This window comes from Acromyrmex echinatior, chromosome 1 (genome assembly GCF_024713525.1).
Source record: "Acromyrmex echinatior isolate Ae372 chromosome 1, ASM2471352v2, whole genome shotgun sequence".
NCBI classification, from domain to species: Eukaryota; Metazoa; Arthropoda; class Insecta; order Hymenoptera; family Formicidae; genus Acromyrmex; species Acromyrmex echinatior.
Window position 1 is genome coordinate 19,874,853 of NC_141852.1, and position 144,179 is coordinate 20,019,031.

The following is a 144,179-nucleotide window of genomic DNA, read 5'->3' on the forward strand; positions in this document are numbered from 1 at the left end:
AGAGAAGACGAGCCTCAGAAAAAAGGAGATTGAAACCGGTTTGGCACGCGCGTATGTCGAGTGTTTTATAATGATGCCTGCAGACCCTCATTAAGTTTCATTATCTTGCCATGTGATAAACATTAATCGGTGACCCTTGACACTTTGTACACGATGGGTGTATGTTAAGTAATTTCAGCGCTTATTCACTGCTTGATTTTGCAACTAGCATCAACAAATAGATAGATATTTCAGTTCAGTTTAAATACCAATATTTCTTCAAACAAATATAAAAATATGTAGATAGATTTTGTAACGTAGCATGTAGTGTATTAATATTGGATCGCTTACGATCGATTTTAATTGATAGCACGACTGTTAGCAACAACAGAAATACTTGAAAATGCAAAACAGTCAAAGAAGTAGATTCAAGACGGTTGAAGTGGAAAGAAGGGAGGAAGGCCAAATTACCCGGCACAGAACACATTATCTCCACTTGATAGGCCCCATACCCTTGAAGCAGTGGCTCTCCGACGTACATTGTTTGAACAAAATTACGAGAAGAATAGATTTTCTTTGCAAGCTTACATTAGTAAGAAGATTGTGAAACACTGCAGATCTCTTCTTTTTCTTCTTTCCCTTCTAACTTCGCGATTGCCTTTATTCCCTCCATCACATAAATTTATTCAAACAAATTCTATAATTACTTTTTCGACCCAACTGCCACTTGACCTAAGATTTATACACTCGATTACCTAGCAACACTTAACGTTTTTGTCCCTTATCCGAATCTTATAATTTTACAATAAGCTTATTTTTTTTAATAAAATAAAACTAAGTAAAATATAAACTGTAATAAATTTACAAACATTAAAAAAAACATATAAAATGTTTTGCATTGATGATTCAACATTTGTTATCCAGAAAATATATATGTTAAGGAGTTTTTTTAGATATAAAAATAAATAATGATAAATATTTGCAATTAGTTTAAAAGAAATATGAAGACAACTAGAATTTAATCAAACTAAAAATAAATAAAAAGATTTTACTATGATAAATAAAATATGAAAATAATATATGAAATACGATTTGGTTTGTCTAATTTGTATCCACAAAAATCAATCTATTAGCAGCTAAACAATCGATTGAAGAAGTGATGAAGAAATCTGTTTGGTACATTCGAGATTCTGTAGATTTCGGAAAAAAGGATCATAGAAATGGTTCTTTCCTAATTCATCTTAATAAAAACTACAACAGTTAAATGGGAGTACAATTTAGAGTAGAATGAAATGTATTTCAGCAATACATCTCATCGGTGGATATTATTGGATTAAAGTAAAACTCTTGTGAGAACTTAAAAGTAGAGGCACTAAAAATACTAATTCCAATCTTAATACACTTCGTCTATTAGTATGTTGGTTTGTATTAGTATGGAATCTATTGAAATATTATTTATATGGAATATTTACTTTTTATAAAAATTTAATAAAAATAAATGACATATTTTAAGATTAAAAGAGTAGAATTCTAAAAGGTATTTATTTAAAAAACAGAAGTTTAACTTTTGCAATAGTTTTCATATATTTATTTCTTTAAACACAAATGAGTAGAAAATACCATATTTGATAAAGTGGATCTTCGTGCCTAATAACATTTTTTGTGAATTTATTCAATTCCCATTTCAAACAAATTTTACGCCGATTATTTATCAGTCTTGAAACATAGTCCTAGACTGAAGCTGGAGCTAGTAATGTTACAAATTAAGTTAATCATTCCTTTAACTTTTACTCTAGAAAAGGAGCATCACAGCATGGACCTCGTTCGTGTGCGGCTCGCGCCGGAATGACAGTCTCTTGATGTTGCCGTCACGGCGCCACAGTCCTTGGTGTCCCAGATGGGCGTTGATATGGGTATGGGTAGCTTCATCCATTGGTCGTGCGACTCGCAGTGGATTGGTGCACAATACAAAATGGGCAAGACCTTCCAGACAGGCTGGTCGATGCGCGGTATCACTCGTAGCCGCGCCCACTACGATTCTCTAGACCCGACCCCACTGGGACCTGCTGGCACGCCGCTAGTGCCGGCCCTGACACATTCGACAAGCGGCACTGTAACGGGAAGCAACGTGCGACTGGGGACCTCGAAGGACCTCTCCGCTGGTCACGAGACACGTTTGCAACGTTTTGGCGGCGACGATAATACGCCAGGGTGCTGCTGGCAAGTGCTCAGATTATCATCGCTATACACGTTCGTGTCTCAAACATCATCATCCAGTACAAGAATTGTAGGTGAATTTCGAAGAAGGGCATTTTTTGGAAAAACGTTCAAGAGACGGCCGAGAACATCCTTCACTAGGTCTATGAACGTACGACGCGTTGTATAGAGAGTGATACATCAGTGATAAAGATCTGCGACGCGGATCGATAAAGGACAAGGGACAGTATCCTGCGCGAGCAAGTGAGAACAGTGCATTGTGAGACACCAACGTGGTCCTTAGTGCGCGCTCGTATCGCGAACTCGTGGCACGCACGTTCGGACGCATGTGCACCGGCACGCGGTCGGTGCGCCCGGCTTGACGGTGCGGTTCGGAAAGACGCGACACCGTCAGTGGTGAGCGGACGTTCATGCACCGCCACGGGCTGCCGGCCGCTAACGTTTCAGTGATAATGATTCATGCGCGTTCTTAAAGAAACGTGGCACCGGACGTACCCGCTCTGACGGAGAGACAACCGGTGGAGTCTCTCGCGGGGACGCGAAGGGGTGATCGAAGGGGTGACGAAGATTTCTGCAAAGATTGGCAACGCGAAGGAGGAAGCCTGTTGCCCCAAGAGAGTCCGTACGGCCTCACCACGCGGTCCGACGAGTGGAGCAGTCTCCTGCCCAGCTCCACAATCGTGGGTGCTGGGGGGTCACCATGGCTCGGACTCGGAGGGGGTGGTACCGGGGCTACCACAGGAGGCGGAAGTCCCGTCGAGCTCGAGGGCCACTGGGGACGTAAGCTGTACAGCGCGAGTGTGGCACCGCCACCCCCGCCGCCTCATCATCATCCGCGAGCACCGTTGGTTTTCGCGCCTCAAGATATGAGGCAGATACTGAAGGAGGAACCTGTGCCACGTGCTTGGCCGCAACCCGCGCTCGCTGACAACGGAACGTGAGTACAGAAAAATACTATAATCTTCATGTTTGACAGAAAACAAAGAGTGAAACAGATATGTGATTATATCTACTGGCGGAAATATAGTAGATAAGATTGATATATGTTGTCGGAATTCTATCGGAAGAATATTTAACGATTAATTTTAACATTTATTTCATACAATTTTATTATTATTAGCGTAACAATTAATTTTACATTGATGAAATATACTTATTATTAGTTAATGATATATTTACAGTTACGTTTTATTTATTATGTTTTTATATATAAGAAATGTTTACGTAATACATATAATATACGGCTGAATGTAAATTGGATCATCTCTTTAAACTATTTAACTTAAAAGATATCTATACCATAATTTATCTCTACAACGGAAAACGGCTCAAAAAGTAAAAGAAAACATTTTATGCGATATTCTTTCTGTTAATTGATGAACAATATATTTACAATTGCGCGATTTAATCTTTTTTTCATTATCACTTGGCTTTTATACTTTAATGATATATATTTTTAAAGACACATAATATATTTTTTAAAACACATAAAATGTAAAACATATACTGTAAACTTTTACTTGAAATATTATATTATACGTGTCATTATTTCGTTATTTACTTATCAAAACAAAATATTTATTGTATAAAATTACAATTATTGTGCTCGATTTTAGTTTCTAATTCGTTTAAATAATCAAGTATACATGCGAACAATGTGATAACGTTAAAATGCAAAGATATACTCACATTTAGTAGAAATTGTAGAAATATTTGTGCTGCGCTGTTATAGTAGGTATTTGCCGTCGGATCGCACGACAAGTTATATCCCTGCGTAATGATTTTAATCACACATTTTCACTAAAATTGTAGTAATTTTTGGCATTATGAACACCTAAAAATTGATTTTACATAAATATGCAAGTTATATTAAATGTTCATTCAAAAAACGAGTAATCACATATGGCTATACTATTGTAAAAAGGGATAAGCAATTCGTACAGTAATCTAAAGCGTATTTCTTTCCTTTTAAAATGTTTTAAAAATATTTTTTTGTCACAGAATACAACGATTTGTCTAAATCGCTTTAGAATACTTTACTACAAACCGTCATGACTTGCCACAAAAAGATCACAGCTACACCCAAAAAAAGATATTCTGCCATTTAATGGCATTCCGTGTTAATGTGAAAGGATTTTCCATTTTGTATATGACCTCAAGAGGATACTGTAAAGTAAAAGAATTTTGTATAATCATAAAGTACTAAATTGTAATCCTCTCAATGCTAGATAAGAATTTTCTATAGAGGAATTTATTTTTGCTCGTGACTTAAGCTTATGTATTCATTCTTATAGATGAATACACGCACCTGAGTAATGTAAAATGTTTTGCTTAGAGGAAATGCTAAGAGGAATTTCCCGCTTATTAACGGATTTATTTCTTTTTTGAGGTGTGTGAATGACATCCGTAAATATTCTTTATTGGCAACTGCATTTGTAATTTTCATTTCACGAAAACAAATTTTATATTTTCTAAACTTCTAACAGTTTCAAATCATATTTTGTGATCATTTGAAATCATTTGTACTTATATTTGTATAGGGAATAACATACCGTTCTTTATTGTAATATCACTCAAAGAATTTGAACGAAGACAATAGTTTGATGATACTTGTCCAGGTCGATTCGGAAAGGTAAATCAGATGACCCGACGGATTCTCTAATCCAATAGCGGTTCTCTAACTAATCCCTTCTTTCAAGCACCGTGACACGAGGACCGACCGGAATCGAGTTAATGTAATTGAAAATTTTAGCACCTTTTACTCGCTTTGTTCCAGACTTTTCCTGTTTTCCCTACTTTCTCCATCATTTCTTCTCTTATCGCTATCAAAATTGGTATATATGCAAAAAAAGGCAAATATTATTCAGTCCGCATTTAAAAAATCAAAGCGTAATGAATTTTATCAAAGCTGAAGAAAAATTTATATAGAACGCGTTGATTACTTAAAGATTTTTAATAGATACTAAACATAAATCGTGGCATTTAGTGTTCTGAAATAATTAAAATTAGGGCATATGTAAAAAAGATAAGTAAGAACTTTTTTTAAATTGTATATTTATACAAATTTTAAGAATTATTATATAAATATGATGTCATTGTTGATGGAAGAATCTTAATTAGATTATCTAAATAAATGGCTCCAGTTATTGCGAAATATACAATGATCGAATACAAAATTTTGGAGTATACACATTTTGACAAATTTAATTGAACCAATGTTGCGGCAATCTGGATAATTGTATTACAAGAGTTTAAGAGTCGCAAAATGTTAAACGTCAACTTTCGCCTTCATGGAAAGCAAGCAGGAAAGTTTCGTTTCCTGTTACTAAGAACAGTTATACCACACAACTGCGTTACATCGAGATCAACTAGAAGGGGTGTGCGAAACTGTTTTAAAACTCCCGCGAAGCACAGGCATAAACTCTCGCGCTTTTTAAAAACCCCTAAAAAAGTTATCCACCTAATGAAGCAGTAAACCACCGCACTCGAGGGAAGGGGCTGTCGCGCAGCGAAAAACGATGACCTTTCGTATGAATAAGAGACAAAGGAAAAAGAGCGTGAGAAAAATTGCTATCGATCTTTAAAACTGTAGTCGCTTCAACAAAATCTCGGCAAAGACATATCGTAGTGCACATAAACTTTATACTATTGAACATATACGCTGCTAACGTTCTATAAAATAATAAAAATTAATTTTATATAGTCTTTAAAATAATCAATTTAATATCACGCCTAATATCATAATTTAAAGATGATCGTAAAGCTAAACATTAAATGTTTGCAATACCACGTAATAGTTAATATGTTTTAATATAACATATAATCATATTATATTCAACTTTTAATTAAAATATGTGAAAATTATTTACTATCAAGTATTCTCATGCGAGATATTTGCAAAATATATGCATCACAGTGTGTTAATAACTAATAGATTTTTATGCAGCAAAAGGTACGATGAAACACGGTGCTAAATTGAACAACGTTTGCAGTAACGCGCCCTGGTAGCAAATTACATTCGGATATATTACAAATTGCTCATTATCTCCGTGCGCATTATGAATCGCGTTGGGCTCGAGCGTAAACAGAGCGCGCTTCGGCTAACTCGCAATAACTAACGCCCGACGGTGCGTATTACCCACGGATTTATTGTAATTCTCTACGATTGCTTTATCCGTGAATTCGTAACCATATCGGTAGCTTCGTATTATCCGCATATATTTCGTCCATAATGCATGCCGTACAAATGGCATAGGTCGCATCTCTCGTGTATAAAGTATAAGCAGCATTGATCGGTTTGTCCGACAATCTAGCTGTTCCTCCAAATACGTCGAAGATCGCGCCTCGTCATCATTTAAATGTCGATTACGTTGTTATCCGAGTGATATCACAGATTTTACGTAAAAATGAAAAAGCTCCGAGCAATTGCCTAACGTGATATAAAACGCAATTCCCTTCGTAACTTCACCCATATGATTCGTAAACCGCGCGAATGCGCCGCTTTTTATTCGCCGATAAGTGTTCGTATTTGTGCCATATGCACAATTTCGCAACGTTTTGATAATTAAGGCCGCAACACAGACTTTTGCGTAAGAGCACAGAGTTTTGCATGACGCATAATGCATAAAAAAATGAATCAAAGATCTTTATTTTCTTCCTTTCCATGAAATAAAAGATTGCGGTTGATTTTCTTACGCTTTATGTAAAAGTCTGTGCTCTGTCTTTAACGTTGCATAACACATAAAGCCCATTCTATAATTGCGTAAGTGTAATTGTAAGTGATTGTAGTTGTAAGAATTAATCAATGACAATCAAATATGAGGATAATATTCGATTGCGATTGGTCAATTCTTACATAATTGTAGAATGAGATTAATTTAACTAATCAGAATATAAAATGAAGAACTCCTGTGGTCTTTATTTGTGAGATTGCGAATATGCCATTCGAGAAAGTCTCATATTCCATATTTTCATTCGCGCGTTTAAACGCATGTCGCGTTTTAGCCAATATCGTCATCGGGATTGATCGAAATCCAATCGAAATCAAATCAAACTGCACGGGCACTTTAGTCGACGTGAAAGAATGATCACGCGGTGGATTAGCGGTCGGTCGGAGGGTCGAATGATTCGCAGGTGCTGGAACGAGCAGCGTTATCTGCGAGACCGAAAGCGCGCACGTGGCAAATTGCACGCACGAATACAGTAAACGCGAATGGAACCCGTAATTATCACCTCGGCGTCGGTCGATGGGACATGGCCGTCAACGTGAACGCATAAAGCGCACGTTATTCGCATGTATCTGTGAAACGTAATTCATAAACGCTGAAGATCGTACTATTCAGAGAACAAATAACTACGTGAAAAGTATCCATTTAAGACTCGAATATTAGTAAAAATATATATGGATTATATTTTCATTCAATGCAACATATTTGAAACCAGTATTGTGAGAAAAAAAACCCGGGGAAACCCCAAGAAAGAATAGAAAAAAACATTTTCTCTCTCTCTCTCCCCTCTCTCTCTCTCTCTCTCTCTCTCTCTCTCTCTCTCTGTCTCTCACACACTTTAAGGAGAAGAATTCGTAATGAGAAAAATATTTTTCTCTTTCTAAAATTATACTATTTCTAATTATACATATGTATAAACAAATTAGATTAAGAAGTTAAATTTAAACGACATTTTGACATTTCTAATTATTAATAATTTTGTTATTCTGATTAACTATCTTTGTAATCTGTAAAACATTAAAAAAAAATATTTAGCACAAAAAAGTATTTTATATACTTTGTGCTTTATTGTTGATGCAAATACATGTTTCATATTTAAAGACATGTTGCATTTTTCTAATAAAAAAATTGTTTCTTTAAAAAAGCTTCTTTAAACTACTAATAAAGATAAGAAACAAAATATAAAGTTTCAAATACTTTTAAAATAAGATTTCAAAATAAAATATGTTTTAAAATTTTAGAAATACTATTGTACCTTTTTCTTTATCTATTAATTTTATCTGAGAAATTTTAAATAGAGGATTTTAAAGGAAGAGATCAATAAAAAGATATGGAAAATTATTTAAAAAATTTTTTTCCATAGCTTGATTCTTACGTGGAAAAACAATATTTTTTTATTTCTTTTTGCTTTAACTTCTCTTTAAAGATAGCTTCTCTTTCGGCAATTTGAATTTCTCGGGAAAATGACAATACTGCTTAAGATTCTGACAAAATTGGGACATCATGAATTTACATTTTTTTACTCTCACACAAACATTACATTGTTTTTCTTAGATTTGTTTTTTTTTTTTAGTTAATTTTAGAATTAAGAATTAAAATATGGAAAATTTGCATTGTCATCAATCTCAACTTTTGCCAACAATTTGTGCTGCTTTTTATCTCATATAATATATCTATTCGTTATATTATAATATATTATTGTATATAATATACGTATATTATAACATATTGTTATATGACATATTTTTATGTTTAATTGGAAAGAGAAAAAGGAGGAGGGAGAAATTCTACATTTTTCTATAGTTATGAATTTATTTTGAAATCCAAAATTTTTTAATTGTATTTAAAAATAAATTTATAATTAAGAAACGCGTAAAATTCAATCAATAGAGTCAAATATTATTTAAATCAATAAAATCGATTCTTTTCTAAAGTAATTTAAACATGAGTTTGCCAGATACTGTGATTACCACTATAATGCTAATACGCATTATTGTCATATTAGCGATATGTACTGCGCGTATGCGCGGTTTTCCGCAATCCTCGATAGTCGCCCGAAAAGGCGTGGTGGTGTGCAGCAGTGAATTTTGGGTGATAATATAACGGTGCGGCAGAACGTGCCTACGCGTTATATAGGAATTGGTGCATGGCAAACGGGGCAAAATAATCGGACGTCGAGAGTTATGGGGCGCGAACCGGCGACCGGTTAATCAGCCACCGATAATTATCGACACGGGCAGTACATCACTACCCTTCCTCTCCCAACGCGTCCTCCCTCGGTCCTCCACCGCGATCCGCCGTCCCCCGTTTGTTCCCGAAAGCCCGCGTTGCAACCCCTTGCAACCGACCCTTTGCCGAGACCCCGCGCTTCTACTCCCTACCTGCTGGCGGCTCGGCATCCCACCACCTGGCGTGACAAACGCACCGCCGATACCATCATTTATTTCGCAAATGTGCTGCAAAACTGCCGCTATTCATTTTCGGTCCAGTCGATTCAGTTTTCCGCTCCGAGGGTCCGCCCTGATGGCCGTGCGCGCGGCTCTGTGCACTCGTGCGATGGTTTTATCGTTTCGCGACGGCACGATCGCACAGACCAACGCCGATAATGCGATTTCTCGACGGTGATTTTTAACCGTTGAGTGCAACATATATTCTTTAATCAATTAAAAATCTCTCATTATTATACGTCGTAATTATTTTTATAATAGTATTATATTAATATTTGACAAGGATTTGTCCCTGGAATGTATAAGCAGTTTGACCAAATTCATATTTTTATAACACTTTATGTATCTAATAATAATACGTGAATAAAATTATTTCTATATTTAGATAGAGACTTATGATAGAACTTTCAGATAATATAACTATTCTAATATATTCTAATTGTTGACACGTTGTAATATAAAAAGGTAGGGCAGACCTAATAATCCAAGATGTCGTCATTATAACGATGATTTAAAGTTATTTTTCATTTGGTATCAATTAAGTAATGATTAAATAATGACGTAAAATAAATGTAACATTTATGACTATACATTATCGTTAAATAAATATATCGTCATTTCATCGTCACTTTTATATTATATTTAATGAATAAATAATAGACGACACTATTAATTACTGTTGTTCTTAATTAAGCAATAATTGTAGGTAAATAAATACATATTTTTATATTATATTCTTTCCTAATAACACAATTTATTGGCACATTGATCTAATGTATCTCTAATGCATATCAACGTTTAAACAATGTACAACAAATTGTACTATTAAAGGTTGCAATTATTACCTAATTTAAAACAAATAATTAATAATTATTCTATTATTTATTCATTACAGCTATTTTTTCTATAAAAGTTATATTTTATTTTATATTACGTATGGTGTAAGGTTATGTATTTCTCATCATAGTTATGCCATAATTTTTTATACACATCACGTCATTCGTCTGTGACTTAAGATTTTATTTCTGACGTCTTTTACGTGATTTTAGTAATATTATTGACTCACAATATTATATTGATGACACCTTGCAATTGCAAACACCTAAAGGAAAAATTAAACAAAGCCGACAATTATTTACCATTTATGAAAGTCTTTATTCAAAGGAGATAAGTTAGCTTCACTCTAATAATTTATATCTTATTAAAATATAAACTGTAATTTTTTACAAACAAAATTCTTATTGTTCAGAGTTATTCATTGCCACGCGGGACTATGTCGAATCAGATTTTATTTTTTATTCAAAATTATAGTTTTATATTGATAATATATAAATGTTAATAATTTATACAGGGTCCGGCAAAATGATCTCCCACATTTTAATCTTTAATAAAAACGCCATTGTAAATGCTATTTAGATTTTATTTTTATTAACTGAAAATTTATGCTATGCCATTTGTTTTTATTGAGTTTTGAAAATTACAGAGTCCAAGTGGCGACCATTTTTTACGATACACATTCGAAGCTGATTTCTAAAAGTTTCCATCACTCGAGCAATAATTTGAGGCGATATTCCTGTAATTTCTTGGCGTATTGCTGCTTTCAATTCGTCAATGGTTCGGGGGTGGTGTTGAAAAACAGCTTTATTTAACTTTTCTACTATTAAGTATCTAATTTCTCTATTTTTTCCTACATTGAAAATCTATTAACAAAATTTACCTTAAAAGGCGTATGCATTCTACGGATATACATTCTATGTTATAGTGCGGTACTAAGCGTATATCACTACCAAACTATCACTGAATACGAAAAGTGATAGATTAACACTAATATACTGCAATAGTATATTCACGTTTTACCTCGTGTTCGCGATTTTTTCTCTCGCCTAATAAGTACAGTGATAATGGAAAACTCCGAGTTTTACAAGATCAATTCGAATCTGAGATCTACGCGCGGGCTGTGCGAAGCAACGTACTCGAAAAGGGGACTTTCCGTGCCATTACTCAAAGATGGCATTGGAGTCCAACGGCCTAATCTCGGCACATGAGACCTTAATAGGATTTTAAGGCGTCGAGACCACCTGCGCGCTTCCCCACGGTCGACCTCGTTTGTCTTTCCTCTCCGCCGGTTTGGGCATTCTTATTGCACCCAAGGATTGAACTGACTACGCCTCTTTGACTTCGCGACAGAGAGAATATCGCTTAACATTTCACCTGACTGTTCAAATTCAAAGATTATTTACGCTTATTCGAATAAAACAATCTTATCTACTACTATCTTTATACATAGTACATACATGTATAAATTTATATAAAAGATTAATTAAATCGTAAACTTAGTCATATATTTGCATGTGCAATAAAAACAATGTATTAAATTACGCAATATTGATTTTATTTTGAAATGTTTCATTTTTTGAAAATATTTCATTTTTGGAAATTTTTATAAAAAAAGAATTTTTAGTCTATCACCTTTTTAATGTATAAACCAAGGAGATTTCACATTTTTTACTCTCACACATCCATTCATTCTTTACGCTGATTTTTTGAAATTTAATCGCTAACACGTATCAATGTCATCCTGCTTATAATTTACAATAAAATATATTATTGAGTTATATATTATATATTTGATGCAATATGTTTGTATAGTATTAAAACATTATTTATGCTGTAAAATTTATATCGTAATATAAGTAGCGTAGTTGATGGACAATTCCCTGAAATGCGATATTTGATCTATTATAGAGTTGGCGTGGGCCGGGCGCATTTCGAGAAACAACCACCGAGTAACCTGAGGAAGAGCAATTTTTTCCATTTCGTAATCGCCCTTTATGATCGACATGGTCAACCTATTGAGATCGAAAGGACGTCATTCATGGGCTTCGTCGAAAAGGATCAGGTAATAATTTCTGCTATTACGTTCGAAGAAACTTTCACGCAATTCGATAAACTGTCACTATGATCGCGATGCAACTAAGTATCCTAAAACATAAAGACGCAAGAAAAAAGCTTGAAAAACCCGAGAAATCGCGTCGAGATATTTTTCTTTCAAAACGACGCGCGACGATAGAGAATGATAGCGAATGAAAGCGACCGAGTTCGCGAGTATCCGCGGAAATGAGCGACGATAGCGGATGATTAAGTTCGAAATTTCAATGCTTCGCGCTAACCGCCACTCTCCGGGGAGACCGGATGGAAAAAAAAAGGAGAGCAGGCCCTTTATGACGCCAGGGGAATATCGTGCGAGCGCGCGCTTATCTCGATAATTGCCGTTTCCATCGGGGCCGGCGTCAAATATTAAACAGCACCGCCTACGCGTGTACGCGTACGCGTATCGATGATCCGTAGAATCCATAGCAGCGACTCTTTTCCGGCAATTAGCCGGACAAGCGAAAATCCATCGGCCGCGTGAGAAATGAACGGACGCGATGAAGGATCATGGGGGTGGTCACGCGAAGCGAATGACCTACGAATAATAAAGAGCACCCTTCGAGCGCCTTCTACCTTCCACGCTCGCCTCGTACCTTCGATCGGAGATTACGTTCTGTCGGGCGTTTATTAACCAGACACTCGTGCGCGAAATATTGAGGCTTCTACAAGAAATTATCATAATTGTCGACGATACAGTCTACAACTAATTATACAGCAATAGAATGAATTCTGTCATGCTTATACATTTTATCGCGCGACGCGTTAGCATACACATACGTACAAAAAGGCACTACGCTTGTATGCTTTTAAGATCTATCACTTCACGGTTATGAAAAAGCTATTTTTTTTATGTTCAATTTCATTGTTCCGGGTATCACAACTGTCAGTAATAATGGCACATCACAGGAACAATGTTATTACAAAGATTACGTTCGAACAATTGTTTGGAGACAATAGAACTATTTTATAATTATCATAATAAAAAAAATTAATATAATTGTTTGTGAATTTGTGAGAGCAGAAAGACACAGAAAGACAGCAGAAAATAATATTTTTTTTTTATTGATTTTGAAAAAAGTATGTTTTAAATGACAAAGGAGCGGTGTCCCAAGCTTTTAAGGGCCTAAGTAAACTGAATTGAAAATAAGCAATGAGAAGAAAAGGTAGTGAAAATGAATAGAAAAGGCATGAGTCTGTTTAGATAAGCTTCGAAAATTTGGAAAAATGAAATACTATGTTCCGTCAGAATGAAATAGAAGTAAAGAAAAAGAAGCTTTTTTGATGAGAGTTTCGAATAGCTGTCAACTTGTCCGAAAAATAATCAGAAAAGATATTTTAGTCAGTGTTTTCAAAACTGTTTTATGTAAATTGTTTCATATTGTTTAACATAAAGAAATAATTATTGTTTAGCATAATTTAAGATAAAATATCTGTAATAATGTATTATGCAATTTTTTATTGTTTCTTTAATTCAGAAATGATATGAGTTTAACGTTGAGTATAGGATATGGACCCAAACCTGAAATTTAAGTTTTTTATTTAATTGTCAAAATTAAATATCTAAAGCTCACTTGTAACTAAATAATATAAATGTGACATAAGGTATAAAATATATATAAATATATATAATATAATAGATAAAGTATATGAGCAATAGCTAGATATAGTTACTAAAACATAATATTTCAAATAACATCAAATAAAATAAAACATACCTTTCGACCAGAACATTCGGTCATTATCAATGTTGTTACAATAATTATTTGAAATATTATAGTTTTAGCAACTATAACCTAGCTATTGCTCATATACCTGTATGTCACATTTATATTGTTTAATTGTCAAACATTTCAGAGAGAAACCAAGAAAGTTTTAAAAATATTAAATATTATATTTAAATTCTCAAAGTAATTTTGTTAATTTTTTTCACTGGAACTAAAAATTAAAGTTTTCTATTAATATTGAAAAATTTGATAAATGTGACTTGTCTTCTTTCTGCAATCACCGATTTAATTATAATTTCATCAAGGAATTAGGTAAGTTAGTAGGGATGTTTAATTATCTTTTAATGCACATTAATTGTGACGATTTTATACAGGAATTAAATGACAGCTGAATGAATCAACAATGAATAACGCGGTAACTCATCATGATAAAAGCACCGCAGACAGCTGTGAATTTAAGTTTCGCTTGTGGAGTTATCGTGTAGAACGATCTCGCGACTCCCTCCCCTCCCCTCTTCCCCTCCGAAAGTGTGCTCTCAAACGGGACGCGATTGTCAACGCTCAGTCATCATTAGAGATCCATTTTCTTGGTCAATTAGTATAGCTGTTTAAGGAGAAGTTAACTATCATGCGACGCAGCGTTCTTGCGTAAGAGAAATCGTTATGTTGAGAGACCGTGTGGATAAACGGACGCGGATTTGCACAAATATAACATATCTTCGATATATATGCGCATAAGAACATTAATGCACACTATGCGCTTCATAGCGTTACATCATGGCTCGATTGATCAGATCTATGTACGATACGATACGCTATGTACGTAACGCGGGACATACACGGTACACCAAACAAACGGCGGAAATCCAGATGCACGGCACGAGGAGGAGGACCAAGGTCCACGAGCGTATAAATTATCGAAACGTAATCCCGACCGTAACCTCTGGAATTCTAGCGATCCCCGTTCGTGCAACGACGATGCTCTGTCGGAAGTCTCTCTGTCTCTTTCTCTTCCCTCCTTCTCTCTCTCTCTCTCTCTCTCTCTCTCTCTCTCTCTCTCGCTCTCTCTCTCTCTTTCTCTCTCAATCTTCCCCTTTCTCTACTTCTACGCCCCAGGGTAACGAGGTACACCCCCTAATAAATCTATCCGCCATAAATCGTCGGCTAATTCGACACACGAAGACGTACAGTTAGATCGCGTTGTGGGACGTAACGTCGTAGATTTAAGAACATAAGGTGTGGAATGACTCGCGATCTGCGATTCGGAAAGTTGCAAAGTTTGGTGAATCGATCGCGCCATCAATCTATGGCATGCCTAATAAGAGAAAATAACTAATGCCTTTTCAATATTACGTGTAACACGATAAAATAATTCAATAATCGTATTCTATATTTTAATCTGACTCCTAATAATTTCGTTATAAAATATTTCGTTATATGAAACTTTAGATCCGAGATTGTATATTTATTTCTTGGCAGCTACTAATGGCATCTAATATATTTAAGTTTCATATTTAAATGCATATTTAAGTTTCACGTAACATAAACTTTGAATTACACTTCTAATTCAAGATTAAAAAATTTAGTTAAATCAAGTTTTATTCATAATGCGCAAGTGTTCAATTATTCACATTGCAATGAATATTAGGTCATCTCACTTCACGTCTTTCCATGTCTCTCCTTTTCTTTTCATGAATCTATAACGTTCTGTTTGGTTTCGCTCTCATTTCTCTCCCATCCTCCTATCCTGACCTTATAATACGCACATAATTCACGTTGTCGGAACAGTTGCATCGCGTAGCCTCCCTATTAATTAGGGTCATGTACCGCGGATATGCATCAACCCCGTGTCGAGTTTGTACCTCAATCCACGCATCTCCTCCTCTGACCCACTGTAAATCTTAATTGAATTTCTTGTATTCTATTAGAAATATGTATAATATAAAAATTTTTGCACATTTCATGATGCTGATCTTTAATTCAAACCTAAAAAATAAAAAATTTTAATAAATTACCTACAAACTATATCAAAATATGAATAGAGAGAAATATGACAGACATATTATAGATCAAAATTTTATTAAAAGTATCGATAATCATTCAGTGTTCAGTTGAATATTTTAGAATTGAGCCGTAAAAGTTTCAATAATATATTTCATCTTCTTTCGTCCGGAATAAAAAATATATAAAAATATATAAAAAATATATAAAAATAAGTATATAAAGTTTGCGTGTAAGTGATGTTAAAACGATCGCTTATCGCAGAGATGGCAGCGAATTGAGTCTTACTGAGCTCGATACGACATAATATGACTCTACACTTGTACGTATTATTCGCGGAAATGGACGCTCTAGGTAAATACATAGCATCTCTCTGTTCCGCTTTTTGTTGATGTTTAATTAAAAAGTAGTCAGAGTAGCAGACGAAGAGAGAGAGAGAGAGAGAGAGAGAGAGAGAGAGAGAGAGAGGGAGGGAGGAGTGAGAGAGAGAGAGAGAGAGAAAGAGAGAGAGAGAGAGAGAGAGAGAGAGAGAGAGAGAGTAGCTCGACCTATCCGCGTATATATCTGATTAACGTCCATCGTGCGCCGGACGAATTTAGAGATTAATGGTCGCGACGAACGCCGACGACAGGAGAGAGCTTAATGCGTACGCTCGGACCACGCGCGCGACGGAAAAAAGGGAAGAAAGACGTCGCCGGTCAGACGCCGATCGGCGAAGCAGGACCGATTATCCGATGAAGCGAGCGCGGATATGGATGGAGGGAGTTATTCCGTTAGAAAAATGATCACTTCCCGTTCATTCGCGGAGAAATCTTGCGATGGATTTATGCGGTTTTCTTATCCGCGTCGACTATTCCCGTGCTTAAGCTGATAAGCCATAATCTTGATATCTTCTGAGGAACTCGTACTCATCGAAATGGAGCTACCGAGACAGTCAGACTTGAGAAATAAGAGAATTTAAAAGTATGAGATTGTCACGACAAACGTAAAATGGAAAAGTGAATATATATGTTAAGTCTTTTCCAATTTATATAAATTTTATTATTTATTATTTTATAAAAAGTATTATATATTTTTTATTATATGCACAAAGTACATAACAAATTATTACATAATCGTAAAATGGGATAACTTTGGATAAATTTAAAAAAAATGCTAGATAGCATGCATTTAAAATTAGTACATATGACATCTTCAAGACACTTTTGAGACACTTTTTATATTCCAATTTTGACATTCGTATTGTCTGGGCATTATCAAAACATGGGTCAAAATGGTCATGGTATTTTAATTTTAGACCAAACTTATCCTATTTTACGATACTTAAAAATTATTATCCTTATATATAGCTTTTATTATTTGTAATTAGTTAATTGAAATTTATTTTCATCGCAGTTAATTAATTCGGTCAAATATAATCTTACATTAAGAATCTCTGTTCTACTGTAACATCTGTCGAATGTACCCGGCCATGAAATCGGAGCTATCATTACGTTAATTAATTAATCGTGGAAACCATACAAAATACACAGAAAATTAATTTACAATTAATTTACTAAGATAATTGCAAATAATCATGTACCATCATTTGCATATGCGATAGAATAACAAAACAAGCCAATGAAGTTTTGCCACATCTTTGCGCGTAATTACGTTAATTTGACGTAAAATCGATCGGACTGCCAACGTTTATCCTCGAGTCAAAAGGCCGTATTATACAACTAAAAGTCGGTGGTTGTGGGACGGAGAGGGCGGTCGTGGGTGTACCACCAACCATGATATTCCGGGGGTAGGTAGTTGAAAATGCATTACCGTGGTCGCGGCATATGGCACGGTGCACGCATGACTCGTCAACGGGGCAGGATGATAATTATGCATCGCACGCCATACGTAATGGCATAGCTCTTACCGGCGCATCAAGAAATTAATAATTAGCGTGAGGTGGAGCAGACCGGGCACACACAGGCGTTGCGTCACGATGCACTTAATTAAAATAGAATGGAACGCGAAGAACGCGCGAGACCGCATTTGAATAGTTAGACTTTTTAAACGATAGAAATTGTAGATAATTCGACAATATGATCGGTTTAAAACGAAATACGATATATCCATTGTGATCAAAAATATATAGATATATTATGTCTATTCTTTCAGGAGTCTGAAGGCCAAAAGACGAACAATGGTATTCAGTACAGTCTACATCTGCTCTATTCTAATGGTAAGTTACATTTAATCTCTTTTTCAACTTGTTAATTGATATCCCGCTAAAACTGCTGGAAGCACCGATTTAGTAATTGCCTATTTTTGTTTTTCATTTAGCGGAAAGTTATTTTGGTATTTGTATCGTTAGAATTATTCGTTTTATATTCTTTCAACATAATCTTTCGACATTCTACACTATGTATCTAATACAAAATCAAGACAATTGTATATTATCTAATACAAAAAAAAAATTGAAATAATTTGTGGATCCAAAATGACACCATCGGCAATTCTGGTGTCTAAGAAATTATCGATTAATTAAATTTATGAGTAAGTTTTAATTGTTAGCTAATTCTAGTTAATTTGATTATTTGTTTTTACGTGTATTTAGTTATTTTATAACTAACTTTTTGCGTATTTAATATTTTTGCTAAATATTAAACGCTATTTCGACGAAATTATGTGTGTGCGCGTGTATAGTATGTGAGTATTACCAATTACATTCACAAGGTGATCGGATAGAGCCTCGAATCGATCTGTATTAGTAATCGCACAGTGGGACACGTAATAGCTCCATTCGCAGCGATGATGACGAGCCATCGACATTCCACATGGACACCCGGTCTCTTAAGACCGCTAAAAAGCTCAGGGACTTTCGAGGCTCGGGCGCAACAGAGACATATTTTACGTCGCTGGCCCAGGCATGGCAAAAAGGGTCCATCTTAAAGAAACGCACGAATATGTGCGCACAGACGAGGCGCAAAGAGAGATAAGGAAAGACGGGGAAGGAGAGCAGAAGAAGCAAACATTTTGAAGGTGGTCCGACCAGCAGACATCAGAAACGTGCTCGCATTAAACGTGAACACATTAAAAAGCTACAAGGCGCTGTATGCAGGCCTAATAGTTTTTCATTCCATATACGCCAAGAGTAACGTCAACAAACCGCGATCGTCACTTTATCCCTTGTTTTGACCATCGTTCTTCCGTCTCCGCTATGAAATCACCCCTTTCCTTCTGTCTCCTCTGCCTTTTCCATTCTCCTTTTTTTCCGGGACTCTTACTACAGTGCTTCCCTTCGTCTCCATTGCCGGGATCCGATCAATCAATGCAAGATTTTTGCGTTGACTGGCTTGACTGAGGGACCGCGCTCCCATCTATGGGCACTAAAACGTGTCGCCAACATCGCGAACAAGAAGCAACTAACTGTTGCAAACTAAAGAATACCAAGGCACACCTTTCGGACCGTCAGCCAAGTTCTTCATCTCTCTCGCGCCTTCTTTCGCCATATTCTGGTTTTCTGCCTCAATACCTTCATTCGAGAGAATACTTGTGTCCTTGCCTCTCCTTATCGTCATGCAATTTTATCCATACTTTCTCTTGAACGCAATGCCATCCGTATTGGCAGCTGGTGGCTTTGCGTATCAGAATTCTGATCGTACGCTCGGACATGTAACAGACTTATCTGATGAAACAAGAACAATTGGGAGAATATTCGAATTTGATAAATCGTGAATCATATTCTAAATCTAACTGAGAAACGCACATTTTTTTTTGAAATTTGACTTCGTGAGATTTTTATCATGTTATTTCCTTTAACAAAATTAAAATATATTTAATTTATATACATTTGCAAATTAATTAATTAAATTTACATTTAAGAAATAAAAATTTGTCAAATAAGAACCATATTTAAATGGCAAAAGAGACAGTCAACTTATAATTGAACGTTAAGATATAATTACATCACTGACACAAGAGAAATTTTGAAAAGAATTACTCTCTCAAGAAAAAGTATTTGTAATTATTATTGAACACGAGAATGTACAAAGACAAGAGTTTATACATTGTCGCACACGAGTGTTACATCGCTAGTTATGTACCTTTTATAGTCGATACATCAGCACGATTCTGATTTATGCGCCGTAGATCGGACTGTCGTGTCGTATCGCCGTTTATAAAAGTTTCATGCACGAAATACTTTGCCGCGCGCTCGCGCGTGCGCGACCTGTTATGCCCTGGAGACAAATTGGTGCACGTTGCTCCGTCTCTCCAAGCCCACCGTTATACTGGCAGATCCACATCAGGTGTTCCTGTACACGTCGTGGCGTCACCGATCGCTCGACCAGGCAATAAATCTGTAATTAAATAATAAATAAGGAGCGTTCTCTCCCTGCCATTCGAGTGACGACGGGCTCTCGCCCATATCGGGTCCTACTCCTTTTTGTCATCGCTCATTCCTCCAGCATCTTCGCGTGCTCCGTTTCCTCTTCATCTTCTTTCTACCTCTCCACCTTCCTCGCCAGCCCTTTTCTTGCACGCTTCTCGAGCCATTCGTCGCACACATACGCGATAAGGAAAATATACGATACATACAATACATGCTCGATAAGATAGAGACGGAGACGAAATACATGAGGCTGTAGAGCCGACGGAATATCGCAGTGCATAATAAAAGCGCCGCTGATCAAGAATCGCTGATCAGAGCGATAGAATGGGAGCGGTGTCGACTTTTTCGAGAGATCATTTTTGCCCCTTTCGAACCTGGTTGCCTAGTTATGCTAATACCCGCCGACCTAGACTTATTTGCCTCTGCTCAGCGGGACATGGCACGCGAGTCTTCTTTCTTATTCAGCGTGTTCTTCATGTCTTCCCTTTATCGTCGTCGCTTTGAATTGCGAAGAGCCGCACCGCCGGCGATAAGGTTGACACGCGGCATTCCGCACGCTTATAATTACATTCCACATCCTTTAACGATGCAAGATGAATCGATTTAAAAAGAAAGAATTGTTTTTCTCTTTTTTCTACTTTTAACATTGGCTTCATTATAGTTTTCTAGGAATTTAATAAATCTGTAATTAAATATTAAAGCGATGAATGACTCTGCATGACATTAATTATAATAAAGAGAAATATTAGTTTTTTTTTTAATTTTTTTACTGTAAGCAACATTATTTTGCGATTGGAATATGGATGATATTTTATTATAACTTAATTTAAATTTGCATGCAATTTGAATTTTCATGTGCAACTTTTTATAATCAAAAAGCATAAATGTTTTATAGATTATTCTTAAGAAATATTACGAGTCATCATTTCACTGACAATGAGATCTTTTTATTGCAATCCACATTATGGATATCAAAAAGAATAGAGTACATTTTACCATTTATTTTCGTGTTGGATCATTAATGATTAGAACTTTTGTAACAGAGAAAACCAGATACTCCGGCAGAAGCTCATAACAGTTATTCGGTCAGTTTAGCGTCGACCCGTATTTGCAAATCCTGACATGGCCACGGATACGGTAAACCGGTCGACTGCGTACGTAACTTCCGGTAAAGCCGCGACGGTTTCTCGAGGTAATTTGTGAGCTAGTTTCGAGCAGAGTATCGTAATCCGCAATAACGTTATGCGGCGTGAGCCCGGGCCTGGGCGCCCGCCGGGTCTGGGAGTCTTATGTCGGGATTACTTGGCTTACTGGGCACGCGAAGCCGGAAGCCACGGGGGTGTCTGTCCGAAATACACCCCAGGATTACCCAATGCTCCCCCAGGAAGGAAGGAACAGTTTCGAAAACTTGCAACGCTGAGATGTGCACGGCGAACTGTGCTCATGGTTCTGATAGGGCGCAGTAATAATGCACGCCGATATGTCACGAGTAATTGCCGTAATATCTTTTCCGTGAAGCAAGTCTACATTGAAAGAACAACTTTGCTCAAGTATCTAAAAATTTAACTAGATATATGGATCAGAAAATAATTTGGAATAAGTAAAATAATACATACAACGTTCAGAGAGTGGCAAAATTAGTCAAACATTTTTGTAACATATTGTTTATTATTCTTGAGCCTCCTACATAATAATTTTAATAGATTAATAAAATGATTTTCAGATCTATATCAAATTAATTTTTTTTAGATGCTCTAAAACTGTTCTTTTCGTGTATTTTCTGATAATTATAACTATAAAACAGAAGAAATAAAAAATTTTAGACTTTTTTTAATTAAACCGATTAGAGACTCCTCTAATATATATATAATATATAATAAGTAATATATAATAAATATAATATATAATAATATATATATAATATATGAAGAATAATAATAGAAAAAAAAATTTATAATAAATAACTATATATATATAAACTATATATATATAATGAAAGCGCAAGCAACAGTGAGCAATTATATTTCATTAAAATGAATTAACAAATAAGTAAATTTGAACGTTTCAGCTCAATCTTGAACCATCCTCAGCAAATAATTAATATCAAGTGTAGCTTAGATTAGCGTTCAAAATTACGCTACATCGACATTGTTGAATCGAGTTCCAAGTTGAAATTGATAAAAAAGGAGGAATCCCACTCTCAATCGTTTGTCCTAATGAAAAGAATTATAAGATAAATGAAAAATTTAAAGATTTTTTTTAATATGTGAATCTAAAATAACAACTTACCTCAAGAGAGAGAAAGAGAGTTCATAAAACGCCAGACAGAAGAATGAACGTTGATTCAAACTCAGTCATAATAATAAAAAGATTATGAAAGGTGAAAAATAGTCAAGGAAACGATCGAAAGTAAATATTTAAAATTACAATAAGTCAGAACAAATGATGTAACCAAAGTCGAATGAATCAAAAGAGTAAATAATCTATTAATATAAACATACTTCAAAAAACAATCGATTGCAAAAAAACTACAGAAGCTATAGTTTGTTTAAAATTGATATGTACGCATGATTTAAAATTTTAAAAATTTCGTATCTGTTTGAAATTTGATGCTATTATTTTGTTACTTGTGTAACTCTTCTCGAAGATTAAACTCTTCTAAGGAAGCTCGTTATCTAAAATTTCAACATTATTCCAATCAAATTCATGCTGCATCCTACGATTTATAATTACTTTTTTTTTTTTAAATTTCTCTCCATCTATGGCAATTAAAACAAAAACATCTTTGGACTTCTCAAACTGGCAATCGTTTACCTTAAAGCACATCGTGCGTGCATGGATGCGACAAATTCTTCAGGTTCGAATTTGTATCTCAAAGGAATAAGGGCATGATAATTAACGTATCTACACGTACGCGCATTTCGTTTCCTATCATCGTTGCATCTCAATATACACAGTCATGTATTTGATGTTCCAAAGTAAGATCAGGAATGATACAAAAAAGAAGAATGATTGTGCATATCAAAGGAGAAGAATGAGCCACTTTGTATCGCCATCGACTTCTTAATATGCAACTTTTTCTTAACTATATCCTTTCGCCTGCAGTATGCTTAAATTTGGGCACATTTCCATATTTGTCGTATTCTTCTCGTGGACGTTGCAAATTCCTACGCGGAATGCTTCTTTGCTTACAATGAATGATATTTTTTATCGAGATACGCGAACGAAGGAAGTTGTACAACGGTGGTATTATTTAACTTTATTTGTTACTGATATATTCGAAATAATTAATATAAACTCTTTTAAAATATATTTGCAAAGAGAAGATAAATTATTCATTTCTAATAATATTATTTTATTCATTTCAGGTGTCAGGCAAGTGCAGGATATCTATGTCAGGCTAATAGACTCTGCGACAAAACAAGTAAGTACAAATATCTCTGTGATAATATATATAATTCATTTATATATATATTATTAAAAATAAAAATTAATGTATTAATATTTTTTTATGATTAAAAATTTTTTTTTAACACGCGCAACTTGAAGGATATTATTATTAAATATCTATAATAATAATATATAGGGAAGGACGGAACATTTTTGTTTTCTTCTTATACATAATATTTTAATCAAATTAATCTGGATGTCAAATCCAGATTAATTTGATTAAAATATTACGCATAATATGTCTTACGTGTAAAAAATTAGATAATTTAGAAAAGCACGCCAATCGTCTCATTGTGCAACTCTTGCGCAACCTCTTGTGCCGTTTTTACGCGTCGGGACTCGTGCGAAATCGTCGTAGCGACGCGCGCACGTGGACGGGGGTGTTATCATCTCGGCTACAAGCACTTAATTTTCCGGGGGGTTGATTCTTACCCCTCCGGGAAAGCAGGCACACCGCCGCGCGCGGCTGTCCCATCCTGTTATCTGCGCCACGTGGCGAACTCTGCGCGCGACCCGCGAACCACGTGTTGTGATCCCGCACCCAGGACCGTAGATCCCGACGCACCGATAAGGCGCAAAGAAGGATCACAACCTTCGTGCAAACGCAAATACACCGTGCGATCACGAGCACGATAAGTCCTTTTATGTTCGGTCGAGGGTAACTTTTAGCCTGTGACACCTTCGTGAGAGGTATGTTTCGCACCTACGAAATGTCACGACATGTAAAGAAATGACCATATCGTAAAAGTTAGAGAAAATAATATGTAAACAAAATAAATGCACAGAGGTTAGTAATTTTTAACACTTAAATTAAGCCTTGGCATAATTACATATATGTATAAGTTATAATTTGAAATGAAAAAAACGAACAGAATTATTTTCTTGCGTATATCGCAATTTTGATTTCTAAAGAAAGACAATGGTTCAAAAATGTTGAAACGTTGTATTGTTTAAACAAAAAGTTTATTAATTCCTAAAAATCATCTATACCATTATATCAATACAAAATAAATATAAACTACTTGAAATTATTTTGTTTCGTGTCGTGACCTGAGCTTCCAACAAGTTCCTAGAGATATGCGCACCATTTTAGCAAATTAAATCATCTTGGGGCTGGTCGGTTACGGAGGTAAGAAGAGGGTGGTAGTAGGGTGAAGAAGTGGAGAGGAAGGAACGAAGAGGGTTGGGGAAACAGAGTTGATGTTAGTTTTAGCTGATTAAATTACTAAGCCGCAGTGGCCTTGCACCGGCAGAGACCGGTCCTCAATTCGCGATCCATTCCTTTTATTAATCGGATCCGGGATGTCATAGGGTTGAATGGTTAGAATAGAAGGAGATCAATATGTGTATTATCTTTTGAAGCAATTGGTGAAATAAGAACAAATGAATTAAAAGAATCACATCGAGAGGGAGATACTGGAACTATTTAGCTATAATTTACAAAATCTCTCACACAATTTTTTAATTGTGTACGAAGTGTATGCAAATATTCAAAATATGCAATCACATCTATAGCAAGCTTAACTTGTGAAAACTATGCTAAAGAAAAGAAGAGTAAATTGAGGACGCGAAATAAGAAAAAAAAGATTGAGAATGTCGAGAAACGATTGTCTGTGAGGAAAAGAAAAGCGGAAGTGATAGATAGATACCGAGACACCCTCCTCGGAATCATACTGGTAAAGGGAATAGAAAGTTGAACGGGGAAAGAATCGAAAACGAAAAAGCTGCAATTTATACATCAAAGCTTCGATTGAACGCGTCTCCGCCGTCCTACCAAAGCGAGAGGAAGAGATACAGGCAGGAGAATCAATGTATTGTATATTCACTGTGTCGGTGTGCGCCACTACGTACAACTTGCGCGAAGTGTTTAGCAAATCCAGGTCGACGTATCCTTTCTGTCTATTGTACTCTAGAAAATTGACAAACCCGAATAAGTTTATCCGTGATTAAAACGTAGAAGATAAAAGAATTGTTTATAATCTGCATTGCACCTGTTCACTGACTTCGAAACTCATTGAATCAAAAAATTAAATTCGTTGATTTAAAAATTATATAAATTTCTCTTTTAATATATTTTAGAATAATTTATACGACAGTTTCAATAATAAAATATAATTAGAGTAATTATATCTTTGTAAAAAATTATCCAATACGTCTACATTTTTTTTCATCAAAAAAGATCGTAAATTAATTCTGTAATGATATTCATAACATTTTTCAACTTGATATTTGTAATTTTAAAATGTTTGTAATTTGCTTTTCGCAAAAGTGGATGCGTGTATATATTTGTTAGAATTACTGTTATTATTATCATTATTTTTACATTGGAAAGCTTGAGAGTATTCGTGCAAATGCGTTTTACTTTCCTGGTGAGTTCTCCAAGCCGAGTTATGGCTTGCAAATTACGATTCGGAAACGCGCCAACTTTTCTCGAGACCGAATCAGGTGCTCGGTTATAAATCCGCAATAATTGGCTACACCGAGTCGGCTGCTGAGTTCATGGTGAAACCCCCAACCCTTAAGCTTTTCTTCAATTTCTTCGCTCCTTCGCCAAGGTAAGTATCTATATCAACGTTCGCTTCCTGGAATTCCAGCGAGCAAAGTATCTGTGCAACGAGATGCGAACGAGAGAGAGAGAGAGAGAGAGAGAGAGAGAGAGAGAGAGAGAGGAATGGAAAAAGGAAGTGGGGAAGAAAAAAAAGGCGCAGGATGTTGAGAACCGTCCGTTTCTCGGTGAAATTTCCAGAAAAATACGAGCTGCTTCCCGAGAAAGAAACGAGTTTCGTGCAGCGTGGCTGAATGGCGCTAACAACGTACGCTTTTAAGCGCTCGGGAACGAACTTCCGCTCGGCGAGAGGGGGACGAACGAGAGCCAGAATGCGTTTTTTCGCGGGATTAAAAATGCTAAATGGTAATTAGTTCCGGGGATAAAAAAAGCATTTACAGGACGTGTGTGTAGAGGAAGCAGAGAACCGCGCGGCGCCATTATTCTAAATGAATGAACAACAGGAAATTGTATATCTAACCTTTTTAAACTCCATCCGACGCTGGAGATAGTCAGCCGTCAGGCTGTTTTTCTCACCGTAATGTCGACTCGTCAGTATTCGCGAGGAAAATCAAAAAGCGCGCGTTCGATCACATTACGCAATAATTATTTCTTCCAAGGTTCTTTGCATCTTTTCAGATGTATTTTTTAATTTAGCGTTCATGATTCTACACTGAAAGAAGAGATTGGCCGAATATGACATAGCATTTTTAATAGGCTGCAGCAGCCAATTTTTAATTGCGTCGAAATTGTATATTGACATTGCGGATAGGCCATAGAGCAACAAAAAATTGGTTGCTGCAACTAAAATTTGGCAGCTACAACCAATTAAAAATGCTATACTATATTTTACCATCTAAATTGCTGCAGCCAATATTTTCTTTCAGCGCACAATTTAAATTATCAAATCGTGTCGACATCAGTCTAGAACATAAAGTGCCTGTAGCTAATACTGAAATATGAGTCTTTAACCATAGATTAAGGAAATAATAAGTTCGAGATAAGTTAATCCTGAATAGATAAGAAGAGAAAGAGAGGTCGACGTTCCCCTCAGGCGGTGGACATTTTTCTAGGGGCGAGGGTAACATTGTATGTATGTTGTTCAGCGTATGTACGAGAGGCTGCGGGGATTGCTTGGCCGATATAGAAGGGGATTCCCAGGGGACTTTTGGAATCGATTCAGAATGGAAATCATTACGGCAGATTTGAATGACTATCTTCGAATTTATCTGCTCCCTTCAGTACTTGCTTTCCTTCTCGTATTACTGCCATCTTCGAGGACACCAAAAGAACGACGTTACGGTTTTATTATCATACACGCCAGTTCTTTTTCCACTGAGCGATAGCAGTCTATCGTCTGCTGATATCAAATGATATGATATCTTATGGTAAACATAAGATATACATATTTCGATAATGATATCGATATATCGGAATGATCGTTTCCGCTGGCCTTGATTGTTGTCTGATTGTTAGATTATTGAAACTGATAAAATCACATGGTAATATAGTCAGTTATTTTCAAAGCTGCAGATATTACAGATATCATAGTTGGAAGATTAGTTTGTACAGTTATTATATACTTGCAAAAGCAATATAAAGAATTGTCTTTTTGCGGTATATATATTTTAACTTCAAAAAATTTTATTTTAATGCATTGAAGTTTACGTTATTGTGCTACATGAATTGATTATGATCGGAAATTCCAAAGGACTTTTCACTATAAGTCTTTAGTAAGTAATTCCCGTGGGAATTAAGCTACTGCGGGGGCCCAAACATTTTCCTGATGGGACCAGAAGGCAACGGAAGAAAGGCCCCCGAGGGGATCGTACTGACTGGTCGCACCCCCAGGACCCTCTGTTTGATGTCGTTGCCTCCGACCACCCTTCGCCTACTTCAGCCATTCACCCTTGAGACGTTCTACGACATAACACCGCCATATCCAATGAACCGCCGAGCGAAGAAAGATAGTGAAACCTCTTTTGGGACCAACACATATATAAATTTAAATCCTAAACACATATGTGAATCTAAACTCAGGATATTGCAATAACTTAGGACTTTAAGACACACTTCTTAATGAGAACGGTGCATTTTGATGCTTTTTTTAGTAATTGCAATTGTTTTATATTTATAGTATAAACATGATTTCTTTCATATATTTAGTCAAATATTTTTTATATCCAAAAAGATAATTCTTGATAGTGACGAAAATAAACAGGTAGCTTCCGAGATAGTTCATGTGATGAAAGTAATTGCTTACAAATTGTCTGTATGTATTGCCGCCATACACTGAGTAAACAAAACACGTAAGCACTCCGTCGTTAAGCAAATAATATTGCATGTCACGTGTAACGCGAAACATGACCTACCTGACCATCGTTGTGTTTAATCGACGTATTATTGTGTACGTGCAATAAATGAAGATAATAGTATCCAATTGTTTTGATTTTATTAGAAATCCTATTGTTTTGAGGTAAAAGCTGATTTTAATGATTTTTGAAGCAACAGGAGCATTATTGAGATTTCTCTCACATTTGTATTAGTATGTGTAATAATAAAAAAAAAATTATTAATAATTTTCTACGTATATAATTTTTATACAATGTAAAATGAAGAAAAAGTTTGTAACCGATCAAATGTGACATAGTTTGAAAAAATGTTTTATTTAATATTTACGTCTTTGCATATTTGCATAAACAAATGACAAAATGCCAGTAAGAATTAATTTTTTGTATTCTCAGATTTTCCATTAGAGAAGAATTATGTCTTGATTTTATTTTTATGCACGTTTATACATAATCCATCAAATTTAAATAGCTGATGTAACAATAGAAAAGTCAATTTCTTGCATCTTTCAATTTCATATATTTTGATACATAGAGAGAAATTACATTCATACGTAGGAGAAGGAAAACATTTTGCTGTTGCTTGATAGAAGTGTATTAATTTCAGTAGGCAATCTTCATAACAATTATATCGCACTCTGTGTAGTTTCTGTCAACTATAATGAAAAATCCTGATTCAACAAGCGATACTTTCACAAAACTTAATTGGCTAGGTGTAAGTAAACGCTATCTTTATCTCGCGACAGAGCTTAATATGTACAAAGTACATACTTATGTTAATTATTCCTGGTATAAATAAGTTTGCATGTTTCCTTACTATCAAGACTCGTAATAGTCGAATGGCACGTAACGTTCTATAACTCCTTCCTTTGCTCTTACCAAGAACATGTACTTTCCCCTACCATCGTCTGCGATACCTCCTTTCGCCATGTTGATTCTTACCCCCCTATTTTCCATCTCCGTTTCGACGCCGAATCCCTCTCTGATTTACCTACTGTGATGTATATATACAGCGGTTCGTTTACGTTGCAATTCGGTTATTTCCGCATAAATATTTGACGCCATTCTGGAAGTCGCACCTACACACTGGAACTAAGTGTGTCTGATACCATTACCGTCGTACACCGACGTTTAACCGGCCAAGCACGGCGGCGATGCTGTCAACTCGACGAATTCCCTTGGACACTGTATTTCACAATATTTACATTTTATCGCTCCTCGTTGTGAACTCCAACGATTCAGGATGTTATGCAAACCACGAAATTGCGTAAAAATCGCGCGTACAATCAATGCAATTGTACACGTTTGTTCTTCGAAATTTCGCTTCATCAAAGACTTCGATCATTCTGCAAAAAGACATTCGAAATAACTTATTTAGCTCAAAATACTAATTCAATTATTATCGAAATTATGCCGTGAAAAGTTGCATGTAACGTATCTAAATTTTGCCATATAAATTAATTTTCTATCAATGAATAGATATATAGAGTGTTTATGAATTAGTGGTACAATCATGAGAATAATTCTATATAAAAAAATAATAATTCGAAACATAGAAAAATCTTGTCTTTATTTTCAAGAAAATCGATGAATTAAATATTCGCAAAGTACATATTTAATTGCTAAATTAAAACATCACAATACATTAAAAAGTTCAAAGAAATTTACTTTGAAGAGTAAGATTGTATAGTCTACAGCGATCCATTAAATCAAGACATAGTTAAGCACATGTAACTGATGAATATCTAAGATATTCAGTCCCTCAAAAACAAAGCTTCATATAAAGAAATGTTATTCTACGTTTTCAACTTATTTCTTCATCTAAAAATACCTCTTTTCCGGTTGTACTAATTCATGAACACGTTCTGCATATAAAATTTAATTTTGTATGTAAATACTTTTGATAAAAACGACATTTGGTTGAGAGATGAGTTATTTTCCTGTTTTATAAAGCTATATACGAGAGATCAAAGCGAACCTATCTGTTCGCGCTTTGTTATTCTACGATTAATCCGCGCGAAGGTCCCCATCGGTAAGTGCACGAATACAGGATAACGACGTGTTGTCATTAAATAAAAATCAATCGCGTGGTCGTGAAGGAGGCTTAACGGATTTGCCTGCGCCGCCCATGGCTTAGTACTCCTGCGGGGAAAGTAGCCCCTTCTCAACTCACATCCACATACGAGCTTGCTTAATACGTTACATATTTCCCATCGATGGTTGAATTATCTGTCGAACTGGATTACTCTCACGTCGTCCACGTCCGCGCTAATTAGTACTTTTTTCAAAATAAAATGTAAAATAAGTCTTTCCATATAGAAAGTAAGAAGCAGATTCGTCGCGATATCGTAAGAAATTTAAGCAAATAATTGTGTAAACGGCAATAATTGTTTGTACGACTAATTTATAGTTAGCGTATTATTAGTTAGCTATATATTAGATAAAAATAGAAATAAATAAAAACCTTATGACAAGCTATTTATGGATTATTTTAACAATTTTTTTTTTTAATGTTGAATAATATTTTATGAATGATTTAATATTATTATCGTATATTTTTCTGTTATAGGCAATCATGTACGAGGGACAAGACAAAAATCCGGAAATGTGTCGTGTTCTGTTAACGCACGAAGTCATGTGCAGGTATGTGTTTTTTATATTATACAGGTCATTGATGCCTTTCTATTTGAAGTTTTATATATGATATATAATATATATATATATATCAATGATCTTATATTTTTGTTATCTGCATAATTACTTCTGACAATAATTAATTTAAGGGTAAATTTTTTATTAATATTTATTACACCTAATGTAAAGCTATTTTATACGTCGACTTACGTTATTTGCACTTAGAAAAGTGTCCCTCCTCCGCGTATGCCACCCTTGTGGCATAAACGTAACGAGGCATACAGGGATGTAGTCGTTCTTCGGGGGTAGCTGACTCATTGTGACCCATGGGACTTCGGGAGCATACTACCACTAGTTTCCCGAATCCCATGGGGTCTCGATATTTTTTAGACCGATTTGAAACTTCTGACACTACGCGAGAGCATCTATTCGCGTCTTTTTTCATAAGAATAAATTTCGCCGCAGGAATAATGTATAAAATGAAACGTATTGTCGATTTACAGCCGATGCTGCGATAAGAAGAGCTGCGGTAACAGGAACGAAACGCCCAGCGATCCTGTCATTATCGATCGGTGAGTGGAATCTATCCATTATCTAACTTTCGCGGAACGAACGTGTTGGTATCGCGACGGCTATGATCTGCTTAAATGCGCAAATTTATCTCGCATGCGTTACGTAAAAGTTACGAGCGCGTTATATGATATCGAGGCGCACATGACGACGGAATCTCGACTTGAATGTAATGACAAGAGGCGTCGATTTCGTAGAAACCGCCTTTCATATCAGCTGGTCGTCCGTGCTATCGTCGTTTTCAACGATCTATGAAATAAAGGTCCAGATAAGTCCTTCTCGAAGGACTAACGTATGAGATAGAGCTCCGTCTACCGTCGCGACCTAACTCCTAGAACATTTAGGCTTGCAAAATACGTTTCCTACGAGGTGCGACGGGATAGCTGGGATAGAAGAGTACTCGAATACTCGGGTGTACTTATACGCCTTCCACCTTGTGCATGGTGCTGCTCGTCCATGGTAACATAGACTTCCCTTATATACCTACTCACTCACTCTCTCTTCTTCCCGTGTACACGCTCGGTCTCTATCCCTTGGCGTGGCTAACACGGGGGTGTAGCAGGGTGAGCCTGGTATCTGAATAGGCTATAGAGTATCCTGAGATAGGAACGGCAGGAAGGAAGAGGTTTCCCGCGGGACCCAGGCCGAGATAGTCTTCAGGAGGACATCTTGTGCTCAGAGGTGCTCAACCCTCCCCGAGTTTCGATATGCTGGCGGCTTCGAGCTTTCATCCGTATTCGAAGGGATATGTGTTACGCGACGGTGACAGGCAAAGCCCGGTAGGCTCGCGTGTAACTATTTTTCTGCGCCTTCGAATCTCTCGACGTCTGCACCTGTTGGGTTTAACCCCGACATCATGTGACAGTCGTGTTTTATTTGCCGATGTTTGAAACTGGTTTGATGGCAAAATGGGTCAAATTGGACATTTAACTCTAAACATGGATTGTAAAAAAATATTTTAAACTTAATATCTTGGCAGTTTTTAAAATATGCTATAAATAGAATAAATTTTGAAAATCTCGAGATAAAGTAAATTAGCGATATTAATAATGTTCTCGTGATATTAATATTGGATGATATTGACGCAGACCACGATACAATACATATTGTCGTAGTTGAAAGAATAATAACTACCTTTCCGTAAAGATTATGCAATCTCGTAGGTTGGGCTGATCGGTGAGACGATAGAAGAATTAATCTCGAAAATGCTCGTTCGGCACACGGCACGCACGCACTCGAATAATGTCGTAACAACGGCGTTGTAATGTGAATGCAACCACAATGCGGTCGCGTGTCGTGATGAACGCCACCCTCGAGTTCGTTCCGTAGACACGGTGGATCGTAACAAGAGTAAAATAAATGGGCAACTTCCGCAAAATTACAGGATTAAATCTTCACTATGACCATCTTTAACATTTACTAATCAAAATAATCTTGCTGTATGCAACGTCAACATTGACTACAATTATTTATGATAATTATTCACATATTAATCATGCACTAATGTATAATTATGCAAGTGCATTAATTTAATCGCTAAATTTAACTACATTAGATATTGCATAACTCGAAACACGGTTCAGAATGTTATGTTTTTTTCGTTTGTTACTAATTTGTTTATTACCAAAGTATATATAATTTTTTTCTATGGCTGATTTTTGTTTTTATATTCTTGCAAATGAATATAAACGCATAAATACAAGATATTAAAAAAGTTTGTGTGACAAAGTTTTCTGTTTATCAAATCATTACTCAGGCAAACTAACGTTATCTGTTGTCATTTTGACATAAAAAAATTACGGCAAATAATGTCAGTTCCTACCTGGGTAGCAATGTATAAAAAAAATTCTGGAACAATTAAGTTACATCTTATTAAATATCAAAAAAGATCTCTATACTGAAAACTACTTTATTGATTGCCCGCAGGAGAAATCCGTGGAAAGATGCACAACCATCGTTAATGTGTTCCCGAAGCGCCTTAAAACTTGTATCAAAGCTAAATGGTGGGTGTTTTGAGTGCTAATTATTACTTTTAACATTTAATAAGATATAACTATAATAGTTCAGAGTTTATTTTATGTAAATATATATTACTAACAATTTACTAAACAGTCTAAACACAAAACTTTAAACTTTTTATCACTCTGTATATATTCATAAAATATTTCCTTGCACTTCTCAATATATAGATCTGTATCTCTATATATATATATATATATATATATATATATATATATACTGCTTATGAGAACATATATATATATATATATATGTATATATATATATATATATATATATATATATATATATATATCGAAAGGCTAATAGATTTTCAGTCTCGCACAAAATCACAATGGAGAACACGAAGGCCTGATCGAGAGAGAGTGAGCGAAGGGTATCAATGCCACTTTGATTGAGACGGTCCTGGTCGATTGTGACATGCTCACTCAGCTGTACAGAAAGTACAACGCGCCCCCCATCAATTTGGTATACCTGACTGAAGGGAAAAACAATGCGTGCGTATTCCTAATCGTGATCATCCCTTTGCGCCACTTTCGATGCAATATCCGATCGTAACTTTCGCGACCAAAATCAACATCAGCACTCGTGACGTAAATTATATACTTATATAAATTTGACGTATATTATGTAATATTTAATTAATGTTATAATAATTAAAGATTTGTAGATGATTTTTTTTAAACCTTTTGTATTTATTGCAATAATCTTTTTATTTTATGAAAAAATCACAAACGTTTTCTTTTTAGTATCGATCCTTTATTACTTGATGTTTAATTTAATTCGAAAAATTACAAAATATATTAGTGCTATACGCATATATTCTGTCAACCGACAAATATAGATGCAGATTCATAAAAGTTGCAGAGGTTTTAACTCCCTTCTATACGCGAATAGCAGTTTGATGTAATCGGTCCATCGATCGATTGAAACGTGATGGCATCGATCGACGATAGGCGGATTGCGAGAACAGTCCTAGAGAAGCTGGTATTACGCTGGACTCGGAAACCAATTAACATGCATAATTAAAATGGCATTGTCGTGGCCGGGCAACGCCACGGGCTTCCCCGCCGACTGACGGATCCCCGGGGGCTAACGGCGTTTCATAATTACGAAAATCCACCCACCTCCATCGCCTCCTCCGCCCATGCGTTCCGGTGTCACTCTCTTTCTCCAATTGCCGGTATCCGCAGAAACTCTCCCCCTGAAAACACGGAAAGGAGGATGGGAACATGAGAAAAAAATCGGGCATCGGGTCGATGTGCGATGAACAACGCACCCCGTCACTGCCACAGCCAATAACGTTCGAACAGGCAGGTCGCCAGCGCGATTGGCTAACTTTATTTCGCTCAGTGGGCAAGCCCTTAATTTCGGGGCATCGATCATAGCCCTCGTGTGCGCCCTCCGCGCGGTGCAGCGGCGCTCTTCCTCCTCCTACATCGCTTCCTCTCATCCTCCTCCACGTTCAGTCGCGATGACCCTCAATACCGTGACGCACCTCTCTCTCTCTCCCCCCCCCCCTCTCTCGCCATTCCCTTCGTCAATTTGATGGATTCCATTTCGGATCCCGTGCGACGACGATCGTTTCGCTTCCCCCGTGCCTATACGCGGCCTTTCCGAGGGGACGCAACGACAAAATTTTCACAGAAAAAAAATACTACGAGGCTGGTCAGCGCCGCGATAAAAGTTAATCCGCCCGTGGCCAGGCTCAAGCCAAGCAGATTTTAGATCGTTCTAATCGCTCAAGCGTCGAAGCATTTCATTAATTGTTTAATGGAACACTAAAAAATTTGAAAATGATTAAAAAAAAACTATTGTTCTTACTCTCTAAATCTGAATCAGTGGATTATCATCAATTACCCAGTGACATACTTTGCACTGATAATCAAAGTTCAACTAAAAAAGGAAGAATGTTGAAAGGAAGGAGCATTTTATAATTAAAATACTGATATTTGCATGTTAATTTCAATCTTCTAATACTATATTCATTGAATTTAAGCACTAAAAGGTTAGTTAGATCACACAAAGATTAGCTAGATTAGGATCTCACATTTAATTCACTGATTACCAGGCATACTTGGCACTGATATCAGTGATCATCCACTGATTCAAATTTAAAGAGTACGAACTTATATTTGTTTTTAAAGAAATTCCTTCAGAAAGTAAAATATAAATATATATGCATATAAATTTGATAAAGAAATTAAAGATATATTAACGTGAAATCTACGAATATTATATGTCATTATTTCACTTATAAATCACTTGTAGATTATAAGAAGAAGCACAAAAGAAAACTTTGAACTTAATCTTATTTAAATGCGAAATTTTATATCGCAAGAAATTAGAAATAACATTTTAATGTTTAAATATATCAAGTTTTATAATTAAATAAATGTCTCTTACTAAAATCATGGAATGTTATATTTAAAGAGAAAAAAGTAATATAAAATGATTTAAATAAAGTATAAATGCCAAGTACGAAAACATTTTTCACTTCCACGGTATAGCTCGCGCAATGTTCCGTTATGCTCCACATAAATATCGGCTCACGATATTCTCTTCTCCGAGTCCAAACGCGTAACAATCAATCGTTACCTTAATTGATTGCGATTGATGGAGGACGCTCGGGCGATTTGACTGACGTCACAATGACATACGGATTGTCAATCAGTCTCGCTTGTGGCGTTAATGCATGCAAATCTGGTCGAATCGTGGCACGTTGTCTCACACCCTTGCAGAATTTCCATCAATATGGATTCGATATCAAGGCCGGTCAGACTGTTTTCTATGCACTTGCTGAAAAGTCTTTCTACGCGAATGTCGCAATATTTTATTCAACCGTAATTGTCCATTTCTCCGTCAGTTTCATTTTTTACCTTTTTACCTACTGTTGTTTACAGCAAAAATTGACACTCGTTTCGACAAGCATTTTTGACAATTCCATCGTGATACGATGACAGAAAATTTTAAATTTCTATCAACAATAATATTATGCGTGTATATTAAAATATTTATTTTATCTGTATATTTATTTATTGCCATGTTAGAAAACAACTGAAATAAAAAAATCGACATTTGTTTTCGCTTTCCTACACACATGATCCTACAGAAATTTAATTCTAGAGAGTAAGGCAAACATCCCAATGACCAGACATATACCTATGTTTGGACATTTACACAAAATTTTATTTGTTATTATTAATCCCAAATGCTTTTTTAAATATAATATAATTTAACTATAATCTTTAAATACAATTAAATTATTGTAACAAAATATTGTAATAAAAAAAGTACTCTTATGATTAATAATAATAAAATTTTGTGTAGGTGTACAGACATAGGTACATGTTCGGTTAATGTTAGTAGATAAATTACTTGTTTTGAGAATTAAAAGCAGTGTTGTTCGTTGCTTTTAATATTCAAAATAGATAATTTTCAGTATTAGATAAAGTATTGTTGTTCGTTTCTTTTAATATTCAAAATAGATCATTTTTAGTATTAGATTGATTAGTATTAAATTGGATTTTTATAAGGAATAATAATAATTACTACATGGTGTGTCCATACTTTTCAAAAGCTATAAAATACCGATTATATGTAACAAGTAACCGGAAATGGTAAGATCAGAATTGATTTTATTTTACGTTATAAGTACGCATACGTACTTATATCGGGCGATTTTTTATAAAAATAATTGGCAATAGTCGACAAAGATAGTACCGATAATAACAGGTTTTGACTACCATAGATGACACACATTGATAAGGAAAACTTATTAAGCGAACGACGCAATGCATAGAGACGCCTATCCATTGGTTAAGCCAAGCATTCCAGTGGGAAATCTTACTCGGTTATCATTGTTAGATTTCTAACTAAAACCATTCTTACTTTTTCAGTTTTTCAACACGCGATTTTTCCACGTTAAAATCAGTTTATATCGCAAAGTTATTTTTTACGTTAGTATAATTAGTATAATATAACGCTATCGATTTATCGGTAAATTATTATTATGATGTTAAGTTCAATATTATGTATACCGCAATAAAATAAATTTTATACATATTCTTTTTTTCTGCATAGCAGTAATCAACAGAAATTAAATCGCGTCAGTATTTTTGGCTCTAATCTTGGAAGAACTATTTCTAACGTGACTATTAGGGAAATCAAAACATACTAAGAAGCAGCGTACGGACATATTTTTTGTCTTCCTCTCTCTCTCTCTCTCTATCTCTCTCTCTCTCTCTCTCTCCCTTTCTCTTTTCTCTTGTAGAGCATATGGGTCTCTATAGTTGGCGGGGTATCACACCCTCCGTTCTCGACATACCCCTAAAATAAATGGACGAGAGTGCGCGTGTACGCTTCTGTATTAAAACGAAAACGGCTGATCGTTCGAGCGCGAAATCGTCGATTAAATATCCCGGTATTTGCTCTACTAATTATTTTTTGGTGAATCATTCAAAGAATTGGCTGAACAACAATAACAAATTATTTTTATAAAATTGAAACAAAAACTGAAGTTTACAAATCATTCCAATGTTACGTTACAATAACGTATTATTAACTCAAAATCAGTTTTATAAAGTTCTTCTTGATGAGAATTTCATTGATATAGCAGATATTTGTTTTACCATATTTTTTTCTTATGCAAAATATAGAAACTGTGAACCTTTTTGATCATAAAGAGAGAAGAGGAAATACCAGGAGCTAAAATTGGTTTGGCTACAATTTAAAGTCATAAATTCGTCCAATTAATCGATTTGATAAACTAGGAGTCTCTGTCTCTAATGTTGAACGAATATACGAGAAAGATTTGAGGAGATGGTTTTGACCAATCGCGATCAGAATGCGCCTAAAATATTCGTTTCAATCACAATATACATCTCGAATTTATATTGAATATTATTGATTTCTTGATCTATTCAGTTAGCTAATGGAAAACTTATGCTAAGTTAACTTGTCGATCCATTATGTATCAAGGGAATTTGTTCTGGAATTATTCAAGTATAACCACTTAGTTACATTTTTCTCATATGTTTTTTTTCGATTCTGCCCAAAAAAATTATTTACTCTGGTTCGAATACCTTCTTATCGCCACCTTAGCGAAAGATTTTTCAGTGTATTTAATGATCTGTGTATCAATTATTATGGAATTCTTTAAATACATAAGCAAATTTTCTAATAACTTCTTTCAACCTTGTTGATAATTGTAACGCGTTTATACCAATTTAATAATTTTTCATTTATAATTAAAACATTTATTAGAACGTTATTTGATAAAAATTTATGCCGCCCAATATTATTTGATTTTGAAAACATATCGACAGAATAACTTAAATGTTACGCACGAAATAAGAATAAAGCTCTTGGCTAGGTAAAAGTAGGACGCGTCGCGTACAATAAGGAAAAGTCAAGACTTTTAAAGTCGTCGAGCAAGTGGACGCTGATTGGTCTACCCGTCTGTACAAAAAGTAATAAGTGCAGCTTCACTGTGGCAATGCGAAAGCCTAGCCAGATACCAAAATGTACCCTGGAGCCTCGTGACGCCACGGAATCTCTGCCGTACTCCGGACTTCGGCTCGATTCCCTTACGGTTATTCCACCTGCCGAGAATTACCCCGATACGGTATCCTTATTTTCGAAGAATATCTTAACAGCCTCCCTCACAGCGTCTGCTATTCTCTCCTTACATTGCCGAGGAAAGGGGTAAAATGGTAGGGTGGAAAAGCTCGGAGCGTACCAGCCACGTCTTCGGCCACGGCGCTCTTTCGATCTAACTTCCTCCTCTCACTGCCACGGAATCCCGTCTTTCTTACTCCCGAGGAGAAGAAGCCAATAGGGAGAACCGATCAGCTTAATGCATATTGATGCGCGCCGAACTAAGTGAGTGAAAAATCGCCATCGATCTACCTTCCGGAAAGATAAAAGTATTCTCTCTCTTTCACCGGCGGCCTTCCATCTACTTGCTCGTCGACAAAGCCCAGCTTATTTCGTTTTCTCCTTCCAGTTTCAATGCCAAACGAATCAAGTCACATACTTGTGCATGTTAATTTATATATAAGTCAGAATACTATAATAGAATTCTTCTGAATGCATTTTATTTTTTATTTGAACCTTGAAAGTGAATTAGCATTAGCTCTTCATTTTTCTATTGATTTTTAATACAATATTGCATCATTTCTTTTAATTAAATAAATAATTTTATTTTTAGAATACCGGATATGATTACGACTTTATTCTTATAAATTTCAAATGAAGTAAAATTGTAGAACTAAATGACTAAAAAATTGATAAGTTCAATACACTTTCAGATTATGTGTTATCACTTAACGCTTTCCGTGATTCTATACGTGGGACGATTATTTCCAGCCAATTGGAGAATGAAACCGTTTGGAAAGCGGCCCGATTCGCGCGAACTCGTTTTCGATGGTGTATCGTCTAGGCGTCATGTCGGTAGACCCTTGGCATTTTGTAGCGGCACCAACGCGGCATTATATGCTTCCACCGGCACTGCTTCTACCAGCCTCGTTGGGGTCCCGGCCCGCGGAACAGATGCCAACCGTCACGGCTCGCCGATGGCTGGAAGGGTGCTTCTAGATTGAGACACGGTGGATGACTCTAAATGGCATTCGGTCCTCTGCATTCTCTCCCGCGCCCCCCCCCCCTGTTCTCCTCACGACCTCTCTCACTCTTCTATGTCTTACGAAATCGATCTCCGCTCTTATCTCTTCTTCTTTCTCCTATTATTCTTAGCTAGAGTTGCGACACTTTGTCTAAAGAGCTTTACTCTAGTTTCTTTAGTACGAAACAATTTGTACCACTACGCTTATTTATACAAATTAATTCTAATTTTGCAACGTTGATATTAATATATTGTGTATGCAAAATAATATAAACATTGTAGGCTTTTATTTCCTGTTCAAATAAAATTACAGAACGATGAATAGATAAGCAATCATAACACCATCGTTAATGGATTACGATTCAGCGAGAGAATTGCACGAGCGCAAGGAAGGACTCGTTTGAAGGACGTGAGCAAACAGATCTGAGGGGCGCATCCGCATACACGGGGTCGTAGAATGACAACGTCGCGGTGGCGATCAATGGCAGCGATGGGTCCTTTCGAGGGGGTTTAAAAAACGGTAGCGCCCATCGGCCGTATGTCAATCCCTCGACGAATCGCGCGATGCAAATTTAGAGAGATGTGGTAGTGGTCCGTGTTTTCTTTTTCTCTTTTTGTGCCGTGCGCGTGTGCGTAAGCGAGAAAAATGAGCGAGAAAGGGAGCCAGGTTCTCCACTCAGAACAGGTGGTTACCAACGACGAAAGCGAACTAGCAGGGACCAGTGCATGATGTGGATTGGGGAGGGGGACCACTTGAAGAGTCGCGTGGCCACTCAATTTACTTTCTAGAGCCTCTAAACGTCGGGCACGTATCAATACTAGGATTGCTGCTGGCACGCTCGCGCGCGAGAGCAATAAAGTAGAGAGAGAGTGCCATTTCATTGTTCCAATTCTATCTCGGTCTGTGTAACCATCACTAAAAAATTTATAATATATAAATTTATACTATATAAATTATAGTTAAAAATTATGACATTCACTATTTTAAAAAGATATTTTAATAATAGTGTATTCTGTTATACTTAGGAACTTGTAATCCCGAAGTTTTAATACAAATTCACAAAGAAGGCAAAGCGATTCTTGATGTCTAATAATATTTCTATATAAATTTTATAATTTCCAGTTCAGATGAATTGTGTGTCAATTATTTGATCTTAAAACATTCTTCTAAATTGAAGCTGAAGTACGTAATATCAACAAATTAATTAAGCAATTTAAGATTTATTGATGCTAATGAACATCTTTAAAACGCTGTAAAAAATTTATTGCGAAAAGAGACTCGCACAGATTTGCACGCGAGTTTGAATCTCGGCTAAAGTAATATTTTTTGCAATAAATTTTTACAGTATTTTGAAAATGCTCATTAGCATCAACAGATCTTAAGTTGCTTAATTAATTTGTTGTTTTAGTATTGGTTTAGAATTAACGTTTCAAGATCGATAAATAATCTGCGTGTAGTTTGTTTAAATTGAAAATTGTAAAATTTACACAAAATTATTATTAGGCATCAAAAACCGTTTTAATCGAATATCGCCTTTTTCGCTCATTTATATTGAATGTTTTGTAGTCGATTTTCACTTAATATTATTAAAGTTTTATGTTTATTTGTTCTTTCGTCTTTAAAAATAATAATTGTAAAAAGTGTTTACTGCATTAATTAGAAAAAATATTTGTAAAAAATTAAGTAAAAATATAAAATATTTTTGTAAAATGAGAAAACGGTGAAATTTCCGTTCTTGATTAAATGAATCGAATTTACATTATACGTAAGCGGAGGGAAGAATCTCTCGGTTTACTACAACCTCAGCATCGATCAGTAGGTGACTTGCGTGCGACCGCTGTAAGGGACTGTGGGTAAACGATTACAAAGCTTCTCAGTCTTGTGACCGCATCAATTCGTGTTAGACCCTTTTGCCTAGTTTTCCGCAGAAATCAAGACCACTTTTCCATCATCTCCGATTAACATTTTAGAAGGCAAATGTTCACATAGAAAAGAATAAAATATTTTCTCTTCCTTACGCGAGTGGTACAGAAAGAAAGGAATCTGAAAATTCCTACGAGAAAGACACAACGGAATAGTGGATTGACACCTTGGAATTCGACTTAGTTTATCGGTAGCACACAGACATCGCACGCACACCTCGTACATTTTGTGCGCACTCATACTTATTTGCTTTTGTATATATCGCAGAAACTGCATCGACGTATAAAAGCAGGTAGTTTGACAAAAGCCAAATAGTTCGCATAGCTTGGCGCCTCTCGGCTATCCGTCAAGCTCGAAGAACGCTTTCTCCTTCCTGGAGCATCCTGTCCTTGCCCTGTCCGTCCTTCTTCCACTTCCTTCATCGGCCGTGTATCGCTCTTCGATAATGCAGAGGGGTCCCGTCCTACTGGGAACTAAACGGCGAGTTTAGGAAAAACGGGAAGTCTTTGCGAGTCTGTCAATCAGATGTCCATGGTTTTGTGCCTATCTGGTTAATGATGATCCACTGCTCTATCTCGTTGGAATCACAAGCGTCTGTCATCCCCTAACACGGTGCGATGAAAATTGTAGGTACGATTGTCACGATGGAACGTAAACTGCGGGACTTTGAATTACTGGAATTTTTCAGATCTCGAAAACTTTTTTCCAGATTATGAACTGTCTATCGATTTATTACATACTCGGTACTCGATACACCATTAAGACAAAGACAACGAATTCATAAGACGGCTTCCATAAATCAAGCAAGATGACAATTATTGAACACTATTTAAATGAATTTGAAAATTTTATTAATAATAGAAACGTTCTATTGCTGATTTTAATTTTTTTGTAATTTTCTTGAGAAATTATGATTAACATATCAAAAATTTACGTAATAATAAAATATCGTACTATTCCAAGCATTACGATTTCAAATTACATAACACCTTTTTTTTATATATGTCAGTTCATATGTGCTATTTTGAAGATCTGTAAGTGCGTTTGCATTTCATAGAATCTGTTACCTTTTACATCTTTGGAAAGATATGCTTACGCAAGCAGATTTTAAAAATACTTTTACCGCGGAGAATTTATTTATCGTTTTCTTCTCTGCGTCGAACCTCTCGCGCGTTCAAATACAGAATGACAAAACTAGAACGGTATCATTTTGCCGGCGTACAGAAGCAGGAACGAGAAAAATTTTCGTGAGCGTCCGACCGTGTTACCGAATGGGACGATCGAGGCGTCGAGATTTATGCGATTGATTCGAACGGAGCGGAGTGACAGTACAAGGAAGCGCTCTTAGTCCTGGTGTCTCCGTTCCTTCGGGAATACATCTCCCTCCGAAGCGCCGGTGTCCGAAGGATCTCTATAAATTTGCATGTAGAATACTTGCGGATATTCTCACGAACGATAGGTGCGGAGGATAGCCTGTCGCATCTGTCGTCGCGCGTTTCGTGAGTGCTCCCACTTCTCCAAACGCCTTGCGTCGCCTAATTTCATTTTGACAAGAGCCAGAAGCTGTTATTTTACACGAAATTTGAGAAGCTACGGAAACTAGCGAGTCACTTGCTTCTCGTCGATCTCAGTATCATTTTCACGCGTATTAGGAAGAAATCGATTGCACACGACATATCAAAGAGTAGATAGGCTAGAAATTTTGAAATATTTTATAACATTTCAAATTTTTTATTTTTTTTTATACAAATGCCATCCTCAAGATATGCGAATGTGTGAGTTTTTTTTTGAACAAAGAATGAAGCGAAGGTTGATCGTGCAAGAAACAAAACGAGGAAGAAGGACTGTGTGGACAGTTTCGTGGGTAAACCTCATGAATATGTTGTCCGTGCCAGGATTTTGTGGTTCGAATATGCAAATACTGCGTGAAAATTGCGAATTGTATGTAAGAAGACCGCAAGGTCTTCTTATATGTTCCTGTGCGGGATTGCTGATACAAACAAAACAGTTGTATCGGAGAGACAAGTATATCGGGACCTACTGTCCGCCCTTCGCGGGTTTGCTCGGACAACCAGCCATCAGTACCGCACCCCCGGGTACATTCGCCCATTCGTTGGGCCGACTGGCTTTCCAGACTTCGGCCGTGGGGTGGACAAACCAGGCTGACCGGTTGCCATGGCGACCTTATGGATTGATCCGAGCAAATATCATCTCCGAAGACGCCCGAAAGAATCGCCGGATTTCAGAGAATAGCTTTGGCCAGCGCTCGTTGAGTTTCTTTTCGTTTCTTCTTCCTTCATTCTTTCCTTCTTCCTTCCTTCAGGCTTTTGCTGTACGATGGCTCATGCCCTGTTAGGAAAAAATGAAAAGACTTAGGATCAATTCACTTAAAATTACTATGTTCGCTTCCGTTGCTTGTTTCTCTCGCGAAAGCTACTCATTGTGTGTTTATTTCGTATGTTTACTTAACAGTGAGAATATTAAAAGTGTTAAGTATAATTCGAATTTTATTTTGAATAACAAAAATTTGATAATAAAATACTTTTACCTACTATTTAAATATTTTTGGATTTTTGTGTCATTTTGAAGACAATCAGAGTTATTGAATTACCTTTTTTTCTACCAGTCGACTATTACATGAAATCGTCGGTTTAAAAAATTAATGAGTTTAAAGGAGGAATATTTGTATCTGTAAATCAGATTCATAGTAGTGTATTAATAAAAATGATATGATACAAATAATATATATTCGATGCAATAATATGCAATAATAATTTAACTTTGACGAGATGTAACGTATAATATGAGCTTGAAGAACGACAGAACATACCATACTAGCGAGTTAATAGCCGGCCTCTGGAAGAACTCGTGCACACCGTTCGATGACAACGATGGCACTGGCGAGTACAACTATAAGCATGATGAGTGATTCAACACGCGTCACAGTTTGATCTCACTCTCCATCTTCTAGATTTGCTATCGACGGTTCTCAACGCAGCGACCGATCAACCAGGAGAATCCAAGATGACGCCTGGCATAACATTCTACAGGCGACCACCCACGGGGACAACGCTCCATATAAAGCGTCCCTGCGAACCGCATTGTCGAATCATTGCCATCGGCGCAGGCGGCAGCGTCTGCATTCTTTCCGTTTTAACTTCTTTCTGCTGGCTCCTTATTCTTCTTCTCCTCCTTCTTCTTCTTAGACACGCGCAATCCCAGTGTCCCTCCAACTTTCTTTCTCTATCTCCTTACATCTGATCTTCTTTTCTTCTGTGCCCGTTTTTCATCGTCTCTTACCTTCCACTTCTTCTTTTACCCTTCACTTATCCGTGTTTCTTTCTCCTTTCTACACTCGGTCCCTCCTCATCCTTATCCATTCTGTTCTTGTTTCGAAACCTTTTATGTGATTTCTTTTCGTCACGTGAATTATAAATTAAGCTATTAAATCTATGTCGAATGTTTCTTGCGCAAGTCCAATGAACTTCATACGAAGATTACAAAGATGGTCACTGACCTCGTTTAGATCCATTCTGGGTCAGGGTGTTGTTCTCCCGATTGTTCTCCCGTTCGATACGACGCGACGTCGACACCTGGATTTCTTTCAAAGCGCTTTTTTATATCAACAAAGGAGACGCAGAATCGTGCGGGACTTCTTCGCGCCTACCGATAGCCGCTTAGAAGATCGCAATGTTAAAATGAGTATTGGATCTCCTTCCTTGGTGGGCACGATCGTTGGAAATTCAAGTGACGCCGTAATTAATGGCCGACCGATGAAGAAACGACCGCTTCTTGCACAGGCGTTACGGGTTGCTCTAAGATGCTCCGATGCGATAGTGTAATTAATCAGGGCGCCGACATCCTTTTTCGACTGATTATCCGACAGGAATTTTTGTTTTATTTTCCTTGCCATATGTGACAGACGGTACGGAAAGACTTGTCTTTGAAGTCGATCGTCTAACTAAAAACAAATTATTTTGTAATATGTCACTAAAATAGGTAAAAAAAATTGATCACATTTGTAAGTCACAAAAGTAATTAATTAAAGCATATAATTTAACAATTTAATAAGTGATACTATCTTTATAAAGAAATCTAGAAAAATTATTTTATTCTTATAAAAAAGTACACGTCAAAATATTACAAATATGATCAATTTATAAAGTAAACAAATTTAATTATAATTACAAGAATTTTCTGAAACTCTTTATTCGTAATTAGAGAAATTAACTTATGACATAATTAAAATAATTGTAAAAGTCGATCATTTTAACGACTTATTTTCGCCGTAATTCTTAGTCCTTCGAGAGGCTTGAAACCGATGTTCGACTTTGTTCGACCATGTAGTCAGTTGGACGAGCAGGTTGTAACTTCCGGTTAAGTCAAACACGGCATAAAGTCGCGCGAACTTCGGACTTGGCAAGTCCCAATGAGGCGTGTAATGCCATTAAAGAGAATCTTATTACGCTACGGCACCCTCTCGCGCCTCCTACAGTAGGCGCCTTCGCCTCACTGCAACAAGTATCCGCCTAACCTGGTAATTAAGTCCCGATTAATTCTCCGCTTACTTTGCCTGCCAAATGACGCGCGACTAAAGCTGGCTGCGAGGAAAATTAAGGTCGTGGGATAAGAAGAAAAGTTGCCAACGACAAGACTATAATATGCAAACTGAGAACCTCTTGAGAGATTGATGACATTCTGACGGAATCGTTGCTGGTACGCGAGAGACATAGTCAAGTTGTTGAATCATAATAATATTCGCAGTCCAATACTGTCTGCTCTCTCTTATATACGAATGAACACACAATTGAACCAATCACATCTTACAGACAAGAAGGTATAAATTACCTCATCAATTTTTAATTCTTTTAAATGGAATTTCTTCACAAGATCGTAATCTTCTTGTTATCAGTAATCTTATATATATAGTATATAACGCAAGTAAACACAAAATTTCACTGTCAAATTTCAAATTTTAAATAGATTATATTGGTAATAGATTAGTATCTTACTTTAAATGTAATGTAGAAGTTTTACCAATTCTCAAATGTATTATATATGTCTAAATACTAACACATGTTACATTTCCCTAACTGACGTATAACCAGGCTACTGTATGTGATCTCTAGAATGAACATTTTTATCGCGTACTGTATACGGATCGAGTACTTGCCAAGTTTGGTTGCGCGAGCACGGCCGGCGGCTAAACCTGTAGTAAACGATAGCAACGCAGCCTCATTCGTCGACCGAACCCATGGACCGCGGGCAAGGGGTGATTCCATGATTAATGTTACAAACAACGATACAACTAACACACCGTCCTCCTCCTCGAGAGCTGCTCGCTCCCGGTCTTGTTGGCTCGGATAAGTAACTTCTCGCGTTGTATATGACTGCAAGTTAACGATAACTTTATAATGATTTACCCACATGAAGTAGGAGAAATAAAATAAATGCAAAATTAGAATACCAATTAATTTATCAATAAGTAAATTGATTATACGTAATCGGTCACATATAAAATCATATGAATTCTTTCCAATTAGAGAAGGGATATTTTTATTCGAAGTCCACCATAAAACATTCGATTAAGTTTGGTCTGAAATTTTGATGAATTCTTTTGTATTTCCGCGTACCTATCCACCCTACCTTTAACGACGATAAAGTGCACACGATGCTCCCAAAAGCCGCTCGTAAATCAATACGAACTCGAAAATAACTTCGCAATAATTCACCGGAGTGCAGAGAATCCACACTAACAGCCCCGCGCGCGTTGCCGGTGAGAAATTAAAATAAATCAAACTTATCTGTTGCTCGGACCACTTGCCGGTGATCTGGCGCGTGTATGCGTGTACGCGTGTACTGTCTAGTCCATGAAGGTGCCCTTGTGCTCGTGTGCCTTCACGTACATTCGTATACAGCCGCGTGAGACTAAACAGCACGCGATAGACCGCATCGGTGTACAGATATTTCCTTTAGTATTTCTCATAGCTGTCCTACCTTAGTAAATAACGAGCTTTGTCACAACTTTGTACGGTCTCCAAATTCTCAAGCACTCGATATCTTGGCAACCAAGAGTGGGATACAAATAACTTATCACAGCAATTCTTCATATTTTTTTTTATTAAAATTAGACGTAACAGTTTTAAAATGATCTTGAAGCCGTCTGTATTAACGAATAAATCTTATAATTTTTGTATAACAATTACTTGTTTCTTTTTTACAGATTCGAAAATTCTTTTCTAAGATTAAAATGTACGCATCAATGTGTCTGTGAGGTGGAGTTTATTTCAAAAATCTCAAAATTTTCAAAATTAAGATTTTCTTTACAATTTTTTTCAAGTTCAATATGGATTTTAAAGTTGACACATCGTGACATTTGCTTCATATAAAAGCTGTGCAATCTGTACTTAAGAAATAATAGAAAGAGAGTTCACAGATTAGTAGTTTACATGAAGAAACAATGTGAAGTGTAATGTAAGTTCTTAGAATTGGACTTAAACGTCTAATTAAAAACGTTGTTATACAAAAATTTATGCGTGAGATATTGATGTGTAATGATGTGTCAGTGACACATAAATTGTCTCTGTGTAAGTCTTACTTATACCATGACTAATATCGTCTTTAAAATTCCCTTAAAGCCAGACAAATTTAACAAATTTTCAGATAACCATTTTAAAATAATTTTAAAAAGATATAGTTTTAAATTCCTCGAAGTTTACCAATAGATCGTTGTTTGATAATCAATGGACATTCTTCGAACTGCTAAAAGCGTTCGCGCTACTAAGACAGTGCCGCAGCTAGGGCAACGACTTATCCACCAGTAGCACGGTAAATTCAACCACCCCCGTGAATAAATACGGTTAGTGGCCAGCCAAGGCCCTTAGATCCCTTTGACCGAAGGGGGCAGCGTGCCGGGGTGGTAACTGGTAAGTGCCTGGGGCGACCATCTGTGCCCTTCTGCGCCTACGCCGCCACGTGGATTGCGCTACCGTTTATACGGCATTTGTTGCAGCTACGCGCATACATTATCGCTAATGTGCCGGGCTAGGTCGCTAGAACACGCGGCATCTTTAACGGGAAAACGTAAACGGGCAAATAAGCACCAGCTCGAACAAAAGAAGCGAAATTGGGGGATCGGAAATTATGTGCCCGTGAAAGTCTAGCTATCGTTTGCTTGTTAGTACATTCCTTGTATGATGTTATTTCTGCGTGATCATGTGTGTTCGAAGAAAAGTGGTTTGATTAATTTTTGTCCTACAAGATTATAAAAATATTCTGGCTATTTTTGCCGAACTTATGACAAGCTTTATTTGTTCTGAAAGTCTAATAAAAATGCAGGAGGTGTAAAAAGATAAAATAAAAGTACATTACAAGTAAAACTAATTCATTCACACATACATAAGTTATTATCTTATAGAAAGTAAATCATACTATTCTCAAGACTACAATGTAAATACAAACAACATTCAAAATTTACTTTACGAAATTAAAAATGTAAAAAGTATCTTACAACATGGCTATTCGATGATTACTCATTTATTAGAGAAGTAAAGTAAATTTTACATGTGGGCACCTGTCCCTAAATGGATTTGCTAATTTCATAAAATTCATTAGAATTATTATTTTACGCAATATTATTTTACGTTTTTCTTCATGTATGCGAATGCATTCCAGATAACTAAAAATAACATAATATCAATGTTATAATTTTGCACTCAACAATATAACTGTTACGTGGCACCATTTGTTGTATAATTATATTACATTTACATTGTTGAGAGCAAAATTATAACATTGATGTTACGTTACTTTCAGTTTGTACCGACTGTGTTATTTGTATATTGCATTATTCTGCATATATCTATATACAAACACGATTTTAATCTGTACGTTTTACATGTACTTTCTATCAAACGCATTTTACTTGCCCGTATTAAGCGCCCGCGTGTTCGGCGACGTTACATTATTCAAACTAATTCCTCACATTCATTCCAACCGCGAAGGCTCGTCGTTCGTGGCGGGAGTAGCGATCTTTATCTCCGCGCGGCCACGTCGTAACTTACGTGGACACCAATCGTGACTAATTAACCGACGATATCGATCGTCGGCTCGTTGCGCGGGAAAACAATAGTAGAAAGAATCGTGAGAAATCGCCCCGATAAGCGACGGTCAGACCGGTCGAGATAATTTCGCGACGCTAGTTACGGCGATAGTTGCGTTATACGTCTCTTACATTATTATCTATAATGGCCTGACCATGACTAACTCGCTGCGTACGGACACACGCATGCACGAGCACGCGGTGTCGAACAACCATGTCTCGTACTGCGATAGCGCCGCGCTTGTCCGACGCGACGGCGCGGCGTGTGCAAGAGGGGCGTATACCCCGGGTGTCAAGTTACACCACTACAGCTTGGTGACGCTACAATCGTTCTGTCACCCCCGGCTGAGTCCCTCTTGCATTGCCAGTGCTGTCGACTATCGTTATCGAGACCCAACTCAGTCCTGTAGAATTACCCCCCCCCCTCCCCCCTTCCAGGCGCATGAAACGCGAAATAATTTTTTACATTCTCTAAGAGCTCTCTCTCCTCGATTTCTGTCGATCCTTTTTAATCGATAAAATTTTAATCAACTTAATAATAATGCATAAAGGAACAAGCATATTGAACTAATGACAATTGAGCATACTTACATTAATAAGTAAGATACCAGAAAGTAATTTTTCAATATAAGAAAGTAGATATTTTGTAAATGTAATTTTTTAAATAATTATGAAATATAATGAAAATAATGCAAAGTTGAAACACTGAAGTAAATAGAACAAAGTTGTATTCTATGAGCAGATAAATAAGTATTATATTAGTTGCGACAAAGAGACCATCATGATTGTTTGATCGAAAGAGGGTGAAGGGTATATTACCGACGTGAAATGAACAGGCGTCTCTGATCGTAGATCTTGCACAGAACTCTACCCCAAATTGCCAATTTTATCGATAATACGGATCTGGTAATTCGATAGAGATATAATGCAAATTCGGTTAATTGTTCCTCCCAAGGAAGAAGAAAGGGAGAGATCGAAAGGGACCAGTTTTTGCCCTTTTGTTGCTCACGGGGCGGATGCTACGACGCGACAGGGGTTGGTGTTGGGTATCTTACTGCGAGATCGAGTTTCCTTGTACATGTGGTACTGACGAACGATGAACGCGACTGACAACGAGGCGAGTTGCATATTTATAGCAGATGGCATAGATTTATTTGGCATTAGTAATTTGCGCTTAAAACAAATGCTATTTTTTGTTTTAAATTTTTGTAATTCTTGATATTAAAAATTCGATAATTCTGTCATGGGAAATGAATTATGTGTTTGTTCATTAAATTTGTTCATTAAAATACAAACAGAAATGTAGTTTTCCTAAATGTTTCAATAATTCCGTAATTCTTAATATTAAAAATTCAATAATTCTGTAATATAAAAAACGAATTATATGTTTACTTTATTTATTCATTAAAATATATGTCACATAGAAATGTAGTTTTCCTAAATGTTTTAATAATTTTGTAATTCTTGAGATTAAAAATTCGTGATAATAATTTCGTGATACAAAAATCGAATTATATGTTTGCTTTATTTATTCATAAAAAAATACAATATATGTCATATAAAAATGTAATATTTCGAGTTATGCAATTCGTCCTTCCACGATCGCGAATTTGTTCTTTGTATCTACAGCTAATTAGGTCAAGCGAATACAAGCGAATCGAAAGCTTCCGCCAATTAAAATCAGCCCGCAACCGCGTTTGTTGCACGTAGCGGTGGAAAACGATCGCAGCCCCTAATTTTTTAAGTGGCCGTTTAAAGGGTTGCCGAGCCAATTAGCATGCTAATCGGAAAGCCAACGAAAGTTTCGACGGCGGTCCGACGCCATTAAAGCGTTACTGTACGAGAACGCCGAGTACGAGGCACATTCTGCAAAAAAAACAGAGGCGTAAACGAGTCGCTCGAGCGACACGGTGGCTCGTGGCGGCCCGTACACCCCTACACTCACCCCCCGAGAGAAAGATAAGAAGCTAATTGCGCGCGACCACTCATTCTCGCCACACCCGTGTAAACGAATGTGCACCTCGCGTGACACGCACGCTTTCATGCACCTTCCTTGCCCGTATCTTTGATAGCGGAACGATGCGCGTACATACAACGTATTCTATCAGACCTAGAATTAGATTTGTCAATTGTGCCACGTGACAATTGCGGCGTATATTTACGAAGAATAACATACTGATAATATGATGAGGCTTGATTGTTATCAGCACATTTATATGCATTCTGTCAGTTTATTTTGCAATAAACGAATCAATTTAAGTTACGCATTGAATCTATGTGAAAATTATATTATATTACAAGATGTTTGATATTTATACCTGTTTGAGTCATTAATCACAAAAAATTCGATTGTTATGTTCAGAATTTTTCTCATTACCGCTTTAATAACAAAATAAAGAAAATCACTAGTACTTTTAGAATAATTACAAATAGCTATAATTAATCATTAATTTATTTTTGCTACGAGAAATACCTTGATCAATATTTAATGTTAATTTCGGAGTAATTCTATTCATTCATAAAACTTATGCGTTTAAAAATCGGAAACTTCGAAGAATACCGGATTGCTACTGACAATTGTTTCGAGAGAGAGCACAGATCATTCGATTCCGTATCACGTTAGCGACGGCGCAAATCTAATAGAGTGCCTGCAGCATCAAATGTCACTGCTAGTTGTGGAGGGGTTGCCGTATTGGAGTTTTTGATTGGCTAATCCACCCAAATCTAATCGAGCGCGCCCCATCCCTACAGTCCACGCAATGTTCCTATTCTCTTGTTCGGACCTGCTAGGATTCAATTATGATGCAAGGATCTTATGATCGTCTTGTCGTAAGATGTACTATGCTAAAAAAGTTTTGATATTATATTAGCAAATTCTATATATTGTTAATTAACTCATTGATTCAATGAATCTCTAATATTCTGGATCGTTAAGTTTTACTGTAATTGTGAAGTTAACCAGATTTCGAAAGTCTAACAAGTCAAACGTTTTCTCTTCTATTTCTTTAAATTTTATGGGATATTGGCTGGAAATTTTTTCCTTCAAATCTAATTAATTTTTAAAGAATTTATTTATTATGACTCGATAATCTCAATGTAGCATTTCGGGCAAGGCACGCAACCAATCAGTCAACTACAGTGATGAGACGCATCCATGATGAGTGAGGGGCGAAAAAATAATGTGCTACACGAAACCGGTTTCCTATTGCATCGGGACTTTCGATCGCTTGCGTTTGGTCCAGCAGCTCTATCTTGGAAAATATCGGAGCTTGGCGTATAATTCATCACACGATAAATTATCTTTGTTTTCGCTTTTTCAATGAACAGCTAAAATATTTAAAATATTAGTTACATCAATTTGCTTTTATAAGAATAGTTGAAATAATTCTTTTTATATCGAAATCCCGTATATTACGGTCTCCATTAATCGGCTCTCAGAGACGCATATATGGATATATAATGCATGGTGTAGTCATGTTATTTAATCACGCTTCATCGAGTAATTTAGTTCTGATTCCACTTGCACGAGATCTCTCCCCAGAGCGCTTCTACATCTATACTGCATTTAGGATACCTGACGTACTCTTGATGTCACAGACGAAACGCGTAATCAATATTCTCTTAAATGAGCATTCGCGAAGTTTTATGATAATTTTATTAAAATGTAATCTTAGTAATCAAAGCACTTTCTTGCATAAATTATATATAGCTATATTACATACTCTCTATTCTAAAATAATATTAATATACATCATAGATCATATCAGATCGTTATTTATATATAAATACAGGCTATTTGAAAATTGACTTTATGACGCGATAAGGTTCATTTTACATCCTTGCGATTGTCGTAAAATCGTTGGCGCTAACATTCCACAAGCTGGTCATTCGCTTATTAGAGAGAAATAGAGAAAAAGAGAGGGGGGAGGGGGGCAGAGAGAGAGAGAGAGAGAGAGAGAGAAATAGGGAGAATAGGAGAGAGTTTATCGAACCGAGATGTTGTGCTTGCGCGAATATAGACATCCGACACACCCTAAGACCGAGATATTCTGGTACGGTGTATTCGAGGGTGCATACATTGTGCTGTGCCACCCTTCCTGTGCAACGACGCCCAAGTAACACCCCAAAGAACCAATAATGCCACGTACCACCGAGCTACTACGACGGCTTATTATTTTCCTACGGCTCATCGAGCCCAGTGTGCTCGCTATCAATTACAGGACATTCCGTACGAAACCCCCTCGACGGACTTAGACGGATCAGTCTAACCAGAATCCCATCTGGTAAACTTTACGCGTTACGTCCATTACGCACCGCAGTAACCACTCAATTCCGTAGTGTCTTCGCCGCGCCGTTCAAAGACATTCGTAAACTAAAGTCGATAAAGATTGGTCCAACTTTTTGAAAGAAAAGTAAAGATGTTGAATAAAATATCATACGGTTTAGCTTCGGATAGAACGTGCGGAGTTTTATATGTCACTATCTTGAGCTATCTTCGTCTTCATTTATTTGCCGATATCGAGATTTAGGAATTTCGCGTAGGATGGAGCGTGCATTTGTGTTTTTGCCAGAAAGTTGTATATTGAATTCGCCGAAATATCATAGTGCGATTACCTTATCGAATAAACATGAGCCAGGAGGAAAAATTCGTGAAGCGATGCCAAAATGTCGCACGGTATCGCTGATATCGTGCATCGCCTGTATAGAGAGTTGGGGACGGTCGGACGCATATATGTAAAATCGAAATAACATTATCCGTTGCTCTTGCGGCAGTAGTAGGACAAAAGTGTGCAGAAAAAGAGAGACATAGAAAGAGAAAAAGAAAGAGAGAATGGAAGAAGGGAGGGGTAAGCGAATTATATATATATATATATATATATGGACATATATGCGTAAATGTATATGCACATAACGAGGCAGTGTATATGTATTGTTCGCTCGCGCACCCTCGTCCATACGTAGAGTGAAAGAGAGGATAGCAAAGTGGAAGAGTAGAGAAGGAGAGTACTAGGGACCGAAATTCGAAGGGTATAAAGCGTATTTCAACCGCTACCCCTGTCGCCCAGGGCGACTGTACGTCGTAACGTAAACGCGAGCTCCTCCGCGCCCGACATATGGCCGTATTAGCTGCTCTTACCTATATTTTTGTATGGCCATATGACTGATAGAGGCGCGCGTACATCAAGTATTCGCACATTGGAGGGACATCTATCACTGACGATCAATCGCTTAGCTTGATGACTATGTTTCTGTTCTTCGTGTAATTTTGAAAATATTAACAAAATCAATTCTTCGTTTGCTTGGGATAGTTGTTTAAAGATTCATAAATGTTGTGTCTGAATTCTTTTCATGATGAACATCGTGATTCAAAGGAGATAGAAAATATTGTACCATCATATAAATAAATATATTAAGTTTTACACAAAAATCAAATCGATTTCTGCAATGCTATCTAAGTAAATTGTATCTCGCATTAATAATCAATACGCATAGCGGTTTCGACGAAAGAGATCCTTGTCTCAAGTAGTCTTTCGCGGAATTTCATCACAGGAAAAGACGTGTCATAACGCCGAGACAGTCTGTGTGTGGCCGGGCAACTGTACGACGAGGTGAGCTCCGGCTCGCTAAGTTGTCACTCGCAGTCAGCGACTCCTTTTTGTCGGATAGAAGGAAGAGAGAAAAGAGGAAGCGGGACGGAGGGAGGAAGGAAGGACATGGAGGGCCCTACGGTACCTCGGAGCTGCCTCTCCCCGATCCTCTCCTCCTGAGATCATCCGGCCGGTCAAGAGCCACAGATTTCCAGTTTTTCTTCGAGCTACACGCAACCAGCTCTCGATCTAATAGCTTGTTCCGTCCTTCTCCTCGCCACCGACTTCTCTGCAGCTTTTCTCTTTCGTTTTCTTGTCCGCTCTTTACCTCCCTCTTTACATTCCCTTTCTTCCGAGAGCAGCTCTCTGTCTCCGATCCTCGCGAACAGAAGTTGGCTGCGAGTAGAAGCAAACGCAGAGAATGCGGACCGAGGATCGACCTAATGAGGATAATTCCTGCATTGATTGCCAAGGCATGGAATAGTACAAGCAGTGCTTGTGCGGCTAGCAGCTCGGCCGGCTGGTCGACTCGTTGACTGCCTGACTGACTGTCGTCCGTAAATCATTCCTAATTAAACGATAGATATTTAATTAGGAAGCCCCAGATTGAGTTAGTTATGAGGCATTTAACTATCGCCTGTTATCGAGGTGGGCGACTCTGATGGCATCTGGTGACGAGATCTGGTCGCTCGTGACTACCAGACGCACATTGCGGAGCAGAGAAAGAATGGGAAAAAAATTAGCTGGAGAAACCCACAGTGAAACGTGGCAATGTTATTACGTGATAACTAAATTGTGAAAATACTGCATAACAGTTTGTGCTTTGCAAAATTTTTGCGATTGTTACGCTGACTATACATATAATAAAATTTTTCTTATCTCTGGAATTAAATTTTCAAATGTTTTTTTTTTTTTTTTTGAAATATCATTTAATTACGGATCGTAAGTTTTTACAAAACAAAAAATTTTATTACTTTTTTCACTGTCGTTAATCCTTTGCAATATTTCTGTAACTGACATGACTTTCAGTTCGCATCCTGCGAGCTTTACACAAAATCAGCCACGTGACACTGGTCTTGTACGTGCCTCTTACCGGATACATAAAACACTTAACGGCTAATTTCCCAGCGGGTGACGATGCCTGCCTCATGCAGGCAAGCGATCTGCTGGGCTTAGTGCAAAGCGTGAGTGCCGACAGAGCATTTAGTTGTCACGAGGTTTTGACGCCTCCTGACAAATGCGGCCGCTAGTAAAATACAGTTCTCTGGCGGGTCAACGGGTCACAGGCAAACGCCAGGCGCTCTGCTCGTCCTCGTGATCTGGTTCTCGTTCATTCAAAAGACATTTCCTTTCGAGAGCTGTTCACAACGCTCGTTTCCTTTCGCGAGAAGACCGTCTCTATCTCTCAGCTGTGCCTCTCTTTATCTATCCATACGCATTCCGCTCTCTATCTGCACGTGTATATCTCTCTTTTTTCTCCTACTGCCTCTCGAATTACAAATTATACTGGCAATTAACAACGAACTCGAGGCTTGTACGATCCTTCCACGGTGAAGGGAACGACGATGTATCTGTGGCTAATGCCGATATTCTTGTCAACGTTAGTGTATAAAGAAACTTATCCGGAGAGCTCTCCGACACGGTTCGTTTTGAAGACACATGATTTTTTTCGCGGCTGCATTACCGCTATGGCAGGACGTGCCCTTAAGCGTGCCTTTGCGCTACCGAAGATGTAGTGGCGTAACTCTCCACGCGGACTGGCGAGCTTTGCGACTTGGTGTGTGCCTGTTGCGAGAGATCTCAGGGAAAATGGAAATGTACGATTGTGTCTTAAAAATTGTAACGGATCTTCGCTCGACGCATGTCTGAGAATGTGAGTGACGGCCCACCATCTCTGAAATTAAATAGCGATCGGAGAAAGAAACAGAGAGTGTTTGAAATATTTTATTTGTAAACGATCGTTTATCTATAAAAAGATTCAATGCTTTATAGACAAAAATCTTTGACTTATTATAATATGCATAAATTATTGTACAAACATAGCGATATCAAATAAAAAAATGTGCATTACGATTCAATAGTCAAATCCATTTTCTAAGACATCGTATCAAACTTACTTCAACACTCAATTAATTGACAAGTTTTATGATGGTTGTAAATGTATCTATGTTTCGCCTCGTTCACTTTTCACCGCGCATAACTTTCCATCATCTATCCAAAATATTAAAGAATTGATAAAAGTTCATATATTTTTACAGTTTATATTTTACTACTGACATATAAAAGTTATTTGAATAATGTAAAATATTACAATTTTTATTTTGATTGAGCGCAACTCGTATAATTCTAGTTTACGTTGATTTGAATTATATTCACATTGATCATTTTGATTAATTTTGATTAATTTACACCTTTACTACAAGATTAAAGTTATATTTATTATTTTATTTTATTTATTAGTTATTTGAAACTTTCACGAGCTTAATTGCTTAATCATCGTGTTGTAATTTACATCAACATTCTATTCTAGAAAAAGATTTATATCTTACAGAATTGTAAGGTAAATTTACTACTTGTTTATTATAGTAAGTACACAAGGAATAATGTAGCTATATTCAGTGCTTGCTATCTATCTTCCAAATGAAAGTAGATTTGGCGGAAGAAACAGGACAAGATTATTTTTTCGCAGGAAACATGGATATCGGGCGCAGGCGAGACGCGTTGTCCATGCGTAAAAACGTAGTTTACTAAGGTTTTTTATATGATATAATAAAACTTTCTCCTTACTTTCTCCTAGGAATGGGAATATTAAACTTTCCATATATGAGATACGTCGCGCCGTGTTGTACGACGACATCCACGAGCCGGGTTAAGCGGCATTTTATCGGGCGTATTACATTTATTTAATATTATTTACGGCAAGTTTTACGACGCCAATGATACGTATACGGAGTCTATCCAATATCAAATATAACGTCGTAACCCCGAGCAAGCGCGGAGGGTGGTGGAGGCAATAAATGTACGGCAAACGGCGCTCTCCCGATAGGCACTCTTGCGTACACGCTCGTCCCACGAAAATAGGTACCAATCGAAAACTCCACACCACTACGTATACGTCTAAAAAAAAAAAAAGACCAGTGCGAGCTGTCTGACTTTTTTCCCATCGATTTTTCACAATTTTGTAAATAAGGCCGGAAATAAATCTATTAAAAAATTCTGACGTTTTAGTCAATGAGTGAAACGACATCATCGACGGTTTATTTTCACGTAAATGGCGTTGCGCTACACGGCGTAAAACGAACATTGAAACGTACATTTGTCTCATTCATTTATATCTCATCGAATGGTATCAATCGAAGCATCGACATACGCCTTTCGTCGGCTTATGCCAGATGAGTTCAATGACGGGGAATGGCGTGCGCGTTCAGTATCAACGTAAATCCAACTACCCGAATCGTATGGAATTCAATTCGAGTCGCTCGTCTGTTGGGACGACACCAAGAGAGCAACGGAAAAAGACTGTAAAAGGAACGGGTAGGTGGGGTGAACTGAAATGGCTAAATAGAAAACGCAAACGACACCCGAGTTTATGGCCACTCACTCGTTTTCCACCTTCATCGCTCGTCTCTCTGTTTTTCTCACGATTCGATGGACGATTTCACGTATACTTCAATATCCCTAGTTACTTCACTCCTTTACAGATCGAAATCGCATCAGGGTTTCTGTATTAATGTTGTGTGATTCAAGAATCAGTGGATTATTTGCAACCAACTTATTGTGAAACAAAACATTTTTCCCACTTTTTTAAAATACGCTTTCTTTACTTAAGAGAGTATTAAAGTAATTTTAACATTTTGTTTTCTTAGCATTTTTTTTTATAATCTTTATAGTATTTTCAATAATAGATAAAGAGCACGTTTTTAATTATGCAATATTTATTTATGCGCTCCATCGAGTTTCCGATATATGTTCAAACCCGATGATTAAAATACTATGAATGCACACGCAACGAACTTTGCGTGCATGGAAATTTAGTTTCCGAAGTGTGCCTGCCCATCGAATTTTAGATCTGGCATTTGTCTCTGTCCGGTTGGAATCGATCGGCGTATCGGTGGCTCGAGTGACTGTGAAACGAGAGGAAATCGAGAGAGAACAAAACCCGGCCTCTCGCCACTTTCTAGAACGGATAACGGCTCAGGGTGTACGTAATATATACGCACGCGTAGCCATCTCGTTGGTCCCTCACCTTCCTTTGAATACTTAATGCAGACAATTCGCCGATGCAGTTATTTCATGCCGGCCCTACGAAAAAGATTCCGCAGTCGTGGCACGTATCGCGAAAAGGCCCTGTGTACAACGTTGTAGCGCGTAGTCGTTGGTCACACTTACTTGAATATATCAGAGTCAAAATAAAATTATAAAGAAAAAAATCCACAAGGACGATACATTATTTTCTTGGAAATCTGCTAATACTTTTATGCCCATTTCCACTAATGCATAACTTTAATCTCGGTTCAACTTATTCTTCATCTTTTTCTGATCTTTAAAACTAGCCTATTAATATCTTATTAAAGAAAAACATACATTTCCTTATAAATGAAATAAATTACAATTGATATTGTTTCTATCCAGAAAAAGAGTGATGAAAATGTTTGTTTTTTATGGTCATACAAGATCCGTTAAATATCCGCGTATTCGTTAGTAGCGTTTCCATATAGTCGTAGAACGATAACGATAGATACTGAGAAGAGGTAGTAAAACGTTAAGTGGCTCCGAAACACGGACTATTGCTGGAAGACATATATACGTACGTCTGCATTGTAGGTGCCCATTCACAACCTTGTACATATGTCTTCGTAATATATCGAGCAAAATATGACCGCGCAATGTAAGATATGTCCGCAGCATAATATTCATGGTTTCGTGAACGCTTTCTCTCTCGTTAGTGCTTCGCAAAATAAAAGTTTTAATGTAAATACAAATGTAATAATCAAGATAATCGCCATTATTATTAAGCATAATTTTACATTATTATTAACTTTGAATTACTAAACATATATTAAGTTTATTAAGCTTATTAAATAATTTAAGACCAGTCTGAATTATTTAAGAAAAAGAAAGAGATTAACTGATTGCAATGAACAATATTATTTTCTCTTTCTTTAAAGGATGAATTTTTAAATCTCTATTCTGTAATTCTTAATGGCAGTAACAATATCATTGCTGTTATCAAAAGTCAGAATAGAGGCCTTAATTTTTCTTGTTAATTTCACTTTCGGTTCTTCCTTTTTCATGATTTCGTGAAGATCATAGAATGAATGGAACATCGTCTAATGTACTGTCCGATCGCACACATCGTAAAATTTAAAGCGTTTCAATAACGCGAAAAGACTCGTATCAAAATCGTCATGGAGAATTTGTTCGTGTCGCTCGTGCTTAAGGCACATCGCCGCGTAGGTATCGTGTATAATGCCGCGCTGTATACGCGGCGTTATCGCTGTACCAGCGGCTATACCAACACAGATATACATGAGGACGTACGTATCGCGACCGCGGCGGAGCCAAGTAGCATTTGCATGAATTTGTTGGTCCGATATCCCGACGAAGATCGTGCTTTAAGCCGAAGGAGCCCGAGAGCGACGCTCGATGCGCGCCGTAAATGCGAGCGCCCGGATGGGCACCTTTAAGAACCGTGCCCGAGGGGAAGGTGACTTTTTTTCAATTTGTTAATTCAGGGTAATCCTGAGGGTGGCTAATTTCGACCCGAGCGTCCTCCTCTTGCCGCCGTCGCCGCCGCCGCGGCCACAATCGCCATGCCGCGCCGCGCTCTTCTCGACCTCTCTCGCCTGCTGTACAACGTAGACTCGTCTACTATTTACTTTTAATCTCTGTTATATTTCTTTGCTCCCGCTCGGTCCCCCACACCCGCCGTCTGTTCACACCGACAACGAGGAACAACGGCGGTACACGATATGCGCTGTACGCGACGACGGCGACGACGGCGACGACGACGTACAATCGAGCAGCAGGTGCGTTCCCGAAAAGGCGAAACGTAACTTCGTTGGCAGGCTCCTCCCGTCCTGTCCCCTTTTATTCTCGTATTTTTTTATTTTGAAATCCGATTGCGAGCGATGAATTCCGAGATTACCTAAATGGTCTCGGGGGCAATAATGTAAATTTTGCCAACGGGGATTTTTTTTATGAGCTCTACCTCGCGATTGTACTCATCCGTGACTCGAGAACATAATCTCGCAACAGCTACTGACAAGAAGGAAAAAGCGTTTAATCATTCACGAATGAAACATTTGTCATTGATCAAAATAAATACTCGCGATGAGATTTATAGTAAAAATAGAAAAGGAAAACGTTATAAGAAGCTTTGTATCAAAAATAGTTTGCGGAAGTAAGCTTGAGAATTTATAATTGCTTAACTTATATATGACATTCAACAATATGACGTCGCAATCTTTAAGTGTTCTTGGTCTATCAGCGTAGCCGAATACGAACTACTGTATACATAGAGCTAACGGGATGACGGGCGTCGGCCATGTTGTCTTGACATTCTCCCTCGAGGGTTGTCGGGGGTGGATATATTTAGCCCGCCGCCTCCAGGGACTCTCGCCACCCCAACAACCCACCCAACCCTCAAACCACTCCCGACTTATGATGCCGTTGTCCGACCAACCCCCCAAATCTCATGCCACTCCTTGTACAAGGTTTACACACAAAGCTTTTGTGAATAAAAAAGCATGTGTCCGTTAACTAATTGTGTTGCACGAATTTCCGATAGATGTTATATCGGTAATGTACACAAATGTATTGTAATTCTCTTATAAATGTTAAGCTTCAATTATTTGATATAAAAACATAAAATTCTTCGAAATTGTCAATTGAGAATTTTCAACCTGAAACAATTCTAAAAGTAAAACATATTATATAGTTTAAACATATATAGTCTTGTTTCAAATCATGTAATGTAATAACTGTCACAAAAAAAAAATGAGATGTGTGGTATAAGTGTGATATAAATAACTCATTTAAAATTAGATTCTAATACAATATAATTAAGTTAAAATACAATTATATGTGCGACACAATGTGTATTTAATATAATATCTATAATAAAAAGTTGTTTTAATTTAGAATACTTTTAAAAAAAGTAATATTTACACTTATTTAAAAAATTTCTCAAGTTAATCTTCCATTTTTTATCTTTCCTTTTTGTCGAAGACAAAATTATCTATGAAGAAGTACGGCCAATCATGGTAATTATAATTAACAATGAGCTAATTAAAATATAGATTGCAGAAAGATGAAATTTTTTCAAGTAATATAACAATAAGCGCACTAAGATCGTATTGCATATCTAGTTAGCATTAGCAGACCAAGCCGCAACTATCGAGAATTGTGTAAACGCTCTCTCTCTCTCTCTCTCTCTCTCTCTCTCTCACTCTCTCACTCTCCAGCATCCTTTTTCTCGCATCCTTCGCGGTTTCCCACATCTCGACTTTCTGCTCGCTGCCCCTCGCTTTTCTCTCTCCCTCCCTGATACGAAGAAAGAAGTCATCAATATAGCGACGGCTTTTCGTTCCTGGCCATCGAAAGGGACAAAACTTTGCCCACGGATGGGCGGGGTCACGCCTAATCCCCAGAGTCAAAATGGAAGTCTCCGGAGACCCCCTGCTTCCTTCGGAGGAACGATGGAAGTTTCGTCGCAGTAGCTTCAGGTTAGGCCGGACCGAGGGTGGCTGCGGACGATATTTTCGCTGTCGCGTAACGTATTACCGAACGGGGAGGACACTGCGAATTTTGGTAGCCCAGCTACTCTCGCGCGAGGGTTCGCGAGGGTTCGCGAGGGGCGCGTCGCTCACTCACCCTTCGAATCTTCCCTCGGAGACTAAGAAGAGTGAGGGAGACCCTCCGCGGGCCTTCCCTTTTCTTTTCGACGATCGCACGCGTACGTGTACGTGCCAATATCTCTACAACTCGCTATACGCGCACGGATACTATGCCCGATGATGGCGTTCGATTTTCGTCCGCTTGATGGAAACGGATCCGCATAACGGAAACGCACGTGTCCTTCTATGAAAGGCATTTCTCATTGCCATAAACTAGAAAATGAGATATTACAGAGTGGAGGCTCTTCGTTAAATAATATATGATGTTTGTGCACGCGAAACCGCAGATTACAAAGATCGATATCGTTGAAATGATGGAACTTCAAACGAAGCAGTGTATATGCAAGTTGATCTAAAAGAAATAAAAAAAAAATCTATATATCTGTAAAATATTATAGATTATTTTAGATGAGTATTTATTTATCTATTTAAAATAATTTTAGATGAGTATTTATTTATTAAGAAATTGATTATATTACACATGTCATTCTCGTTAAACATCGTCGCCATTAAACGATTTAGGAGGAGACTACATAAGTGATTGCAGACATCTCTTTGCAAAGACTATAGGTCTATAACTTTCTCGACGACCATAAAACGTCAAGTACAAGGCGGTCGCGGCGTGAGAAACGCGAAAGCACGCTTCATGCGACCTCCGTCGGGGCCGCTCGATTATTTAAAAAGTCGTGTCGCGGAGTGCCCGGGAACAAAATACGGGGCACAATGCCGAATAACGTGCTTCAAGATTCACTTTCATTCTCTGCCTCAGTATGCGAAGCTCAATATCCGGTGCGTGTACGTAGCTGAGTAGGGAATCCGTGGTAGGTTGAAAAAAAATGGGGGTTGTAAGTTGCGCGGATAATTCTTGGCGGAGGCGGAGGCCGAGAAGCACGGGCGGGCAATATTATACCTTTGTGCGAGGGTGGTAAGCAGGCAAGAGGGTTCGCGATCACGGAAGAGTGCGGAGGAAGAAGAGTGCCGCCTGTACAAGGCGTGGAATTTCATATAAACTTAGAGAAGCTCTCTCTTCCTTCGAGACGTCTCGCTTCGCCTTGCGACTGTATTTATTCGACGCGTTCTGTTCGCAATTTAATCACTACTCCGCGCGCATTTTCTTATTATCACTCAACCAAGTTTTGTATTACAGTGCGTGATTCTATTTCAACCGTATTCTGAAATAAACGTCAACGATCTTTATACGAAGCTTCAATGCGTGATACATAAGTAACGAAGACCTTATCTTCAATATTTTACACCATAAATATCAAACGAGTGTCATCTAATATCTAATTTCGATGCTGTCGATTCAAAACTTATCACAGTAATTTATCACATATCTATGATCTATGTTTCGGATAACGGTTTAACAATTTCTAAAACAAAATCTCATCTTGTCTCATCGCCTAAATTGTCTCTGCAATCCCCTCCACCTGTTCGGCCATTCTGCTTTCGTGACCCACGATGGTGCACAAGCGGGACAAGGAGACGCTTGAGGAAAAGCGGGAAGAAAATGGAAAATGGAGGAAGACGAGGAAGGAACGTTGAGAGCGACGACTTCAGGAAAGAGACAGCGAGTCCCACGGGACTATCGACTGCCGAGTCCCGTGGGGCGAGTCGATACTCCAGGGACACCCCGTTCTCTTCCTTCGGAAGTTCACCCTCTTCCTCTTCACCTCCTCGTCACCTCTTTCTACCAGCATTCGAGTTCTAAACACTCGGCGCAAGCGCAAGACAGCACAACGTCCTCGACATTGGCTTCGCTCTTTATACTTCGTCTCGACGCAAACGTTCCTATATACATAGGGTGTCTTCAGGTTTCCCATACTTTCTTTCTATTGTATATAAATCCTTTGACGCACTGAGAATAATCCTTTTCTTTTTTAGTAATATTTAATTATTAGTATAATATTTAAGTAACATTACATTTTATTGTCTATATTCTGGTCTATAAACTGGACTTAAAATTTTAATTTATTCATAATTTAATTTATCCATAAAATAAAATAGAATATTAAGAAGAGTGCAATCAAATTTTATCTAAGAAAAATCCAGAATTAACTGCAAAATTAATGGATAAAAGAAAATGCACGTGATGTATTTGACACACTATTATATATACATATATGCGTTTTCTAAAAAGATCAATAATCTTCTGAAAGGGGCTTTCCAACTGGCAATCGGATGGAAGAGAATTCCACCTCAGGTTTCACACTCGCATATTTTAAAATATACTAGAGATAGAGAGAGAGAGAGAGAGAGAGAGAGAGAGAGAGAGAGAGAGAGAGAGAGAGAGAAAGAAAGAGAGAGAGAGAGAGAGAGAAGAGAGTGAATGGATAATATGGGAAAAGATCTTTCTAAAAACATTATTCGATCGAATTAATTTTTGTTCTAAAATATAAATGTTTCCCTTGTGACATTCTTTCTTCAAGACGTTCAATATGTTACACGAATTCGCAAGTTAAAAATAAAACGGCATACATAAAAGTCGAAATGCAAGAAATTTGGCGTGCGATGCGCCAGAATTATACGCACAACACTTTCACCGGTTGACGCGTTAGACTTACATTGGTTGGGTTACATGCTGCACGATGAACGGTAACGGTGTGGCGGTCGGGTTGTCAGCACCAGTAAGTTATTTAGCGGTTGAGGTCGTAGCAGTTGGCAGTGCTGTCTAATTGTAACGACACCTTTGGGACCGGTATCACTCCCCGTATACCCACCAAACCACCCACTTTCCCACCCTCATGATCGTTGAAGCGCTCAGGCGGCCTCTCGCGCTCGCCCGATCTCGCCCGCTCTCGCCTGCTCTCGCCGTCCGTCCCTCGATGTCGGAAACCCTCAGACGCCGTAAACCAAAAATACGACGACACTTTGTCGAAGCGTCCGCGTCTCGTCCGTCTTGGCTTCTCTAAAAAAGAAGTAGAGGTAGCGAAGAGTCGTTAGTCGGACGCGCACCATCCGCAGCTAAAGCCTTTAAGTCTTGGATATACTGATATCGTCTTCGCTGTTTAAGATTATTTAATCCCGCGACATATCGCGTTTTAGTTTTGTAGTTAAGTAATAAACACTTTTTTGAAATACTATACATCACTGTTCATCAATAGTTTCTCATTTTAATGACGTTATATTTTTAAGTGAAAGCTCACATTTGTTCGTAATTGTGACATTTACGAAGAATGTTGCGTCGCGTCGCTCGATATATTCTTGTGTATAACAAACGTCAGATATGGCGTATCAAATTAGAATACAATGATATATGCAAATTTTCAGAAAATTTATAATTATTTAATATTTAATACTTATAAAAGCATACAAAATGCATTTTAATAATTTCTTTTAATCATAAAAAGATATAGAAGAGAAATAACACAGCAACTTTTTAAAACAAAAGGTGTTACAAGATCAAAGACTGTCATAATATTTCCCATAGTTTTTCAAAAATATAAAACTCATAAATAAATTGGAGTATTAATTAATACGAAAAACTTTAAGTATTTTCGATATGAAAATTGAAGCAGTCTCGCTAGTATCTTTTTACATTATTCTAGAATAATTTTCAAGATACATGTGCGATGATGAATGGAATATGTGAGACACAAGAACGTATCGTCGACTGGCTTGTCGCCTCGTAATCGCGCAACTCGAAAACCGGGTCTGTCTCATAAACTTTCGTGCAAGCATGGACGTTTGCTTTATTGCTGGAGCTTCTGATATCGCGGCGGTTGGTAGCAACATCGGTAGAAAGGCAGGCAGGCAGCATTATCTTCTCGGTGAGGGTGAGAGAGGGCGAATGCCCTCCCCATGAGATCACCATGGCAACCCCTACACGGCCCGCCACGGCGTCGTGTCCTGCGTGCTTCTATGTCCTGCCAGCATGGCGACTGCTAACCTCCCAAAGTCCTCAAGCGAAGAACGATAATTCGCATCTTTCCTATCATCCTTGCGTCAACAGTCGCTGCGCTTACATTTGAAAGCAGGTAACAATTGTACAGACAATTTTTATATATATAGTTTGCGAGAAACATTCCGGCAATTTACATACAATTATATTTTTGTACAAGTAATATTATTGTGTGTGTGTGTGTGTGTTTGCATGTGTGAGAGAAAAGTATTTGAGATTTATAATTATAATTATATAGTAAAACAATTATGATTAGTTCTATTTTTATAGTTTTATACTTTATAATTTTTACTGTTATAATATTTGCAAAAATAATTATATTATAAATATTATAAAATAATTATGTTTTTTATTCTGTATATCAAAAAGAATTTATAGTTGTCCCTGAAAATGAATATAAAATTTATCATGCAACTATATAGTCACAAATATCAAACACTTTTCTCTCAGTCTCTATATGTATACAAACATTATAGGAAAGATGTATTTTGTTACAAACTATATAAATTTAAAAAAAATTTCACATTACTTATAAAAGAAGGTACAGATAATAAAAGTATCTATTTTTGTATTTGCAATCAGGAAAGTGTTTATAGAGTTTGAAATCAAATACATGCATTTAATTTCGAGAGACACTTCTTTTCCATATTCTGCGAATAGATCAAATTTATTGAGGTGACGATTCTCCATTGCAAAAGTAATTAGCTTCGCTTGCCAAGTCCACTCGTTCAGCGATTCTTTATACGGGCGCTCATCGGCACAGAGGAACGTCCATAGGGAGAAATTAAAAACGTGGCCCCAAGCGGAATTAAGACATATTTTTTAATAAAGCCTGATAGAGATCACGTTCATTGAGGTGACTTTTTCTCCTGGTAAGCGTGAATTCCGCCAGGGTAATTACGTTTAACCGAGAAATTGTCGCGGGATTATAAAAGAGTACCTTCACAGGAAAAAAATTGTGGGAAAAATTATAAAAAATTTTAATTGCGTAATTAGTATATTTGTTTCACAACAAAGGACACTGTTAAAAAAAGGAAAAATTGCCATGTACTGATGTAGTATTTTTTTTTAATTAAATTAATAAAATGAAGTCTACAAATTGTCATAATTTTACAAATACTTGGTGAGTTAGAAAATAAATGGCTGTATAATATAGAGTTTACAGAAATAAATATATAAATTTACGGTAATCGGAAAGAAAAGGACTTTCTGGTAATGGTTAAAATAAGAATGAAATGCTTGAAAGTTAGTGGAGGAATGAGAGATTGTGCCGAGTTTCGAAGTAAGTGCACTCCTCAAAGCAGGTTGCAGACCCTGTGGGAGAGGGTAGGCGCTCCCTCGGTAAGCCTGTTAAGGAAGGATTCGCGAGTTTCCTCAAAGGAGCCGCGAATATTAAAATCACATTTTAGCTCCCCTAGTTTGACGACAAACTCCGCGAGCAGGCAACGAGGTTAGCCGGGATTAAGCGAGCTTCCGTTGACAAACTTACGGCGTGTTATTACCGTGTACACTGACACGCGCCGCTCTAAACTGTCTGCAAACGAGAAATTCTCGCGGTGTCATGAAAATTGATTGAGCGTGCATTGTCTCCTAACTATTAATGAAAATAAAAACTGTAACGCTCTCTTCTTGCGAATTTTAAATTACAACTTGCAAATTACCAGTTTTTACGGCCGCATTATCTATTCAGTATGCACTGCTTATTTTATCCAACTGTCAAGTTATCTTTGAACATGAAATTTCGTTTACTTTAATTCACAGCGAAATAAAATACCGCTTCATTAACTTATCCTGCTGCTGCTGTGTTTTATAGCGTTATTGTAGCATTTATAATAGTAATTAAAATGGCATTAAATATGTAATTTAACATTAAATTTACTGTTCTGCTTGTAGAGCATCGGGTATCTTAAAGCAGAGATGCGATTGCAAAAAGTGCACTGAACTCTGTTCTTTTAAATTTAAAAAAAAAAAAAGAGATAGATGTGTACGTTTTATATGTTCCTTCAACATATCATACAGCAGGATGTTGTGATACGCGTGTTGCTTCTCTGTCTTCTCACAACCACATGATGTACGGGAGCATGCGCGACTTACGGTCGTTTTTGTCGATATTTGACAGCGGTAACTTGAGAGACTCCTAACCGCCCCTATTGTGCTCTCAAGGGACTCCGTATCTAAATGCAGGCATTAATAAATCGTGCGTACACTCGTATACCGACGCGGGAATCGTCGTCGGCGTTAAGTTAGTTTACGCGGTTGGAGGTTCTGATGCATTTATGGAAATGCCCCGCTCCTTGTCCGAGCGCTGTATGCCCAAGGCACAGAGAGATAATTCAACAATTTTCACAGTTCGCACGTCACGCTACAGTTACTCGACTATCCAGCGCCAGACACGATGAAAATTCGACGTAATCCACCAGAAATAATCGTGAAACTGTCCGAATAGCAAAAATAATTAAATTACTCTTATGTTTTAACAATCCTCACAATTATTCTCTCTATTTTAATTACATTAATAAACAACAAGAATTGACGTTGGTATAATTTCAATTTTCGACGCTATATAAATATGAGAAATATGATTCATATCAGTTTCCATCATTAAAAAAAATATAGAGAGAAATTTTGTTTTACATCTTGAAATTACACTGAGTTTAATTTCTGTATAAGAATTAGTATAGCAAATAATAAAAATATATGCGTACATATTTTTTTACATGTAATTTATACGTACACGAAAAGTCCGGTTTAGTTGAAGTATGTAACGTTAATTTAGCTAGATAAAAATCTGAAAATAATCGTAGAAATTGAAACAATTATGCAGAATAAGCGTTGATGACAATGCTGCAAAAAGATTCTACATTCTAGCAATCAGTTTGAATTTCTACATAATCATTTTGATGGTCTCTCTAAATAAAATTGTTTTCTAATCTATACCTAGCAAAATTTCTAGATTTTTCAGCAAAACTATTCCTTCCATGTATAACATGATGTTTTGTGAAACTCATAGTACTTCTAAACGTTATAAGAAACAGAATTGATACAGGATCTGCAGCTTTCCTATCGCTTATCTCAGATATGCCGCGTGATTTATCCTTCCTTGGGCACGCGGTGTTAAGCACAGTCACGTTGTCGACATAAGCTAAGTCGAGAGCTTACGCCAGTTAATAGCTACGGCCAACTATGCGATACGTGGTAAATCGTCGCTTGATGCGCCGTACGTGCAAGGCAAATCTAGTTATGGTAGCCAGCCTCTCAAGCCGTCTTGCGGCTAATGTGATAGACTGCCATTAGGGGTATCTCGCTGTCGTGGCGAGGGGTCGACGTAATATGGGGTGAGAGCGGGGGTGAGCGGCTTCACAACACAGGGGCTATGACAGGATACGTTAGTTCGGGGCTATGCTACGTAGTAAGACGTATTACTTAGGTATGAATTATGCAATACCTCAGCAATGCCTGCCGAATAGCCTTAGCTTCAGCCGTCTTAGAACTTAGGCAAACGGTATCCTCCCTATCGGCAGGAATTTGGTTAAGATACCCGTAGTACGTCTTTACACACGTAGTCAGTCGCCTGATTTCCTTTCGTAAACACACGATGGCATCTACTCGAGGTACAAGACACTCTCGGAACACAGCTGAAGGCAAGTGCAAGATTACGTAATGATGTAATGTCGCTATATTGGCTATCGAATGTCCTGGTTAGGAAAGATGTAATTACAAGCTGACATATACGTAAAATGTACATATATGCCACGCTTCAAATTATAACTAAAAGTACGCAATTACCCTTATTCATGCTATTAGATCAGTAAAAATTATTGACCGCATTTCTCTTTCGGAAAAGCAAAGTTTATCTAACTGTAAAACCATAAAATGGTGAAACACATTAACTCATTCTTCACGATTGCACGTAAATTTATTCTGCTGCCGATTCTTGGTTGAACAACTATTTACATTCTGATAAGAGGATGTTAAACACAATGATGTCTTCCTTTCCAACGGAACTAAACGTTTCGTACGTTTCATACGTCGTTATATTTTCTCAGCTTTCGTAACTCGCTGCTTCCTGTATAAATTAAATTTACCTATGTTTAATCGGTACGCATTATGGAAACATTCCATTTTAGTATAATTCTCCATTAGTATAATTCTCTGTTTAATTATACAATTATGCAATTAAAATTTTATTAATTATTTGATTAATTTTAAGGCATTTCTTTAATTAAAACATTTTTTTTATTTGAAAATTATTCCTGTGACGTTATTCACGATTGAAATTTATATTATCGTAATCGCTGTACCTCAAATCAGGTATCAGAGCGATAAGATAATCTCCTGTTATACAGAATGCCTTTATTCCTGGAAAATGATTTCCTGTATTAACCGATAGTTACATGCGATCCTTCTTAGCCGTCTCTATAATACTTCCTGAGAAGAGAATCCGAAGGAACGAGTCGGTAGACGCTAGATGACGGCAGTGCAGAAAGGGAGAGGAAGGGTGCTGAGGAGGCAGTGGGCGTAATGGAGGCTAGTTAAACATTAAGCATCCCCTGATACCTCGCTAACCCCTTACTAACCCTGGTTAAGGTGTATGCAAGGTATACAGCTCTAGGTGGTTTCCTATACCTTACGGACCTTCGTACACATTCTTACTAATTGACGTCTTGCTCGTCTGCATTATGCACTCGTGATTACTCCCGAGCATTCTCTTGCTTAAATATATCCGATCGAGTGGAAATTATTGGTATTGCTTACAAAAGTTGTTTCAAGGTGGAAGCCTTGTACTTATAACGTTACCCCATATTTTATTTTTTTCAATTTAACAGATAAATAATCATACACTTTTACAATATAAGGAAGTTTTTATTTAATCTTTCTTATTAGTACAATATATATAATTTTTTTTATATGTGAACAAACAAGGTGAAATTTTAATTATATTTATTGCTTGAAAAATTTATAATCTTTGCATTATTAAACCTGTAGTATTAAATTTATATATTTTTTAGTATAAAATAACGATATATTAAGTAGAAGCAGTGGCGACTTAAATTACATTAAATTAACTATAGATTTAATATTGTTTATTTAACATTTTAATAGAAAACAAAATTATTTTTTATTATTTTGCATTTTTTTGGTATTTTACTTTAACTATCTTTTTTTAATAAAAATGTTGAGAATTCTCATTACGATACTAAAGATAAAAAAATGATAATGAGATCTATCCCTTGACGCTATTTGCCAAGATATAATATTAGTGGAATAGTCGGTTCAGTTACATTAGTAGAGGTGATTAGCACACTTGAACACGCCTATTCGGCAAGATTCTGTCGACTAAGCAGACCCTTTTCTGCGCTTGATCTTTTTCTGATCACGTACAAAAAGCTAAGTACGGATTACAGTTAAAAACAACGAATCTTATCGATTAATGATTCCTATTCTTTTATGTAACACGAAATACGAAGAATAAAGTACGATGAAAGGAACGACATTAACTTCGTTCACGAATCTCTTCGTTGAATTTTCGCCACGTTATATCCGCTCTTTTATAGTGGTGAAAAAGTGGGGCGTACAGCGAGAACCGAAAACATGATTAAAGATTCTCCGATGTGGGAGAAAATGGATTTCTGATACGCGTAATGCCACCCTATTTGGAACTATTACGCGTGAGTCCTCAAGTAAGCCCCCTATATCCATTCAGCCCTTGCTGAAAATATATTTACTAGATCAGAAGGTACTTACTTGCGACTTGGCACCCACGAATGCCGTACCGGGTGGCATGTAAACAAAGAGAAGGAGGAATCTTCGTAATTCACTTATTTTTTTCTCAGATTATTCATACTAATTCTACATATACTTTTCGTATATATTATAAATGCGAATATATTTATAATTGATATATAAACTGTGACGAGAAATTATCTCTATAAATCACGCAAAGCGTGAAAATTATTTTTGGTCGTTGTCGATAGTTTTCGCAGAGAAAAGAACATCGGCGTTACGGTACGGCGAGAAAAATCGCTAATTGGTACACGAAAAACATAAACAAAACTGCCGTGCGAATGCCGATGATTTACTGCAAGGTTTGATTGAATTCATTCGACTCTGTTTACCCGCTTGCTGCTCGTACAACTCTCGCCCTTCGCGGGCCTCCGATGTTTAGCCTTTTTTTTTCATTTATACCGTTGATTTTTTTCCTCACCCGCTCGTTCATCCGCTCCGACGTTGCAAAGTTGCTCGCTGTAAAACTGGGAACAGCGAACGATACGAACGTTTTCTGCTACAAGCTACCACTCTCCCCTGTCATCCCGTTGCAACCTCCAATCCTCACTTTGCCTACTGCTTCGTTTTATTCTATTTGATCCGAGGGAATGGAAAGGTATGAGAGCTCCGAAGGGTATGACTAGGGGTATGATTTCGCAATCGAATCGCCTCTGTATATTTTCCTCCGTATCAATTCGTTAGCGAATGCGAACAGTCGAAAAACTTCAAACAAACTGCTTTTAAATTTTTAATTTAAAACTATTATACCGATGTTGGTGCATTAAAATAAGATAAAACATTTCTCTTTATACATAAATGAAATTTTAAATGAAAATCATATCTCTAATAATGCAAAATATATCTTCTTTATTTGAGAAAGAAATGACTTAACAAATTATTAATGAAATTTACCTGCTTATATAATATTAATTAAATTTTAAAAAATACAATACATTTATTTTATATTTTACGTGACTATTAATGCACGTGATTAATAAATTATATAAAATAGAAATAATTTAAAAAAACAAAAAATATTTATATATGTTATGTGTGTGTATATATATATATATATATATATACAATATATATATATACATAAACATATATATATGTACACAATATATACAGGATGAATCAGAGTCGTAGAATCAATTTTTTATCCTATGAGAAAATTATCGACTTCATACTTAATTGAATTATATAACATATGCAGTCAATTATTTTCTCATAGGGTAAAAAGCTGGTTCAACAACTCTGATTCACCCTGTATGTATAGATAATACACTCATTACATATATCTATGCTTATGTAATAAAAAACTTATACATGCAAAAGTATTTTACAATTTAAAACGTAAGGCAGATACATTAATGTTTCCATGGTGTAAAGTGTATAGTTATTGCGTGTCCTGAGCGGCGATTCGGAATAGATTTTTCTGAGGCTGACAGGAGCTCGCGAAGGCCGCCAACGGAAGAGAAAAATCTAATAGACTATCGGAATCGAATTTGATCCCCTGTAAGAAACTAGCCCTTCTTCTTGCACGCGTTCGCGTTACGACACCATCGATACTGCCGCCCCATCGAGCCCGGAATGAAATCCAGTTCGCATTTGAATCAGTCGGTAACGCAATCCATTAGCTCTTAACAGCCAATACTTCGAGGACGCGCGGAAGGAAACGATCTCATGTAAGGGAAAAAGAAAGAGAAATAAAGTGCCATGGCGATGGCGCGACGGGAGCGTCGTAAATGATTAGTGTTGCCGATGAACGAATCCCATATAAAAAAGCGAAAATCTATAGCCTACCTATCTTTCCTTTGCCGATCCTGGCAAGCGCACGTCCTTCCTTCCTCTTCATAGAACTCTTTCGCGTAAGTAGGGTCATTTTGTTAGCGTCAAATTCTGAAAGCGGATTGCCCGATTTCTTTGCTGGAAGCGGCTGATCGGAATATTTCAATTACTTCAGACTTTTCATTCAAATATATAATTTCTTTTTATCGCGTTAAACTTTTTTAAATACCCTTTCTTTTCTCTTTTAACTTTATTTCTTTATTTCCAGCTTGCATTTGATTAACAGACATCGCTCTTTTATTTAAAAAATGACACAATTAAAAAATGATTTTTTAATTATTACCATAGATAAATCATATAAACATTATCCTAATAATAATCATTAAAAGTAACTTAACTTAAAAAAATCATTAAAACATTACAACTTAAAAAAGATGTTTTTCAAACAAAATCGTTAAAATTATTATTTATGAAGCGTAGTTTTTTTAAAAATTATGAAACAAAGTAATATAAAACGACAATTGTGATCGTGTTAAGAATATATTTTTTTGCCGATGTTTATTTGATTAACTAATTTTTTTGTCAAGTTAAAAAATAGTATTTTCTTTTCTCTGAGAACTTTTTTAATTATGTCACTTTTAAAGTAAGAGAGCGACATATAAATGCTTTCAAATTTGCAAGATATTTAAATAGTTTGAATATTCATTATCTATATCGAATGATCGAAGTAAACGTGATGTAGATATTCAGCCATCGGCGCATTTTATTAAATAACAGTGACACACGATTTCAATATAGATACAAAGTGAAACGTTCTCGATCCGAGGGCGGTTACCGACTCGTTTCCGTTGTCGTCGGCGTCGTTAAAGGGGCGTCTTTGTGCTATTCTCGCAATATCGTAGGTGCAAGTACGGTCGATGGTATTCCTATCTGTAAACGACTAGAGGCAGCGTTGTCGAGCGACGCCTCAGGCGCGACGAAGATATCGTGTTTAGAGCAAGATCCACGGCCGCGATAAGCCAAGGTACAATGCTTTGAATACCCATCCAGCATCGCGATAACATCTTAACGTTCTCTAAGAGTAAACGAAATTAAATTCGCTCGACTCTCCGCGAACGCGCAGAAACACGCGCGACATTAGACTGAATTCTCACGCGCGAATCTACCATCTACCTGCCTAAGTTCCACGACTGGATGCGAAAACGCGTGTAACACAAGATCGATACGTTTCTTTCCCTTTCTCTTTCCGTATCGCCGAATTTCCCACCCTCCCGTAGACGTCGTCTCGCCCTTCGCTCCAACGTTCTCTTTTGCGCCCTCACGATGAATGTGTTTCGGTTTTTATCTTTCATATTTTCGAATTTTATGTATTTTTAGCAAGTGAATTAAATACTTTTGACGACCATGGATAAATAAAATATAAATATAGTCTCAATTTGAAGTTTTATAAGTTATGTGTGACTAAGATCTTCTTTAATGTTTTTGAAGAAATCAAGAAATTAGGTCAAGAGATTCGAGATCTTCTTTTATGTTTAAATCATCCATAGATACGCATTTGACACGAAAATTAAATTAGAGGGTAATTAAAAATCTATTTACTCTTAATTAAGAAGTATCAATCGTGATCTTTCCGCAATTTTGGTAATTCCTGCGTGAGAGAAATGCAGATAAAAAGGCGTTATTTTAAGGTATGCATTTGATTTTTCCATGAAGTCCCTAGTACTACGGACATACTCTTCGGAGGGAATGACAATGGCGTCCCATGGGACAAAAAGCCTACCAGCTATGTAGAAAACTACCCCTCTTTTTTGCCAGTGTCGTTGTTGGCGTCTCGGCTTTTCTGATTGTTTCCTACGCGTTTCCTTCGCTTTCTCGATCCTGTTCAGTCTGACATTCAGCTACCTGATCTCTAAACTCTCCTTGTGCCTCAATCAACTCTTTCCACCTCCGTAGACACGAACCAATAGATGAGATGTGACTCAAAAAAATTTCTAAAATTCAATATTCTCGGCGTTTTGCATAATTCATGAAAATTGAGCCTGAGGCTTTTTGATAGAATCCCCGTATATTGGGTCATTTAAAAAGTATCCGCGGTTTTTTCATTCAAAAATTGAACAAAAAACCGCGGATACTTTTTAAATGACCTAATATATGCACTATACATACATCTTTGTTCAAAATCCTATCTTACATTATTGACTCCTATGTTACAAGTACTTATAAGTACTTAACATGTGTGTATTATTATTTTTATATGTTATTTTTTTTAAATTAATGATAAAAAGTATATGCAAACATTTCTTTCAGTAATTGTACTTTAAAATATGATATATTAAAATATTACTTTGTAATATTAATACAATATTTTCAAAAAGTAAATAATTTTTTTATGTTAGGTATGTTTAAAATAGTTATAAAGTTTGATATGGAAGAGAAAATTATATTTTATATTTATTGCTTATTATGATGGTATCTTTTCATTGTAAAAATGTATTACGGGAGTGTCCTTTGACATTGCAGGACAATGAGAAGTAGCTGCATATTTCGTACAGTACACAATGCTGTGCAGGCCTACAGGTCGAGAAACACGTAGTCGAGAGTTTAATCTAGAGAAATGCTGAATAATAGAGGAGAGTGGAACGGGACTCGCGATTGGCTTATACAATATTCAGTCTTGCTTTCCAGCCAAGTTCGCGTTCTAATTAAGTTCCCGGCGTTGAAGAGCGTTAAGCACCTTGTCAACCGTTTAACTTTAATCCCTTCTATACTTGCAGATTCTTCCTCAAGTTCTTTCTCAAGTGTAACCAAAACTGCCTCAAGAACGCTGGCAATCCACGTGACATGAGACGGTTCCAGGTAAGTTGTCCCTGCTCATTCTGTTTATCAACCTTAAATATATATTTGCACGATTAATGTTTAATGGAATCAATTTTGTTTATATACATTAAGAATTTTTGTCAAATTTTTAGAATTTAAAACATTTTATTAAAAGAAAACGAATATACTTACATTAATCAGAATTTATGGATTTGTTCATGTACAAAAACAATCTTATCTTCATAACGTAATTTATCTGATAATTCACATAGCGCGATTTACGGTTCTATTTGAGGTACAGTTAATCGCTTTCAGCTTTCCACTCACTTGATTCGAAGACGTTCCAGGTCGTGTCGCAATGCTGAAATACACACTACGCGAGACACTTCTGTCATTCAAGTCACGATTCGCGAAATTATAGGGGCGGACAGACGGAGACGAGGACGCCAAAATTCCGCCGCAACATCGCGTGACGCCTATCGTCGAGAGAGTATCGTTCTTTGCGTAAAATTTCCGTATATTTGTAGAGAACTCTATTATTATTATTCCGTATATTTAATTAAGAATCAAAATCATTTCCATAAACGAATATAAACGATAATTCTGATTAGACGACTTTTCTTGATAATCGGCCAAAATTTTCATCGAACGTACATAATTTGAAAGTAGCTCCACAATTAATTCTTGGAGCAGCATAATTCTTGCGTTCACTTTCACATTCGTTCATCTCTTATCCTATAACAGTCAGTCTTGCTTACAAAAACTCTATAATATATTATCTGTACTTTTCTCATTCTACTGCTAAAACAAAATTAAAAAATAAATAAACAACCTTATAAAGATAAAAAAGATATGTCAAGTACATAAATGCATTCAAAAAATACAAAATATACAATAAAAATAAAAAGGCTTATATTTAGTTAAAAGATAACTATCAAAAAGTAAATAGGAGATCAGTACAGTTAGCCAAAAATCATCAGTCAAAAATCGTGGTCAAAGTGAACCTCAACAGTTCATTCTTTGCGTGAATCATCTCTTTTCTCTATTATTATATTCGTTTTCTTCTTTTCATACGTCGGCACAACGACAAATAGAATTAGAATACTCATCGTACTTTTGAATTTGTTTCTGAATTGCTTACTGCCGAAAGTTGCGAATTAAAATTTTAGTACAGTCAAAATCTCTCCCGCCATGGGGCAGTGTAGGTTATCGTTTTACTTTAAGTTGGTGGTGATGTTACTCGCCGAGTAATATCGCCAGCACGCGAGAAAGTTGCGAAGTTGCGAAGGACAAAACTTTCGGGTATTTTCCAGCCGCTCGCTCGATTTTATAAACGTTCTTCCTGCTTTACCGCGAAAAATCTTTTCAACGCCCTGAAGCATGTGCGATGAACGGCGTAAATACTTTAGCAAGTAATTTTGTTCAGCTTATTAAAAATCTCGTAAATAACTTATGCGTAAATATTTTATGTTAACTGTAAGAAAAGATAGCCGTGTGTTTTAATATGACTTGCGCAATTATATCGTTGTCAAACGTCATACGTGCAAGTCACGAATTGCATGCCGTATCTAGTATCTAGTGCAACAAATCGAGTTGTGCATGCTCGTTCATAGAAGATATGATGAACTTAGCTCGTGTATGACGTGCATGACGAGAGAAATGCAATATTATTCACAGTAGCGTCTTTTGCATACTTTTCTACGTTCGTTCTGTTAAGTCATAAATAGATATAAACGTAAATTTTACGAAGATATACAGATTATTAATTCCAAACCAAATTGTTGAATCATACCGCGTTCTAGATCTTCATGTTTCTCAAATACTATGGGACTTATCGTTTAATAAAATTCATGAAAATAATATTTATATTTTTAAATATACAATAAGAACATAAAATTTTATTTGATTGAATACATAAACGAGATAAAGAATAATTTCTTTATTATCAGTTCATTACGTTACTTATTACATTTCTAATTGTCTTATTTTTCACATTAAGTTCTTTCTTTAAAATCTTTGAAATGAAATCTAATTCTAAAGAGTGACAAACAGTGACAATTAATCGAGGGTTGAAAAATAGCGGCTTGATTGTCAATTTGTAAGAATGAGATTTTATTCTTCAGAGTTAGACTTCATTCCAAAAATTTGAGAGAGTACCTGTCTCAATATCATTTTTCACATCGGCAAATTTCCATTTTGCCTAACAGGTGGTCATATCTACGCAAGTGGGAGTGGAAGGACCATTACTAGCGGTCTCGGACAATATGTTCGTCCATAACAACAGCAAGCACGGGCGCAGGGCGAAACGTTTGGACCCTAGTGATCCTAGCGAGTACAATAGTAAGTATATGATTTATAAATACTGTCAATTAATCAGTATCGTTAAAGAGATAATTTATGCGGAACAGAACATCGATATCGTCTGCATATTTAATCGTGAAACTGTATGAGCATTTACACGATAATTCGATTTGCTCGTAAACACCAATTGGCCCGCCATGCAGTTTTTCGTTATTTAATTTTGCACTCAACTGCTATATTCCCCGATAATAATTGCAGTCAGCCTTCGCCGTGCTAACAAAGCACTCGCAGAAAATATGATAATTAATTAACGGACGATAATTAAAAAGCCCGGTGCGCACATTAAACGCCCTCATTTATTCAACGCATCGATTTTTCACGGATGATATGATTCACACGCCGCGTCGTGAGCTTTCAACGCTTGTCGATCAAAATCGACTTCCCGAGCGATTCACGTTCGAGGCATTGCCATTCGAATGCTCGCGGCGTGTTGTTTCTCTCGTGCGGCACCCTTCCGGCGAGGGATGGGGTCAGTTTTCTTCGAGATCGGCATAACGACTCGGGAGTCGGGATCCGTGGCGCAGCGGAATCGTAAGAGGGTTGTAGGAGGGCGCACCGGTAGAATGGGATATATGGAGTCATAGGGCAATTCAGCAAAGTTTGGCGTCGGCCGCGCATACAAACGGCTGATATCGCGCGACCACCCCCTCGACTGCTCACCCCTCTCGCGCGCAGGCTTCTTCCTCCGTCTTTTCTTCCTACCTATGCCAAGACAAGATGTAAATCAATGGGATGCGGGGAAACGAAGGATCCACGCTCCGTTCCGCGCGCTCCTTGTTCCTCCGTCTTATTTTCCTCCTTCCTCTGCTCGCTCGAATTTCGCCCGAGTGCCTGTCCCCTTACTTCTCACCGCGGATTCCAAGGTTTTCTCGTCTCTACCCGCCACCACGTCAGTTTCTTCTTTTTACCTGGTTGGCTGCCGCGGAGCGCAAAGACACAGAAAGAAAGAGAGTGGAATTGGCCCGCTTCTCTCATCTCGATCTCTGCTTCTCTCATTCAGTTTCCTCCTCTGTCGTTCTCGCGCTCTCCTCCACCCCGTGGTTGCCGCGGTGCGTTGGTTTGTGAATGCTAAGTTTAAGCTATCTCGCGCCGCCCTCCTGGTGCCTCTGCGACGCCAATGAAGGTACCAACACATCCACTCTTTCCAAATCCCCCCGCGAGCTATCCCCCGAAACGCCGAAACGAGCATACCAATGAGACAGGAAACGAGAGAAAGGGGAAGAACGTAGGACGCCGGTATCTCGTGGATTTTGCTGTCATTGTGAACGAATTCTCCCAGTTGCTATACAAATCAAATCTTGATTGTCCATGAAATTTGAAACGCTTGCTTACAATCTATCTTCCCCGACACGTCGTTTTATAACGCATTTCCTATTTGACAAAACATCGTTGCTGATTTCATTTTATGTTTTATGTGCTTTTACCTTCTTTTTTAAATTTAATTTATGACACGAGAGACAGACGATTGTAAATTTTGTAGAAGCTTCAAAACTCATTTTGTGTAACGGAAAAATATGAGATACTCTTTTTGTTTATACCATATTAAAAAAATAATAAGCCAAAAATTTAGTTCATCGGAATTCAATAAAATGACATCGAAGAGTGTTCACTGTTCCGACTAAATATTAGTGATACGATTATGCAACATCATTATATGCTTACGCTGAGATAAAACCCGGTTTGTCTGGTAAATTTCTCGAGTCTTTACCACGGCGAATGAAGTTATCGCGCGATCTCACAGTGATCAAAGAGAATCGGGCCGAACGTGTCGGAGTACAACGGCTCTTCGACTTCGACGATAGTTCGGTGGCAAAAGAGGGGTACGAGAGGGTTGGGAGTAACACACCCCTTACCATTCAGTGGCGCGGAGGATTTTATTTATTCCGGGTTGGTACGCTTGTTCCTTGGCCTCCTCTACTGAATCCCTCTTTTCGACCCTCCACCTCTTTCTCTCCTCTCTTTCTCGCTCTCTCTCCACCCTCGCGGCGGCCCGCACCGCGCCGCTCGACAATTCTCTACCAGGATGGTTGCCAACACGGCCGGTCTCTTTAACGACTTTCTCGTACATTGAACGCAATAAATACCAATGTCCCATTGAGGAATACCCATTTGCGTAGGGACCACACTTGCAACTCTTTAACGCTCCTGTTGTGATTGTCACTTGTTGACTTTATTTTTTATCCGATGAATAAAATTGTACACGGTGCACTCTTTCTGATTGTATACATAGTACAATTTTATTATAGAAGTCTTATTCCGGAATTTATATAAAGTATCTTATTGATTATTCAAGTAATGCAATAATTATTTTATTATTAGCCTATATAAAGTAAAAAATGGATAACCGTTGATTATAAAGAAATAACGGTTAATAATATTTAAAAAAATATTTTTAAATACGTCCAGATATAAACAACGTCGCGATCTTTCAAGCTGCCGAGATTTATCGATGTGAGGGCACATAAGCACTCGAAGTGGAAAGTGTTTGAGCATCACTGAGAGCAATATACCATGATGTCAGCCACTCTGCCGTGGCTCCGCTTCGCCCAGGGTCGGTGCCGGGGATGGCTTGGCTTCGCCGGGGTACAAAATGATATCATTGGGTTATAAATTCCAAGCAGAGACACCGTCGGCCCGATCGCCCCCTCCCTTTCCTTCTTGTTACAACCCTTCTCCGAGCTCTCCAACTCTCTTCCTCGTATTCTCTCTTTCTCTCACCGTCTCATTCTCTTTCTGCCATTCTCCTTCATAGTTTCTCTTTCATTTTCCGCCTCTTTCTCACTTTCACGAGTCCCACGACCTCGAAAACTTGCCTGCCACGCCGGAAAATATATCTGCCACTCGGCCTCAACCGAATAAACAGAATATTCAGATAATTTTCCATATCCTATTTCTTCCCTCTCGTCAGTCGGGAGTTATTTTCAAGAATACCGCTTGGTTTTATCTAATTCTCAACTTATAATTTTTTATTTTGTTATTCTTAATTTTTTTATTATGGGAGGATTGATCGTTAATATTTGAAGATCATTAATACTCAACCTAATTATGCCTTAAAGAAATTTTAGCGTTTCACACAAATTGTAAATCTAACTAAATGCAATAAAATTAAATGTTGAAAATATAGTAGTATTTTTATGTTATGAATTTAGGTTTATATCCGCCAATACCTCTCCAAACACCGTGCATAAAAGCGATATCGCCCAATGAAGGTTGGACGTCGGGTGGATCTACCGTCATAATCATTGGAGAAAATTTCTTCGATGGATTACAAGTAGTGTTTGGATCAATGCTAGTTTGGAGCGAGGTCAGTAATTTACAATAATTTTGTTGAAAACACAATAATGTTAATTGTTGAAATGTCTAATTTTAATACAATAAATACAAAAATGTATTTGTTGTTTTTATTACAGTTTATCACTCCACACGCGATTAAGGTGCAGGCACCAGCGCGACAAATACCTGGAGTCGTTGACGTTACGTTACATTACAAAAGCAAGCAATTCTGTAAAGGAGCGCCTGGTAGATTTGTCTATGTTTGTAAGTATAAATAAGAAGATCAGATACCTGTTTTTTTGCAAAAAATCTACGCGAATAATAATTGTCGCGAAAAGATTATGTCACTGTTCGATCACGCAGTAATAGCAAACGAACCTTTACTGAATTTTCCAGCGGTAAACGAACCTACGATCGACTACGGCTTCCAAAGGTTACAGAAACTCGTTCCGCGGCACCCCGGTGACCCTGAAAAGCTTCCGAAGGAGATAGTACTGAAGAGGGCAGCGGATCTAGCGGAAGCCATTTATAGTATGCCTAAAAGCGGAAACATGGGGATTGCGGGAGCACCCAGAAGTCCAGGTTCGGTGCATGCACCCGCTCCCCCCACATCCAGTTCAGCAACAGCCTTTAATTCGTATACGGGACAACTTGCAGTGACGGTGCAGGAAAACGGTAGCGCGGCAAAATGGACGGACGGTATGTACGACATTTTTTTTATCAACAATACTTCTTTAAAATATCCTTTAAAAACACTAGTATCATTTTCATATTAGATTATATATATATATATATACATTTATTACACAATATATAATAGTAAAATATACCTTACGATCTCTTCTCCATAGAGACTCGTACCAATCAAGACGCAGATGCTCCCTGAGTTAAATTTATTAGGCAACCACTCACGACTTGAAATACTGACGAGTTCGTCTGACGGGCAGGTTTCTATTTCTAGACGGTAGTTCCGTGACGACAGGAGCTGCTGCTGACGGTGGAGGCGGCGGCGGCGGCGGTGGCGGTAGCGGTGGTAGCGTCGGAACCAACGTCGGCGGTAGCGCCGATGCCTATAGACAAAGCAGCAGCGCAAGTCCACGTGGTGTCGTAACTAGTGGTGGTTATTGCGGTAGTTCAGCCAGCACACCACACAGTCACAGTACTAACGGAAGTTATTCTGTCGCCAATCCGTATACCGGCAGTCCAACTCTCTACACCTCACGTAAGTCTCCTACTTTCTTTCTTTCTCTATTCCTGCAGACGATCCCGTGTCTGTGCAGTGTCGCTGCAATATCCGCAAAATCCAAATTGTGCCGGGATGAAATAGAATTTCTTACATTAGGTGACTTTTATAATTCGAGCATAAAATTATAACGACGTAAATTAAATCGCAGTGCGATAAAAAAAATGCTATGAATGTTCAATAATGCAAATTAGTGCTAAGATTTAACATTCGTAAAATCATTATCTTTGTTATATTTATATTTAAACGTTGTTATTATAATATATGCTGTATACACTAGAAAAATGTTTTATCAGTAAAAATTTTACTGTTACAACAAAAATTTTGTTAAAATGTACTGAACAAAAGTGCAGTTTTGTGTAAACTAAGTTGATCAATTAATATAAAGAAATATTTTTGTTATTTACAAAGTAAAAGAGTGCATTTTATATAAAAGTGACTAAATTCTTTGTTATACAATCAAAATATTTAGTTGCTATTAAAAAATATCTTAACTAAACAGTTTTGCTGAAAGCATTAATCTTCGGCACAACTTGAAACGAAGAAACCTAACACTTATATACGTTCACATATCCAACACGCATGACATTTTTTTCTATTTAATATTATCATTCGATGCACGCACTTATGATTTTCCTTTATGTGGAATTTTCGTTTTAGCGCACGAACAATACGGCATATTCTATACATCCGGGGACGGGAGTGCATTCGCTCCCGTAGTACGACCACCGACCACCTCAGTCCCACCGCACTGGCCCACACAGCACCTCGCCACAGCCGCCCAGTAACCGCTAACCGTCCACCATCACCACCAACACCACCATCATCACCACCACCATCACCCTTCGCACTGTGATTAAAGAATGAGAGACGACATTTGAGAATGTACGTACACTTATTTACGACGCGATAGTAATCTCAATTTAATTATAGAAAATTGTCGATTTTCAAGTTAAATTTAAACTGCTTTTTTCATAATATCTTTTCATGCTGCATACCTCTTTATATTAACTCAATAAATGGTCAATATTGTAATTAATAGCTTCAATTTTTTTAACAAAAGTGACATATATGTATTTTATAGCAAGAAAATTTAATTTTCTTGGAATAAAAGTGCTAATATGATACGTGTACGTGTATATCACAGCAATCGAAAAATGGCTAGTATCTTTCCTTGCATATTTTCTGAATTCATATCCGCGGAACTTTAACATAGATTATCCATTGTCCTATCGTATTTATTCGCACGGATTATCAGAAAGCTTCACGAATCCTCGCCGCCAATCACATACTTAACTCAAGAATTAAAAGCTTTAACTGAACAGAATTATTAAAACGTTGAATAAATGGATTTCTGTACAATAATCCTGTAAAGGAAATAAAATTAACATATTTTGAGATTATTATTTTTAATTATTTTATAGAGTTAACAATTATTTCTCTTTTCACTTCTCTCGTGAATACTTTATTTTAGAAAAATTAATAATTCTTTTTTTATTTAAATAATTTCATTATTATAAATATAAATTATGCTTTTTGTCGTTTATTTCTCATTTATTGATTGTGTTATAGCATTACAGCAATAACGCACTAACGTATAACCGACAGTGGGTATGTTGCAGGACTAGGAGAGGTGGTCGGATCACCATTCAATATGAACCCATTTATGTTGCCCACCTGCAATCAAGGATACTCAGCCGCTGCCAGTCCGCTGCTTTCGTCAAATGGCAAATAGTGCTACGAGATGTAAGCTCCGACGAGAATGTCATGAACCATGACTTGCGCGGAGATGTTGTACGAGCGAAGTAACATATGCAACCGCCATCTGAATAATTATCCAGATGATCGCATAAATACTATCGAATAATTATATCGCATACGTACATTGCCTTCACGAATTCGAGTTACTTGCAGTTCTCTTTCTCTTCTGCTCCTTTTGTGATAAAAAGGAAAAAGGACCGCATGCGGTATTATCATTTTCGTCGGAGTTAAAGTCAACAATTTCGTATGAAATCAGGCAAATCAGTGCAAAAATCTAAGACAATTATCTTGCAACGATCGTTAACGATCGCATTAGTTAAGAAACGATACATATCGAACAACGAGAAGGTGTTTTTTTATAAATATAACAGCTCGGTCAAAAGATGGCTCAAATGATTATTAGAAAATATACTTGTAAAACGATGTTTTTTTATTTTATTTTATTTTATAATAGTTCTAATAATTTATATTTTATATTAAATTTTTGTATAAATAATTTTGATCAAATTTGTAGCGATATTAGAATATATGGTTATAAATTTCGATGTGATTACAATTTGCACCATTTTCTGTTAAATTATTTCTTTATTATTTCATGTATAATTGAATTCGTTAATTACGATTTATCGGTGTAAAAATTGCTTCGAAAATTATGATAAATAAAAGCTATATTTTTTGTTATTATTAATATAATAATGATATGCTTGCTGTATTTGATACTGTTGACAAGCAACATTTATTAATTTTAATTTTATATTTTAAACAAAATTAATTTAATGAATTGAGAGCCAATCGCATAAAGTAAACGAAAAAGCTAAGATGGTGTATCAAATATTTTATATCATTTAAACTACAGAGGCTGATAAAGATCGAAAAAGAAATTGACACCACTCGACGGACATATCGCTTATTAATGAATAACAGATACCATAGTTTTAGAGAGCATTTTCGACTTCGAAATTTTAACTTCCTACCCCTACAATTTATGACTAACCAATATCGCCTCTAGTTAGCGTACGTGTAACGTAATTTGTAAAATACCTGTAAATATTGTTATGATGTACAAAAAGAAAACTATTTCCAGGAATCCAACGAAATGACATTGACGTCACTCTAGAGTGAAAATTATTATACATAGATGTAAATAAACGTAGGGTGTACGTAGCACATCTGTATAATTGCGTTGGTGCCATCCAAGTTTTTAACGTGATCCCGATCAGGAATGCACGAGTTTACGTCTCCATTCGTGGATGAGAAATTGAATTTGTTGCAATCCGTTCCATTCTTCGCTTTAAAGCTAAATCTAGATAAATGACCAGTATCTGGCAACAAAATCAGGTCAAAAAAAACGTTAAAAAGTTGGATCAAACGCGATCTGTATAAAACGTATATAGTATATATAGTTGATTTGGATCGTTTGATAAGCCGGCCCGAAACAAATCTCATACAATTCACGAAAGTATACGAAGCATATACCGGATTGAAATTTCCAGTTAGTCCAAACTTTTGCAACAGTTTTACGAACGTAGATCGTACCGTTTGTAAAAACGAAGATACCGTTAAAAGTTATTATTATGAAGAGTTCCTTTTTGCATATCGAGAGACTTGGTATGTACTTTTCTTCTAGGAAGTGCATTCTTCGTCCCGGAGCCAAGCGCTCTGTGATCTTGTGATGTTGATTATATATATATAAATATATATATGTATATTGATTGTACCTTGGTTCAATCACGTCACGTCATCTTTTACGAGACGCGTTGTTCTTGTACGCACGCGATGACACGGTACGCACGCTCGCGCGTATAGACACACTCGTCAGTGTATATTGAAATAAATTAAACTTACTTTTTGAGAATTAAAAATCTTGATGATAGAAAAGTTTCCATGTTCTATTCTTTGACCCATCTTTAATGTTAACAGTAGCAACTGTGTGCAGCCTAATGTAAGTATTTTATCTTACAATTAATCTCATTTAAATATCGTACTATATTATCTACATTCTTTGAAATTAGGGAATTTATATAAATAAAAAAAAAATTTTTTTTATACAAATAATTTTTTCGTCTAGAGATTATCATGACACATATTTTTTAATTTTATGAAAAATTACATATTTAAATTAAATGATGAAACTGTAACTCTATACAATATTTAAATCAGTGAAATAGCAAACAATGGTATGTTATAAAATGATTTATTTATTATTAACAATTTAGTTATTATTGAAATTAATACAATTTTTTAATGGTCATTGCAAAAATAATAACTGTAATATTATATTTCCTTGATAAGTATCACATATATTAGAAGATAATTATTCGGTATCATAAGATAAGAATCTCTCTGTGAAAGAAAAGACAGAAATTATTCTACATAATATGTTGATCATCAAACCCAGCTGGGAACCTATTTATCCCAAAGAAAGAAAGAGAGGGAGAGGCGAAGAAAGAGAGAGCAACCGGGATCAACAAATAGCGAAACAGGATCTGAAGGACCACTCCAGAACGATTAGTTCACATGGTGTCCCATTACATCCTCCGCCAAACGCGGGCGTATATGATGCATGTATTGTAAGGCTGTTTGTGTTATTAGATTTAGATTGGCTGGCACGTGGCAAGGGTGGCGCGTGCCGCATTGCAAACGTTACAACGTGGGTACAATACGAAATCGTTTTTCTTCAAATACTGGTTTCTTTGGCTTCCCATAGAAGGGTATCGATTTTCACTTGCACACGCTGTTACAATAACGCGCTAATTTCGCTGGTATATAATTTATCAAATGGAAACATACACAAACTATACATCTTCTAAAAGTTTGTATAGTAATTGCTCTTGTGAAAAAATTTCTTATATTATTTTATAATTTTTTTTATATTTTATTTTAAATATTTTTTTATAAGAATTCATCATATTTTAAATTTATTAAGATTTCTAAAAAAATATTAGGTTGGAATTAATTCGTAGCGTTTTACAAGTGATGGGAAGTACTTTCATTAATGTATTTTTTAATGCTAATGTGAAATAAATAACATTCTTTCATTAAAAAACGCTACGAATTAATTCCAACACCTAATATTAAATTTTTTTAGATTTTGTAAGTTTTCTTCAGAAATTATAGGAATCTTAGAAATCTTAGACATTTCAAAATTTATTAGGCTTTCGCAGCACTTGTGAGAAGTGTTCCAATTTGTATAAAAAAATCTGAGAGAAATTTTCTAAAAAGTCATATAAAATTATACAAAAATTCTAAAATTTATAAATCTTAAAATTTCGAAAAATTAAATAAAGACCTCTCTAAAATAAATTTTAATAGGGATATATAATTTACGTAATTTTGATTTCTCTATCATTAAACATTAAAAAAGTAAAAAAATTAAATTTTGTTAAAAATTTTTGAAGTTATAACTCTTAAAAAAATGAAAAATGAAATAGAGAAAATAGAAAGAGAAAAAAATAAAAAGTGTATAAAAAATTAAATAGAAGTTGAGTTTCTGTGTCGTCAAATTTACAACATAACCGTGAGTGAAATAAAATTGAAAGTTTGCAATTACTTTTTAGAAGGATTATTTATTAAGTTAAAGTATAACATCATTTAATTACTGCTGTTGTTAAAACTATTATTATAGAATAATAATAGTAATTATATTATCAATACTTAACAAAAATAATGGAAACTTTAATTTTGGATAAGTGATAATCTTAATCCCTCGGTTGTTTTAACTCCTACTTTAAAAAGATATTGCCAACTTGCTATGGTCAGCTTAACTTTTTTGACATGTGCACTTTCATAAAACCTAATACGATGTACGCCAGCATGATCTAATTTAAATCTATAAAAAGAAAAAAATATGTAATTTTAGAAGAAATCTATATTTTTTAAAGAAAAATGTAGATATATCCTTTTTTAAAGATTTCTTAAAGAGAAAAAATGTTAACAGATATATTATTAAAATGTTAGCAGATATTATATTATTTTGAATCTCAAAAAAATCATTAAACAGTATAACATATCGCTCCCTCATTTCCGAAAGTGAAACTCAAAAACGTAATTTTCGCAAATTATCATAAATAAGTTAAACAAATATTATCTTCTATTGATCATTAAAAGTAAATTAATTCACATTCATTGATTAATAATAATTAACTTCATAAAAAATCGTCCACCTTTAAAGTAGTTTTTTAAATACTCGTGAAACAAAAGTGATAAAAATAATATTTGATTGTATTGTAAGAATATATTCTTTTTGTCAACATTATTTGATTAGTCAATAATTGTCTCTAAAGTTGAAAATAATTTTTTCCCTTTTCTAAGAAATTTAATTCTTATAGTTGTATCACCGTTGAAGTAAGGAAGTAGTATGTATAAAATAAAAATTTTATATAGTAAATCTTTTAAAGTATAGAAAGCTCCGATTTTTTTTAGTTGTAACTAACTATTTATAGTTATCGTAGCATCACCATGCGCTGTCTTTACCGTTATTATGTTATCGAGGATGAGCTTGGGTTGCGTGTCAAAGGGGATGAACATTCGGGCAAGCTGGGATAAGAGCAATCCGGTGATCCACCCCTGACAGTTCATCGCGATAAGATCTACTCATGCAGCCAGTCGGCTCCATTCATATTCTGTTTGCTTTCTGGATCCTACGACGTCGCAAGCCCATTGTACTCCCAGTGATGCGAAAGAATATTACCATCTGCTTATTACCGGTAATCTTCCTTCAATAGTATCGAATTTCTATGAGTTTGTCGAAATAGTGAATCTCGTCAACAAATGATCCGTTCAAAATGCATCTTACTCACTTTTTGAAACATGACTTACAGGATGTAGACAGGATTCGATTTTGCGAAAGAACGTATACTTAAAAAATATATAGACAATTAAAATTAAAGAAAAACCCTTTTCTTAATTCTTTTATTTTATACGGAAATTTAAATAATACATGTTTAATTGTCAAATGAAAGAAGTGTAATATATATAGAGAAATCGCTGATATTGACATAGGAAATATCTCCTAAAATGATACATCCTTATTTTTTAGAAACTACCTATTGCACTTTATTAATACTAATAAAATAATCTGTTTAGCTAATTAAAGAAATACAAATAATTCGTGTATTTGTGACTTGTTTCTATACCAAATCAGTTAAAAACGAATTCTACGAATGCGAAATAAAATTCTTACGATTTTCTTTTGCAAATTGCGTAGTTTAAATAATATTGACTATATTATTGATAATATTACGTTATTTTAAATGCTTATAATTTCCTAAATCAGTTTTATTTATATTATTTTTTCTCTTAGTTCTTTCATAATATGATTTTAAATTAAAAATTGGGGTGCAGCGTAAACCCAAACACTTGTCTGTAAAACAGATCATGAGCTAATTTAATCTTTATAATGTTTCTTTATAGTGTCAAATAGCTCTATTGGAGTTGAAGATAATCGTACATATGGAAAAACTCTTGAAAAACTATATTTGCGTTATATTTGCATTTTGCAGAATAGCGTAAAATAAATATGCAATATAATTCAATAAAAATGTTTTATAACGAAGTGAAAAGATTCTGGAATATCTTATATAAAGGATGTTTTTTTAAGCCCGATAGATTTTTTTAAGCCCGATAGAACTTAAAATTGTAAAAACTAACACAAAAATTAAATTATAATCAAAAAATTTTTTTTAGTCGAAAGATCAATGCATGGCATTAACATTTGAAAATGATTTCGGGCATATGGCCACCGCGGCTGTTTAATTTAATTTTTTGTTTTATTTTTTACAATTTCAAGTTCTATCGGGCTTAAAAAAACACCCTTTACATTCACTTTTAGGTACTTTATATAGGTAATATTTTATATAGATTTCTGTAAAAGAAAAAGAATAGGAATACGTAGTATTATTGCCTACTGTGTCAGTTTTGGAGTCCATTTTGTTAGACGCTCATTTTTGCTTACGAAAAAATTAATTATTGCAAAATTGCAAACAGTATTATAAAAACTACTTATCATATACTATCTGATGGGAGACATTTTTTTATTTGTACTTATGTTTTTGAAGTTTTATTTTGACCTTTTGTTTAAGAAATATTGTCTAAAAACAAAATGTCGGTATTGGTGACTTTTCTATATATATATCGCGATTAATTTATAAGCAATAATAGTATAATAAAAGTTATATTATTATTTATATATTTTTAAGTAATAGTTCATATTTGAGATTAAAATTCTTGAATCCTTCAAAAATATTTATAATTTCAAACAGTTATTTTTGATTTTAGAAATCCCAAATTCTTGAAAAAATAACATTTTTAATAGTATAAGTAAATAAGTATATGGTTTTTTTACAAGCAACAATATTTTTTATTTATATATCAATTGACTCATTATTCTGTATATAAAAGTATCAAGATAAAATTTTTGGATAAGTTAGATTAGAATCTTACCATCGTTTTGGCTATGATGCACTGTCAATACTGCAGTTAATATAATGGCAAGATTCTAATCCAGCTAGAAATTCAGCAGGAAAATAAGCATCATGTATCACAAGCTTTAGACATATTTCAAGGATATCTTAGAATAAATATATATTTCAAAGACATAAGAAATTTGAACAAAAAATGAAAGTGTAACTGTAACATCATTACAAGTAACGAGTCACTTGTAATGATGTTACAGTTACAACTTACTTTTTTGGTAACTTTACTGGTAACTGCGTCACTTTTTTTTGTAATTGTAACGGTACCGAATTTTACAGTTACTTTTATCGTTACTTTGCACACGATTGGACACAGTTCGATTGGACACAAACCACTAGCACTTGAGACTAGAAAGCTCCTAGGCACCCGTCCGCTGTGATTGGTGATCATCGATTTAAAAAAAATAATGGAAAAGTAATGAAAAGTTACTTTCTCAAGTAACAATAACTATAACGAGTTACTTTTAAAAATCAGTAACAATAGTAACAGTAACTTGTTACTTTTTCTACTTGATAATGAATAAGTGTAACTTGTTACTTTTAAAAAGTAACTTTCCATTTCCTAAATTTGAACATAAGATATTTTAAAAACATTATATACAAATGTATTTCGAATAATTTTAAGGCAATTTTTTAAAATGTTTTTGGTACAATATCAGATAAAAATATCAGTCTGAAAGAGCTAATATTAGCTAATATCGCTAAAAAATTTTCGTCATAAATATGTTTTGGAATCGTAAAATATAAAACAACAAACTATTTGGCTTATGTAGTGCAATTTTTATATTTTGCTGCAGTTTTAGATAAATAAACTTTTAAACGAGTAAATGGATCCAAATGTACTTTATATGAATATTTATTGAAGTTTTATTAATATATATAAAAAATTGGATTTAATGCTTGTATTCATAGTCAAACCATACATTTAAGATTTCTTTAAATTTATCTTCAGAGGCTCTACGAATTATTTTAATATTAAAATAATTCAATATTGACATTAAAAATGTTAATATTAAAAAATAAGATTACATATTCAGATTAATAATATGTAACAAAGTATATTATGTCCAATGATTTTTGGTACGTATATATTATATAATAACAAAATATATTTTTTTGCCATAAAAACCACATTTATATAACTATATATATAGCTAGTATATACCTCTATAATAATAAAATAATTTTATTTATTTTATTATCATGAATTATAAATATTAGCTACATGTTTACATAAATGTAGCTTTTATACTAAACAAAAAAAAACATATATTTAAATTATACAATTATCCATTATTGAAAAGGAAGAAATAATGCATTACAAATAAATTATCACAATATTCAATATGTATAGACAGTCACATTAAAAGCAACTCATCGATAGAGCTCGACACGAAGCTAGGTTGGCCGAGCGGTCTAAGGCGCCAGACTTAAGTTCTGGTTCCCATCTGGGAGCGTGGGTTCGAACCCCACACCTGGCAAATTTTTTGTATAATGCATTCGAATTAAATTGATCAAAGAATTATAGTCTTATTAGAAGTAAGTCTCTGATACTATTTATTTTTAGTTAATTAAATCAATAAAATATTTTTGTGATTATATGTTATTTTCAGGTTAGATAGTTTCCAACATTGGTTTATTTTAAAATATTATCATATTTTTCTTAGTTACTATTTTTATTATTGTCGATATAGTTCTAACAAATTTTTTAAATAATATTAACAATATAATAATACAGCGTTATATTCTTAATATAATTGATTTTAATATTAAAACAGTAATGAATTTCTCCTTTAAGAATGTTATACTTTTTCAATATTTTTTTAACAATCTTTTATTTTAAAATTTATCTTTACAATTAGGAAACTTTGACAATTATAACTATTATTATATAGTTATTGACGAGATTATTATAAACTATCGACCTTGGATAAATTCTTATCGATAGAATCCCAAGAGTCCGGTAATAGAAGAGTCATCACTATCCATTGTTGTTATAAAAATTTTCCGCATTATCGATGTAAATATCTGAATAATTATAATTATAATTATTGTCTGAAGTAATCCGTGGTAATAATATTAGACTGCGCACAATGGAAAAAATATTATGAATAGGAATACATATTAGAAAAAAAATTAGGAATAGAAATTAAACATTACACACAATACAGATACAAGTAAATATTTTCAGATTTCTCTCTGACGTTAATAAAAATAACAATAAAAATAATTTAATATTTTAAATAATGTTTTGAAATAACATTTTTGTTAATTTTGCAATATTAATATCATCAATATATAATTCTTTTAGTGTATAGGTCGGCAATGTAGACTGCTTTCATTGCTTGAGAGAGAAACTGCAGCTTCATTTTATCTTATTACTGGTAGATATTTCAGATCCTACAGGTAAACTTACGAATTGTCAATCATTATAGACATTCATCCGTTGTAGTACTAGATGTCAGTTGCCTTAATTTTTCATGAAAATATATTACATGTATATTATAAATGTAATATTCATATAATATATGTAATTATATAAAATTTTATCAATCAAATTATTATATAATTTTTTTAGAAAAATTTTATCAATCAAATTGTTATATAATTTTTTTTAGAAAAATTTCTTCTAATTGAAAAATATAAATTTAAAAATATAAATATAAAAAATATAAAGCAATCCTATTGACCTATCTTATTGTCGAACCTTATATGCTCTACATTTTACAATTTTTAAAATTTTTTGCTAAGTTTAAAATTAAAATTTGATGATCAGATTTAAAATAAACAATATTTCTAAACATTAAATAAATTTAAAATATTTTCAAATATTTACATGGGTACAATAAAAAGTTTTGAGAAAAAGTAACGTTAAGGTCTTATATTGAATACATAAATGTGACATAATTGTAAGTATATCTCTCCCTCTTTTTTGTAAAAAAAATGTTAGACAAATGGAAAATAAAGTGATCCAAAATATTATTCTTATAAGATTATAAGTTTATTAACATATTGACATGTTCATTAACATATGAGAATACACACACAAAGAACTACTTTTCAAATAATTGATTTATTTACTTACCTCCACAATGTTTATCCAGGTAAATCCATAATTGTTTGCCTACAAAATATTACATCACAATTGACGTTCCGCATTTTGCTTTAATATAACAGAATGACAATAACAGAATGTGAATGAACTGAGCAATAAACTGATGTAATTAAGTCAATACAACGTATTAGTGCTATCTATGTATTGAATTCATCATGTAATTATCCACAAACAGCGAGTAAGTCATTGAGTATTATAAGAGATCATATAGAATCTGATTACATTATGATAAGTACAGAAAAATTTATATAAATCATTGTTTCATTGCCTGAAGAAAGTTTCGACGTTTTATTTCTTCATTTATCAGTTTGAATTTATTATACAAAACATTATATGTCTAGATTAATACATGCTTTAAAAAAAATTTGTTTAGAAGATAATGAATTCAACATATTAAATTATATTTAAAAAGCGCGTAAATGCTTAATATGCTAGAGAAAAATCGATAAATCTTTCTTCAGCTCATAAATCACATCCACTGGCAACTTGATGCAATGAAATATTTGCTATCTACAATCATATGACCCATTAATTCTAAAATGGCTATACCTATTAAGAAAAGATGATTCTTTTATAATCTTTTATTCGTAGTAAATGCTACTCGATGGAAATATAAATAAATCAAAGAGACAAGAGAAAAGATTATTTAGTTATACATAACACTTAATTACAAAAGTTGTTAATTACATAATTATATCCTCCAGAGTAATTAATATCTCAACGAGCAAATTAATTTAATATAAAATGACTATATTATGAATTCAAAAAAAAAACATTTGATTACAAAAAGCGAGAAAATATAAAGAAAATGTATTATTAGCTTTTCTAAACAAATTGCAAGAATTAATAATGTATAATGTCTTATAATATAAAAATACAGTTAGCAATTATATCAATAGATCTTATGTATAAAGATCAGACGTCTTTTTTTTAAATAACAGGTCATTAATTCTTGCATTCTGTTCGAAAATAATAAATATTTTTAACTAATCCATATTTTTAATTATTTATTTATAATCGAATATTGACAGATTTAAGAGAAATTAAAATCTAATTAAAAGCTAATTTCTAATTTGATTGTAAAGAATCTTTTTCTTTTTATCAATATGTAACAATTGTATTTTATAGTACGTACTTTATTCTACTTTAAAGCAAAGAAAGATTATTTTATTAATAATTTTTTTTTAATATTGCACGAATTTTCTCTTTACTGTCTATCGTCAAGGATACTACATCAGTAGAGCAGTGGTAATTAATCAACATCGTCTTAATTTTTACAGGATAGTCACTACATGGTAGCGCTGAAACCGTGTATTTTAAGACGAGAAGTACAATGAAATATTAAATTATAACAAATTATACTTAAAGAAAAACTGTAAGATTTTAAAATTAGACCCACTCTCTAGAAGTTAACTTATTCCGTATATATAGATCATCATTTATTCAGGCCGTTTAATATTTTTGGCTATATAAAAAAATTAAATAATTATAAAATAATTTCTGGAATTATATACATTTGTACTCATAACTATGATATATAATATTAGATTATTAGGCATGAAGCCTTTCTCTTTATAATAATCATATTTGAATTCGTTAACCATTATAAAAAAATATCTATTGTTTAATAAATATAACAAACAAAAATAAATACGCCATGAATTACGCAATGTGACGATTAAGTCACTTAAATTAGCGCGACATGAAAAGTGTTAATAACATTTCTACATTATCAGGCGATCAAGAAAGATTATTAAATGGAACAACGTGAAACGTGGTCATAAAAGCAGCGGGTCGGGGTTTCCGCGTCTCTTTCTGAGCGGCCTCGCGTGTCAAGCAAAATGCGACGAGGCGAATATGGAGAAGACGACGAGTATCGGCCGTAAAGAGGCAACACGCTCTTATATTAGAAAACGATGAAGCTCCGGTATAATATTATCGGGACAACGCTGCGTCTCGGTCATAAAATCACCTTACGTGCGGCGATCGCAGGAGCCCCGTGTCAATGGCCCTCGCGCGTTTTCGGGATCGTCAACGGAAAATATGACAGGGAGTTGCAAAATATTAACGAGGGAAGCCAGTCCATGCCGTAAACACTCGATGTAAACGTATCCGGGCGATACGCAGCTCAGAGCTCGGGCTCTGGGATCCGCACTAATTTGGTTTTACGTTACAGAGTGATTATACGTACCCCGGCGCAACGGGGTAACGCAACACGGACTCGGTCGGCACCTTAATCCGAAACAAAGCATCCGTTTCGGCGAGAGTTGCGGATGTAGGTGTGCGATAGGACCGCACACATTGTCCCGTAGTTGAGTTCTCCGTCTTCTCGCGCGATTGTGATAGAATGTTTCGAGCTAAGCCTTCCGAGGTCAGGGAGATACGGTATAATTATGTCGAACCACTTACGCGACCTCTTCGACTACCTCGAATCAGAAATCGATTATTTCATGGCGGCTTCCCATTCTCTTCTCTGAATTCTTCTCAAAGTCTCTTAAAAGCATGCTTTCCGATCAACACGCCTTGTGAATGAGTCTTCATATTTTCCTGATCGGAGAGATCAGATCAAATGATTCAGAAAATTCTTACTCATTATCTTTCAACGATTTGATCTTTCACGATTTGAGAGTCGTGAAATATATATATGAGATTGTGAAACTTATTTCCACGAATTAATTTAATCATGGAGAGACTTCCAATATTCACTAAGAAGTTATCTATGATGATAAAAAAGAATATTTTGAATTAAATTAATTCAAATGAATAAAAAAAGGATCGAATAAGGTGTAGGGGTCAGATCTAAGAATTTACTAATATTTATATGTAAATTTTTAAATACATTTTTTAGTTATATTATTGCATGCCAATTGTTATTGCTGTTGCGGACTTGATTATTGTCGAATTATTATAAGCATCAAGATCTAGGCAGGAATCCATAGTTCGTCCTTAATCTCAAGATAATCTCAAACAATGTCTTAAGATGCTAATACGACTTTCTGATTGGTTCATGACATCTCTAGCACTAGCTTAAAACTATTTCGAATCTTGAGCAACGTCTATGGATACCGCCCCTAGTTTCAATCATATTTGGCCCTTCTTTACTATTTCATTTATTCATATAGCAATCTATTTTTACATTCTCATTATTATTAAATTTTAATTTAATAATGTACACTATAGATTCTCCAAATTCAAAGTAAAAGAAAAAATGTATGAAGAAATGAAAATCAAGTAATTGGAGTAGAAATTAATAATATTTATCTTCTCAGTCAGTACATGAGTCGATTTTTAAATTCACTTATTTAAAGCTCAAGAAACAATACTTACAATTATACTAATTTTATTTGTCAAATATGGCTTAAATATACAATATATAAATAAAAGGGTAAAAAAAGCCACACACTGGATGTCGTTAACGAAAGTCATATATTTAAAAATTCATCAAATTGACATAAATAAACATATCATACACAAACATATCTTTCACTAACGACATTCAGCGTGTGACTTTTTTGCTCTTTTATTTATACAGTATATTATGTATACTAATTTTGTTTACTAAAGATGGCTCGAATTAAATTCGAAATTTTTGACTTATATTCCGATAAAAGAAGAATACATTGAATAAATTAATTTACGTTCCAATTATTATACTTGACTCTCATTCACCTGATACATTTTCCTTTTTTTTTTTTAATTTTAATTTGTATTATAGTTTCTATATTTATCGTTAAAGATATCGTTGCCAATTTGAAAATATTCAATAGTTCTCTTTAAATGAAACAAGCTTTTTACATTTCTATCCTAATAACTTCCTATCTCTTGCGTGCAGTAATCGATATTTTGCGGAGTTACGTCTCTTTGTAAATAACCGATTCACCAATATAACATCCGTATGACGTAATAAAAATACCACAATATTTACGAATCGGAATAGGTGTTACACAGTCTGTTCCTGCGAATCGTGACTGTTACGTGAGTTGGAATGAAAATAGTGTATGAATACGGTTTACTGACGGCGGCATTCCAATAATAATTTACAATACGAAGAAACCTCTCTTCGCGCGCGAATAACAGGCAATAATGACGTATTTAACGAGTACGGTATAGATTCCGCTTAAACGCGTATACGACGTAGAAGGGTTCAGGGTTCGAGGTTCAAGTGTCCGCGCGTTTCACGTATGTCGCCAAGGTGTGGGCTGCGTCTCGAGCGTTTGAATTCCGAATGCTTCACGCACGTGTCTAATAGTACGTTCAAACACAACGGTAAATTAGCGCCAGCATGACTCCATCTCGGATGGCGAACTCCCACATTAATTGACGATGTTACTGGCGGCAAGTCTCAAATGGCTCCTAAAGCCGCTTTACGACGTAATCTGAAATTGTTGTTGTAACCGATTAAAATTGTAATTGCTGCTATTGCAATCGTGATAAGATCCGCACGCAATGAAATTTATACCTAATACTCTCTCGAAAGCACACATGGCTTTCCATTGCGGGAAAAGCGGCTCAAGATCCGATATATTTCTTGCAACGTAATTCATGACAAGCGCGTTCATTACACATGCATTAAGAAATGCTTCAATGTGATATTATAGCTATTTCAACGTTATAAAATAGAATATCTCTTACTAAATCGACATACACTGATATCACATATAGTACATTAATTCGAGTCAATATGAATTGTACGCGTAACAATAAAAGAAAGACTGTATATCGATAAGTATTCTTCATTACATGTCAGGTAAATTTTTTATCTGATAATTTTAACTAACTAAATTATTTTATAATTATAAATAATTTCATTATTTATTTTTTCACACATTTATTTTTATTTCTTCAATCATAAATATGACGTAAATACGATGTATTTCAAATTACGATAGATTAAAATATTTTTTTATAAAATAGATGACCATTTATTTGTTCCATCTTTTATAAGACAAACCTCGTTATACCGAATTTGGTAATGACCACCTCGAAGTTGTACGATGGTACTTTCGTTTGGGTTTGACACTCCGTCTACCGCCAAGTCGTTGCTCAAAGAATATTTCTAACGGAGAAACCCGTGTGGCGAGTAAAAACACACACAAGTTATATCTCTCACCATCAGTAAAATACCATTCAATCTTTTTCTACATTTTATTTTCAGTAAAAATCTTGGTTCATTCAAAATACATGCTTATATACATATTTGTTGGAAATGAAAATTATACTACGTGCAAGCTTAAAATGTTCATTACGTAAAAATATTTTTATAATAATACATAATATATAATGTTATAAATGATTATAAATGATTAAAAACAAATAGTTATGACTTACATTCGTAATAATTATAAACTTAACATGTTACGATTCTTATCACAAGGTTATTATTATTTATCTTCACAGAAAGTAAAAAATATGTTGTATAAAAAATTAGAAAAAAATATCCGAATTTACTTGTAATTTCTTCTATTTTTTTATAAATCTATACTTATATTTTATTATAATTACATTTAATGTAAAAATTAAAAAACAATAAGATTCCTTATAATAAACAAAAATGGATTAATAGGAATCGATGTTGTAACCAGTATACTTAAATTTTAATATAAATATGTAATTTGAAAAAATATTTAACATTAAATCATCAACGTTTCGATTATTTTCTAGCTTTTGTCAGAGCAAAAAACATGTAATCGTTATATTCGCACTTCTATCATATAATTCGCCGAAAAAACTTCGGTGGTGAAGCTCAAACTTATGAGAGATTTTCTACAATAAGCTTTTAGTAATAAATTATAAGTTAAAAGCTGAAAGTTGACCAATCACAATCGATCATTCTTCTCGTATTCAACTATGGTTGGTCAGTTTCTGCTTCTGACTTCTGATTTATTACTAATGGTTTAAAGGGGTTTCTAAGACTACGATTTGAATTGAAATAGCGTGGAAATCTTGTTGAGAAAATTGAAATTGCCTCAAGATTCTATATTCAAACCATTCCGTTTGTTTCTCTTGGCATAAGAGCTTGAGGACCGGGTTGCTATAAAATAATACTAGAACGATAAAACACACGTGCGACTTGTGTCCAAGACACGGTGTACGCGCGTGGGAAGGTGGTGTCGCAGGTAGAACGATCGAATTGGTACACATTGATACACATCGAGATTTGAGACGCGATCTCTTGGCTTCGATACAACACACTCCGACACGTACCATACACACGCCCGAGTCTATTAATACCACAGTCAGTACGTTACCGTCTCATAAATACGGTTGCCGATACGAAAAATGACGCGTCGCCGCGAGCTTGACGCGAATCGTTAAATCAATTCCCCCTTTTTCTACCGTCGCTGTAAAATTCATCGATGCAAATAGAGCGCATTTGTCACGGTCATTGAGAAAACGAATCGTTCCGTTCCATCAATATCGAGAAATCGTTCGCGCTGCTGTCGCGCGATCGAAATGTTCATTGAACAATTCCCATCAAGACCTTCGACAGATCGCAATTTGAGATATACTCAGTTGTAGTGTAGCTTTTATCTCTTGTTTATATCCTTCGTTGTTGGTACATGTACCACCATGTGTGCACGTTGTTGCAAACATTACATAATACACTACTTGAAGCCGACTGTAAGTAAAATGTAACAGCAACCGTTGTCGCAACGATGTCTTTCAAGAAGGAAGAAATGCACGACCATTGCGGCAAGTTTTTATCATCGCGATCGTCGTGCGAACATAACACCGTAGGCCGTGTTTCTCGTTGCGGGGAACACAAGAATCATGTGGGTTTCGCGAGAAAACAAGCGAAATAATTGGACCCTAAGACCGATTCGACGGAACGCGCGAAGACATATGTGACATCATTGCTGTTTTTCTTTCGACCGCACGCAATGCTTTGTGGAGTTTCAAGAGTACGAAAGTTCTGAGCGACACTTCAATTCTAACATTCCGATCGCTATCAAATTCTTCTTGACAGTTCAAAATTAATATCTGTTTCACATTAATTAATTAACATTTTTTTATCCCCTCCCCTCCCCCCCCCCCCAAATTCAATTTGTATTTAATTCAATCGAATGTTTGCTTTCGACAGTCGAAACTTCGACAATCGTGTATAAATATCAAGATTAAGAAGACAAAAATGTTTGCGCGTATCGCGACGCAAGACAGTGGCGCCATTGGGCAACGATAAAGTTTTAAGATGCGGAAATAAAAAAATACGGGTCGCCCTTATAAGGCAGGATCTCACATACGCGCGTATTACAAGACGGCCGAGAGTCGCACGAATAATTTATGACGCGGGACAAATTATGCCTCACCGAACCGGTAAGGAATTTGTGCGTCGCCGAAGGTATCAGTTGTAACTGCCTACAACGGGTGTTAATTGAAAGACACACTCCTAAACAATTATAAATATTCTCTTATTATTATAATCTACCGTATTTATGCGCCACTTATAACACGTATGAATCAGAAAGGGAAAAGAGAGAAGACGATACGTACGGACGATGCTTTTCAAGGCGGTTTGTGTTTTGTTTCGAGAGATATTGAAGACTGCTACACACGGCCATTCTATTCAAGTGTCGGGTAATGCGATCTATAATTTCATTACTGCGCTTAATGAACGTTAAATGATTAAACGGCTAAAATATGTCTCTTTGCGAATATCGATGTAATCCTCTGCAGCGATTTACCTACTGCCGCGACTAATTTCACTTCAGACATTCTCAGCGCGGAACTGGTGAATAGACGCGATTATTCATTTTTCCTCCCTACCGGTAATACCTCTTCCTTCTTAAATAATGTGCATATCTTAACACTGAGGTTTATTGCAGCGAGAACCATTACTGCTGTCATTGCGTGCTCGTGCACCGCGTGCTTGGAAAGGTGTCTTTATTAAACGCCTTATACCAGAAATAACATCTATGTATGTAGTCCTACATGTTAACTACTTATTAATATTATAAATAACCCAATAAATTGTATATTACGCCTGAATGTGGCTAAATCTTTCCACAGAACATTGTATATTCCAGGATTATATATGTTCAAGATCGAAATATACTTCATTACGCATTCATACAAAAAGAATTTATTCAGCCCACATGTAAAGCGCTTCTATGGAACGTAATATCTTATATTTATCACTGTCGACGATACGGGGTAGACGTATACAAAACAATTTCTAGCATAATCGAGTTATTCCTTCTGTATTAACAGTCTACTTGAAAAGCATTACTTTAATATATAATAAGTTCTATCGATCGAGGACCACCAAGGGACAAAATCATCAAAGAAGAGAGCGAAATATCTCGCGCAGGCCGGCGAATCGTTCTCTCAAAGTTGCTCGACTGCAGAGATCGCCTCGTCGGTTCCACTTCGTCCAATGATTTGTAATTACTGCCGTTAATATGATACACACCGGCAGTAGCTCTCATCCGAAACGGCAGGCCAATTACAACGCGAGACAAAGGCCCCGCAAACCGTTGAAGGGCGAGCCTATACGGATGGGCCCATCAGGATCCCATGGGCTTTACGATCTTACACGGCGCCACAGGTTAATCATTCGAGAGTCTTCCACTCTCGCTCTTATAGTCCGCAGTATATGTCTTCCATTCTCGAAGATCCTCGATTCGCTATCCCGCAACGGCTCCTACCGATTGCTAGTGTCCCTGCTAATTCAAGCGCCGATGCACAGAGATCGATGGACTCTGGCGGGGCCACTTTTGCACCAAGCAAGTTCGCTGATTCGGATTCCAGAAGCCCTAAGGCTACACAAGTCTTCTACGCGGACCACCTCCTATGGTCCCAATCTCGTTTTCGTAAATCACAATCGTCGGAGAAAAATCAATTATCGCTCCATATTACTTGCCCGTATTTACTAATCACGCAATATGATAATTGGATGTAAGAGCCAATATAAATAATTAATGATAAAAGTATGTATTATGTATAATATGTTTAATATATCTGTTACTATGTTTAATATATGTTTAATATATTGTTCCCCGTATTTTAACGTATTGCTGCAATTTAATATTTAATATTGAAAGTTAGAATCTGATTCATGCTATATCCTTTTAAGCACGCACATAAAAATATCTTGAGAGAAAGAAAGAGAGAGAGAGAGAGAGAGAGAGAGAGATTAAAGTATAATTTTTAAAAATATTATCAAAGAAGATATATGTATACAAAGTTAACGTAACAAAGAATACATAAATAATGAATATATATATATATATATATTTTTTTTTTTTTCATATCAACTTTTATATTCTGAATAGAGTCAGACATAAATAATTTATCGTACACAAAAATACGGATAACTAGTTATAAATAAAACAAAAGTTTAAGTATTATTTATGTGTTTAGTTAGTATACGTTTACTTTAAATTACATAATTATATTTAAATTTAAATTACATAATTATGTTTAAAATACGAATATATAAATGTACATATATATGACATAAAAGAGCTTTTCAATTTTTGGAATTGTCAGGTTTTACACTGTTGGCCCAACCAGTAAATTAAAATAAAACGTAAATTGTAATCTAAAATTATGTGCGTGAAAAAATTGTTTAAAGCAATATTTTATTAAATCTTACATGTTTTCTCTGTTACTTTTTCGTTAAAGCGAGAAAAAGTAAGCTCTGCTTAGCTCAAATTATTAGATAAAATCTCGTACCAAATTACGTAAACGATGAACGTATCAGGCGGCAAACGAAAAAGACAAACTTCTTGGTTTCCACGTGCCGCGGAACTTAGTGTAATTTTTACGGAAGATCGGCGTCAGGTGCTAACTAACGTTTCAACAGGATCGACACCATTCCTTTTCCAAGCGTGCCGTGATGATTCCGGGAAACAAAAGCTCGTTCCTACGATATTCGTGACGCGCCGCCGAGTTCTATTGACCCCCGTTATCGCGATTGAGATGACAGGGCGAGACGTGGCAGGCAATTCCGTTTCGAAATCATCGGTTTCAATCTTGCGAGAGGGAACACGTTGCCGGACGTGGTGCGGGAAGTGGCGGGGAATGTGCGAATTGATTTGCGGTTCGTCGTATGCCGATGTACGGTCCTGGCGCCACAGCCGGCATTCCAGCATTTCCGGAATGGCATACCGCCTCTCATCAGGTCCAGCTTCGCATTAACGTGGCTCCGTATTAACAGGAAAGGAGATTCAAGTACGGTCAATTCGCGCGCTATTCTCGAGTGGGTACTCTACACAACAGACGTGAAGCCATATAAACATTTAAGCCATAATGCAACGCGATAAAACCGATTATAAATGTGGATTTGTTATCAAACGCGTGTCTGTTGTACGATATTTTAGATATTTATAAAGTGTGAATCTCTGCTGATTTGTGTCACAATTTGTTAGCGGTTTTATTTATTTTATAATTACACATACTAATTTAATTAATAAAATAGGAAGTTTTTAATAAACAAGTTACATATATAATAATAGGATCATTTCTCATTTAATTTGTGTGGTGTAATTGATGTAGATTTAAGATGAATCGTTTATTAAAATTATTTTGTAATTTCAGATATATTTCAGAAATTATTTCTCAGAAAGCATATCTCAGAAAACATTCTTTTTGCAGATATTTATTGTTAATGGAAGCTTGAAGTTTCGTATGCAATTTCGTATGTAATTTAAATAAAAATTCTTCGTCACCAATAACCTGCCATTTTAGTTAATTCTTCTTCTTTTAAAGTTTCCTCGTCGGAGGAAAAAATTAAAGATAAAGACTCTTCAAGTTGACTAATAAACTCAATTATTATTAATAAGCTGTACCATATACGCTTATCACGCGAGAAAAATAATAAAATTAACGGTCTAATAGAATATATAGGTACAGCTGGTGAAATGAACAATCCAAGCCCTATAATTTCCTTGTTCTTTGTACACCGCCGTCAGAAAAATCGTACGCGCGGGGTGAAATTTCCGACTCGTCGTAAAATTTCGCGATGATCTAACTAACTCCTGGACGTGCGTAAAGCCGCGGGTGGCACCGCAGTGTACCGTAAAATCCCGTTTACACCCGAAACGCGAGTGGTTTTAAGCCAGGTCGAAATCATCTGTGGGAACCAGGACTGTGCGGCACAATGGCAGGCTTATTAAAATTCCTGGCTGTATTTTATGCTCGCGAGACGGTGGGCACCATCTCGCGAGGAGATACGGCGAGGGGCTGGAACGGGAAGAAGGAGAGTGAGATCCCCGGTAGGGGAATTGGCGGGGTACGGAAGGGGGAAGGCCACGCGACTCTCTCGGGGCCCAGGCTTAATCTCGTCACATCTACACCCACGCTTACTAACCGATGTGGGTACATACACCGCTGGACACATCACGAGCGCATTTCACCGCGACGACTTCGAGTTTCATCCTTTCGCCGGCCTCGTTCGCCCTCCTCCCCCCTCCCCTCCCTTTCTCTTTCTGTGCCGGTCTTGAGAACCGGGTACCAAAATTTCCCGCTTATGAAAGACAGAACGAGTCATACTTCATCAACGAGATATCGCATGATTTCATCGATGTTGAATGATATCTGATGCATATAATATTAGACAGAAATATTTTACAAATGAAATGCGAATTTTCTTACTCTGTCGAATTAAATAATAAACATATAATAATATATATTATAAAGTATGTATAATATATGAAATAATTCAAAATTAATTGCAAATATATTATTCAACTGTTAATCATTTCTGAAAATTTATTGTCGGTTTAATTAAATAATAGTAAGTAAAAATCGATTGAGAAATATTCAACATAAAATGAAAAATACCATAATTAGTCAAAACAGATTTTGGTGCTTAATAATAGCTGCGTTCAGCAAAAGAAATAGCTTTGCAACTGTTATAAAGTTCTTTAATATAATTGGTTCTTATCCTTAATTTCTAAATAATTAATAAAGTAAACAACATTAATAAATCTTACAACATTAATAAATCTTACATCTTGCAAAGTTGCTTTTTCTATTGAACTAACATTTTTATAATTCCGGTTAACTTTAATTGAATATTATATAGTTATATCTATCAAAATCCAAAGATTATAGATCAGCTGGCAACAGTCATCAGTCTTTAGATTATTTCTCGTATAACGGAATCTATAATTAATAATAATAATAAAAAAAAGATAAAATTCTACACTATAAAACGCCTCTCCCTGAGTAAATTGTGAGAATCTCCTTTCGGGATTTATCGCGTAAATATGCAACTCGGCACGCGAGACAAACATCGATGTACGTTGCACCTATGCGAAAGTATCTACCGCCAGGCCACCGCCAAACACCCTATAGCGCGCCGCATAGAACCGAGTGCGTTACCCTCGCGCGTTGCACGTTCTTATCGCGCGACGACCGCTTATCAAGCGCCAGTCTGGCCAGACTTCCCTCCGCAGGTGAATGTAGATACGCAATCTACCTGCATTCGTCTCCGACGCTCGCGCACGGCTTACGAAGAGAACGCTCTTTCTGTATGTCTCTTGTGCGTCTCTTATCGCGAATTCCGGACCGCCGTCGTGCGGAGACCCCCGAAGACCCCGCTACCGTCACATCCGGAGCGGTAATTGAATTCTCGGTACAGCGACTATTCGTCTTGCGTTAAAGAGCAAATTTGTTTCATCACCAGCGCGTCACGTTATCAGCAACAATTCTGCAAAACGAAGCAGGCGGGCTCGCGCTAATCGCTACGAGTAAAGTTATGAGATAATATAAGATTAACACGCTCTTATCGGTGCACTACATTGTGAGAAAAGTGCGATTGTAATAATTCTAAATTTTGATCCTAATTATTTCCATCAATTTGTGATATGTATAAAGTTGAAAGACAAATGATAACTTTGCGCAATATATTTATGCCAAATTTAGATATGTATATAAATTCACAGAGATATTTAACTTTGATCAAATTCAGGAATTCTCTTAGAATTTCTCTATTTAATTAGATTTATTCCCATCGATTTAAATTTGTGTCATACTTATGTCACATAAACGAATTTTAGATTTGGATATTCTCGACATTTAAAATACAAATCACATTTCTGGAAGACGCAATATAATTATCGAGACTATTTTTTCCTTGAAAAACCAAGTCGTAGATTTGCGCGAAAATATGCATTTCCTATAACTTGAGCAAGGAATCTTTTCTATTCCCAAGAGGTCAAGAGCGGATTAAATTTTGTACGAAAGTTAATTCGAGGAACTCCAGCATCTCGTTGAGCACTTCCGAAGGATCCTCGTCCAGTTGGCTGTGGGCCAGAAACAAATTAACCTAACGAGGAAAAAAGGAGCAGTTTTCACCGGAAATCACGCGGCAACGACGGAGACAAAAAGAAGTAGAGGAAGACGGAGATCTCTCGGAGCAAAGGAATTTGTTGCCAATGCACCTTTGATGCGTCTACACCCACGATCGAATAGACAAGCTGCTGGACCAGGCGGCCCATCCAACTTCGAGAAAGGAGGAATCGAATTCAATGGGACACTATTCTTATTTATTTTCCTAGGCATGTTCTGGCCTCGGTCCAACGTGGGTCCACGTGGCCACAATTATTTATAAAATCGGTACCAAATAGGGCGCCGTGCTGGGCATTAACGAGACCCGTGTCACGTCGTTGTGCAATCCGGAACGCGGGGCCGTTCTTCCACGAACAACAAGTAAGAAGAACATGGCGCCTTGCTAATGACGCCGATAGTCAACCCACTTGTAGCCCATCGTGCGTGCTTTTACATTGATGACGCAAAACTTGGTACACGCGGAAGTAGTAGTGGTCGATGTTTACGAGACATAGCCCCTCTATTCTTTTTTCCAGGACACTCTTTCAAACAAAACAACCTCTTACGCGAAGTTAATTACGTACATGGAAAGGACGGTTTTGCTAAAGTACCTAAAAATTTAAGAGAAAGTGGAGCTAGATGCAGATCTGAAAATAATTTCGTTGAATTATCAAAATAATTATAAAACCTTCTGATTGCTAGAGTGTCAAAATTTTTTGCAGTATTGTTTATCATGTCTAAGATTCCTACGTAATTATTTTGATCTCATAAAATTATTTTTAGATCTAATTAAATTTTTAGATACATCAGTAAAATTTATCTCTTTACGCGCGATATTATTGACACGACGATATTATTGTTATTATTAATGATTAATTATTCAAGAATTGCTTTCTAGAGTTATATAATTTAGAGTAGATTTTCACTTTACAATCAGCAATGTTTACCATACACGTCCAATAATAATCGATCGATGTATTAAATGATATTAGCAAAAATATTCTGCTGCCTAGCCATCAGATGCAATTTGAGATAAAGTCTCTTACTACGCGATACGATATCGCTTAACATTTAATATTGCAGAATAGATTAACTGGTACCACCAATGTGCGTGCGTGACATTAAATATCGGGTGTATGCATTAACCTTATCGATATACTATCTAATTTACCTATCGGAATAATACTTTTACGTTCAATAATACTTTATCCTGATTTATATCTCGCCAGAAAAGCCCATACTCGAAGTCAGTATATTCGAAGCAGATCAGAGCAATCAGAGATCCAGGCAACCGAGTTAAAGAGATACTGGTTTTGAAGAAAGAATAAGTTGGATATAAATTGATAGATAAAAGACGGAACGGAACGAGAGGATTAGTAGAGAAGTGGAGCAGGTAGATTAGTAGAGAAAATGAGAGTGAAATCTCTGCAGACGCTTGAATTATTCATCGAAAAAATATGTGCTTAAAAGGTAGGCAGGAGATAAGCGGTAAACCCCGCGAAATACATTAAAGCCGCCAATAAACTTCGCGCACGAATGGAATGCTAATATATTATTCGCTGCCAATCCCCTTCCTGCCTGATATTGCCATACGAAAACGAATACAGCGGCCAGGAACGTAGAACATGATAGGACTAAAGTAACCGTGCATATATATCGGTATCGACCAACAAAATTACGTCTTAATCACCGGATCGATTGATCTTTATCGGCATCCATCCTTTCTCATAAATCTTTCGAGATCGTCGAGCAGCTTCCTCGATCGTGGAGATCTCCTACAGAAAGTAATCCACTTCTAAGATGACACGAGTAACGTTTACGACGCTCGTAGATCGAAAATAGCACAGAGGAATGACAGCCATTCAGATTGCTGTACAATAGATTATGCTATCTACAGATTTTATTTGATATAGTTGTATATTTTGCCGATGCAACTGACTTCGTATCACTAAAAACGATAAAGTCATCGTATTAAAAATATTATAGCTTCGTCGAGTGAGATACAGCTATAACCTCATTTTTATTTGTTCTTCTTTATTGTACATTCAAACATATAAACACATATTTAAAAATATAAGTAGATCATATTTTTATTTTTCTATATTTTATTCTATATTCTATATGTTACATGGATTATAGTAAAATAATACATTTATCACAGGAAGAAAATCTGTTTTACTAGAATATCTAAAAAGCTAGATACAGATTTGAAAATAATTATGTAGGATATTTTAAGTATGACAAATAAAGTTACAGAAAATTTTGACACTAGCATTTTACTTAATCATTTTGATGATCTAACAAAATTATTTTCAGATCTATATCCAGTTAAATTTTTAGATACTTCAGCGCAAAATTATTTTTTCCGTTTGACACAGGTATATTATTTTACTAACCTATGTGTAATGAATTAGCGAACTTAAACTAATAAAAATATGATTTTTTTTCAAATATTCATTCAAAAATATGATTCTTTTCCAAATATTCAAAATATGATTCCGTATCAAAATATTCATTCTCACAACAGATCATATTTGTTGGTACATAGAAGAAGGGAATAAAACTGTGCGGTGATTTCAATATATCTATTGAAAGTCTGTGATATGCGCTCTTCCACATAACTTATCTTCTCTATACGTGAGTTCGAGGACGTTCTAAAGCTTTTGAACGGTATTTCTGCGGAAGGGTATCGCTCGACATGCTTCCTCGGTATTGTATACAGCTCAAAAATGATGAAAGGGTAAATATAACGAGGGGGATGAATATTTATGGCGTCGCTCTCAATTGCTCCGCTCGCGAGGGAGTTCCGCACGTGCGTTCTGTCGGTGCATCTGAGATTCATTTGAAAAGAGAAGGAAGAAGAGAAGTCTATAACGAGTGAATATTCAAGAGAGAACACCCTATAGTGCGCGGAGCACTTCAATGCAAATGTGGAAAATTTACGTTTTTATAGTATCGTTATATATAAATGAGTTTTGTTTATTTTATAATCTCACATTCTCGACCGTAGTTAGTTATATATTGCATTATTGATAATGTTACCGTGAATCACTGCTTCCGACCAACTCTTCCGCGATGTCGGAAATGCCACAGGTACTGTCGATGTCATATATCAATCCCTTTATATCTTGCATGTAATCCATCAAATAGATATTTTCAGGAATTTTTTAAATTTGCTGTCCTCATCTTCTGCGTAATCGTTACGTAATTATTGTACTATTTTGTATAGTTACGTTTATAGTTAGGTTAGTTGCGTTTTTTGTGTTGTGTTAATATTCTCATTATTTTAAAAATTGTGTCAAAATAACTTTCATGATCACGGTTAATTAATAAATTGTCTGAAATAATAGGAAAGAATGTGAAACACACTGTCTTGAAAATTGTGTCGGCTTTCTGAATACTTTTTTCAAGGGCTTGATCGAAAAGGTCCAAGAACCGAGATTAGAATCACAGATTGCTTTATTATTAGCTAGAAGAGAGAGATTCTTTTCACGTGAGCTCTTTATCCTATTCGGAGTAACTAACAGAATATCTACAAAATCGGTTGACGCCAGCAGGAAATTTTGTAATACTCATTGAATTTCCGAGTCTAATGCGGTTTCGCCTTTGTCGCGCTCCGTGCAATCAACCCTGTTGACTCCTTTTAAAATATAATTATGTTTTGACAATTTTTTTTTATACCACATTTTATCTTACTAATTCAATTTATAATGATATATTTCTATAAAGGATAAAATCAAGTATCTATCAAAATTTTTAAATAAAATTACGCATTCATAGTCTCTATAAATACAAATAAATTTTCATGTTTTATATTTTATAATATTATATTACACAACTTAAGATTAACAGTTTACATAATAATTTATAATATTTATGTGACAGAATATACTAAAAGTTAAACGGCATAGCAATATAAATAGAGGCATTATTCTTAATTGATAAAGGAAGACAAAATCGATAACTTCCCTGCTTCTTCGTTTTTCTGTCGTGGAACAATAATATGAGAACTTATGTTATCAATACAATAAATGCCTCTCTATATATACTTTTGTGCATGATAGCTGTCCTGAGTGCAAAAGTTGTAAAAGGCGCGAATATATCATGCAGGCATAATGCAATATTGGCCGAGGTTTTCTTGGCTCAAGGGTCCAACGCCATGCTGTTGCCGGTAAGAATAAGTAATGCCTGTTATTTGCCAGGTATTAGTTTTTACATCGGCCTAACTTATCGTCCTCGTAAAGTAGCGCACAATTACCTGTCTCTACCGTGCGAGTGCCAACGCAGGAGCTCACGACGACCTCTCGTATCACTTCCGAGAGTGTTTCTCCGTGAAATTACATTCGCCATAAAACGACGATAAGATAAATGACGGGATCAAGAAAGAGAATCACTTGGAATCAGATATATAATTGCTCACATAGTAGTTTTAATTTTAAAGTCGTAGCAAATACACACACATATATGCGCACGCGGGCGCACACACATACACACACACACACACACATAGTTACTGCTTTATTAATTTTTTTTTCTTTAAATATTAAATTTGAAGAAATTGCTATTTTAAGTATGTAAAGAAAAAAAATTGCGTGATATCATCTTTAATAATTCATAAATTTATATATAATTTATAAACTTCTCCAGAAATGTTGGTCAATGCACAATAATGTATGTACCACAATATTGCATATCACTTGGATTAGTAGCGCTCGATGATTAATTGATGATCTCTTATTACATCTCACTGTAAATTTTTGATATATCATAAATTTTAATAATTCATGTAAAATATACTCCGATATACTCATATCATCATAATGAGTAATAAGGAATCGAATTTTATTGATATTAAATTTGCATTGAAATGAATATATAAATCCAGAAATCGAAAAAATTATCATTGACATTAATTCATATATATCTAATAATATGCGATATCATATATATCTATTCAAATACAAAAATATTACAGATAATTAAAATGAAATTATTCAACAATTTAAATAATATTCGTTTTATGAAAACTTTATCCCTATATGAAAAAAATAATATGTTAAGCGTATTTATATAAAATTATTTTATGTTACAAATAGTTTCCAATATAAATAATAAATTAAATTAAATAATGTAAAAAACGATGATATAATTATATAATTATATTATATAATTATATTATACTAAATATTTACACTTATTTATAATATAATATGTATTTATTTAATATGTATTAGAATAATAAATTATGTTTATAAAATAATATTAAAGATAATTAAGATTAAATAAAAATAATTTACAATTAATTTTTTTAAATTATTTCCAATATTTCAGCTATCTTGTTTCAATAATCTTAAAATAAATTCAACTGGTACAGTTACTTATCAAAATCAATAAAATTAAACAACAATTAGATTACATTATGTAATTGCATTATTACTATACCTAAACTACTATACCTAAAATACTTATACTACGTAAATAGTTATCTCATTTATATATACAGTAACTTTTATTTTTCCAATCCTAAATTTAAAAATCATCATTAAAATCCTTTGAGAAGAGATCATTGAGAGACCGTGAAATAGTGCATTTCTCGTTATCGACTTAACAGATCGGCCTTTAACGGGAAATGACGATCCCATCGGTGGGTTTTGTTCAGACTTACGAGTTGTCCTTCGTCTCTTCGTTTTCCATTTTTCTTCTCCTTTCTCTTTTTCTTCTACGTTTATGTGTAACCATTTAGAATCCACGATATTTCCGGTTATGGAGTAGCCGCCGTTACGGATAATGAGTCGATAAGGCCGATCGCCGAAAAAGCGGTCGAAACATTTATACGTGTACTTATGGTTGGTCCAATTAAGACGAACCGGTAGCAAAACGATCACAAGGGATCAACAATTTTTTAAAGATTTATCCGTAGTCATTCGATGGCCACACACAAAATCAATAATAAATTAACAAATCTTATTCCAATTCTGTACGGATTATTCAATTGTATATGATTTTCTAGGAATAGTATGACTGTCAGAGTTGATGCGATATCATAGATTTTGTGGATTTAATATTATTTAGAAAAAGAGCATTGGGATATATTGTATTTAAATATAATCGTTATTAGTTTCATATTATATTTTCATATTAATTAATAATGCATTAATTCTTTCACGTAAGTAATCATATTGAAATATACGCTAAGATGCAGTATGCCTGTTATTCAAATAAAATATGATTTATATATAAATGATTAAATATATTAAAGAAAATTAATTATAAGTAATTAATTCTTAAATTATATGACGGAACAATTTATTTATTTATTATTACACAGCCTTCTGAGAGAACAATCATAATATTTTAAAATTATAACTGTATGTATTTAATTTTTTTATTTGTTATAGATATGTTACTGTATTTGGAAAATTATTTTTTATTTATGAAAGAACATTAATATTAATATATACATTATGACGTATTCTATTATACACTATAGCGGCGCTAGCGATAAAAAAATAGAAATATTCGCAATATATATTCAAAAATCTTTAGAAATCCCTTGTGAATGAAATTTGAAACATATTTGAGGACGGCGTCTATAGTAAGGCACATAACAAAGGATCTCACGCAGGCACGGGTAACCGTTCATTCGGATCATCCAAAGAGTCGAATGCTAGTTCTTTGCTCGCATTTACCGGGTGAGAACCGGGCGAACCTAAGGGTGAAAAAACCGAGAGAAAGTCCACCTGGTGCTTCCGTTGCTCGTGTGAGCGAAGGAAGGGGCGTAACGCGCGAAAAATCGACATGGAATTTCCTCGATTTTTTCCGAAGGGCGTTGCATGACCACCCGGCAGGTATGCACATAAATTTTACCACGATACAATCCGTAAAGATTAAAAGAACAGTCAAGTTTCTACAATACTGCTGTCCGTCGAATATTTACCGAGGTCAGCTCCTCATTGTCAGAGCAACTGTGAGTCAACCAGCTCTTCTCCATCGATTCTTCATATTTTTTTGGTATTTGACTTCCTTGTGTAGACACAGGATATAAGAAAAATATTATATATCAGTGCGAAAATATGCAAACGTTGGATCTTGCATGGAAGTATTTTAATGTTTTTAAGAAGTTTATGATCTATTTAAATTTCATAATAGAAATTCTGTGTAAGCACACAGAAAGGAAGATTTTATGAAGTAAACCTAAAAATTTAGCTAAGTACAGATTTGAAAATAATTTTATTGAACCATCAAAATAATTAGGAATTTCAAGCATGATAAGTAATGCCGTGTTTTAACATTCTAGAGCAATCAATTTAAGTGTGTAAAAAAAGTATGATAAAATATATTGTGTTTAAAAATTCGTACAATCGCGATTATGCATGATTGAACGCTTATAAAGCGTATTAAACTGTTCTGCAACATGAGTTAAATTAAAGAAACGTGATTGTAGACGTTTTGAAATTTTGATTACATAACATGTTCTTTGCAAGAAACTACCAAGATAGTCTAAATATGGAAAACAGAAATCCTTCCTCTCTCCGCTTCTCTTTTTTGCGAGTTTGATCTTTTCGCATTCCCTATTCTCCGCTCTTGGATTGTTCTTTCGGAATTGTCAGACTTTATCCTATCCCAGTGGTCAGCATTGCGACCAATTTACTGAATGGACGTCTCCAAGTCACTCCTCTTTGAAAGACCAGAACAACTGCCTTTTAGAGCTCCTTTAAATGGAGACGTTTCAAAAGAAAACCGCATGTAAAAGAAATACAAACCGGAAATTACAATTTTTCTTCCATACCATGCAACAAAGAATTTGCAAGCAAATCAACAGAATTGTAACACTATCGATTTTAATTAATATTTATTAAATACATACACACTCTATCGATAAATAAAATCACATTTATTATATCCAATTTAAATTTAAATGGTACGTAAAATAGCAATTAAATCTTAAGTACACGATATAATTACGTGCAATAATTTCATTTAAGTGTCCGGAAAAGTAATGTGCAACGTTTATTCCCGCCGTAACTAATAATGTGTCAGGTTATATTCACATTCTCGTCGATTAAATCGACTGGAAATAACCAATACTTCGAAGTCTAATGAACATTTAACGCGCGGAATAATTAAACGTAAAACGCGCGTTTAATTGCGAAGATACATCCAAGAGCATGACGGCATATCTAGCAGATCTGGCTCTCCCATGAAACCACTTACAAAATAGTACGAGCTCATACTGGCAATCGAAGAGGGAGAACGATCGCACGATAGAATCTCCTCTAATGAATCGCTTAATATTCTCTTGGCGCGGCGGTACTCGATTTAACAAGGGCGGCATTGCTGCGGGCCACAAAGTGTGTGCATGCAGGCAAGCAACGCCCGGAAAATAGACCGACCGATCGACCGTTCAGGACTGGTCCAGGGAACCTGGAACCTGCCCAGGCCAGTAGATAAACAACAGCAAGATAAGATACACTAATTGAGAGATCTTAATTGGAGGCTGCGCTAGATTTTCTTCATGCGCGGGTGTACGCCGCATTCGTGAATCTACGGATTATTCAAGATGTTTCATATCATATCGTACATGGATATTATTATAAGATATATAATGTGTTCTAGAATCATTGAAAAGTGAAGATATTAACAGCTTATTTAGTTTAATATTGAAGCATTAATCTTTGGATTATATAAACATTTAAAAATCTATCTGACTTTCAAATATTGTAAAAATAATGAATTAATTCTTGATGATGCATACATAATATTAATGGCTAATAATTAGTAATTAGTTTAACAATAATTATTTATTTCGAGTATTTCAAAAATATATATATCCGCAAATCTATCATAAGTTCAAATTTATTCAAGATATATTCTATATTTAATAAATGTAATTCGATCACAAACACACACACACACACACACACACACACACAAGATTATTAATTTAAAACAAATTAAATTTGCTTATTATATAAAGTCGCTTTTCCGATCAATTTTATGTCTTCAAAAAAAAAATTCTTGAAATACATAATATAATGAGTTTTTCTAAAATTTTTAATAAGTATATTTTAAGAGTATTAAAATTATTTAAAAAATATTTTTTATTCAAAATAATCGTTACTTAAAAGAATGATAATAAATTGAGTAATTATTTTTCTTAGCATTAGAATAATATTTCTCTGTTTATTATGACATTTATATTTCCATTTAAACGAAATAGTTTAAATTCTTTGCATGAATAACTGTGACATAAACAATCGATTAATAAATGAATGAAATAATTACTGCTTAAAAAATTGAGAAGTAATGACATTTAAATTTCATATTAAATAATATGAATCTCGTTATATAAGTCTTAAAAGTCTCATTTATTTACACGATTGACTAGTGTGTGCGTTTCGTGTGAAATTCTGGGATACCAACCCGTCCAAAACGAAAGCGGATTACAGGCATTATCCGGTAAGATAGAGTTTCCGATGGGGAAGCACGAAAGCCGCACGCCGAAGAAGATAATCTTGGGATCTAGATGCGGGAACTTATGCACCCTGGAACATCAACCTACCCGATGACGCGTGAATGTACGTTGATGTAGAGGGATCCGGGGAAAGTAAGGAAGGAAAGGAAAAGGGGTATGCGACGATTCGGAAGAGAGGAGGCCTAGAGCAGGCACTTTGTGTAAGGATAAGGAGGGTGCAACTCGACGGTTTCAATGGGCCGATTTCAAGTTAAACACTTGAATGGAAGATAGTGAGATGTAGAGCGCAAGATTTGTGAGAAATAACTAGAGATTTTTGGATAAGCGAGTACGAGATCCACATCTTTCTTTCTCCCTTTCTCTTTATCTTTTTTTCTGCCTTCTTCCTCTCTTTCCGAAAGAAATCCTGATTCTTTCTTCACCATCGCTGCAAATAGAGAGCCTCTCGGTCTGACCATTGCCGCCATCGCTCACCTTCAGGATGTGTTTGATGTATTTGATTTTGGCTTTCGGCTCCAGACAGTTCAAGTGGACGGTTAAGTACATTGACAGTCTCACAAATCCATCACGTAGTAGAAATTCGGCGCTTCCTATGAAGTCTTGAGGTCTTTTTCATGACGGAATCTCCTTTTTCAAAGCCTTAAGAACTTTTACTTAAAACTTCTATTGCAATAATATTTATCATGCTGTGACAGTAAATTTAGAGTAATCTCTCGATACAATACATTTATCATTGTAAATAAATTTTGCACTTTCTGAAAAAAGTTTAATTCAACAGCAAATACTATTCATTATTTTTAAATTTCGGGTAAAAAAATATAAATGAGAGTAATAAAGTTACGAGCGTTATAAGATATTAGGCGCAAGACAAACCCGTCTCGCTCGATTTTCTTTTTCGTTCTTTTTTTTTTGCAAATGTTTCTGCAGTTTGCATAACTCGTTGGACCAAATCGTATGTCCGCTACTTTATCGCTTCGAAGACTGGTTTAGTTACCGTTCCTTCACATCGTCGTTTTGCACGCGGACTCGCGATTATGGCCATTAGAGGGATAAGAAGTCGGTATGATAATAAATACGATGAATAGCAGTGTATGAGCGTGTATTTGACAGTGTTTTTTTTTCTTTCTCGTATGGCGGCACACATTATTAGAATTCGCAGTACATATGCGATTTAAGTTGGAATGTTATATTATTGCTAGTTGCTGCCGGACGTGCTATGCTCGTTCGTAATAGGCTGCTGCACATCGTAAACAGGGCAAGTGTGTTTGTGTGTGTGTGTGTTTGTGTGTGTGTGTGTGTTTGTGTGTGTGTTTGTATATGTGAGAGTGTGTGTAAGTGTGTAGCTTTCGCGCTACGATGATTAACGCCGCGCAGCGCGAAGGCGCGATCGAAACCGATCTAATTTCTCGTCCCGAGTGCGACGGTCGTTGAACGTCGGCCAGTTACGAAAGTGGCTCCCGGTCCTTCTCGTAGAAAAATCTCAGTTCGGCTGATTGGCCGTCGTCCAAAGCGCGACGCACCTGCAAAGTCCGATCTCTCCCTCTCAGTCATCCCTTTCGAAATGCGCACACGAGCAGAGCACGGCCGGGGGTACATTGACACATCGATTTAGTGGGTAACGGGTGGGCCTCTATATTACAACGCGAATTACAGTGTAGAATATCATCATCGTCGTCGTTCGTTATACAACAATCATCGTAATAATTATTATCATCGTTTCATTGTTATCGATCGTCATCGGGTGTGCCTAAGACAAGTCGGTATTAAATATCTTACAATACACATCTTTCATATATTTTTATTTATATATATAATATTTATATTTTACCTTTCTTTTTTTTATTTAGTATGTATACTATCTATCTATAGGAGAGGGGAAAGGGGTAGTCAGATTCATCTCTTGTGTTCTATTCGTTTCATCTGCCGTTTTTCTGATTCGTCGATGGTGAGAAAGTAAAAAAAAGGAGAGGTTGTAAGACTATGGGACGGGCGGTGTGATGGTCTGCTCGTAATCGAATCACGCGGTGATAAGATGACCGCAACGTCATGTGTGACGCTAACAGAGCTTAAATACCGAACAAAAATTTTCGCCAATATAAAAATATACAAACTAGACGACAACAAACAATCGACGAAATTTTCTTCGAAAGTAACTCCGAGATGGCTCGATTACGAGTAGTTCGATGAGGTCGCGAGAGTGACGCTGGTCGGGAATCGCATGCGCTTTTCTTTTTTTTTTTTTACACATATATATGTAGAACGACAGAGTCAGTGACACATCTCGCTTTCGAGGAGACTCGCATACTCCATAAAAATTATTCCGTCATTTTTTCTCCGCATCGCCGTGAACGCCGCGGTGATTCTCGCTACGTGACGCTATGCTTACACATACAAAACGAGTTGGTTAATTTTTAGAGGCGGAGTTATATAATACTCATATTACAATACAATACATATACACGTTAGATTAGTTATCTGTTATTAAATTATAAGCGTCGGATTTTATGCCTTTCTCATGGTCATCTGCTGGCGTTTAATTTCTGTTTACACGCGACATCTTATCGTGCTTAGCTTGCACTCGCCACGTGCCGATAACGAATCACCAAAAGAAATCGAACTTTAACATAATTAATGAATGATTCACAATAAAAATCAAGTAAGAAGAGATTTTCATCATGTAAAAAAATGCCGTTCCGTAAAAGAAATTATTCAATCTGTATAAAACGCATTGCAAAACTAAATTTTTGATTCGTCGCACGAAACGTGGCGTTACTACGTGCACATTGCTCCCTACATTTTTTAACACACATACAAACATCATCCGTAGGAATAAGCTTTCTTATGCACTGCCACTCGTATGCAATTAAATTAATCAGGTATTGAGTATTTTCAGACTTTGTGTAAAAAGCGTGAATTTTAATAATTTAAACGAAATGAAGGGACGCGGAATAAAAAAAAATATGTTGTTAAGTAAATTAAATTTATTAAGTAATTAGGATCTTTGAAATGAATGATTTGGATATTACTCCGTATTACAGCGATATGATGGAACATTAAACGTAAATGTAACGCACTACCAACCATTCTTTATGAAGAATTTGTAACGCGTAAAAAATGTGTTTTCACGAAGAAAATATAAATTATAAATAAGCTAAAAGCCGATGAATTAATAATTAATGACATCGTACGACCCGCAGTTGTGACATGATGTTGAGCGAAATGATAATTAAGAAACGTGATTGATAAAAAGGGGAAGGGGATGGGAAAAGGGTAATGGTAATGAAAACGATGAAAAGAGAGCAGCGCATATCTTCATATACATATATATACGTACAAGGGGGAACGAAGGGTATCTCGGGCATTTCGGCTTTCGTAGTACCTAAACGTGATTCAATAAATAAGCTACCTAGGGAGCGATTTCTTTCTTTCTTTTTTGGAAAGGAGGGGAGAGGGGGAAAAAGGGCAGGCGCTCCTTACGTGGCGAGTCTACGAAAATGGACCGCTCCGGGGTGCCTTCCTTGTGCCTGTGAAAAGTTAAAACGGCACGAGAGATCAACGCTCGGTCGAGAGCTCGATCTCAGAGAATAGAAGCGAAAAATAAGACTGGCACAAGACGTCTTTGCGCAGTAACGAAGAACTCGGCGCCCCTGGTCTCCTTCGTCGAGTCGCCACCGCGTCATATATTCATATACCTAGCCTAATAATACAGTCTGCGATAGCGTTCTAAGGATTAAGTTCATTAACGATAATGCATTATATTACACGCACTCACACGCTTTCCGGAGGTGACATACGTATGCACGCAAATGCACACAAGTCCAATATACTCGCGTACGCAGACACGCAGTTCTGACCGATTGCCATCGAATGAAAGAAGAAATATTTTAAGACTTTTGCGTAAAATCGTTAGAAAATATCGCCGACAAAATTTGTATATCGATCGATGTCATCTTGTATTTGAGAAATAGAGGAACACAGACGAACACTGGAAAAAGTACAAAAATGAAAAACTACATTTTATTCATTTGAAAAAGTATAGAAAAAATATTCTTTATCTCTTGACATCTCGTAAGAATCTTCTCAAAAATTACATGTACAGCTTTTTGCTGTATCGTTAGCGTAGAGAGCTCTTCTATAAATACAAAAGTAAATTTTTTTTAAATACATGGCACTTCCGGCCTTGTTTATATCAAACCTTCAAATGTCCCGCATCTGAAACATTTTGTTCCTCCTATTTCAAAGCTACACAATGACATCGTGTTAATTTTCAGAGGTTCCGAATACAATCCCGAATTAAGAATTATGAAAGAATTATTAAAGAAAAAAAAAACCCGAAGAGAATTGTCGGTCGGTTGTAAGACTCGGCACGTTCGCAATCGATCGCGCCGCGAGTTTGTGCGTCGGCGGCGGTAAGGCCTGCGTGTACATCGCGAGCACGCACGTACGCACGCAGGCAGGCACGCACACATTATTCATACACGCGAGCAGGCACGCACGCACGCACGCTACGTTAGGCGGCGTAATTAGCACAGCGAGCGAGAGAGTCTTGCGCGGCGAGAGCTCTAACTGCGCAGGCGAGCGTAAGAGTGGCGACGTACGAGCGTCCGCGACGTGACAAATATTTCATCGCTGGACCAGCGCCGACAGTGTTCCCGCTTTTATTCCGAGGATCAAATTCTGATCGTACATTGACGATCTTGATTTTGTGCACGTTATCAACACTAATTATATTTTCGGTAATGCGTAATTATCGTTATTATCGAAAAGAGTTGTGATCAAGCCAAATGAATGAACTGACTTGTTCAAGAGTACGAATGATCTGTCAATTTCTTGCAATGATTTTGCAAAGATATGATATTGAATTGAAGATTAAGATTTTATCGTAGGAAAAAAACGGGAGACGTTTCTTTCAAGATTTAATCTTTCAAGATTTAAAAGACGAATTATTTTTGCCAAATAAATCGGGAAACAGCATGTCCGTCGGCGTGCGCCGTTCGCGCGACTCTTTGCGCTACCATCGCGGGCCGGTGACCGCGCTCGAAGCACAGCAGCCGTTCGGTTGCGCTACGATTTCTACGCGATGTGAATTCCTTTGCGTCGCTCCAAACAATCGACCAAGCAATAACGGCTTGAATGAATTTCCATAGCCGGCGCGTTTAGGTGTCGCGCGTTTACCACGACGCGCAGCATTGAAAGAAAGATATTTTCTACTAATTGGCCACGCTTCGTCACGAGATTAAGAAAAGAGAAAGAGATATAGATAGACAGAGAGAAGGAGAAAGAGAGTAAGTAAAAAAGAGACAGAGAATAACGAGAGCGATATTAGTCGCGCGCGCGAATTAAATCCAGGAATCCGAGGAATCAACGATGAGAAAGAAAACGCTCTTATACGTTACGAGGTACATACTTGCCTGAAGAGAGATCAGTCGGGGCAAGTGTAAATCGAACTTAACCGCGTGAAATTGAGATAGCTTCGCCGACGAGTGTCCACCGCCGATCTTGGACGCTAATCTCGACGACGACACCCGTCCTCGCCGCGGGAACATTGCTTCGGTCCGGCGGGCGGAAATGGAAACTAAACGGGCGCAGCTTAAGGCGTGTGTGCTGATTCGCCGACCGATCGAACGAATACGTGGTGCTTCGAGTCGCGACACACGAGGCGCCGCGCCGTTAAGTGGGCTCCTGACATCCCGACCGTGCGATCCACCAGCGTATTTGGCAGTTCTGATCTCAGGTTCTCACGGGGTACAGAGGAGGCAGTCTTGATCGGCGAGCTCGCACGTGGCTCAATACTTGCTGGCCTCGACGAGGAGGCGACTCTCATGCCGTCTCCGGGGTCCCGAGTCTGCCCCGTCCTGCCGATGCGAGAGATGCTTCCAGCGATTCGAGTGCCGATGGCGATGCGTGGACGTGTGGACGTGCTCCCTCGCACTGTCGGCCTGCAACAGGGAGTTCTTCGTGGCCCTCATCATCGGCGACGGTTTCCTCGAGACGACGTACGGCTCCCGCGGCTCCATACCGCCCATCTCCGCGTTCACCAGGCTGTTGTGGTGGTTTATGTCGGCATGGGGATTGTACTTGATGAAGTTGAAACACTCTTGCCTGCCGTGGGGATTCTTCATCGGCTTGCCGAACTTGTTGAACCCGATATACCGCGTCCCATCGACGGCGCTCCTGTACCTCAGATAGGAGCCGTTGTACACCTCGTAAAACTGGCACATCGGTCCCTTCTGTTTTTTCGGCTGCAAATAAATAGTCGACGGTTCACGATACACTACTCGCTATTTCGACATTAATCCTTTGCAGCTCGAAATAATATTACACATGAATTAATATTAAATATTTGCCGTAATAATAACATTGACAATTAAATATTTATTTAAAAAATTAAATATTGTAAAGTTTATATATTACAATTTAAAATATATAAGACTGCAAAAGATTAAAAGGTCCATTCAAATCTATGACTATTATACGAGAGAATAATGCTTTTTCAGAATTCGCAGTCTTAATGCAAGAATACACGATAAATAAAGTGTTAGCCAATTGTTGTGTCTTTTATGAAAAGTTGCGTGGTTACATACATGGCAATGTATGTAACCGCGCTTAATGGATATGACACAATTTTAATTGTTTTCCATAAACGACGCAATAATTAGCCAACGTTTTATCTATCATGTACTCTTGCACGCACTAAATAAATTAAAACACTAAACTTTATTTATGAAAACTTGAATTATTGCATATAATTTTCATTACAGCATTCCAAATAAAAATTATTAAAAAACGGTTCAGCAATTTGAATGGTACTTAACATACGATAAATCAAATAAAATTGAATCTTGTAATATACATTGTAAACGTTGAAATCTTGAATCATCAAACTGTTAATAACCCAACTTCTAAATTATAGTCTCGAACATAGGTGATGAATAGAAATTTACGAAGTGCAATTCGAGGCATTTACTGGCGCGTGTAAATTTTATACCCGCTCACTTGAGATGATGAAGTATGTCTACTAATAGGAAGGCGAGTAATTACCAGGCCGACGAGTTTCCACCGCTTATTGAAGCAAATGTATCGTTGGCTCTTCTCCGCAAAGATGTACAGCTTCCTACTGAAATCTTCCGATTGTGTGGTGAGCTTCTCTGTAACAGACGAAGAGATAGGAAACTTCATTATGCGTTCGAACAAAATCTATTTTAACAAAACAGCTGTATATTACATAATTATATTATATAAAAGATTCTCATAAATAAAATTTAGCAAACGATTTAAAAATTGTTTGTAAAATTATTCTCTCCGAGAAAACAAAAGTACATGCAATTTCGCGTAAAATAATACCTATGCACAAATGCAAGAATTACTTGGAAAAACTCAAGAGACTTCGGTAGAAACTCTTGCAGTTTCTACCAACACGAAACTTCGATCCCAGAGGACAGGCGACAGGATGCACAAAGCGAACCGTTTTGTGCTTTGGTATGCATGCTGGCATATTTCCGAGAAGAGACCTCGTCGAGGTTTATGGCGCGAGTTGTACCTACAACGACGCTGGGCCCCTCTACCCGGCGCTCTCTTCGGCACCGGCAGAAAAGAAGAAAAGACTCGGCTAAGCCTACCGCCGAGGCTAGTTGGTGCTAATGAAGGAGGCACAGACCGTCCGGTGTATGCTTTGCCACTTAGCGGATCCTGTCGTGCCTCGACCCCGAAGTGCACGTTGCACCGTAGCCGGTGCAGCGCCGTCTCTCTGTCTCTTTCTCTGTCCCTCCGTTTCCCTTTATTCTTCCTACTTGGTGTTACGAAATTTTGTCGAGCGAGAAGCAGGCACCCTTTGTCCGCCGAATGAAAAAAAAGGGATCAGGTACAGGTGCGCGACCAATGACTTCCTTTTTCTTTTCTTTCTCAACACGAGAAATATTCACCAATGTGCTTGTTACTGTTTAACTCATTGCGAGAACTAAGTCAGTAACTATATATTAAATCAATTTCTTTTTCGTTCTCTTCATTTACGAGAGAGATGATGAATGATGCAATATTTTTATATCCCTTATTTCGCAACATAAATTTACGACTTTATGTCATAAATAATTTGAAAGCACTCACTCGTTATGTTAAAAAGAAAAATATTTCATAATAGTTTAGAAACCATTGCGTATGTTAATAATGAATTGTATTTAATAAAGAAAGAATCAAAAAATGCAAAAATTTTGTCCTTTCGCTGACGGGTTTGTCTAAAGTCGATCGTAACGTTTCTCGGAAACTTTGTGACGGAAGGCGCAATCTTAAAATCGAGTGTTTATCCATAGGTTAGTAGTGCAGCATGAGTTCCAGTAGTATAGAGAAAATAAAGGAGGCGGGTCTGCAGGGTGGCCCATTTGCTGTGGAACCTCGTTAAATTCAAGTGGCCCTCGTCGGATTCTCTTCCAACATCGAAATCAAGAATGTCCCCGAACTGCCTCGTAAAACCCTTCTTCAGCTCCGTCTAATTCTCTCTCTCTCTCTCTCTCTCTCTGTCTCTCATTCACTCACTCACTCACTTACTCTCTTTCTCTATCCTGTTCTCTTCTACTTGCGCCTCTTTCTCATCTTACACGGGTCTTCGCCAATAAAAAAAAAATGAGAAACAGAGAACTTAATCTCAAACTGCTATCTCACTAGCCTATGGTGTGTAGTCCGCGCCAATTAATTGTGCCACTTACGCTAATTAATTGGATTTGCCTCGCAATGGGATGTTGAGTCCGATAGTATCATTAAAGAGAAACCATTGTTTTTATCTATCATTTGAATCAAAGTATCCAAGTGAGAAATACATACATGATTACGCACCCTTTAATACTGCGATCGATAGATTTTATGAATATTGATGCATCGATTGGTAGATAGCAATTATTGAGATATGCATTTCAAGAGTACTTATTATTGAATAATTAGCCATAAATTACGCAATCATTTTACAATTTAAATAAGCGATAAATACACAACAACACAATGTATACACAACAGAATAACAAAGTGTATACATCGCGTTTCTCAAATAGATTTTGCATAAAAAACTGGGTTATAAATCAGAACACTTCATCATAAAACTTACAATTGATAATAAATTTCTCTATATTTTGTATTCCTGAAAAAATTGTTTTATAAAAATTCGATTAATAAATTTTCAACAGCAAAGAATGTAAATCATTTTTTTCAAGCTATCCATCAATTGCATGATATAGATACTGTACATAATAATTTTAAATATTAGATATTGAATCAGAAAATTATAATCTTTCCAGCCAATCAGTTGCGTCCAATCAATCAGTAATTAATTAGCAAAAATAAAGACTCGAAATTATTTTTATTATCGTAAAAACAAATATTAGTTGAAATACTGATAAAGTTGATAACACATTAAAAACTTCCTTTTTTAAAAATCTGTTAATCGTCGACAGTTTATCAATTGACAAACGGTAAGAAGTGTTACGAGATAATCGGTGTTATAATGAAAACCAGTTTGAATCATATAACTACGCTATCTTAATACGAACTTTATCGGAGATATTGAGGGAGTTATACGGGATGTGGAAATTCGAGCATAGCGAAACTAGCGTATCGATAATGAGACACGGAATGTGCGTTACATGATAATATAAGTATCCAACGGTTGCAAATAAATCAGGAACTATCGAGCACGGAATCGATACTCTTTTCCTTCCGGTTTGTGACACCGGAATTTTAAGTATGCGACGCGCAATATCTGCGGTACAATGGCGGAAAAAGATACGATGATAACAACCGGAGCGACGTTACCGCATTTCACAAAGTCCTCTATACGTGTTTGCTCGCTCCAGTTACCCATTACCGAACTTTCACATTTCCGGTACCTCGTCGCCGACGACGATGTCGACGGCGACCGAAGCAATCGCAGCGAAACTCGTCGCTTCGACGCGATGGTTATCGTTATCAAAGAAAGGAAGTGAGACCGGCGCGCCATTTCGAGTGCTGACGCGTTTGTTAGTAAGTTGTCAGACGCATGGAGTTTCGAGACAGGCGTCTACGGCGTGTTGATTTCAATCTTCCATTTGACGGATTTCCTCGGAAGAATCTTTTCCCCAAAGTATTAGTAGGATATGTACCGAACGCAATAAGTATCTCGATATTGAAAAAAATACTTTGAATTGATGTCTTAAAATTGAAGGAATTTAAAAAATATAATACAGTACTTATGTCGACATCAAAGCAAATTATTTTGTGCAAATTTGCGAATTCTTAACTCGGGAATAGTCACCTGAGGTGCTATTCCGTACAAGTCTACGGACAGTTGTAGGTGTCATTATGTTTGCTTTGCGTAAATTTTTTACCATGCAAAATATCTGCGCAATACACATAACGACATTGACAACTGTCTAGACGTGTACAGAATCCCTGGAATATTTTTACAACTTAGAAAAAATGTGATTTGATTTGTTGTAAAATACTGTATGGGTATTGTTTAATATTTTTTTCTTTTAATAATTACTTTTACAAATTATTAAATATATTTAAATATATTTCCCCATTTCTCAAAGGCTCATAATAAAAAAGCTACATTAATTAAAATATTTATTATTTTTTTAAGAAATACTGTCATAATAAGTTATTTAATGTGCTTTCATCTAATATTTATTTTAATACTTCTACTTTCTTCAAAAAATTGTGAATAAATTCATATATCTGTATTGTTTTTAAAATACTAATAAATCAGAAAAACAATTCATATACAATTTATTCTCAATAACAATGATTTTAATTTGAATATAAACTATTATCTCAGATAATAGTTTTAAAAAATCTGATAACTGGTTAAACCAAAGATTAAACTTTATGACTGAATTATTAAAAAGAGAACAAAATTAGGAATGCAATATAAACCAAAATTATTTTTATATCAAACACTATTCGAAAATATAAAATTTTAAAACTTTATATATAAGAAATATTCCAAGAGCTATCTGCAATCGATCGATGTAATATATTTTGCCGAAAGGTGCCACATCGGAATTTATTCATGACGCACTCGCAAGCTCGGCGGCACGTATGAGGATGAAGAGAGGAAGCCACTAAATTTTTCGCTTCAAACCTCTGTCTTCTCTCCCTCAACTTCCCCCTACTCCTTTCCCCTGACCATCGGCTCGTCGCCCTCGCTCTGGTTCCCTCTGATCGGAGCCGCCGCGAGATTAGAGGCTGCCAAATGAATTAAAAGCCAATTTTAATCAAAAGCGGGCACCGGCTTTTAGGCACGATTACTCCGGATAATAACTGGTAGGATGGGCCTGCACGTAAGAGGAAAAGAGCGAGATAGAAGGAGAGAAGAATGGATCCCATATATTACTTCTACGTGCTTCTCGCGATATAGGAACCAATTCGCCGCTCGTTACAGGTTCGCAACTACCCACATTTTTCTATCACGTATTGAAGCAAACTATTCAGAAGGTTTTATCCCACAATTGACTTGCAATACAATCTGAAAAATTTGTGAGACTTAAAAATTCAACTATCATTTTGGAGAAACAGAGAAAAGAAAATTGCACGCGATTACCACATAGCAAAAAGCATGCAATGTGCAGTTATTAGTTATTGATGTTGGGCCTTGGTTACAAAGGTGAGACGACGCCAACTTGGACCGAGAACCACTGGGGCGCTACAATTTCGCGGCGTCGGCGTTATGAAAGCTATAATACAACGCGCGAGGGAGAGATGGTCGGTACCGACCGTGTAAAGCGCAAGAAAAAGTCAAAAGGGAAAGGCAAGAGGCAGGAGAGAACACAGCGTATAGATGCAGCTCTCTCGTTATGAGCGCGCGCGTATAATAGCGACCCTGTCATTAACACCTAAACGCACGATTGGCCGATGCGCGAGGATCGTCCTCTCCTCGATGATGCACAGTAGACGAACACAAGACGTGGTGCAAGACGGACGGGAATGCAATGCGAGGTATGCACGGGATGGATCAAAGGTGCGACAGGTGAAGTCTGGTTTATCGGGCTGACGCGGTAATCACAGCCCCCGCGACTCAAATAATTAAATTCCAGTCCGAACGATTGGTGCTGCCGGCGCAACCGATTCCCCATAAACGTAACACACCCCGGTCCAGATCTCTATCGCTTTCCCTCTTTCACGAGCCATGTCGAAATTCGCGCGGATGTCAGCCCGAAGGACACCCAATTCCGAAACATCAAACGTCAGACGGAACGGTTCGCGAGGTGTTTAGGTAATTATGTAAGTACGGTAAATATGTCGTGTCACGGTAATTATAAGGCGTGTCACGTAAATCGTATTTGTGTTTGCTCGGTGTGCGGGTAACAAAAAGTTGATAATTATTATTTACTTTGATTGTGGATGATAGTTATTATCATGTTATTAACTGACTCACTTGAATTATGATTTATCATTTCAGCTTAGCTCAGTTACCCCTCATTCAGAATTCCTGATCTTGTACGTCTCTAATATTATTCTAATGTTACTCTAGTTAAATCGCAACTCGGCATATTAAGTATATAATTATATCGCATATTAATGCAACGATTAAATTAATAGATGCGTTAAGAGCAACAAGTATTACTCCATAATTACGTAATTCTTTTACTTGTTTATCTACCGGTATCGATATGTAAAACGATTCCCGGAAAATCACTATTGCGTATGAGCTCCGACATGCATTATATGCTCCATACATTATACAATTCTAATTTTATTTAGTAAATTATCATGGAGAATTTTTACAATATAATAATATATCTGCTATTTGATAGAAAACAGGCTTCAGTCGCGACATCAGCAACAACTCCAAGTTTCCGAAGATATGTCGTGGCGCGTTCTAACCTCGGAACCTGGTACATGGCTCCTCAAGGACTCTCTCACAGTGTCTCAATTCCCCGTGCAGCAGCACACGCCGTTCCAAGTCGCGAGAGGGGCTTGAGTAATCGCCGGTCAGGAGAGGCTCGTTGTCGGCAGTTGAGTGCCGTAAGAGGTGAGAGAGCAGAGTAACAGAGGGAAAAGGTGGAGGCAAAAGCAAGAAGGAGGCAGGAGGAGGTAAAAGAAGAAGGGCAGGAGATGAAGGAGGAGGAGGTACGCGAAAGTGATGGATCTCGGGGAGGTGCAGACGCGGCGCGCAGCGTGCGGCGCGAAAACTGGCTCCTCTGTTTGCACAAGCGAGCGCCTTCTTCCCTCCTTCCGAACCTTCCTTTCGTCCCCTACCTCGTTGGCAATCGTCTCAAGAGGAACCGCCTCGTACTCACGCCGCGCGTAGGGCGGACAGCCCGTTTGCTCGTTTCGTCCGGGATATCACGCGCAAAATTCCCGCGAACTCGCGAGTTCGCGAAAGGAACCACCGCGAGAAGAACGTTTCGGCAGTTCGGCAGAAGGATCCCCATATGAACGAAATTGATCAAATTTAAATTATGATATGGAATTTCTCTATTATATTAGAGGTATCTACAAAATGGCATTTTTTGGTACTGATAAAAATTTGAGAATAAAACGACTATATTATGCCGTGTGAAATAAACAAATGATTTATATTCCAATCGTTCTAAAATCGTTTTAGTCCACAATTGAATTACGTAAAAAATAAGTGACACAAAGTTGAAGAGTTTTCAGTTTTTTAAATATTTTACATTAATATTATTTTATTATTAATTTCAGATCCCAAAATCTCCATTTCCGTGTTTGAAAAAAATTCGACTTCGGATTGTGAAAAGATTCGACTTCGGACTGTAAAGTCGACAAATTGGCAAATTGATGGAAACGAACGAAATTGCGCACAAGAGAGGCGTTTAATCATCATAATTCTATGTCAATGATTTGCCCGGTTTAAATACATTAATCAAGGATTTGACAAATGTTTAATAAATATATCATCTTAATATCCTGTCCATAAATGAGTGTTGCTTTCATAGCGGATTTATGTGAAGGTGATAAAATACAAGTTGAAGATAAGAGCGAGCACCCATGTAAATGTCCCATATATTTTGTTGAAGACTTTCAACTGCTTGAAAAATAAAACTAAATTCTCTTTTATTTCTGAATAATATCTGCTCGTAAAACTGATTCCAATAAATAGAAATGAGGCAAAATGCACTTGATGCATAATAAAACAAACGATGAGAGTGTCTAGCCGAAAACAATCAAGACGGGGTAAAATTACGTCGTAATTCATCGAGACTCCTCGGTGGTCGTCCTCCAGCTTTACTCCTTTCGTTTCTTCTCCGACGTTTGTGCGTCCGGCAAACTGCTCACGGAAATAGGACTGCAGTTATTAGTTCGTAAAAATGGAAATTCACTCCGGAAGGCTCCGTAGAGACATTTCATAGCGAAAACGAGAGAGATAAGCTTTCCGACCGACTGAGGTCAATCGATAAGAATCGCAGTAAATTAGAGTTCTTTTTAATGCATCGAACTCCCGGATAAAAATCCCTTTCTTATATACAAAACTACACAATGGTGTGATAAAAATGCTGACTAAGATCGATTCAATTAACAGATTTGATTATTTCATTCTAGTGATTTTAGATATGTTATCATTACGTATATTTTTTTTATTTTGAAGATAATTAATGCAAATCATACAACAAACATATAAAATATGCGTTCAATGTTAATAATCAATTAACAATGCAATCGCGATAAATTTTATCAATTATGCTAATTAAGTTAAATATTTGGAAATTTTAGAGCAGCTAAGAAAAATCTTGCACAAAAAAAGAGATTTATTTAATAGAGCGTAAGAGAAAAAGATACAGAAATGTATCTTTTTCTTAAAAGGTAACAATTAAAAAACTACGTAATACTTATATAATAAACACAAAAATACTTTTTAAATTATTTCTGTAAATTTAATTTGGAAAAAATTTCGGAAAAGTAACAACAAAATATTATAATAGTTGACAAAATAATTTTCTTCGTTAAAAAATATATTGTCTATCGTATATAAATTAAATTAGCAACGAGTGAAATTTAACAATTTTTGCGGTCTTACTTACGGTAGGGTGCATTGTAATCATCGCGTCCCACTGCTTTGATCGAGCGGCCTATTACGGTAACATTACCGCTGCTGCAAGTTGAGTAGAGACTCACGGAGCGCACCATCGCCGGCACCGCCCCGCACATCACCACCTACAATTACAAGAATCGTACGTATAGTCTAAATTTCTTAGCTACAAAAATTATCAATTGTTCGTTCCAAGTTGCTTTATCAAATATTTAAATAACTTCTTCAAACCGAGAATCACTAAGAAATAAATTAATTAGCAAATGACTTATATAGACCGCGGTGCTCGTAATATGTTCAAAATCAATGGCGTATTTTGCGTTTCATAAGAAAATACAAAATTTATAAAAAAAAAATTCGTTTTATTACGGAATATTTCTTCAAGGAATTAAATCATACTATTTATGACTATTTGATGAATTATTGAAATGTTGACAAAAATATAAGCGTATCCATATACATATTAAACAAAAATGATAAGTTATGAAATGTACAAATATAGATTATAAAGAACAAAATGAGCAACTTGGTCCAGAGGTAGAATCGCGCTTAATATTATCTGTAGTGAATTATCTGATAGTTTATCTTTCGTTGAATGTAACAACAAAGCTCTGGCGGGATAAGAATTCGCATGACATGTTTTCAGAACAACGACCGAACTGAAAGTCGTTAAGGAACGTCGAAATTCTTCCACGGCCGCCGAGAAGAACGCTTTTACGGTCGGTTCACATATCACGACATCGAGTCATTCGTTGATCCGCCCGTGCGGATTCTTCCCGCGGTGGATGCGCGCGGATAAAAATCCGTCGTGTCAGACGAAGACGGAGAGTCGTCATGCTGGCCGCTCGGAGATGGTGCACGCTGATGGCAGAGAGCTCGTTAACGAGCGGACACGAGCCATCCATTAATAGTCGCCGAAACTGGCGTTTCGTTTATATCAAAAGTGGCGCCGACAATGTTACGATACCCGGTGCAACGCGCATTAGTCTGACAAACATCGAAATAGAAAGCTTAGTATGATCGAACAATCATGACGCTCGAATGACGCATGAATGTGCATGTATAATAGATGTGAGACATTAGGAGAGTTGATGTTGTATGTGTGACGCGTTTCTCCTAAATTATAATTTAATATTTCATATACTGAAAAAAATTGACTCAATCTTAATATGTATTTCTTTGAATAGTACTAAGTAAACATTTACTTACAATAAATAAATATTTATTCACAAAAAAAAATCATATTAAGTCATATTAAATCAAATTAATGTTTTTTGTGTCAAATATTTATACATGTTATTTAGTAAATATTTACTTTGAACTATTTAAATATTTAAACAAATATTTAAAAATTTAATATTTTTTTCGGTGTATGCACAAATATCTAAACTATAAATAAATATTGAATAAATTGATGAAATTAAATGATTGAATGAATTGCAACGTTCTTGCAATTGAATATTAATATTTCGAAATTATTCTGCTCATATTTTTTGCACATTACGTGTCAAAATCAATGCTACATGTTTGCTTTAAAATTTATCCCAAGGAAATATCATCATATAATAAACGTACAGTGACGAACAGATTTATGTGTGAACGTGGAGAAGAACAATTAAATTTACATTGCAGGATTTTATTGCAATTCCACGATCCTGTAATTCCAGCCTTTTAATGTTGAGATTATAGATCGTATATGACCCAAGAGACAAATAGAGTTGATAGCATACCATGCTTCTCTAACGATTAACATACAAAGTTAAGTAGATTACAAACATTATAGAAACTTTATGACAGAATGACGTCGCACGTAACAAACTCTGCATGCTTGAATTCTGCGTTGCAACATCATGTGCAGATAATCGCGTTTATCCTGCCGCGCCAATAAAAATTTAACATGATAATTGATTCGCGGCATCATCGTGATATTTGCATTATCGTTTAATCGGCAGAACTTTCAAACAATAGATGCGAGTAAATGATGAACAATTGTCAGTACATAGCTCTTTGAAATTTTATATTGGCTTTTCATTAAATTCTCACCTAGCAGACGTATCGTTAAGGCGATAGCCTCGAATACATTCATCTCGATTTACCATGCAGTTACTTCAACCATCGACATCTAAATTTATCGCTCGCGATTCAGTCGACTATCCATTTAATTATTTATTGGACCAGCAAACCGTTTACTGCACCGCTCAAGACCGGTATCGAGGATACATAAATCTCATTTAAATACGATTCGAGTCTTCGCGCGATGAGACTGTCGCGCGAATTGTCCTTATCATCTTGGGAAGTCGAGCATAGATCTCCATCAATTTCAAAAGCATAATAAATAACGAGTGCCATGCGAGTCCAATCTCTGCGATATTCAACGATTTATATTATATGATAGATGTTGAGTTTGAAAAACATTTTGTCAATGACAAAAATTATTTTACTATCAAATCGAGATAATCATAATTTAATAATCTAGTTGTCCGTCAATAATCCATCATCAGTAATTAGTAATTGATCAAATTATTTTTGGCATCATTAGTCAAATATGGACAATCGGTTTATCGTTAATAATTTTATAAATTAAGAATTGATAAGATAAAATATCTTAAAATAAATGTTGCAACAACATACAGTTTAGAAACGCGAGAAAGACTTGATCAATGAAGAAAGACTCGATTTATCATGCACGCAGTTAATCAAAGCGCGATGGCAAACTAACGGTTTCGCAATGAACGGTGTCGTGGATATTTAAAAAAAATTCAAGCGATGTCAAAACTTATAGCGCTTTACGGCGCCCACAGCGGGGAATTAAACGTACGCCGCAATGAATTAAGGATGAGTTCAAAGCCGGCAGCCGCCTCTCGGCCATATAAATTGTCAGTGCCTGTAAACGCGTAGGAGTGGAAGCGCCGATCATTAATCTATGGCAGGTAAGGTGCGTGCCGCTGTAATCGCCGATTTACTCGAGTCTTGGCACGAGTTTCAGCACGCGATCCTCTCGGGTCCCGACCTCTTCGTGCCGGGGATATCTCAGATCTGACCTAGTCATCCTCGCGATCGCGGCCCCCATATATCTTTGCATACATTGAGCGAGCTAGGAAGTAGGTGATTTTGTGACTTCAGCGGAACTGTGGCTCACTATACGAACTCTATGCCATTCGTTACCGTTCACGAAAACTAGGCCGACTAATCATCAAATTACTTTTATGCAATTGGCTCGTGCTACAAATGTCGGTCGCATTCAAAGAGATAAGATTACAAACCGATCATAACGCGATAAAACGTTGGAATGTGAGCTTTCCGTACTTTTACATTTGATTTCTCGATAATCTTTATAATATTTAAATATTTTCAAATCTCCATAAATTACAAAACAAGACAATATTAACTAATTAACTATGAAATGTATCGTATAGCCACTCATTTTCTCTAATAATCTTTTCTAATATTTATTATAACATTCTAAAAAAATACGTGTATTTGTATCTCGAAATAGAGGGACACAATTTCTATATAAATGTTATAAAAAGATTATATGTGGAAATACTCACCATCAGGAGGCACAAAATCTTCGCTAAAACGGCAAGCTGTGGTAACCTAGAAACAACAAAAATATACCCGTTAGTTAAAAATATTGATCGGAACACGAATGAAATATGCAATAAGTTCATTTCATCCAATTTGCGGCGATTCTAAGCAATCATGTATGCAAATAAATTTCGTGTGATTATATAGCAAGCTCGCGCACAGTGTGTACAGTCATTACTATTTCCAATCGCACAAATTGAAAATACAAGGTGCATTTGATAAGTTGTAACTGATAAGCAAACTTGTGTACGGGATAATTAGCACTAAAATGATGGTACAAATAGATTGTACCGAGTACATATAAATCATATACTTATTAAAATCTTTAAATTATATAGTCGTTTTTTAAAACATAAATATCCTTAAGAACAAGAATAATGATGATTGCGCTTTTGATAAATTCTAAAATTAGACTATATAGATTTGTTTTTATAGCTAAACTAGTTTACATTCTTCATACATAAAGTAAAATAGGTATTATGTTTAATATTTTGCGAAAGAAAGAAAGTTCTAATATAGTTCAACGCAGCAATGCAATAAAAAAACAAATCTAATATCAATGAATAGGAAATAAAGATCCTAAATATTTACAGATCACATCCTTATAGATCTTGATAGTGTTTAAATAATTCTCGGTGTGAATTTATATTTATATTATAAATCCAATCCTGTGTGTAAACTGTGCGAACTTAATTTTCAGTCTTGAAACGCAATTTCAGTGTCTTGTAACTAAACTAGATTAATAATATCACAAACCTAAAACCAACACTGTTCAAAATAACTGTTCAAAAAACTTTAAAATAGGATATCAAAATATGTAAAATTATAGATTATTTCTAAATACAGATACACTGTTTTCAGCGGCGAAGAAATGATACGAATGATCTCACGTAAAATCATTAAAAAAATTACCAACGTGTGTGGGAAAGGTTTATTGGAGAATCGTAGAATAGTGACACAGGTTGTAAATGATAACCCAGTTACATACGAGCTACATGCGAGCCGCAAGCAGTTGCGCAATGCAAATGCATCTCGTGTTACAGAACACAGGTGAATAGCGGTCGCGCCGGTACGAGCTTTCGCTACTCGTTCAATTCAATTCGACTGCAGATTATTGGCTCGCCCGTGGTATCGCGGGGTGGACCAAACATGCCTTTCTTTCGCCTCATCCCGCCTACTTCGTCTCTCAATGCACTCGGTGCGTGGAATGCCGCTGGGCAGCCCAGATCCACTTAAAATATTCGCTTTGTCTCTGTCGAGCGAAGAAGCACGACGTCCTTCTTTTCTGATCAAGTTTTCATCGTTATCGATCTTCTTCTCTTGGATGACATATCTTTTACAAAATCGTTGCGATTAAATACCAATTAGATCTAATTTTTCGGACAATCTCCGCACATAAGAATTATTCCGTTCACGTAGAAAATCTGCGACTGGAAGACGAGTTCACGATACAGATTTTGCCAAGGCTCTTTGCCATGCGTTCATCCTGCCACGCACTCCCCGCGCGATATACATCGGATCGTAACACTCGTAACGTGGAGTATGCGGTGTAGTGTACGCAGTTGACTCGGGTTTCGAGGTTTAATTGCATTGGCGCGACTACGGCAGCGGCGTGGTTATTCGAAGCACAACTGAATTCGGCATCTGCTACCGCATGTGTAAAGAAATGATTCATATTTTATCGAACTAAAAGATTCTTTTATAAAAATAAAACATCTCTAAAAAAAAGTCCACTTTTATCAATGTAAATTAATTTTAATCTACATAAATTTAATTTAACTTATTTCTCTCTCTTTATCTTTTTTCTTAGTATTAAAAGAAGATAAAATGAAACTATTGTAAAATTAAAGTAAATTTACATTGGTAGAAAAGACCTACAAGTCTAAAAGGCCTATAGAATAAAAAATTAAAAGAAGTAATCACGTGATTAATATCATGCATTGCAAATCATCAACTTGATCCAATATAATAATAATTGCATATATATAAATTTAAAATAACTTTTTTTGACAATAAAGGTAATAATATTAATAAAAAATGTTATTAATATGTATAATTTATACATGTGAGAAAGAATTTATATAAATAGATCACGTTTGTGCGTTTTATCTGGCGCGGACACTCTCACTTCTTCTGTACTGAGAGCCACTTGTAGAACGTATCGTGCCACATTCCAAAGTATCTAATTTACGTCAGCAGCGTCAATATCGATTTTTCAATTTTCACATCAGCGAAGACCACCGTCTCTAAATCAAGGTGTACGAGTATTCCACTCGCCGGGATGCCGGTTTACATAATTGCAAACTTAGTCACAACGACATCCCGCTGACAACCTCTTGCTAGCCGTTTCATTAACAGCCGTGGATCACCTCGGATGCGATAATACACACGATGTACCGCGACGAAGGTAACCGTCGGCGGTGCGGCGTCGAAAGGCGCGGAGATGTATTAACATTCGGATCTCCCGGGACGTTTTACGTAAGGAGGAAAAATGTCCGTGAGATTTTTTACGTGTCATCAAGACGGAAAGAGTGCCGAGGACGAAGAATTCCAGTCTAGACTATCTCTGCACGTTTAATCGCGACCGACGATATGATATTCTTGGTTTATCACGCGAATCATTTTAATACTAGAATCGTCGCTGGTGTCATTTTGGTGACATCCGCTAATCATTTCAATTTTTTTCTTTTTTGTATTAAATATACGGTACAAAATATTAAAAATATATGAATATAATACGAACAATTCTAATCATATCAAATAATATCAATAAATCTTCATTATGAGGATAGGAAATTATCAAATTGGCACTTTCGACAATTCTAGCGATCGGCAGTTCCAATATCAAATGTCAATTTAATTATTGTCACTTTTATTTATTTCAATATTATCTAAAATTTATGAATTTATCAAATTTTCAAGAGATTTCGATAATAAATCTATTTATTAATTGTACTTGGAACAAAATGTTTTGATTAAACCAACAAAAAGATCCAACCAGAATGATGTTTTGAGGTTAAATAGAATTTCTGGTAATAACTAAAAAATGCTTATGATAATCAGAAAGTCCATTTCAAAGTGTAATTTGGTCACAATTTTCAATTGGCTTTATCAAAATGTAATTTTGTCTGTGATCAAATTCTCGCTATAAATGTTTTAAACGTTTGATGAACCAATCAGAAGAAAGAATTTTGAAAATGATGATCAATCAAAAAATATTTTAATGCATTTATAGCATTGACCATATCCTTCGTCATCTGACAGCAAGAAAAAGAGAGGGACTACTATCGCGCGTATCGATACTGATACCGATCGCGTGGAGAACAGAGGTTGGATGCATGCGTACACGCGCCACCGAACCGGACCCTGCGCGGTTGGAGGTATACATGTGGCCGCATCACGGAATTCCGAAGAGTCGCGAAATTCCGGAACGTCGTGAAATCCGACCGTGACAAATTCCAACACGCAAGAACGGCATGCGCGCGTCACGCGCCGTATTGGCGCACTTCGTGACGCAGCATCCAGTTAATGTTCGTCACTTACGTCTTGTACCGATATCCGTTAATAGCCAAGAATGTAAGAAAAAAAAAGAATACCTACTGAAGTTGTAGGAGAGATACGCAAACGCACACGGTTTCTCGTCATTTTCTTTTGAAAAAGGAATATAATAAAAACGATAAGCACGTTTTCATCCTAAAGATGAAAGATCCTAAAAATTCTAGAGTTCTTCAAATTTCTACCTCGACGCGGTGACAATGAAAAGGATTACGATCAGCGATAAAAGTAACGATTTCCCTGAGTCTCTTCGTTACCGATTCATTGGCGTAGATTGAAATCCGAAGGATGTCCCAGAGGACGACGCGAGACATGTCAACGTGGGGATGAAATCGTCGTAACTCACCCAACGATCACCGTAGACATAGCTGCGAGTCTCCGCCTCGGTGTGTCATCTCAGTCCATGCATTGTAAATCGTACGAATTACGACCGGCTAGCTGCAATAACGATTCAAGCACGTCGTTTCGCCACAAATTCTCGCGGTTTCCGTTGTAGAATAGCGTACGATCTACGATGGATATACGTTTACGTGACAGGACACGTTTGACAGGTCGATGACTCTTTGTGCGTTTGATTTTGGACAGATTGCACTTCTGTCCCGATCAACGCGAACAATCCAGTTTCGAAACCGGCGTAACGCGATCACTGTATTACATCATCATCGGAATTCAGTTAAGAAAATCGTGCCGATTACGTCGCCACGATGCATCGCACTTGCAACCGCGCGAGATCGATTGTGTGTCGAAAAGTCTACGACCGAGCCGAGCTTTTATACCTTTTTAAGCATTACGTGCGGGTGATGAATTCCCGTCGCACGCCTATCAAAGCATAGTCCGTGGACTTTTTGAGTCGAAGATTAACGGATTACGCTGATATCTACATTAATCGTAACGCTGACGTAACACCTGAAGTTCCCAACAGTCACAAGAATGGTGGTTCCCCGGTAAACCGATCTTTATCAACCAGACATTGTTATAACGGTGAACCATCGTTTGCATCGTTATTAAATCTCCCAACAGAAGCACCGAATTTTAATGGTATCACATTGATCTATTGACAGGATATCAATTTGTCCGCACAAACCGCGAATGGAAGGTTAAATCACTTTGCGCGGCTAAACGATGGTTGACGCGAGAAATCACTTCTCTCCTTCGGAACGATAAGAGATGCTTGTGTTTGATCGCGATTATAGATTGTAGATTCGAAAGATCACTTGATACACGCGACTTGGTAGTCACCGGGACGAGATCGGCACGGTGAATGTGCCGGCGAGGATGCAACCCGCGGCATGACATCCCGGACCACGTGAGGACTCATCCAAAGGGGATTTTGGTGGGGATATTTGTCGCCTACCGCGTGAAAAACTGCCAACACTTGAATAGGCTCCGACACGACGATGAAAAACGCGGCTACCGACCCGACGCCGATGACTCTCAGCTGGACACCGCCTGTCGCCTAAGCGACGTACACGGATTTCGTTGCATGACTACACACCCTGGCCCGATCGCAAGGAATCATGCTGGAGGATGATCATACTCGTTGTCAGTGTCATTTAATGAGCGACCTAATCGATCACCTAAGTCGTCGTCCACAAAACCGCCCGACGCGTACATCGAAACTTGTTTGTGTCATCAACTAAATGAATTGCTATCGAGCGACGAGTTTGGCATATCGTTCTATGCTTCAATGTATTGGAATAGACATAACAAAATTATGAAACCACGTTAGCCGATAAATTTCGAATAACGCAATTTTCTTGTAAATAGGAAAACTATCTCAGCGTATTTATGCCATTTAACATATATTCGATATTAATATTCTATTATAAAAATATCAACTTATATTGCTACTCACTAAAAGGCTGGGAAGTCTTTCAATAAATCGAGTTTCCAACAGAGTTTCCAACGTTATAGGAGAAGGCAGATAAATGACGACATCTCCATTGAGGATAACCACGAGATTTACTACCTTTGTAGTGCCTATGCAGCACGAGCCGATCTACGCAAACGCCCCAAAGGAAGAAGTCACCTGGCATCGCTGCCTCACAAAAGCTGGCTTCGAAATGTTTCCTACATTGCTGTAGCAAATTGCGACAAATCACGCGTGTCAATGGAATTCTCAGACGGCCACAGCAAATTGTCGTGACCAATCATGGCGGCAATGCGTCGCATCGCCAGCGTTACGATCAAGATCAACCCGTAACGCGGGTCATGATTTGATTTAGAACCAGTAAATTCGACCGCTAACTGACCGGGCCTAATCGCGCAGCGGACACAATATACAATCATTGTAACCGCAATCACATATTATTGGTACATCTGCAGATCAATAATTTTTTCTTTCTTGATTAATATGTATGAAAATGACGATTCTAAAATATTTGATCGACGATAATATAATTAAAATAACTGATTAGACAATTTTGGGATAATTTTACAATTTTACTAAACTCTCAGTAAAAATTATAAAAAGATTCTTATCAGAACCAACACCAACTGTTTGGATGCACAGAAATCTCTTTATTCTCGTATGAATGTAACAAAAACGAAATAAATAAACGTTTCAACCCTTCAATTTGGAACCTTATCAATATAAAATCTAAATTACATGAATAATCATAATTACAATTATTAGTACCATGCAAATTTCAAGGTGATGAATCCCGACAATTTAGCTC

The 144,179-nt window shown here is 36.1% G+C and overlaps 2 protein-coding genes and 1 non-coding gene across 7 annotated transcripts in view; 2 read left to right on the plus strand and 1 right to left on the minus strand.

The window, feature by feature from the left end:
* Nucleotides 1-2,079: 2,079 nt before the first annotated feature.
* kn (EBF transcription factor knot) lies at nucleotides 2,080-88,885 on the plus strand. 3 transcript variants are annotated; one of them, XR_847251.2, is made up of 14 exons: nucleotides 2,080-3,133; nucleotides 12,116-12,269; nucleotides 18,181-18,244; nucleotides 23,764-23,819; nucleotides 31,308-31,381; nucleotides 31,876-31,944; nucleotides 78,327-78,408; nucleotides 80,577-80,709; nucleotides 83,880-84,034; nucleotides 84,141-84,267; nucleotides 84,400-84,702; nucleotides 84,965-85,225; nucleotides 85,907-86,131; nucleotides 86,869-86,986. XR_847251.2 is itself a non-coding variant. In XM_011070658.2 (13 exons), the coding sequence occupies exons 1-13, from the start codon at nucleotides 3,063-3,065 to the stop codon at nucleotides 86,979-86,981; spliced, it is 1,662 nt and encodes a 553-aa protein (XP_011068960.2). In that variant the 5' UTR covers nucleotides 2,080-3,062; the 3' UTR covers nucleotides 86,982-88,885. The 3 variants fall into 3 exon arrangements, 2 of the variants coding, with proteins under 2 accessions (XP_011068960.2, XP_087261068.1); XM_011070658.2 differs by lacking the exon at nucleotides 85,907-86,131 and having other exon boundaries at nucleotides 86,869-88,885; XM_087404942.1 differs by lacking the exon at nucleotides 85,907-86,131 and having other exon boundaries at nucleotides 86,855-86,986.
* Nucleotides 88,886-94,877: 5,992 nt separating this feature from the next.
* Nucleotides 94,878-94,961, plus strand: TRNAL-UAA (transfer RNA leucine (anticodon UAA)). Its single transcript has one exon. It is a non-coding gene; the product is annotated as a tRNA-Leu (tRNA).
* Nucleotides 94,962-120,427: 25,466 nt separating this feature from the next.
* The window catches only part of LOC105154875 (fibroblast growth factor 18), a 127,168-nt gene continuing 103,416 nt past the window's right edge, over nucleotides 120,428-144,179 (minus strand). For all 3 annotated transcript variants that reach the window (XM_011070656.2, XM_011070655.2, XM_011070657.2), the window contains exons 2-5: nucleotides 137,910-137,955; nucleotides 134,351-134,483; nucleotides 126,387-126,493; nucleotides 120,428-125,587 (exon numbers count right to left, since the gene is read on the minus strand). In XM_011070656.2, the coding sequence (XP_011068958.1) occupies nucleotides 125,132-125,587; nucleotides 126,387-126,493; nucleotides 134,351-134,483; nucleotides 137,910-137,955 (742 nt within the window). In that variant the 3' untranslated portion in view covers nucleotides 120,428-125,131. The remainder of the gene's footprint in view (nucleotides 125,588-126,386; nucleotides 126,494-134,350; nucleotides 134,484-137,909; nucleotides 137,956-144,179) is intronic.

Excerpts from the sequence above, each read along its gene's own strand:
- kn (XM_011070658.2), top strand. The coding sequence starts at position 3,063 with ATGAGGCAGATACTGAAGGAGGAACCTGTGCCACGTGCTTGGCCGCAA. Across the intron at positions 3,134-12,115 it reads GCGCTCGCTGACAACGGAAC|AGTTGGCGTGGGCCGGGCGC; the intron begins GTGAGTACAGAA and ends GATCTATTATAG. Across the intron at positions 23,820-31,307 it reads TAGACTCTGCGACAAAACAA|GCAATCATGTACGAGGGACA; the intron begins GTAAGTACAAAT and ends TTTCTGTTATAG.